At 39.7% G+C, this 144,179-nt stretch overlaps 2 protein-coding genes and 1 long non-coding RNA gene across 3 annotated transcripts in view; all 3 read left to right on the forward strand.

Annotated features, from left to right (window-relative positions):
• The window catches only part of atp9b (ATPase phospholipid transporting 9B), a 262,556-nt gene extending 255,114 nt beyond the window's left edge, over nucleotides 1-7,442 (forward strand). The window contains exons 26-28 of the mRNA XM_048595728.1: nucleotides 215-272; nucleotides 1,526-1,729; nucleotides 6,053-7,442. Of these exons, the coding sequence (XP_048451685.1) occupies nucleotides 215-272; nucleotides 1,526-1,729; nucleotides 6,053-6,189 (399 nt within the window). The 3' untranslated portion in view covers nucleotides 6,190-7,442. The remainder of the gene's footprint in view (nucleotides 1-214; nucleotides 273-1,525; nucleotides 1,730-6,052) is intronic.
• A 35,248-nt stretch (nucleotides 7,443-42,690) lies between these two features.
• On the forward strand, nucleotides 42,691-47,265 carry LOC125483008. Its single transcript, XR_007262004.1, has 3 exons — nucleotides 42,691-42,867; nucleotides 43,013-43,147; nucleotides 46,878-47,265. It is a non-coding gene; the product is annotated as an uncharacterized LOC125483008 (long non-coding RNA).
• A 2,455-nt stretch (nucleotides 47,266-49,720) lies between these two features.
• Nucleotides 49,721-112,309, forward strand: LOC109911161 (nuclear factor of activated T-cells, cytoplasmic 1-like). Its single transcript, XM_020510427.2, has 6 exons — nucleotides 49,721-50,066; nucleotides 64,370-65,510; nucleotides 70,599-70,758; nucleotides 99,420-99,622; nucleotides 104,449-104,621; nucleotides 112,149-112,309. The coding sequence occupies exons 1-6, from the start codon at nucleotides 49,907-49,909 to the stop codon at nucleotides 112,307-112,309; spliced, it is 1,998 nt and encodes a 665-aa protein (XP_020366016.2). The 5' UTR covers nucleotides 49,721-49,906.
• The last annotated feature ends 31,870 nt before the right edge of the window (nucleotides 112,310-144,179 follow it).

The following is a 144,179-nucleotide window of genomic DNA, read 5'->3' on the forward strand; positions in this document are numbered from 1 at the left end:
CATACCTACTGCTACCTGAATGAATAATGAATGGATTGAACCTGATATATTTCTTGGATGTGAAAGCACTATATCACACAATATATCTAGTCTCTAAGCTAGCTAGCAATGAACACTTACCTTAAAACAGCTGTGTAGGCGTGGTTGTAGTCATGTACTTATCCAAAAATGAGCATAGTAGGTAATTGCATAATTTTTCATATTTTTGAATCAGGGACGTTCATTATCCTTCAAGACATTTCTTATTTGGGTTCTAATAAGCATTTACCAAGGTAAGTCACAAGTTTTACTTTCTGCGGTGAAGGTTTCTTATAACTGATAATGGTCTGAATTAATTTATTAACCCATATCTAAACATCTTTTTGTTGATGTTTACTTAGTCAAATTTAGAGTTCACTTCCAGTTTAAGGGTTTCCAGGGCTGTGACTTGCAATGCTTGTTACCATGACTTGTAATTAGGGCTTTTTCTTGTTGCTAGATGTATAATCATGAAACAAACCTTATCTGTTAAAGTAAACATTGTCAAAAAAAATGCTAAATGTGCAGAAGATTCCTGGTATGCACAGGCCCTACCCTTGATGCCAAAGACTTGCCCATAAGTTAATATTGTACATAAGCTTAAATTCATATTGTTTTCCATGTAACCCACTCAAGTTGAAAGGACTATACTCCTTACCCAGTTAAAGCAAAAGGGTGCATCGGTAAAAACTCACATTTAAAATGGGGCTAGTGCGCTGATTACTCAAGGGTAGTGTCAGCATCGATTTTCTCTCTTCTGAGAAACAGGTTTTGTTTTGTATCGTTGAATGACTGACATTAACGTGACTGGCAAATTGGAGAGACAGTAAACCTAGCTCAGCCCATCGGCTCTGCAAATATTTCCATTGTATAGTGACTTGCAAGCTATGGTTATAAAATCCAATAGTCAGGCAGTTAGGGACGATGTGGAAATCAACTATATAAAGGTACTGCATCAGGAAAAATGATAGTGATAAAATCTGCACACAATGTGGTAAACTGGGGGAAAAAAAAGGCTTCATTTGAAGCCAAGCCTGTGAGTTGACATCACTTGAAAGTGGATAACTACAAATTTCCATGTTCAGACATCAAAAAAAAACAGATGTTGTATCTGAATATCAGTTGTCACCTCAGAAATGCAATTACTGTATAAGTAAGTTTCAAAAATAATTCCCTGGGGAAATAAGACTTGAACGTATGAAATTATATCCATTATTAAAGATCTGTTATGCAGATTGTGAGAAAGTGATTCTAAGTGGGTTTACTTTGTCTGACTCTCCTTTTTAGCTCTTAACTAACCTTGTTATCGTTCCACACACCACCTTTAAACAACTTGTGAATCAGTTTCTTAAAACTTTGGTGGACTGATTTTCACATGCCATTGTACTGTATAACTGCAGGCAAATTCCAGCATGTAACAATCAGGTCTTGTTTACACCCTGTCGTTGAATCATTTTGACCAGTTAAGGAGCACTTGTGATTCATGTTTTTTTTTCATCTTTTTCAGGTGGCATTTTAATATATGGGGCATTGGTACTGTTTGAATCCGAGTTTGTACATGTCGTAGCAATTTCCTTCACTGCCCTGATCTTGACTGAGTTGCTGATGGTTGCACTTACGATCCGGACCTGGCACTGGCTCATGGTTTTGGGGGAGTTCCTCAGTCTTGGCTGCTATGTGGCCTCCCTTGCATTTCTTAATGAGTACTTTGGTAAGTTGTTTCACAGGTTTGTTGTTTCTCTCTTAAAACCAAAGTGCAACAAAGATTCACAAGTCAATAGCCTTTATTTTAGAATATTTATTTTGGTACTCAGAAAATGTTGCTTGTTAGAATAATTTATTTCAACAGTGGTTGCATTCACGTTTAATTGGAGTGTGCTGAAAAAGGACTATTGTTAAAAACAGAAACCATCTTTCACATATACATGGTAATGGTAATACATGCAAATGCTTGAAGTGATTCTCTTGTGAGCTAGCCACATGGTTTTAATTTTTGCTAGATCTATGTTTCAGTTTAATAGAATCATAGAATCTCCACAGTGTGGAAGCAGGTTATTTGGCCCATCAAGTCCATGTCAACCCTCCAAAGAGCATCCACCCAGACCCATCCTATCCCTGTAACACTGCATTTTCCATGGCTAACCCACCTAGCCTGCACAACCCTGGACATTATGAGCAATTTAGCATGACCAAACCACCTAACCTTCACATCTTTGGACTGTGAGAGGAAACCAGAGCACCCAGAGGAAATGCACGCAGGCTCAGGGAGAATATGCAAACTTCACAAAGACAATCGGCCAAGGGTGAAATTGAACCCATGTCCCTCGTTGCTAACTGCTGAGTCACCAGGTCGCCCGCATTTATTTTGTCACATTGGCATTCAAAGCATTATTTTAATATTAATAGAAAAATCATTAACAAAAAATAATCAAGGTTTTGGACAATTAGTCAAATAAATTGTATTTTTCTATCACACTCTAATCTTGCTGTATGAACTGTACATTTGCAATGGGAAAAAGCAGTGTCCAGAAGTGTTATGTGAACTATGATGGGATGCTTCTAGTTGGTGAGGGCATTTGCACAGGTGGATATAAAATGACCATAGAATGAGTGCAAGTGTTTTACTGGTATTGCAAATGTGTCACAGTTTATGGAAGGAGATGGTTTCAGAATGCAAAACCTTCTCACTGTAGGTGCCCCTGTCTGCTTTCTCACAGTTGCGCACTGCATCTGCTGATTGCATTTTCAAAACTAATCCCTTCCATTCTGTAAAGTCCAATTGAGGCTTTGTACTGGGAACAGGAGTGAGATGTTTTCATCTGGGCAAATGAGAGGAAGACTGCCTAAGAAAAGGTCTTATCTCTTCTTTTAAACAATTCAATTGGTTCTAAATTCATTTTCTTGCAAATATTTGTGAGAGCACTTTTTTTTTCTCCTTTGAATTTGGTTTGAATGTTACAACAGTTCTCTTATTCAGGATTTCTCTGCCAGAAGGGAAGGTCATTATCTTGATGAAACGTGCTTGTACACAAATTATTATCCCTTCTGGTATCATTAAGTGTGCTGCAAGTGTGACATCTAGTTTGTTAATAGATCTTCAAATTTGCCTTTAATTGAAAGTAAAATTTTGAGAGTTACAAATGAAATTAGTTAACTTATTTAACTCGACTTCAGTCACAGCAACTATTTTGTTTAGAGTGGTAAGGTGCTACAGTACAAAAGGAAGACCCCGGGCCCATCACGTCCACACTGGTCATCAAGCACCTGTCAACTCTAACCCTATTACCTAGCAATTGGTCCATAGCCTTGATATTATGCTGTTTCAAGTATTTATCTAAAAACTTCTGAAATTTTGTGGTAGTTTTTACCTCTACCACCTTTTCAGATAGTGAGTTCCGGATAATACCCTCTTGGTGAATAACTTTTTCCTTAAATCTCCTCTAACTTTCCTGCCCTTTACCTTAACTTTATGCTTATCTGGCTATTGACCCTTCCACTAAAGGGAACATTTTCTTCCCATCCACTCTATCTATGCTCTTCATAATTTTTTGACCTTAATTAGATACCCTTCAGCCTTTTCTGCTGTAAGGAAGACAACCTCAGCCTATCTAATTTGTATGGTTGAAATGCTCCATGAATTTCCTATGCTCCCTGTCCAGTGCAATCACATTCTCGCTAAAGTGTGGTGACCAGAACTGTATGCAGTACTCCAGCTGTGGCCTAACTGACATCTTATACAGGTGCATCTCCCTGCTGAAATAAAGGCAAATATCCTATATGCCTTCATAACCACCCTATCCATCTGTCCTGTTTCCTTAAGGATCTACAAACCTGTAAACCAATGTCCCTCTGATCTCTGGTACTTCCCACAGTCCTCCCCATTAACCTTTAATCACGTATGTGTATATATATTCTTCCCTGGCTGTTGTGCACCCTTTGGCAGAGTACCCTTTATTTTATAATGTCTGTGTGTTCTTTCTGCCAAAATTATTAACTCTCACTTCTCTTCATTAAACTTCTTTTGTCACCTGTCTGCCCACTCTACCAACTCATCAGTAATTTTTGAAGCTCTACACTGTCCTTCTCGCAGCTTATGGTTCTCCCAGGTATTGTCAATTGTACCTAGCTCTAGGATCATTTTTTATATTTCAGGAAAAGCAAGGGTCCCAATACCAACACCTGGAGAGGTCTACTACAAATCTTGCCCCAGCCCAATCTGTTAACCCTCTGTTTCTTATTCCTCAGCAAAATTTTGTATCCCCTGTGGCTATCGTCCAGCTTAATCCATGGCCTATAAATATTTTCACAAGTCTGCTTATGGCACTGTATCAAATGCCTTTTGAAAGTTCATTTACACCACATCAACAACCTTATCTTCTTCATTCCTCTGTGTTACCTCTGCAAAAATAAACTTCTACTTATTTGGACACAATTTTTCCTTAACAAGCTCATTCAAACTTCTTCAAATTAGCCCGTATTTTTCTATACGTCCACTAATTCTATCCTGAATGATTGTTTCTCCACCTGAGTTAAACTGACTAGTTTGTAATTGCTGGATTTATCTTTGCACCTTTGTTCGAAAATGGTCACAGATTTCCAACCCTCTGGCAACACCTTAGAATAAAGGGATGATTGAAGAATTATTGTCAGTACCTCTGTAATTTCCACTTCATTTCATACATTGTGCTTAGATGCATCTCATTCAGCCCTGGTATCTTCTCACCCGTAAGTACTTACAGCCTAGTCAATACCATTTTTTTTATATCAGTTTTAAACCTTTCTAACGACTGAGTTTCTTCCTGTGTCGCCATGGCCAGGGCTGTATCACTGAAGGTAATAGTTTTTGTTTTTAAGAACAAACTAAGGGTATAATTGGCTAATCAATCTTAATGGACACAAAACATTGTCGAACTGCGTCATTGTATAAATTAAATTTCACTTGATTCATTTCATGGAGCCAGCGTTTTCATATAATGATTTAACCTGTGGTATTTCTGCCTTTAAAAGTATATAAATTGGAAAAGCTAATGGCAGAAGGGATGAGTTACAAAACTTAGCCAATCAGATGGAGTTAAGATACATAAGATACAGATCAATCATGATCTAATTGGGGTGGTGGTGCCGGCATAAGGAGGTTGAGTGGCCTACTTCTATGTCTATGTTGCAGATTTTGGCAAGGCCCTTTTCTTCTTGCCTTTCACTGGAGTCTGGTAACATGGGTAAAGCATCATACAGTCTCCTAACTAGAAAACTTTACACGTTCAAGAAATATGGTTAGGTTATCTCTGAATTGATGTGCTTCTGAGCACTAGTTTGCTGACTACCTACAATCCATCCTATCAGATGCTGAGGATTATTGTGTGCTGTAAAGAATTGACTCCCTCTTTCTGGGAGGATGTTCTAATTTTTTTAAGTTTGAAAGCAAACTCAAAACTGAAGGAGTGATAACATGTTTGTTTTGTTCCAGAAATTGCCCTTAAATTGATCAACAAGTGGAGCACTCCATTTCTGGGAGGGTGGGATGAGAATTGCCAACTCTTCCTGATTGCCAAGGGTTAAGGGTTAATCTTGCAAGCACTCATGAACATTCCCAGGAGAAGGATTTGCAAATTTGAATGATGTACCTGGAAGGGTTTGTTCTTTGTAGGTAGCTTTACTAACCCTGTAGAAGGGGTTCAGTAGTTTTGGGTGACTGTGCACAACCAACCAGCACTTTTTGTTATCAGATAGTCATGTAATCAAGACATCAGGAATGCATTCCTGATATCACCCCGAATTTGAACAGGGAATGCCAGGGACTAAGGGAATAAATTTGTAAAGTAAAAGCAGAAGATTTAATTTTACTGTTAAAGAAATCATCACTTATAGGCTAGGTAGAATCATGTATGGATCACCAACTGTATTTATTGTGTGTTTTACTTAATGTAAAACAATGCAATAGTCAGCCAGTTTTCTCCCCTTTAACATTGCATGTACTGATCCAAAGATAATTCATGGCACCATGTTTAGTAATTTATGGAATTTAACTTTTCAGATGTCGCCTTTATCACCACTGTGACCTTCCTGTGGAAAGTATCAGCGATTACCCTCGTCAGTTGTCTTCCACTTTATATCCTTAAATACTTGAAGCGCAAGTTATCTCCGCCCAGTTACTCCAAACTTACCTCGTAGTGCAATTGCTTGGTTCAGTAAGTGACACTTTTGCCATCGCTGTGGAGGGGTCTAGTAAGTCCTTTGAAAAGAGACTTCACAGGAAAACTGTCATCCTTTGAAAATGGTCTGTTGACCGAACAGCCAAAAAAAAATGCATTGAAATGTTGCACACATTGTATGTGGAGCATTGAAAGAAAATAACAATACTTCTGAATAATAGGCACTGCACAGGACCTCTGAAGTGACATTTCACAGTACTGATGGAGTCAGGGAGAAAATGGAAATAACTTGTCTTTGTATTTTTTTTTACTTTTTTTTTCTTGCTAATCTGTGTAAAAATTCAAATGTACTTTTGTTTAAAAAAGTTTGCTGTACTTTTTATTGTTCCTGCATTCCAATTCTGTAACGAGTTACAGAATTGTCTATGAAGTGCTGGTTAGTGCAATTGTCCAAATTGTAGTGTATAAAAGCTCACTTATTGATGCCATTGTGCATAAACAACAATTTAGCACTATATATTTATTAGAAGTTCAGCTGTCCTTATAATTGCTCTCCACTTTAGCATTTGCTATTATTAATATGTCTATATTTCCCTGTCTCTAATTTACAGCTGTGTTTGTGAAGCAAATCTGCACTAAAATGTATATGCACAGCAGGCTGTCAACACCCTACAATGTCATTATCATATTGTTACCTACCTCCCCTATATTTTTTTCTCCTTCCCAGTATTATTGAATTGTAGTTATTTTTGGAGATTAACTTTAGGATTTCTGCAACCTGAATTTTATGTGAGGCATTCTACTTGACAAAAAGTTTTGAAAATTATTTTTCTGCAAATAATCTAAAAACATATGTACAATGTGGAATTTCAATTTCTTCTCTTTGGAGACTTGAGAATTGTGTCCCCCCATTCCAACCCCAGGAGGAATACTCATAATCCAAAACGCAACTCTAAGCAAACCAATATTCTTCAAATCATAGTCCCAATGATCCTGGGGTAATGTGCTTCTAGATTGATTTGTTTAGCGTTCATCTAATAAAGTGGAGTACAAAAGAAGATGTGGTATTTTTTACAAAGAGGATCAACTTGTATTCTGCTAGCAGTTTCCTGGATCCAGCACTGAATTAAAATTTACTACACTCGCTTAAACAAAGAGAATCAAATGTATTAAGTTGTTCAGTAAAGAAACAAAGTACTCATATAGTGATCTTTGACTTGTGAAAATTAATTTTTGTATTCATAACCTATTAAAACATTTTTTGCACTCATAGTTTTAATTAACTGGTGTTCTGATTTATCAGTGTATGAATCCACTAATATGCTTAAAGGGAGTTGTACAGGCCTGATCATTGACAGGTTAAAACGCAGTTCCAATTTTAATTAAAAATATTTGATTTCTAGATTGCACTGGATTATGCTAAATTATAAGCATTTACAAAACTTCCTAGGCTGTCCTTTAGAGAGATTGCCCTGAAATTGGAAGTTGTATATCATTTTTGTAAATAGCCTTCAATAAAGGAAGCCTGGCGTCAGATTCTGATTGTTATTCTTTGCTGCAGCTGTCATAGTTGTAATGAAATGAATAACGGTGAAATGTGTTATAATGGTCACCTTGATTAAGCAACCATATGAATTAAGCATCCATCTATTGCAGCATCACACCTATTAATAGACATCCTAGCAATATAAGTAAATGGAGCCTGCATCAGGATCTAGCTACCACCCTCAAGATTAGCCATGGTAATTGTTTTCAAATTAACATACTGTTGCGGTTAAACCGTTAAGTGTCACTATATATCATTTGGATTCAAACGTTTTAAGGAACCACTTGAATTTAATGGTGAAGGTGACCAGTTTATTCAGATTTTACTGTATTGTTAAATTAAACTGAAGCTCCCTCTGCACAATAAAGTGAATTTACATTTTCACAGTGACTTGTCTGTCTCCTTTTTCTGATTTTTAGCAAGCCGGTGACCTTGCACATCACTCTGTTTCTGTGTTATCTTGTATAAAACCTTGGCTCCACATAAAGTTGACACCTATCTACCATATATATGTATTTCATGCCCAGTTTTTGAAATTCACATCATATTTAATGCCTGCATTTAGAAAACTGAGTTTCTGATTGCTTTAAAATGAGTACTTAAATTCCTGTTGTTCTAACTTGTCTCTTCTTTTTGTTCATCTAATTAAATTTCAAAAGTCTTTTCGCACCAATAGTAAAACATTGCATCTAAGCTATAATATAATGTCAAATGTTGTCTTAATTTGCTGAAGTTGTTATTGCTTTTAACTTAGACATTGAGTGCTGACTTATTTTACATCATCATTCTAAAGTACTGGGCCCTTTTGCATGTGAAAATTGTTAAGTTCAATTATATTAAAAGTAAGAGAACTGGGGAGAAAAGCAATTCTTGCTTTAGTAAATTATCATCCATCTCAATTCTATTGCAGTGAAAATGTTTGCTTTTACTAGCAAGATCTTTCCCTGCCTTAGGTGAAATGAATGTCACAACTTTGTGTACTTGAAGTACCTATTGGCGTCAACGCACAGATGCAATGACATTGGACGTGGAGTATAATTGTTGATGGCATGGTATGTGTACCGTGCCCGAAGACTGGTTCTTGCCTTGTCTGCTGATGCTTCATCCTGCACCATTTTCATGGAAGTTTTTGTCAGTGAAGGTTTGCCATTGTCTTTGTTGAAATGAATGTTTAAATTTTACTTCTGTTGTCAACCTCCTCCAGCGTGAATATTTCATTTTTCTCATGTCCACACTTCCACTCTTCACCCTCCAAAAATGTTCGCATGTGCAAAACTTTGCCCATAATTTGTCTTGTTCCACCACTCTGACTTATTCTCCCTGACCTACAGTGGCTCCCAGTCTCTCTAAGTTTCCAATTGAAAATTTCTCCCAAGGATTTAAACGTCTTCCTTTCCAATCCTTCTTCCTTCCTATTGCAATCTGTAACCTCCCAGCACTCCCTTTCCCTTTGCTGCAAATTTGGGCGGTCAAGCCTTCAGTGCCCCAGGTTCCACAATTTGGAAATTCTTCTTCTGATCTTCCCACGTCACTTTCATTTAAGTCCTCCTTAACATCACCTTTTCAAGTTTTTAATCACCTCCTCTCATATGTCATTTCCTTATCAAAGCCTTGATGTTAAAAAATTTCAGTTTCGTCAATGGCTTCATCTGTCCCTATTTCTGTATCCCTCAACTGCCAGAGGAAGTGGTAGCTGCAGGTACAGTTACAATACTTAAAAGACATTTAGATGGTACATGAATAGGAAAGGTTTAGAGGAAAATGGACCAAATGCAGGCAAGTGGGATTAGTTTAGTTTGGGAAACTTGGTCGGCATTGGCAAATTAGACCGAAGATTCTGTTTCCATGCTAAATCTATATACTTTTGAGATTCTCACACTTCCCTATTCTGGCTTCTTATGCAATTCCAGTTTTAGTTAATTTAGCTGGTGGCTATGCTTTTAGCTGCTTGAGCCGTGAGTTCGCTAAATCCCTCAGCTTCTCAACCTTTTCTCTTCTGAGATGCTCCCTACAACCTACCTTTTTGATCATGCTTTTGATTACCTATCCTGATATCATCTCATATCGAAAGTTGTTTGTTAATACCCCTATGAAGCATTTAGGACATTTTTTTCTATGATTGATGCACTATGTAAATGCAGTTGATGGTGGTTATCACTACACCGTTTTAACTGGAATAACTTCCATTTCTCATTTCAACTGAAATGATACATGGAACCTCTAGAAAACAGTCCAAAGACATTGCCAAGTTATACGCTTCAAATCTGCATTGTACATCAAGCAACTCCAGAATTTCTCCTGAAGATGTTGAGTCTTTGTCATGTTAAGAATTTTTCCAGAATTTCACTCATGATCTTTGTTACTTGTGTGCTTTATGATAGACATTATGGGAGGTGATCTCGGCCAAAACGAAAACACGAGCTAGCCCACAACTGACATTTGCACTTAGAAGGGTAGATGGCTGGATAAAAGTGAGGATCAGGAGCCCAGCTCTACTTCGGAAACACTGGTCAATTGTAGTTGCTGTCTATCTAAAAATAATTTTAATTCACCACATGCAGATCTTTCCTCCGTTTGTATCTTAGCTGCTAGCTAACTAAGCTTGCAGAGCCATACCTCTAATTATTTACTACCTTTGAAAAACACTTACTTTTTACTACAATAATATTGTTCAGGTATTGTATTAGACACATTGCAAATATGTTACTTTTCTCACATCAAGACTAGTTCTGTTTGACAATACTAGTGTCAAGTTATATGTACATCATCCCCAGTGATGGAACTACCCTTCCATATATACAGCAGAATCTGGACAAAGAAATGGTAGATGAAATGTAATGTGGAAAGGTGTGAGGTTATGCACTTTGGTAGGAAGAATAAAGGTGTGAACTATTTTCTAAATGGGGAAAGTCTTGGTAGTCCTAGTTCAGGATTCTCTTAAGGTTTCCATGCAAGTTCAGTTGGCTGTTAGGAAGGCAAATGCAAAGTTAGCATTCATTTCAAGAGGGCTAGAATGTAACAGCAGAGCTGTCCTGAGGCTGTTTAAGGCTTCAGTCTGATTTTGCATTGGAATATTGTGAGCAGTTTTGGGCTATGTATCTAAGGGAGGGTGTGTTGGTGTTGGAGGGAGTCCAGAGAAGGTTTACAGAATTGATTCCAGGGATGAAGGCTTGTCATATGTGGGGCAATTGAGGACTTTGGGTCTGTACTGGATAAATTTTAGAAGGATGAAGGGGGTATCTGATTGAAACTTGCAGAATGCTGAAGAGACTTGGATAGAGTAGACACAGAGAAGATATTTCCACTAGTAGGAGACTAGGACCCGAGGGCACAGCCTTAAGGGATAACTGTTTAGAATTCAGATGAGGAGGGCTTCCTTCAGCCAGAGAGAGGTGAATCTTTGGAACTTATTGTTGTAAAAGGCTGTGGTGGCCGAGTTGTTGAGTGTATTTAAGACAGAGATAGATAGTTCTTAATTAGTAAGAGGATCAAGGGTTATGGAGTGAAAGCAGAAGAATGGGGTAGAGAAACATATCAGCCATGATGACAGACAAGACTTGATGAGCTGAATGGCCTAATTCTACCCCTATATCTTGTATCTGGTGGAAATGTCTGCTCCACATCCACTCTATCCAAGCCTCTCAGTATTCTGCAAGTTTCAATTAGATCCCCCGTCATCCTTCTAAACTTTATCCAGTACAGACCCAGAGTCCTTAACCACTCCTCATATAACACGCCCTTCATCCCCAGGATCATTCTTATAAACAACCTCTGGCCTCCCTCCAGTGCCAGCATATCTATTCTTAAAAACAGGATCCAAAGCTGCTCGCATTGTTCTAATTGCAGTCTGACCCGAACCTTATACAACTTCAGTACATCTCTGCTGTTGTATTGTAGTTCTTTTGAAATGAATGCTAGCATTGCATTCGCGTTCCTAACTGCAAAATGAGCATGCATGTTAACCTTAAAGGAATCCTGAACTAGGACTCCTAACGTCCCTCCACCTATCTTGGTGACAGTGCTATCTGAGACTGAGGAGAATGACCTCCAACAAACATAACCATCTTCTATTGAGAAGGTACGATTCCAGCTCGTGGACAGTTCTCCCCAGTTCCCATTGATTTCAATTTTACAAGGGTCCCTTGATGCTATAGTTGATCAAATGCTACCTTGCTATCAAGAGCAGACACTCTCATCTCAAATTCAGGTCTCTGTTCATGTTTAGACCCAGTTTGCAATGAGTCCAGGAACTGAGTGATTATGGTGAAACCTAAACCATTCCTATGAGCAAATACCATTCTGTAGCACTGATGAGAACTGTATTGCCAATTGTCAGCAAAATTATGAAAGGAAACTGGGTTGATAATTGCCTAGATTGAATTTGTCCTGCTTTTTTTGGGCCAGACATACCTTGGTAATTTTCCATATTTGTAGCTGTATTGGTGTAGTTTGGCTAGTTCTGTACACAAGTCTTCAGTACTGCAACTGAGATATGGCCAGAGTTCCTGGACTCTGCTGCATTCCATGCTTCAGGTCATTTATTGATATCATTTGAAGTGAATCCTGTTGTCTAAAGGCTAGCATCTACAATGGTGGCAATTTGAATGCAGGTTATGATGGCTCATTCACTTAACAATTTGAACAAAGATGGTTACAAATGCTTTTGCTTTGTTTTGTTCTGTGTGGCATTGAGCTGTCCCACATTGAGAATGGAGATGTTTCAAAGTCACCTTCTCCAGTGGACTGCTTCATTGTCCACCATTCTTCACGACTGGATTTGCTAGAACTGCAGAGCTTTGATCTGATATCTTTTTTGTGGCATTGTTTAGCCTTGTATATAGTTTGTTGCTTCTGCTGTTTTGTATCTCCTATGTTGTAGCTTCCCAATGTTGTCACCTTAATTTTAGGTATGCCTAACACTGCTTCTATACTCTTTATTGAGAAAGTTTTCGTCCCCTGCCCTGACAGCATTGATAGAGTGAGGAATGTCCTGGGTCATGAGGTTACAGATTGTGCTTGAATACAATTCTGCTGATCCACCTCATAGATTGAGAAAAGATCTCTAAGTTTTATTTGACTTGTACTGTGTGAAAATGGAACCTTGTCCCAACAGACATTTTGCAATTCAACTAATCTGTGACCAGTGCATTGGTGAGGATTGAGTCCAGTAGGATTTCCCTCTTGGTGCTCTCCTCCTTATATACCGCAAGCTGAGTCAGTCAGATGTGTCCTCTTGGGCTTGTCAGTAGTGGTGTTACTAAGCCATTCTTAATGATTGACACTGAAGACACTGCTCAAGTACATTCTTGCCCTTGCAAACTCAGTAATTATTTCACGTGCTCGTCAACATGGAAGTGTTCTGCTTAGCTGGAGGTGGGGGATACAAGGTTTTCAGCAGGAGGTTTCTTGCCTTTGTTTGATTTATTGCCATGAAGTCCGAAGTCAGTGTTGAGAACCACTTTTTTCTGACTGTCATCTCTTGTAGTACTGCCATGCCCATGGGAGAGGCCATACCCAGGGATGGTGGTGACTGTGTCTGCGATATTTCCTTAAAGAAACAATTTTGAGAGTATGGCTTGTATCAGAGATAAATCCGACTGAAGAAGAAGTATTCTACGAACAGGATAAACCAGCCATGGTTAACCAGTGAAATTGAGGATAGCATCAAATTGAAAGAAAACAAAACCTACAATGTGTAAACCAGAAGGTTGGGAATGTTTTACAAAAAAAAAACAAAAGATGACCAAAAAGAAGATGGTGAGCTTCTTTAAAAAATATAAAAAAGAAGAGAGAAGCTAAAGTGAACATAGAGAATAATAATGGAGAGCCAGGAAACGTTAAATAAATGCTTCGTGTCACTTTTCACAGTAGAAGACAAAAATAACATTCCAAAATGACTAAATAATTAAGGGGCTAAAGGAGAGGAAATAAATACAATAACCATCACCAGAGAAACAGTGCTTGAGAAGTTAATGGGGCTACAGAGGAATATATTTCCGGGACCTGATGGGATGCATTCAAGGATATTAAAGGAAGTAAACACAGAGATAATGGATGCACTGGAAGTAATCTTCCAAAAATCCTTAGATTCTGGAGAAGTCCCAGCAGAATGAAAAACTACCATGTAACAAGGGAAGGAGTCAAACAAGGTAACAATGGACCAGTTAACATGTTAATGTAAAAACTTTGAAGCATTATACAGGATGCAATAGTAGAGCACTTATAAATACATAATATGATCAAGCATAGTTAGCATGGCTTCATGAAGAGGAAATCATGCCTGACTGGTTTAGTAGAATTCTTTTGAGGAGGTAATAAGCACAATAATTAAACAGAAAGTAGTGGAGGCAGCATATTTGGATTTTCAGACAGTGTTTGATAACATACCAGAGATTAGGCTACTAAATGAGATGAGCCCATGGTATTGGAGGTATTATTGTCTTGAATAGAGCATTAACTTACAAATAGAGTTTGGATAAGGGGGACATTTCCAGGATGGCAACCTGTAACTAGTGGAGTGCCACAGGGGTCAGAGTTGATAGCACAATTATTTTAAATATAAATGACTTGGATGAGGAAACTTGAATGTGCTATAATCAGGTTTGTAGATGACACAAAAATAGGTGGGAAAGCAAGTGGTGAGAAGGGCTGAGTCTGCATTTGGATAGAGACTGGTTAAATGAGTGGGCAAAATTGTGGCAGATAGAAGATAATGTGGGGAAATGTGAGGTTGTGTACATTGGCAAGAAGAGAGGAGCTGAATATTATTTAACTGGAGAAAGACTGCAGAAAGCCACACTGCATTGGGATTTGGAGGTGCTTGTGCATGAGTATATTTTTTTAAAAAGCTGGCATCCAGGTTCAGCAGATAATAGGGGTGACAAATGGAATTTTGGGCTTTATTTCAGAAGGAATGAAGTATAAAAGTACAGAGGTTTGCTAAAACTACACAAAGTACAAGTCAGACCACACCTGGAATACTGTGAACAATTTGGGTCCTTTTATTTAAGTTAAGATATACTGGCACTGGAGGTAGCCCAAAGAAAGTCCACTAGGCTGTCTTCTGAGGAAAGGCCAAGTAGGTTGGATCTGTACTCATTGAAATTTCGAAGAATGACAGGTGACCTTACTCAAGCATACAAGTTTCTTAAGAAACTTGACAGGATAGATGCAGAAATGTTTCCTCCTATAGGAGAGCCCAGGACCAGAGGGCATAATCTCAAAACAAGGGGATCACACATTTCAGATCGAGATGAGGAGGCATTTCTTCAGTGAATCTGTGGAATTATTTACCACAGCAGACAATCGAGGCTGAGTCGTTGGGCATATTCAAGGTTGAGATAGACAGATTTTCATTCAGTAAGGAAGTCAAGGGCTGTAGAGAAAAAGTAGGAAAGTGGAATTGTGTGTTATAATCTTATGGTTATGTTTGACGTGCCTGTGGGGCAGCTCTTCCAATTTTGGCACAATCTCCAGATGTTAATAGAGAGTACTTGGAAAGGTTGATTGGGAAAATTGTGCCTTTGTCTTCTGGTGCTTAGGTTAATACTAGATTGATCATCTGGTTGTCTTCAACTTTTCCGGAGTGTTTTGATACACCCAAGCAGTTTGTGAGCCCATTTCAGACGGGAATGAAGAGTCGAGCAGGTTTGCTGTGTGTCTGGAAATGGTGGTGAAAGAGCAGTTAGGTCCACCATTGTATTCTTCCTGTTTATTTACATTTCTGGTCGATATACAACAGTTACTCTGCTTAGTTTTTCTTAACTGATAAACCCTGAAATTTGAGTAGTTTAAATCTATTTAACATGTGGGTACATTTCAAAAGGTCTGTAGGGAGAGTCACTGATCAGATGTAGACTGTAGTCATTAGACAGTAATCCATTCCCCAAAGTCAGTAATGTCTGGATTCCAAATCAAAGTAAAATGAATTACCATAGATTCTGATATCAGCAGTAAAACACTCTCATACTAACAATGATGATTCCAGGATTTGGGGTTTTTAACCATTATGTCTAAAGTTTCAATAAAATTCTACATTTAGATTTGTTGTGCTAGAAATTCACATGAATACATGAATCTTTAAACCTCTTTGGATTCCCTGCTGTTCTTACTATTTGTTGGGAGGTATTACTAAAACTGTGCAAATCAGACCACAGCTGAAATATTTTGAATAGTTTTGGTATAGTGGAATTGAAGGTAAAGAAAAGCATACTAGCATTCGTAGGCAGTCCAGAGAAGATTCATTACTTTAATCCCATGTATGGAGGGGTTTTGGGTGGCATGGTGTCTCAGTGGTTAGCATTGCTGCTTCACGCTGTCTGTGTGGAGTTGGCATGTTTTACTCGTGTATGTGTGGGTTTCCACCAGGTGCTCCTGTTTCATCTCATAGTCCACAGATGTGCAGGTTAGGTGGATTAGCCATGGGAAATGCAGGGCTATGGGGATTAGATGGGATGCTGTTTGGAGGGTCAGTGCAGGCGCAATGGGCTGAATGGCCTTGTTCTGTAATTCTATGATTTTCTTCTAAGGAGAAGATGAATATGTTTGGCCTGTACCCAATGGAATTGAGAAGAATAAGAGGTGACCATTTTCAGACTTACAGATTCTTTGAGACCTGACAGTGTAGATGGGAAAATGTTGTTTCCCCTTCTTGAGAGTCTAAGACCAAGGGAATAATCTCAGAAGTAGTAGTTGCAAATTTAAGACAGAGATGAGGAGGAATTTCTTCTCTCGGTTGGTAGGGAACCTGTGGAATTATTTACTGAAGACAGCTGTCAAGTCTGGATTCTTAGTGTATTCAAGGCTGAGATCTTTCCCTTTGACCTGCTCTACTTCAATCACTTGCTCATGCTCTCTCACTGTTTGCCTCCCTCACTTCCCCAGTAATCATTGTTACCATTTCACGACATAGGTTTTATGAAGATCTTCAGTTCATCCCTGAGCCACAGGAGTCCTCAAATAATTTTCCAAAAATATAAACTGGAATTGGGGGTGACCTGTCCTTTAGGAATGGAGACTGCCATGCTAAAGGAGATTAATCATTTGCAAGACTGATGTCATTGCCACCATAAAAACTGGCTGGGAAGATGTTTAAATGAGGTGAGAATTTTTTTTTGCAACTGTGCTGAGCATCCTAAACCCTGCTTCTCTCGTAGTGAGCTAAGTACTTTATTACAGAAGAGGTGAGAAAATCTACCTTGGGAATTGTAACCCCTTGAACAGGATGATACAGAAGAACCATCCTGAACATGGAAACCCATTTGACTGGCTTTGGGGGGTAGGTGAATGGATGGGTGGGTGTAAGGAAAGAATGCACATCATTCTGAGAGTGAACAGACTCAAGTATGAGCCTGACTTGGCTATTAGCACCATGCTTCTGTCAGAAGATTGATGTTCAAACTTAAACACATGATCCCAATTGACTCTTCAATGCGGTACTGATGAAGCACTGCATTTTTACAGGTGAGACCTGGTGTGTTGCCTGTCCTGCTTGTTCAGATAGACAGAACAGTTCTTAAAGGCTCTATTTCATGAAACACAGGTATTTCTCCCATTGCCTGGCCAACATTCATTGCTCAACTGATATCCTTTCATCCATTTGCTGGGACCTGGTGATTTTATGGGATGCAATAGTGGCTGCAATTCCAAAGAAATTAATTGGTTCTAAAGTGCCTCAGGCATCTGATGATATGAATGATGTGAAAATGCAATTCTTTCATTTCTGTCCTGAGCTTGCTGGATTTCCATTATTGATTCTGATTTCTCCTCTGATGCCTGCAGGAATCTGACTGTCATTGGTAAGAATCATGACAATATTTAAAATTATTGAAAGCAATTCATAAAATTTTGGTTGCATGTTGTATTAGTATTATTTCTTGTTAATGTAGCCTACAAGCATTCAGTCTTGTGCTTATTAAATTAATGTCAATACTCTAATATTGCATATAATACCAGTTTTGATCACTGCAAATGTCTGTTAAGCACTTCACATTTTACAGGCAATGATAGATATATTTTGAGTTAGCTAGTGAGGCTGGATCCAGATTTTTAAAAAATGTATTTCCAATTTTAATATCTTCATGCTTGTTTTTAAATTCTTCTATACCCTTCCGCACTTCCTATCTCCATATTCTTCTCCAGTCCCACAACTCTTCAAGATCTCTTGGTGCAGAAAGAGGACATTCAGCTCACCATGTCTGCGCTAGCTTTTATAGAGTCATAGAGTCATACAACACGGAAACAGACCCTTCAATCCAACCAGTCCATGCCAAACATAATACCAAACTAGTCCCACCTGCCTGCTCTTGGTCCATATCCCTCCAAATCTTTCCTATTCATATACCCATCCAAATGTTTTTTAATTGTACCTGCATCCACCACTTCCTCAGAAGTTCATTCCACACGCAAACCACCCTCTGTGTAAAAGATTTGCCTGTTATGTCTTTTTTAACTCTCTCTCCTCTCACCTTAAAAATGTGTCCCCTAGTCTTGAAATTCCCCACCTTAGGGAAAAGACAATTCTATCTATACATCTCATTATTGTATAAACCTCTATCAGGTCACCTCTCAACTTCCTACGTTCCAGTGAAAAAATGTCCCAGCCTATCCAGCCTTTCCTTATAACTCAAACTTTCCAGACCTGGCAACATCCTGGTAAATCTCTTCTGAATCCTCTCCAGCTTGATAATATCCTTCCTATAACTGGCCGAAAAGAACTGAACACAGTATTCCAGAAGAGACCTCACCAATGTCCTGTACAACCTCAACATAACATTCCAACTTTTGTACTCAAAGGACTGAGCAATGAAGGCAAGCATGCCAAATTGCTTTTTAACCATCCTATCCATATGTGATGCAAATTTTAAGGAATTATGTACCTGAACCCCTAGGTCCTTCTGTTCTACAACAATACCCAAGGCCCTACCATTAATTGTATAAGCCCTACCCTTGTTTGTTGTACCAAAATGCAATACCTTACATTTATCCAGATTGAACTCCATCTACTATTTTTCAGCCCATTGACCTATTTGATCAAGATCCCTTTGTACTCGTAGAAAACTTTCTTCATTACCTACAGTGCCACCAATTGTGGTGTCATTGCAAACTTATTAACCATGCCTTCTATATTCTCATCCAAATCATTTACATAAACAACAAACAAAAGAGGAACCAGAACTGATCCCTGTGGAACACTGCTGGTCACAGGCTTCCAGTCTGAAAACCAATCCTCCACCATTACTCAGTCTCTTGCCATGAAGCCAATTATGTATCCAATTGAAAAGCGCACCCTGAATCCCATGTGACCTAACTTTACTAATTAGTCTACCATGCAGAACCTTGTCAAAGCCTTTACTAAAATTCGAATAAACACGTCTAATGCTCTGCCAACATCCACCTTTTTCGTAACTTCCTCAAAAAACTCAATCAATTTTGTGACACGTGATTTTCCTCGCACAAAACCATGCTGACTATCCCTAATCATTTTTTTTGCCTCTCTAAATGTCCATAAATCGTATCTTTTATAATCACCTCCAATAATTTACCCACAACCGAAGTCAGACTCACAGGTCAATAGGTCCCCCGGTTTCTCCTTACAACAATTCTTAAACAAAGGTACAACATTAGCCACCCTCCAGTCATCAGGCACTTCACCTGTAGTTATAGATGTTGCATATATTTCTGCAAGGGGTCTCATAATTTCCTCCCTTACTTCCCACAACATTCTGGGATACAATAGATCAAGTCCCAGAGATTTATCCATCTTTATATCCTCTAAGACTTTCTGAATTTCCTCTTCTGTAATGTGAATTGCTTTTGAAACATCAAAGTTTATTTCTCTGCATTCTCTAGACTCCATTACTTTCTCCACAGTAAAATTTTGTAGGAACAATTTATCTCATGCCACTCCCCCACCTTGTCCTTGTAACCCTGTGCATTTTTCCTTTCCAGATAATAATGCAAATCTCTCCAAGCCCTCAATTGAACCTGCCTCCACTGCATCTTGAGGCAAGCAATCCAGATCCTGAACACTCACTGCGTCAAAAATATTTCTCAGACTTATTTTACCGATTACCTTAATCTTTTGTTTCTATCCTCCTGCCAATAGGAGCAACATGTCCCGATTTACTCTGTCCACAATCCTCATGATTTTGAAAGTGTTTATTAAATCTCCTCTCAACCTTCTGTTCGCCAAGTGAAAGAAAAGTTCATTTTCTCCAGTTTTCCTTCAGAACAGAATATCTTCACCCCGGAGCCATAAAGCTCAAAAATCTTTTTACACGTTGTCTGTTACCTTCACATCTTTATGTGCCATGGCTGCATTTTCCTTTTGTCATTCCCTGTGAAACATCTTGAGATGTTTATGTTGTGTTAAAGTGAAAATTGAATGATTCTTGAGATCTTCATGGCCTGTTAATATTCTTTTCTCCTCTTCCCTGCAATCTCTTGGATGTGTGTGGTCTGCAACTATCAGAAACTGAACTTTTCCTCTGAAAAGTCTTGCTCAGAGGGTTCACATCAGAGTGACCTGAAAATGACTCCTCCTCAAAAATGGCCCATTGTCTCCTTGGGAGGTACTTGGATTTTATAATTCACATCTGATACCACCCCACAGCTGTGCAGTTTGAGACCAGGAACTTGAGGATGGATCTTACCGTACATCGTTCAGGAATGAAAGGGATTATCGTACTGTTTGCAGAGATTAAAAGAAAACTTTGTGTTGATGTAACACCTTTCACAACCACAGGGCGTCACAGAGCAATACCAGTTGATAAAGACATTTAAAATGTACGTAAGTGTTATAACGTTGAAATCACGGCAGCTAATTTGCACACCAGAATCTTCCACAAACAGCAATGTGATAATAACCAGATTATCTGTTTTCGTGATGCTGATTGAGGGATAAATATTGGCCAAGACATCGGAAATAATTACCTTGTTTCTCTTTGAAACAATGTTGGATTTTTTAATCCACTCGAGGACAGATGGGCCTATGTTTGAGTTGATGAAAAGTGCAAAAGTAGAAAACTAATTGAGATTTAATGAAGATCATTCAATTGTTATGTGGTTAGTTCTTGATAACTACATAATGCAGCTTCCTACCATCCTCAAAGTATTGGAATTTTCATGGCACTGAAGCAGATTGATAGCTGCATTGGCAGATAATAGCATATCTAAGCTAAGTGTCCCATCTTACTGGAATATTGGCATACATTGCCAACTGGATATGAAGGAATATTTCTTCCTCCTAAAATACTTTTCTTCAAAATATGCTTAATTGGCTGTAAAGCACTTTGGGACATCCCATGGTCTTAAAAGGTACTATATAAATTTGTTTGTTAATATTGCATGAGAAAAAATTCCAGCTTTTCAACTCTACTTCAATACTAATGATTGGAGTTCAAATTAATGCATTGACGATGTTTCTGGCTATTTTTAAACTGATATTATCTGTACCAGTGCATTTTGTGTTCTTTAGTGAATTATTTGCAAAGTGTTTGTAGCTTTGTGGATGGGTTAAGTTTCAAAATTCAGTGCTACATTTATGATTCTGCTTCAGCATATACAGATACACGGCTCGTTATCTCTCACATTGAGCAAACCTGATTTTATTTACATTACAGCTATCAACATTGTTCCTAAATTATCAGCACCTCAGACGGGAAATGTACCCAAAACACTCTAATGCAGCAAATGAGTTTTAGGTGGAAAACCATGGCTAGCAACAAAGCCGAAGAGATTGGCAAGAAACTGATGGCAGTTACCAAGTTGAGAGAGCAAGTTTGGTTTGTAAATACCAGACTTTGTAAGCAGAAGGACAGATGGATGCTTGAATCCTAAGTTGTGATGATTCCTCAATTTTCTTCATACTTTCAATAGCTCATGCCACTCTGTAGGTTTCCTAGATGGAGTTCTTGAGATGAATAATTTGGAAAATGTCCAAAAGAATCTTGTGATTCTGAATTCCCTCCCTAAACCTCTTCATTCTTTTCAATGCTGTCTGCTCCTTTAAGATGCTTTTTAAAATCAACTTCACTGGCGAAGATTCTGGTCACCTGACCTACTATCCCCTCACATGGCTCAGTGTCAGACTTGGTTTTCTAACATTTTAGTGAGGTGCCTTAGGACTTTATCCACTTGTTCAGGATGCGATATCAATGCAAGTTATTAGTCCCTGTGTTGCTACAACATGACAGTCTGTGTGAGGATGTGGACCTCCTCTTAGAAGAAAATTGTTTAATACAATCTCAGATGTTAGGCATCTTTGGCATTATGATGATTGGTATGCATAAGGAAATCAATTTGTATCAAATTGCTAGCTTGCTTTTTTATGGACGCCTATGGTCCCTCCACCAGCTAACCACTGCTTAAATAACTGCAGAATATTTTGCCCGCACTGAGAGACTCTATTCCAAGTATTGATCATATTGCTTCCCGACACCAGTACCACAGTATATTGTTTCCAGTTACTAATGAGATGTTTCATTGTATATTCCAGACAACTAACTGCATTGATAGGCATAGAGGCAACAAGTCTGATCGCTGATCCAACGATGATAATCATAATCTACAAAGGTAAAGGGGGCTTGCTGGAAATAAACCAGCAAGATTCTTGTCAAGTATCTTGTTAAAAACGAGCGATCAGTTTGAAGTAATTTTTTTTCTTAACTCTTTAGCGAGCAAGTTAGTAACCTCATAAAGTTTCTGAAGCATGCTTTCATTTTGCTGCTTTATTCACCCGTTCCTCCCCACACATACAGACAAACAATTCTGACCGCACGGTGGCTGCAAACAATATTTGTATATTTTATATTGCTCACAGATGAGCAACCCTCTCATTGAGAATAAATAATTTAAATTTATCTCAAGATGTTGGGATGATTTTACTTTGCAATGTAAATCTTAAAGAGGCACGAACTGTTATTTTGTCATGTTGGGAAATATACAAAAGATAAAGGTTCAGTCTTCAGGAACTGAGAGAAACTTGTCCAAAACTGAACAATTAAGAACAAGTAGATGTGGTATGGTGGCACTAGGTGGTGCTGTTGACTATCATTCTTCGAGATAGATGCGCACAATTAAAATCTCCCTTTGCATCTTTTCTTGCACTAATCCATTCAAAGCTATTGGTTAAAACTGGAAGGGAGCAGCAATTGTGAAGCTTCAACAAATGTTAAATTTAAATTTTCAAGGATGCTGGAAATATATGGGTCCAAATCTTACGATAAGAAGACAGTCATTGCAGCACTGTAGATGAGTGTCACATGGTTGGGACCATGATTCTGGGGATGTTGAAATTTCTGATGAGCAATTATTGGTTTCTGGAAGCCTCTGGGTTAGAGTTCAAGACTTGATAGGGTTTGAACTGAATAGTTAGCCAAGAAAAAAATAGAATAATGAAAACTTTCCCTATCTCTTGGTTAACAATAAAACTGACCCAGCCCCACAACCTTCGACTTAGGAAGATGATTGTGGTTGTGAGGTCAGTCATTTCAGGTATGGGACATCTCTGCAGGAGTTCCTCAGGGGAATGTGCTAGGCCCAACTATATTCAGCTGTTTCATCAATGACCTTCCCTTCATCATAAGGTCAGAAGAGTAAATGTTCACTGAAGCCTGCATCATGTTCATCATTTGTGACTCCTCCCTTGGACAATATCCAAGTTTTATGTAAGAAGTGAGAATTGCGCCACACAAGTGCAAGGAAATTATTAGGTCTAACAGGGGAGAATTTAACCATTGCCCCTTGACATTCAATGGCATTACAATCACTGAATCCCCCCTCTGTCAACATTCAGGGGGTTACCATTGACCAGAAACTGAACTGGACTAGTCATACAAATACTTTGGTTCCAAAAGCAGGTCAGAGGTTAGAAATCCTGTCGCAAGTGACACAATTCCTGACTTTGCAAAGCCTGTCCATCATCTACAAGCCACAAGTCAGGTGTGCGATGGAATATTCCCCACTTGCCTGGATGAGTGCAGCTCTAACAGCTCAAGGATCATCCAGGATAAAGCAGCCTGCTTGATTGGTACCATCTATAAACATTCAGTTCTTCTCCCATCAATGCTCAGAAGTAGCAGTGTGTACTATCTGCAAGATATACTGCAGAAATTCAGCAAGACTGTTAAACAGCAACTTCCAAACCCACAATAGCTCCCATCTACAAAGACAAGGGCAACAGATACATGGGTACACTACCACCTGTGAGTTCTTCTCCAAGCCACACCATCCTGACTTGGAAATATATCACCATGCCTTCACTGTTACTGGGTCAAAATCCTAAAAAAAAATCCCTTCTAACAGAAACGTGGGTCTACATACAGCACACGGACTGCTGCAGCGGTTCAAGAAAACAGCTCACCATGATCTTGTCAAGGGCAACTGGGAATAGGTAATAAATGCTGCTCCAGCCAGTGATGCCAACATTCCATGAAGGAATAAAGGAAACATCCTATGGACCTTTACAACACCCTGACTATCTACACAGCTTCCAGACCTGACCAACAATTTTCCCTTTTCAGAGTCAGCATCATTCCACCCCCAACCCCCCTCTACTAACACTGCAGGCCCAGCATTCCACCTTGCTGATATCCCATGAACCTGACATTCCTGTCTTGATTTCCTTCAGATATTCCATGACCATCCTAACTCAACCCCCAAACTCCCCAGACCTGACTCCTTTCCTGACTTCCTACAGAGCCAACATAGCCAAATACCACTAGTAACCCCCCACCCAGATTTGGCGCAATCCCACAAGAACCCCTGGATCTGAGACACTTTTGACTTCCCAGACCCCATTTTAAGAATATTGAAGCCACATAAGATAGGGCCTACTACTGAAAGAGCGGAAGGGGGCTTTCAGAGCTAATCCATTCTGCTGCTGGTTGCAAGGACCCCCCTTGGATTTCACTGCCCTGTCTGAGAAGTTCACCTGAATAACTGCTTCAGAGCTAAGTGGCCAATTTTTAAGGATTCTGACCCAGATCAGAAGATTTGGGCCCCAAATGCTTCGCTATTAACATTTTCAACATGTTTAGTGCTGATCTTTTCATTTTGAATAGTCTCTCTTTAACTACGCCGTCACATCTACGATAACGAGCAGCTGTTGTGAGTTTATCTCTGTCAGAATCTAATGTACATGCCCTATGCTGCAATTATGCTTCAACAGCATTAATGCCAGTAGCTCAGCGCTGCCAGGAAAGAACAGGATCCTTGAGTCTATCTGTCAACTCGGCTCCAGGACTCTGCAGTATCCATAAATGCATTTGGCAGAATCATACAGTACAAAAGAGATCCTTTCGTCCATCACATCTGCCCTGACAAAAGAAAAGACTCTAAATCTACACTGGTCTCCCTTTCCGGTACTTAACCCATAGCCTTGAGTGTTATGACATTTTAAGTGCTCATCCTAAACTTTTTAAAGGTTATGAGGTTTCCCACCTCAACTACCTTCTCAGGCAGTGAATTCCAGATTCCCACCACCCTCTGGGTGAAAAATGTTTCCTCAAATCCCCTCCAAACCTTCCATTTTTATATTACATACTAGTTCACACTTAAGAGTATTTTCTTACTCTATTATCTTTTTGATAATTTTTTTTGGATTTTGCAACTTGCCCAATCCTCTGCCTTAGCACGAATCCTTATTTGATGTATCATTTTTCCTTTCAATCTCTGTAGCTACTTCCTTTAACATTCTAGGATGCAATCCATCAGGTCCATAGGAAGGCCATTAATGAAGCAACTGATGATGGTTGGGCCCAGGACATTACCCCGAGGATTTCCTACAGTGATGTCCTGGAGATGAGATGACCGACCTCCAACAACCACAACTATCTTCCTTTGTGCACAATATGCCTCCAACCAGTGGATAGTTTTCCCCCTGACTCCCATTGACTCTAGTTTTTTTTTAGGGCTCCTTGATGCTTCCTTGGTGGCAAGCACAGTCACCTCTGGAATTCAAGTCTTTTCTCCATGTTTGAAGCAATGCTGTATGAAGCCAGGAGCTGAGTTCCTGGTGGAACCCAAACAGGGTGTCACTGAGCAGGTGCTGCTTGATAGCACTGTTGATAACACCTTCCATCACTTTGCTGACGGTTGAGAGTAGATCGATGGGGCAGTAATTGGCCAGGTTGGATTTGTCCTGCTTTTTGTGTACTGGACATACCTGGCCAATTTTCCACATTGTCAGGTAGATTCCAGTAGTATTGCTATACAAGAACAGCTTGGGCTTGGAGTAAGACTGGTCCTGGAGCACAAGTCTTCAACACTATTGCCATAACGTTGTCCATAGGCTTTGCAGTATCCAATGCCTCTAACTATTACTTGCTTTTATGTGGAGTGAGGTGAAGAACCACATTGTCTCTAATTCTTCCTGGTTTTGTATGGATTTCCAAGTCCTGTGTACAGCAGCAGCTTGTGGAACCACAAGTCAATGCATCTGTCACAAATTAACTTTGAAGGAACATTGCCGGAGATAAGCGTTGTGATGTTGGGAACCTCTGGAAGAGGCCAAGATGGATCATCCATTTGGCACTTTTGGCTCAAGATTGCTGCAAAAGCTTCAGCCTTATCTTTTGCATTGATGTGCTGGACTCTCCCATCGTTGAAGATGGGGAAATTTGTCAAGGTCCCTCCTCCTTCAGTGTGTTGTTTAATTCATGACCGGATGTGGCAAAACTACAGAGCTTAAATCTGATCCATTGGTTGTGGGATAACTTATCTCTATCTATTACTTGCTGCTTATGTTGTTTGACATGCAATTGGTCATTTTTTATGGCTTCACCAGTTGACACTTCATTTTTAGATGTGCCCAATGCTGCCCCTATCATGCCTTCCTGCACTCTCCGTTGAACCAGGGTTGTTCCTGGCTTGATTTGTTATGGCTGAGTGAGAGATATGTTGGGTCATGAGTTGTAAATTGTGTTGGAGTACGATTCTGCTGCTGTCAATGGCCCACAGCACATCATGTATGTCCAGTCTTGAGTTTCTAAATTTATTCGAAGTTTATCCCATTTAACACAGTCATGGTGCTACACAACATAATGTTGGGTGTCCTCAATGTGAAGATTGGACTTCTTTTTCACAAGGATTGTGCAGTCATCACTCTTACCATAACTTTAGTGGACAGATGCATCTGGAAAAGGCATATTCATTTATAATGGGTCAAGTATATTTTTCCCTCCTGCTGTTTCCCTCAGACCCAGTCTAATAGCTATTTAGGAACAAAAACAGAAGTTGCTGGAAAAGCTCAGCAGGTCTGCCAGTATCTGTGAAGAAAAAATCAAAGTTAACGTTTCAGCTCCGGTGACCCTTCCTGAGTTCTGTTTATGTTTCTGATTTACAGCATCTGCAGGCCTTTCGGATTTTATTTAGTAGCTAGTCCTTTGGTGACCAGATCAGTCAGTCGTGATGGAGTCAATCTACTCCTGGTGATGAACATTGAAGTCTCCCACTTGCTACTCTCAGTGCTTCCTCCAAGTGTTGTTCAACATTGAGGAGTACTGAACCATCAGCTGAAGGCAGGCAGTATGTGTTAATCAGGAAGTGGTTTCCTTCCCATATTCAAGCTGATATCTTAAGACTTCATGGTGTCTGGAGTCAATGTTTAGGTCACATGCCATGATGCAGTGATGACATAATGAGCAGTGTTCCCTTTAACTTTCCTTCCAGCTGCACAGGTCTTTAAGGTCCATGTGTGGCAGAGACTTTCAGATAGGCTGATGCTGGTTGCCATGTATGGAACCTTGGAGCAGCCGTGTACTGCACAGCTTAGAATGAACAGAGATTAAAGGTATATCAGATATCTATCGTGAGACTTAATGCCACATCTTTTTTTCCAAACGAAAAGAAATCCCAAACATATATACATCATTGTACATGGGCACATGTTAATTCAACTATTATACAGACATGTAAAAACAGCAAAAACAAAATCAATTGTTCAAACTTCGATACAATGTTTTGGAGGTTAGATCATTTATCCTGCTCATAAACCCATCTGGGGAGGTATGTGTTATTCTTGGTTGTCTTGCTGCTGGGTGCTGTCACTCAGCATCATCACACTGTAATTGTTGTCACAGTTTACTTCCTCACCCTCTGTGTGTATGATGGGAGGATCATACATTGCTCTGAGCTGGCTTCTGTTCCTTCGTAATGTGGCACCATGATCGGTAATGACTTCATATTACCTGGGCTGATTGCATATCTTAGAAAGCCATGCTGGTGTCAGGAACTTGTTATGGGATTTCTAACTTTCCCTCTCTGTCCTGTGCATAGTTGTAATTCTTTTCTATCTGCTCCCAGCACGTGTATCTGTTTCATCTTCCTGTCTTTTTGAAGGAATGTCATTTCTTACCACTGTGGGTGTGGTTTGAATCTCATGAATAGTTTCTATGCTAAGAACTGTGCATACTGATAGTCCTGCCATTGTTGGACCACAGGTGTCTACCATGTAAAAGATTTTGGAATCCAGACTGAACTTGCATCTCAGTGTGATTGTGCCATTGCACAAAGTTGATTATCCGGTATATGTTGCAAGTCAGGTATTTTGTAGGTTGTATCATGGACCACCACTTGTTGGGGTAAATGTCTTTTACGATGCATAGTGATAATATATTGGCACTAACTCCTGTATCAATTTTGGCTTTCAGGATGTGTCAATCTGCCTTTTGGGGACATACAATACTGATGGTCTGCTCATCTTACATCATTGACAATGTTTGTGTGGTTGGCCGTATGAAAGGCTTAGTCATCTTCCACTGGTTGCTTTTCAGTTTGCTGGCTATTCATTTTGTTGATATGGTTATGTATATTTGGACGAATTTCAATGCTGCTGGTGTTATGGTGTTCTACCACCTTGTTGGTCACCAGCATCTGGTTTGGCTATGAAGTCATATTTTCTGCGCATGTACCCAATGTCCTTGGTGCACTTTTCTGCCGATGTGAAGAAACAGCAGACAAACTCTGGGTGGGTGAGACATCTCGGTCAGATCCTACTGGTCCGATGCATTGTGCTGACCACAGTAAAAGTGTCCACACCCAAAGCAGGTAATTGATGTTGGCCTGTCACAATGACACCATGCTGGTGTCCATCTTCCAGCAAGTTTCAAAGGTCTGGGTACTTTTCTAGTCCAGAAGATCTTTCAAGCAGGCTTTGATCAGGCATTACCAACTAGATTCGACTTTCAGCGGGTTCTTCTCCAGGGAAATCACACTCATTTCCTTTGTTGCAGCATCTGGTGACAAAGTCATCAATAGACTCTTGGAGTCTGCATCTGCACAACATGAGTTGGAGCCTGTTAATCCTGAAGTTGATTTGTACTTTGAGCTGTTCCCCAAGTACTCTCTGGATCTTCTCTGAATCATTTTTATCGTCCACAGAGAGTCTGGATGTATTTATTCTGTGAAATTGACCATACCAAGTAATATAATAAGAGATCTATTCACGGGATCATTTATAGTTTGATCAGCAAAGGAAAGCTACATATGATGTTTAAGCAGCAGTAGTTTAGTGAAGATGTCACTCCTCGCCCAATTCATAGTCAATTGCTTGCATCCATTTCTTATTGATGGTCCATGGCCTTTTGTTTCATTGAGTGTAGGGATTGGTTATTCTTATTTTTACTTGGTTTACTGTTACATCCTATTGTTGTTTTCTTTATTTTGCTTCTGTTTTTTACAATTATTTTTCAAGGTTATGGTCTCTTTAAGGAGTTTTGCAGAGTCTGCGTCCATGCCTTTGAGATAAAGGCCTGGATAGCAGGTTTCAGCCACTAAAGAGAACTTGCAATGAATAAAGAGACTCATCACTGACTCACTGAGGCAGTACATTGGAAATCAAGCTTCATTATTCCAAGAACTGTCACAAAAATTAAAGATTTAAAAGGGAAATACGCAATATCCCCAAACTACTAATTTTTGGACTTATGTGAATAGAAAACATGAACCAGGTTTCTGTACTTAACAAGAAATCATTATTTATTTATTACAGGTCCTTAGCTATAGGTATAACAATTAAACTAAATTAAGTAAATTTCACAGATTAAAATTTTAAACCCCTAATAAACTTATCCTTGCATACAGAGACAGACATACATAAACCAGGGAAATAAAATTGATAGGTTGAGGGAAAGCTGGAAAAAAAACACTTTGGTAGTCTTTGTTCCCAAGATTTGTTGGATTGGTTCTTCTGATCAGATGGTTTCTTCTTGACCTTTTTGCAAATATTTCTACAGTCTCCAAGCACTGTAGATAAACTGATAGTATCCTTTGACTTTTGATATTAGTTTTAAAACTGTAAGAAGCCTTTTGACTACTGTGTCTTAATTTTTATGTCAGGAGTAAAGCTGAAACTTTATTTTTAATTTTGTAAAAGAGATATAGGATTTCTAGCATGATAAATCTTGATCATTAAGTAGAGAGAAGGTAGATCTATCTCCCAGCTATTTAAGTTGGAGATCTGTACTCAGGTAAAAGTATTCTGCTGGCTGTCCAAATGCTTTATGATCCAAGGCTAACTTACAGTGAGAATTTTTCATAAGCAGTTACGGTTGTGAAATGTGCTGAGATATACTGATTATCTGCCATTATCTTGCTGTGATATTTACATTAGCTTCCATAATATAAGGACAGGACTTGGGTCACAAAGTACCTAAGTATTTTTTGACTTATTATTACAGCTCCTAATATCTACATATCTATATTACAATCACAGACACTTGCATGTCTGGGCTCAAGCTAAGCTATTTGAATGTACTGTATCATGCTTCCTTCAGCGTGTCGTACTGAGAAGTACAAAGTTCAGTAAGATGGAGACTGAGTGGTTAATACCATCAGGTCATGTGCCATGGTATGGTGATAACTTCAAAAGTGTGTTTCTTAAAGGTATATCGCACATCTGCTGTGAGCTATAACACAACACTTAATCGGAAACATTGATTAGCATAAATTTCCCTTAAAAAGAAGCAAGCAATGCACTTACAAACCCACAAGGTGCCCATCTCCAACACCAGAACTTCCCAATCAAAAAAAGAAGTGCAAAAAAATCTTTATATTTTTTCACCTTCAAATCAAGGAACATCAAGCAATAAAGAATTGACAGGGGAAGAGGAACAATAACAAAGAGTTAAAACATATGCAAGAAGAGTTGATTAACCAGTTTAAAAGGGTCTCAACATTGGAAAGTATAATGCTGGGAATATATATATATGCCAATTCAGCAAATCAGACAACAAGGCAACACATTGAGTGGTGAATGTTAAATGGCAAATCTGAAGGGAAAGGCTAAGGCTAAGGCTATATTTGCAATATTTTTTCAATCCTAATCAGTTGGTTTTGAAAGAATGGAAGTAGTACAATAATCCTGAAGTTAAGTTGTAGCTTGAATCTATAGAAACAGGCTAAGATGATGTTGGGTTTGGGTTCAGGTGTAGTATAACAACAGTCCATAGCTGTAGTATCTGTTGTGAAGTTCCTTCCTTTTTTCTCTGTCTATGATCTCCAGTCATAAGATCATAAGGAGCAGGAGTCAGCCACTCCAACCATTCAATAAAATCATGGCTGATCGAATTGTGTCATCAACTCCACTTTCTTGTCTGAACTCCATGACCATTCAGTCCCCTGCTCATCACGAATCTGTCCTACTGAACCTTGAATAGATTCGATCAACAAGTAAAAATTAAGCCCCAAGACTGAGTTAATTGCATGAGTAACAGTAGCACTCTCTTCTGGCATCTAGAATTTAAATTTTGCACAGACACTATAAACAAGGCATTGACAGTGACCCATATTGTAGCTACTGTTCTCAGGTTGATAGCTACAATATATAAATATATAATATATACAATATATATAATATATACAATATATAAATGCCCCTTTCTTTGAGTTGCCAATCTCTTCCATGCATATCCAAGCACACACATTGAGATCTATGCAAATCACATACCCACACACCGAAACTTGTGTTTATGAGCACCTTCAACATAGTAAAAAGTCCCCAGCTGGAGCCTTTATAACAAAATTTGACACTGAGCCCGTGTATAAAATATTATTGGCCAAATAAATGGTGAGATGGTGCAGAGGTAATGCCACTGGACAAATAACCAAGAATACTGGATTAATGTTCTGGGACAATGGATTCAAGCCTCACACCTAATTTCTTAATCAATTAATTGGGTAATAAAAAAATTGAAAATTGAAAGCTAGTCTCAGCAATGGTGCTATAAGACAATGATCAATTTCTGTAAAATCTCACATGGGTAACTAAGGGGAAGGAAATCTGCTGTCCTTAGCTGTTGTGGGTTTACATATGACTACCAACGCACTGGCTCTTTACTGTCCTCTTGAATGGCCTAGCAAGTCACTCATATCAAGGCAAATGCTAGCTTCTCCAGTGACACCCAGATCCTAAGAAAGAACTATTTAGCAAAACACAATTTGAAGAAGGTCTTAATGGAGGAAGAGAAGCAGGCCATGTTTAGGAAAGGGATTTCAGAGCTCCACGCCCAGGCAGATCAAGGCATGACCACTCATGGTGGAGTGATTAAAATTGGAGGTATGAAAAAGCCAGAATTGAAAGAATACAGAGATCTTGGAGGGTTGTGGGCATGGTGGCGATTAGAGGCAGGGAGAGGGTACAGTCATGAAGAAATTTGCTAATGAGAATGAGAATTCTTAAATTGAAATATTATTGGAGGACACTGGGCAAGTGAGCACTGGGATGACCATTAAATAAGACTTGATGTGAATTAGGATATGAGTGGTTGAATTTTGGATGACCTTCAGCTTATGGATGTCGGAGGTGATAGGGGCTGGCCAGGAATTAATTAGATAAAAAAGGCATGGATGACGGCTTTAGAAACAGATGAGCTGAGACAGCAGTTGACTCTCATATGCACAGACATTCAAGCACACAACTTTACAGTTAAAGCTGCTTCTAATAGTGTTCATTGTGTACAAGAGAGGAAGTACTGCATGAATATATAAGACCCTGACTTCTCCAGGGACTCTCACTCAAAATACGTCTTGAAGAATGACACATTGCAAACTGCTGCTGCCTCTGAAACTATTATTTTCACATTAAGGTCATGATTAACAGCAGACTATGTTGCTAACAGTATCCTTTCATTGCACAATTATATTTCAGTTCAATCTTGTCACCTTGTCACTTTTAGGAAATTAGGCACAGTGTAAATACCACAATATACAACAAATACCAGCCATATACGTATAAAATTGGTACATTTTTCTAATTGTGTCATATATTCATTTGAAAAGGTACTGGAGAGTTTCCAAAGTAAAGTTTACTAAGTGATTTTTCAGACATAAACTGTTTAAAAATAACATAAATGACTGGTTACAATTTTATTTATAAAAAAGCAAATAAAAGTGTGTTTTGTTGTGTTGTTTTATTGGGGAAGGGGTTTAATGCCAAAAATAACTCATCCACACATTCCTACTGAAGAAATCAGCGCTAACCATTTGCGATGGAAGAATAACCTCGCTCAGAAGCAGCCAACATTTTGGTAGCAACCAAAAGTAAATCCTCCAGAACCCTGGTACTATTGTCTGTGGATTTTGCTGTCCAGTTTGTACATGCTACAGCAGCAGCAACATCTGGAGCCTCGCTAAAGCAATCACAAACAGCCTTGTGCTCTCAGACACTGGGGAATTGGTGGTGCAGAAAACTCCCTTGCAGTTGGGAAAAATGCCACAGTGTCCAAGGCAACAGGATTAAACAGGAGGAAACAGACTGGGGATTCCGTCATTTTGCTGACAGGAAGGAAGAGAGAGAGAAAGGAAAGGAAAAGCGCCTTCTGTCTCCTAGATTCCTCCCCACCTCGCCAGCAAGACTCTAGAATACAATGTTATTTAAAGGTGATAGGTTTACATTAATAATGCAGGCAATATGTTAAGGCTTTGACAACAGTATGGATAATGTATTTAATAATTGAGTTGCTTTAAGTGGTGAAATATTATCTTGCTCATTAATAACCATCAAATTTATTGTCTGTTGTCACATGACCATGTATTCAAGTCATACGTAATTTCTAACAGAATTGAAGGTAGTTCCCTAAAGTTCAATCTGAACATTAATGAAAGAATAGAAGAGATGACTGACGAAGAAGTGGAAGAATGTGTAGGGTTATGGTCCAACTGGTCACAGATCTTTATGGAATCTGTAGTGGGAATACATTCTTCAGAAGTCCCTTACCTCCATACATTTTGGGAATTGAACATGAGCTAGAGAACCTGCCTCAAAGAGTTTGGGATAGATGCAACTCAGTTGGGCAATACACAGACACTGATAAGAATGTTAGGACATTAGGGAAAGTGTAGAGATGATTTCCTAGCATGATTCCAAGGACAAGAAAGTTCAGTTATATGGAGAGTCTCAAAAAGCTGGGATTATTCTTATAGTAGTGAACGTTAACAGAGCATACAATGGAGTTAGTCAAAATCAAAATCATGAAATGATTTTCTGCATCAGCTGAGGAGAAACTGTTTGCACAAGCAGGAGTGTCGATAATTGAAGGTCACAGCTTTAAGGCATTTGAGAAGAGAGCCACGGATGAGGTGAGAAATTTTGTTCAGTTGTTCTGACCTAAAATGCCTTGTCTGAGAGGGAGGTGGGACAAAACTGAAGGATAATCCTCAAAAGAAAATCTGTCAAATATTCAAAGGGGAGGAAATAGCAAAGCAGCAAGGAAGGAGTGGGACAAATACTGATAGCTTTGCGAAGTATTGGCATGGGCATGATGGGCCAAATGACCTCATATTGATTTATTAGGTTCTATAATTAGATGAATTCAAAATCCAATAGTCTTACACTTAGAGGTGGCATGGTGGCTCACTGGTTAGCACCACTGCCTCACAGCACCAGGGACCCAGGTTCAATTCTAGCCTTGGGTGACTGTCTGTGTGCAGTTTGCACCTTCTCCCAGTGTCTGCACAGATTTCCACTGGGCACTCCAGTTTCCTACCACAGTCCAAAGATGTGCAGGCTAGGTGGTTTAGCCATGGAAATGCTGGGTTACAGGGATAGGGCACAGGAGTGGGTCTGTGTGGGATGCTTTTTGGAGGATCAGTGTGGACTGAATAGTCTGCTTCCACAGTGTAGAGATTCTAGAAATCATGGAACCTCAGGAATGCATCTCCTTGAACACTAACTTGCTGTCAAAGCCAAGGCGCAGCTAGATGGCTAATGCCCCATTTTCGGCTTTGTTCCCATTCTTTAACCCTGCTCGATTAATGGCAGAAACAGCTTCATAAAATGCTGCAACTTTGAATTTTTCCCTTACAGATGGCTCAGTGGCATTGAAACAGATAATTGAAGGAAGTTGAGACTAGAGCTATTGGATGATTTATAAATATGTGATATCCTGCTAATGACCATTTATGTCATGTATTAACTCCTTCTTCCATTAAGCCATATATTAGTAAACAACATGAATGACTGCATTTATAGTATCGTGTTGTGCTTCCACCAAAGTTTAAAATAAAAACTCTCAGTGCCTTTGTCCTTGTGATCTTAACTTGTATAGATATGTCTATGGGACATGTCAGTAGGATGACTATCACCTCGCACACCATCCTGTTTTGATGAAAATGAGATTCATTTTCAAGGGGCTTAACTGGGATTTTACTCAATCTCCAGCTGTAACTGTGTAAATCCTTGAGAAGCAAATTCTATTATGTAGCACTGTTAACATAATAAAATGTCTCAATGCATTTCACGATAACATTATAAAACAGAATTTGTCATTAAGCCACAAAAGGCAATATCGGGGTTGACAATTAGAAATGGTCAGCAGTGGCTTTTAAAGGGTCTTTTCAAAGGAAAAAAACGGTTTAGTGAGGGAATTCCAGAACTTAGGGTCCAGTTGGCTAAATGCACAACTACCACTAGTGGAGTGAATAAAATCAGGGATACTCAAGAGGCCAGAAAAGAGGAAAGGAGCTACCTTAGAACTTGGTGGTGTTGAAAGAGATTACAGAGATATGGATGGGTGAGGTTATGAAGGGATTTCCATTTAAGGATGGGATGTTAGAGAATTTCATCTTCCTTCTTTCTGCCTCTTCTTCCCTTTTTCATGAGAGATAACTGCCATATACTGAAGTGCTGGTGAGGCATGTTGTCAGTAACAGTTAGCCAGGAATTTCTCCCACTCTGAACTGCCTGTGCTGGGCATTTTGGAAGGAATGGAAGCTTGATTGCCAAGATGCTTAGATGCATCAGGAATGCATTTTTTCCACAAACAATCCTATGGCATCTATGAAAGAAAATCAGAGGAGTTCTCCATGGAATACCAGCTAGTATTTGTCCCACAACTAATATAACTAACAAAGACAATCATATCATTATCACATTGCTCTTTATGGGACCTTGCTATCCACAAATTAACTGCTGCATTTCTTACATTACAAAACTGTAGTCTAAAGTTCTGCAGGCGTTGGTGCATGGGTTTGAATTCAATAAATATCTGGAATAAAATATAAAAGCCAGCCTGATGATGACCATGTAGCCATTGTTGATTGTCGTTAAAAAGAAACAATCTGAATCACTAATGCCTTTTACAGCAGGAAACCTGTCATCTTTACCTTGTCTGGCTCCACACCCACAGCAAAATCACCGACTCTTAACTCTCCTTTGGGCAATTAGGAATGGGCAATAACTGCTGGCCTAACCAGCAATGCTGACATCCTATAAGTGAACAAGAGAAGTCTTACAGAAATGCATTTTATTTTACTGCTGGTCTTTATTGCAATTGGTTAGAATTTTGAAATTCCCTGTCAGAGATCATAAAGACGGAACCTCATCAATGATCATTGAAGGGAGAGGCCCCAGCACAATCAAAGGAACTGGAGATGAGCAACTAAAAAAAAACTGCCACTTGTTCAGTGCTATTCACAACACACAAATTACATTTTTGGAACTGCCTCGTTCAGTTACCTGCTCATTTGTAGCAACAGATCTCATGAAAGTTGACTCCTGCAAAGTTGTCTATAAATGGCTGGAAGGATGCTGTAGTTTAATTGAGGACAGGGGTGACATCATCAGTTGGACAGTTCAATTCTTTGTACCTTCACATCTTGACCAGCCGTGAAGTGGTGTCCTTGCTGGTGGTGCATTGTGCACGCAAGTCTAGAAATATTTTCTTATTAAAGGTGCCACATAAATATGAGTTGTTGTTACAGAAACTGAAATAGTTATGGAAAAGGTCCCCTTCTTTTTTCATGGCCTACCTTCCCCAAAGGCTACGCCCAGCTACAATAAAATAATTGAACAATGCCTGATGTTACAGGCCTGAGAGATTTTATGTCTAATTCACTTTGGACAATGATGTACCAGTACATCCATTTTTTTTTCTCATCATATGATTAATTCCTGTTCCTGACAGGAGGTCAGGACACAATTTCCTTTCAGTTCCACGACTTTCCTGTCATAAACAATTCTGCGTAGTTCTCATCCTCAAACTTCAGCAAGGTTCTCAATTCTATGGATGTGGTTACTATTTATTTTGCCAAGTTTCTCCACTGTCTTCCTGTTTATAGATTACATGGGTACCCTTTGGGTACTTCTACCAAGTCTCTGTGAGCGAACCTTGGCACTGAGTGTGGGTCGACTAGCCAACTGTGAGGCATCATGTGTGAAGCTAAACCTTTTTTCACCCACCAGGGTTTTTGCCTTGCAAGTTCTTAATCATAATTTATAGGCAGGTTGCAGGGAATGAGGAGTGCTCTACATTGAAGAATGCTCAATTCTGCATGACTGGCAATCTCTCAACATTTAGGAGTACTTTGGCATAAAAGAGTGTAAATAATAGACAATTGATAATGATCAATGAAAAGTATGTTAGTTCAAGTATTGATAATATTGGAATAGCTACACTATGTGAAAGGAATCTTCAGGTTTTTATAATTGAAATATGCATACGATCACAATTAAAATGGATGTCAACATAATATTATAGTTGAAGTATTGGGTGTTATTAAACAGACGTTTGCCTTCAGTTAGAAGTGGTGCAATTCATGAGGGCATGGCATGCCATTGGCTCAATTTAGTCTCTGTTGGTACAAAAACAGAACGGAAGGAGGGTCACTGGACTCAAAATGTTAACTCTGCTTTCTCTCCACAGATGCTGCCAAACCTGCTGAGTTTCTTCAGCAATTTCTGTCTTTGTCTCAGATTTCCAGCATCTGCAGTTATTTATTTTAGTGTCGTTACTCGTTAAACTGTAGTAATTAATGACTCAGATTCCATTGTGCTCACAAGCCACCTACAATTGCATTTGATTAGAATATTAGTGATCTACTAACAACACCTTTCATAAGTGTCAGTCTTGACTGGGTGGTAGCACACTCATCAATAGATCAGTAAATTGCAGGTTCAAATACCTTTCCAGGGACTTGACCACACAATCTAGATAGAGTCTTCAGCGAAGTACTGAGAGAGTGCAGTGTTGTTAGAGATGTTTGTTGTCTTTTGCATATAATGTTACATCAAAGCCTGCCTTTGCTCTGAGATGAATGTGAATGTAAAAAATTCCACTTTATGAAGAAGAGTAATAGAGGTATCCCTAACATCCTTCCCTAAATTTAGCTCTCAGCTAAAAAGAAGATAATTTATCTCATTGCTGTTTGTGGGAGCTTGCTCTGTGTGAATTGGGCTTTAATACTCACCTGCATTATGTTTCTCCAGAAATACTTCCTTGTATCTGAAGCACTTGGGATGTTGTGAAAAATATTTCTTAAAATGTACATACATGTTTCACAAGACTTCAAAATTAAAGTGTGAATTCTGCAAAAAATGTCATGGGGAAAGAAAGCTACTCCAGGATATGTGGTGAAGGTATTCCAAAGGTGCTATTGGTTAGAAAGTTTCAGGAAACTGATTCAATGGTTAGGAAGGAGCACGGATATATTTTCAAGTATTGATGTTATATTTCACAGAGGGGAACTTGGAGATGTTAGTATTTCTCAGTGTCTGCAAATCTAATCCTTTCTAGTAGTAGAAACTGTAAGATTGGGAGGGAATAACACCATCCTAAAATCAATTGTTTGTTTGTTATGTAATTGTCAGACTATGTCTTTTTCTTATGAGAAATGCCTTAGAATATTTATTGATATTTAAGCTTTAACAAAATGCAAGCTGCTGGTTTTGCAAGTGCATGACAGACATTGCAGGTTACTGTATTTGATGCATATAAAGTCTCATGGAAGGATCATTCATTTTATAGTTTTTTTAATGTGAGAATCTGTTTTTAAATGCCAGAAAGCAATAAACAGTACACATTAAATAGTTACACTAAACATAAGATTATTATGCTTCAATATAATGGAATTTATCATTGCTTCATCAAACAATTTCTTCTTAATCAGCTGGTATCTCATTGCTCAAAACTTTCTTTTGTGTAGTCATGATGTAGACATCACAGAAAAGTTCAGTGGTGTGATAGTAGCAGTTATGAAAAATGGAAATTCAAACTGGAACGTCATCGGAATTGTAAATAGTGTGAAATTATGTGTATAATAAAGCTGGAAATTTAAAATGAAGAATGTATCATTGGCACATGTTCATGCTACAGCACACTGTTAGGGTTTTAATTGCTATAATCTACTTAAATCAACGTTTACAATATGTGTATTATTTGGAGTCCTCCAGATACCTTTCCCTATCCTTTCTCAGCTATTATTTATTTTCTGTATTCTGACCATGTTGTGTCCCAATTTCCCTTTGAGGGTCATTGCTTGATTCAATTGCGGTAGTTATGTCCTAACTGTCATGAATCAACCACACGTGTCCCCTATTACAGTTTATGCTAACAAAATAAAATATGATTGAGTTGAACAACCTCCATGAACTTTATGGATATGTGTTACTTTTGACACCCTCGAGTGATTTTAGATTGTAATCTCATCTCAAATTTCAGCTGATGCTTATAAATCATGAAGGCTTATGACATCATTTGAATCCAATGAGACTACTGCTTTGCAATCACTCCAAGTATCCAGTCCATATCAATTTAATGCCAGAGGACTTAAAAAAATGAATTTGTCTGATGGGGATTTGAGGGAATACTAAATTTATCAAGAAGCACACAGTCTTGCCAACATATTTCAAGCAGTGGAAAACAAAAGAAAGCATCAGCTTCTAAATAAAAATGTAAGATACTTAGGGTGGTGTTACTTGTTGAAAAATGCACAAGCTATTGGAAGTCATTGTAAGCTTTTTAAATGAAGTATGAACAGTTCAATAATATTGTGTGATACATTTTAAAATGTATTATGCCTTTCAAAAACACCAACTGCATTACTTTTCATATGTGGGGGCAATTGTATTCCTATTTGGTAAATGACTTTGAGTCTGCCAGCATTCTGATGAGTTTTAATGTTACCAAATCCTATGATATTACAACAATTAATTTGACTTGCAATTTTAATGTTGTTTTGCTTTACATTTCAGAGAACTGTTTTCAATACATAAAGTACAGAATATATATCACAGCCAGCGAAATGAGACTAATTGAATAACCATAAGTTATGATCACAGTATGTTAAAAAATTAGTATACAATCCTTATAAGTTATATTTCAAGGACTTTTTCACTCATAAAATTGATTTAAATCCATTTATTCTGTGTCAAACAAAAAATTTGAAGCTGTTTTGTGATGTTACTGTGATGTTATTATAATTCTTACAGTGAATCACAGTTTCCTATGTGTTTATTTAAAAAAGTGCTTGAAAAGGATGAAGACAAAGCAATTGTTCTACCATTTGAAAAAGACGACTGTTTGAAGAGTGAATCAGCAACTGTTAAGTCAGAAATTAGAATCGGAGAGTGTGTATTTGCTTCATTCGCGACTGTAATTCACGGCAGTGAGAGAAACAGGAATGTTTCAGGTCAATAATCTTTCATCAGAACTGATATTTCTCTCTCCACAGATCTTGCCTGAACTGTTGAGCATTTTCCATTTTTATTTCATGTTTCCAGCATCCAGTACTTTTCCTTTGTTTTGCAAGAATCTATATTATGTGTTCTCAGTGACTTAATGCTATTTGACATGAACCAGTTTTATAGATGTTTTAGCAGTCTAATGCCAATATCATCTGAATCTCTTAATAAAATTATTTCCTATTAATTTTTCTATAAGTAACCAATCTGTTTCCAATTTGGTTACTTTTGTAATGCTTAAGTCTCAGTTATAGAAGCACAAGTCTGTTACCTAAATTTTAAACACAATCCAACTATGTCTAGAACAATTTTAATACAATATTACAAAGGGGCCCACCTCCAAACATTAGTTTCATTATAATTTACTCTTCAGCTGACTGTTGGTCATAGAATCCCTGCTGGTCTCCACATAATCACCAATTTCAAATTTCGAAAGTTTTTCTGGCCCTTCTAACCAGCAGCAACCACATAATGGCTCCTGCTGTACACCCTGAAAATGCAGGAACTACTGAGTCACAAAATCAGATGCTTTGTGCCCTGAGCTCTTGGGGAACCTGTGAAGTGCTGCACATGTATGTAGTGCTGTGCAGTGACCTTCTATCTCGCTGCACGTGTTTGTTGGCCATTACATCTTGAACCACTTCAATCAACCTGTTTGACACCTATTTAGTTCACAACCTGCAGACTTAACAAGGCATTTGCACTGATGGAAAGAACAAATTTTCATGTATACAGTTTCATCCACAATTTTAGGTTGTCACAAAGTGTTTGACTGCCAATAGAAGACTTCAGGTGTAGACACTATTAGAAAATATGAAACACCACAATTAATTCACACTTGGCAAGATCCCACAAACAGGAATAAAATATTGAGCCAGATAATCTCTTCCAATGATTGACCAGAACACAATAGAGAACAAGTAAGAATAAACTGTCATACAGGACAGTAGTGAAACACCTGGCAATAGCGATCAGATTCGTTCCCATGGGAGAAACAAGCAGAAAAACTAGCTTAAATTTTTTTAAAAAAGGTTATCTGTGAAATCTCTCAAGATTTAATTTTTTGAACGTCACTATTTCATTTCAGGATTATTAACTGCAGCTTATTCAAGACCTTTTTTGAATTGCTTAGTTAGGAAAATACAGCATTTGCTTTTCAACATTACAAAAACACCTTCTTTACAGAATGATTTAGATGTTCTCAACCTCGTAACGTGCAATATTTTTGTGTCTTGATTTTTAAGCCATAATAGACCTTTAAAGAAATCCACGAATGTATGTTCAAATCATGACAAATATTGTGTATCTTCGTAATATGTTTTGCGCTGCCTTGTCTCGCTGCACAGACAGCACATAATGAGCATGGATGTAACAGTTCGAGCGTTACTATAATTATTAAGGAGTAGAGTTGTCCTTTACTGATTGGATGCTATGTCAGGTAACAGGTAGTAGCGTGGCAGTTTTTATTTCAGCTTCCAGCAGCAGACAGCCGCTTTGCGGGCGGTACCAAACAGTGCCAGCCCCAGGAGCCAGCTGGGGCATCGAAAGATTAAGTGCGAGCGGCAAAGTGGGCGCGGAGGGGGTGGGGTGGGGGGGTTTGAGCGGCTCCACTGCCCACACCCACAAGCCTAGTCCAGAGCCGGTGAGTGAAGGGTCGGGACCAACCCCCCCCCGCCAGGGGGCTTTTACCAGCAGCTCGCGGTCGCAGAGACTGGGGAAAGGGTGAGGGGTGCACGCGCGCGCGTGGAGGATGGAGATCCCGTGCACCCGCACAGGAGGAAGGGAATGCGCTGTGTGTCTGTGTGTGTGTGTGTGCGCGCGCGCGGGTCCCGGTGCTCACGCCTTTGGACATGAGTGTGCCGTAGGCTTGGGGCCGTGCGCCAGGGGGAGAGAGCGCGCGACGTTCGCGGGCACGGTGCGCGTGCATGGGAAGTGGGGGCGTGGGCCGTGCACGCGCCTCTGGGGTGTTTTCCAGCTTTTTCTGAAAAAAAAACCCGAGCCTCCCGGAGTGTGTCAGTCTGTGTGAGTGGGAGTGTGTCTGACACACAGTCTCAGCTGCTGGCGGCTCTCCATCACACTCACATTGCACATCAACAGAGCTCAGCTCCTGCCCAGGGAAACTCCTGTCCATCACTGCAGCAAGCAGCAGCACGATTAGCACCAGCCCCACAGCCACAACTCACATTCCAGTTGCGGTGGGTTTGGGGGGGCGGGGTGGGGGAAATCACTGCCGTTCCCAAAACTGGCAAAACAAAAAAAAAAACCCACCCCTGGAAAGCAACAGGAGAGGCGAAATGCACCAGAATGCCACTGACTGAATGCTTTGTCAATCTCTCACAGACCGGTTCCTTGCTGCGGAATCCCTGGAAATAAGCAAAGGAAGAAGAACAACATCAAAAAAGAAAGTTTGGTTTGTGTTTGGGGGTCTCCCCTCATCGCCCTATCTTCAAGGCAGCATGAAATCTGCAGAGGAAGGTAAACTCATTTTCCTACTGAACTTATCGGTTTGAGGACTTACTTTTCTTTAAGACTGTGACATGAGTTTCCCTTTCATTTGGTGACGTGAAATCGAGAGCTGGGGATTCACAAGGGTGGGTTGTTACATTTATGCGAGTGACTAATATTAAGGAAAACGTTTGAGTTTGGAGGGAGAGGGTGAGATGTGCAAATTTTAATATAAATTTGCAAGGTTAACAATTAAAATGTTGGGGTGGGGTAGGGGGGCGTGGATGTTGATAGGCGGTAAGGGTGTTTCCCCAGTCTTTCTCGCTGCTACAGTGCAGAAGTACGGTTATCTGCTGAGGTGTCCTGTCTGCACACAGAAGGGTCCTTTCTGTGCGCTCCTATTCATTGTCAGTAATGACCGATAGGTATTGATGTGTCAAATTAAAGGCGTTTTTCAGTCGGCTGAATATTGTTCTGTATTCTTGTCCATCATTTTCATTGGTTTGCCCAGCTACTTAATGCAACCGACACCCACCGAGCAGTCAGAGGGGAGACTATTTTGCTGTCTCTTGGCAGAAGTGGTCAGGGGGAGGAAGGGAAGAGAAAAACTATCTGAATGGTCTAATTCAAAAGTCTGGGGAGCGGCAGGCTCTGCCAAAGTACACATTCTAATTCAAACCCACTTGGCATTCATTCAAGATGTTACACGCGTCTCATGTGATTAATGGGCTGTCAACTGGATATAAAATGACCAGATTTTCATTTTTTAAAAAATTGTCCCACTCCCATAAGGAAGACCATTTCCATTACGTACATCCCGAACAAGCAATCCAAACGTTAACCACATTTCATCAACATTGACTTAAACGGGTGAACAGCCGTGAGCTACTTCTCTTTTGTCATAGGACGATAGAGCACGAAAGGAAGCCACTCTGCCCGTCGTGCTGGTGCTAGCTCTTTGAAAGAGTCCTCCAATAAATTGCAATATCTCCCACCTCCTTTTATCCCTCACTTCAAACAATGCTTCGAGTTAAAGGTTAGTTCAGCGCTAGGCACTTTCAGGATGCGAACTCGGGGATGACAGGAAATGTGTTTCTGTGTATTATTTTGTGTATTGTGGGGGTGCGTAGGCACCTTTGCCCGAGGGATGCCTGCACGAGTGTCTGCCATCAATTTGAGATTCGGTAAACAGAAAAGGGCTGAGGGGCGGGACCTGAACCATGTGGACATGAAAGAAGCATATCTCGGTATCAACCACTAGTGGTCTCCCGAGCAAACAAAACATTAAGAGTGAGACTAGCTGGATCTCAGCAATCTAGTCACTTAGACGGAGGCAATTTGAGATACGGATTCACTCAATAATCTAGCATTCAAAAGGTAACAATGCGCGTTGCATTGACACTTGAGAAGAAATTCTGAGCATGTTAATCCAACTTTGTGACATTTTAAATGTCCTCAGCCCTCCAACAAAGGACCACTTGCATACAAAGACAGCAGAGGTATAATTTTGACACGTCACTATATTGAAGCAGTCCAGGCTTAATCACACTGCAGATCTTGTTTTCCTTGACGTCAGCATTGAAGTGTGAATACTTCAGGAGAGAGTTTCAAGAGCCGCACTTGTCTATAAAATCTGCAAAAAAAGCACGAATTTGGCTGCTCCATTAAAGTTTAAAAGATTTTTTTGGGTTGCATTCATTAAAAAAAATCAAAACTCAAAAGTTCTCCAAGGTTTGCAATTTGACCCCTATCTTTCACACACATTAAGGGTCCCTGTTAAAAATAGTTTCTAAACAGCCTGCAATGATAGATTATCACCTAAAAGGTGTATTTGACCAAACGAACTTTCTAAAACGTGGGCATAAACATGCATTTATAAAGCACCTTTTACAATCTCAGGATGTTCCAGTCAATGTACTCTTTGCCCTGCAGTCACTTCTGTATTTTAGGAAAGTTGGCGGCCAGTTTACCCCAGCAAGCTCTAAGTGGCAATGTTTCAATTGTCAGATTTTTCTGAAATAGTGTTTTTTTTAGTGATAAATGTTGGCAAGGATACTGTGGAGAGCTCACTTATTCTTAAAAACAATATTATGGGACCCATTATATTTACTTGAGCAGGCTGTCTAGTAAGATGCTGGCAACTTTACCTTTTATCTTTACTCCCTCTGTACTGCAGTGGAACTTGAATCCATAACCTTCTGATTCAGGGAGGGAAGAGATACTCCATGCCACAATTCACACTGTGTGACATCAAAGATATGTGTCTTCAACAGATTATGAGTGAATAGACCCTGTCGAACACAGGCCATCCTTTAGCTGTCAGGAATTTCACTGGTGCTACTGATTCAATTTCCACATTCTGCATCAACCCAAAAAACACTAAAATGGAAGTTTTACACATTGCTGAGACTGTCTGTGACATGTTTTTACTAGCCATGCGGTCATTGTTTGGAACAGTAAAGTTTGTATAATGAATACAGTGTTAACTGCCATTTGCCAACTCAGTATTGCAATATCACAGACTACACTGTTTCTTGCCTAGTGGTAATATCGTATAATTCCTTTACAGAAACATGGAGTCATACAGCACAGACGGAGGTCATTCAGACCAGCGTGCATGTGCTGCTCTCTGAAAGATAGTCTGATACTACTGTTTCTCCAGACTGCTAGAATTTTTTTTACAAATTCTGTTTGAAAATAACTGCCAAATCAGTGATATCACTGTTTTAGTTAGTGCTTTCCTGATCATAGCAACTTGTACATAAAAAAAGCTGTTTCTCCAGAATTATTATGCCAGTTATTTTAAATATGACTTTTGGTTACTGACACACAAGTTAGTGGAAACAATTTCTCCTTCGCAACTGTATTAAAACACCTGAACTTGTAGGAAAAGTCAGTGCAGATCTAAGAAACCATCCATTCTTGTTGCAGTCAACTTAAACTACCTGTGCCTCAGTCTCATTAATTCCTTCCTGGTAACATTTCAGCACAAGAAATAAAAGTAGTCAAAGTAGCTACATGCTTCCCTTATTTGCTTATTTAAACCTGGCTATTGAGAAGAGGCAGAGGTGAAGGGAGACACTTTAAGGGCAAGGGAAGGAACTTAAAAGAGCAAGTGAATCTTTTGCTTTTTTTTTTCTTGATATTTCCACTTTTACCTTGCAAGGTTAATTCTTTTGCTTAGCAGAATGATCTCTCACACATGTATTATACAAGATTTAGGAGAGATCTATTTATGCTAGACAGTTGTTGTCTACAAAGTTGGCATTTTTTGCAAAACAGACTGAAAGCTCTGTTGAAATTACTTTTTAAAATCTAAGAAGGTTGTCCCCAAGGATTTGATGCAATAATGACAACTTCTCTTTTTCTCTATAACTGAAATTTTATTTTAGGGCCCATGTAACACATAAGAGAATGAATATATTATCCTGCGCCTATTTCATGTCTATGTTCTCTAATTTTAAAATTGCCATCCTATTAACTTTTACATGAGTTGTTATGCTTTGATAGCTCAGATTTGCACTTGTGCACCAACGAGTGACAAAGGGCACAAAAATAATTCATGCTTCTGTAGTAAAATGGAAATGTTAGTTAAAATAAATTGTTACTTTAGATGAGTCAAATGTTTAAAAGTAGTCATTTTTGAAAAAAAAATTAAAATCTCTGTAGAGTTCTGTTTTCATATCTTTAACTTGTAAAGGAAGGAAATCCCCTCGGAGAGCATACCCACCTCTTATCAATGTTGTCTGCCTCATAACAGATGGCACAAACCAGATCATAGACTCCCTGCGATAAGAGGCTGATCACACCAATAACAGTGATAAACAGATGTGCACCAACCAGATCCACTGTCTACACCACTCAAGCTGAATGGATAGATGCAGGCACCTTGAAAATGTACAATTGGTAGGGCTTTCTTGACATGACCAGAAAATGAACAATTTGATGGAGAATGTGGTGGGAGGACAATGGAAGAAAAGAGATTGAAATTAGACATTCCTATGCTTAGTTGCTGTGGGAAACATGTTAAAAACAATGTAAAGAGACAATTTAAAAAAAAACAACAGACAAACCATGTAAGTTTAAAAAAAAAGTTTGAAAAGTTAGGAACAAGTTGTCTCCTGACAATGTGCATTTTGCTTTTTGGAATCCTGTAACTTAATATAAATATAAACTTTCTGTGACTTATATATTATTCAGTAGTTGGTTTGTTGAATGTGACAATTAAACACAATCTTTAAAAAAAAATGAATGCACTGAAACATTATGAAATGTGCATTCAACCTCTTACTAATCAAATAAGTTCTATTGAATCATATACTCTGCAGTGGAGTTTTCATCAATTCCAATAAAGCAAAGATTAAACATAAAACATTGAGAGTTATATTAAGCCATCATACCTACATACTTATGTGGAAGGAAAAGAGGAATATTGCACATGGAGTAAGATGGAAATGTTATACGTTTAATGGATAAAAGGAGATGCTAAGTAAGGAGTTTTTGTATTTGAAAGTTTGGTGTCAGGTCAGTTGAGAATTAATAGGAAAATACAGAGTCTTTGTCTTGATATAACTTCCGTCATGTCTTATACCTCCCATTTCTGGTCCCTTTCAATACTGAGTTTCTCAGATGTTTGAGAGTGAAAGGGTCATAGCATGAAGAGAAGGGAGCAAAGAAAATAGGAAAATTATGAAGCACTTTTCAATTAGTGTGATTTAATTGTGGTATAGATAAGCAGTGGGATGTTAGAACAAACTATGTTCATCAAGTTGCTCTTTTACTGACATGAGTGAAATGCCAACGGAATTGTAAGGGTAGCTGCACTCACTGTCAAGGCAATATGTAACTGAATATATTGCCAAGGAACCTTAGCAATCGAGCATTAACAGAAGTCAAAGGGAAATCCCTCAGAAGGCTGAAGTCGTACCTGTCATAACGTAAGCTGGTATGTTTGTTGGAGATCAATTATCACGTGCTGCAAGAATTTCTCAGTGAAGTGTCCCTCACCTAACCACCTTCATTGCATCATTGATAGCCTCTTCTCAACTTAATCTCAAAACTGGACTTGTGCTCAACTTCAGTCACAGCTACTCTATCAAAATGAAATTACTCACACCAGCCTATACTGGAATCTGGATAATATCTTTGTTTGGGCTGAAAAGTCGAAGGAAACTTCAGTAAAAAATAAATGCCAGGTAACAATTATCTCTAATAAAAGGAAACACAGCTATCTCTCCCAATCTTTAACAGCACCTCCTTCAAGTGCTTTCAACATAGTCATCTTGGATGCCATCATTGACCAGAAAGCTAAATGCACAAGGCATGATCAACACTGTGGCTATTAGAGCAATGCTGAGAGATAGGGAACCTACAACTCAATCACTAACTCATTGCAGCTCCTCAGTTATCTATATAAGATGCAAATTGGGCATAGATTAGAATACTCATTATTTAGTTGGTTGTTGCTGCTCAAGAAAGAATAAGAAACTCAAAACCATCCAGGATGGAGAAGTTTATGGGATACCCATTATCCAGTGCCAGTACACTGTGGCTGTAGTTTTGTATAGTTTACAAGCTGCGATGTCACAACTTACTAACATTATTGCAACAAACCTACCCTGCAATCTCTGCCACCAATAATATCTTGGGAATATTTCACATGCAAGTTCCTCTCCAAATCACTCACTGATGTGACATGTGAATAAGTTTTTCTTTTGTCATTGAGTCAATATGCTGGAATTCCCTAACCAACACCCTTGTGAGAAAACGTTCACCATCAGACCTGGAGCAGTTTGAGAGGACTACTGCCACCTCCTCAGAACAACTAGGGATGGGCAATAAATGTGGTTTGGTTAATGTTGCCAACATCCAGAGAATAAATGAAATAACATTTGGCAGCTTTAAAAAGAAAAGCAAAGAGACGGATTCCTGTTAATAAATTGGTTACAGGGCTGTAGATCTAGTGAGGAACCCCTGGGAGATTTGAAGAATAAACTAATTGCAAGAAAGGTCTTCCGCTCAGACACATGAGAATGTTCCTACTAATGCCATTTGAGTAGCAGATAACACAGAAAAACTGAAACAGCAATAGAATATTGTGGCATTGTGAATGCCAGAAGTTAAAGAGTAAAACATGGCTTGAAATGATTAATTTTGGATTCATAGCCTAAAACAATAATATAAACTAGAACATGTAGAGTTTGGAAATTTGAAATAGGTACAAAAAGTGCTGTAGATGCTTGCAGATCAAACAGCATCTGTGAATTAACTTTTCAGGTCGAGGTGACCTTTCAAAAAAGACCCTCAGTTTATCAGATTTAAAAAACGTTTCTTTTTTCTCAGTGTATATGTTTGATATTCCGACCTGTGAAGTGAAGTCAACTAAGCGTGAATCAATATTCAGATTGGAACCGTCCAGTCATGTATCCATATAACTGTGCTGAATTGTGACCTTTGTTTTCAGTGTAGTGAGTGCACAGGGGGAGAAAAAACCCATAGGATGGACTGTTCTCACATAGCTATTAAAATATGAGAGGAACACACTGTGTGACTCTTGAAACCCGGAAACCGAGTGAGTTCGTTTACGAAGGAAATTAACCCGTCGAAACAGAGGAAAGAAAAACGCGAACTTTAGCAACAGCAAAACCAAAATAGGTAGCAGCTGGATGCTTGTCCAGAAGAGGTCGGTCGCTGCAGGAGTAACGGCGATGGGTTCCTTTTTATTTACGCTGTGAAGAGTTGGGAAGTTTAGTTCACTCCGAAGTCCCGGAGCAGGGTCGCTTTCCTGGAATGCAGCGTGTCGGAGGGGAAAGTGGAGCGGGTACTGCTGTGCCGTCGCTTCCGAGAAACTCTGCACCCATGACCTCCGTATGCCAGGACGAGGAAGAGTTTGACTTCAGCTTCCTCTTCGAGTTTAACCAGCGTGATGCAGCCTCCAGCAGCCCCGGAGGTTTGTACAGTACTGATGACTTTGTGATTTTCCAAAGGCGGTGTTGGGAGACCTATACTGGCTTGTGCCTGACATGTGTCGTTGGTCTTTCCAATGATCACAGTTCTCTATACTCTGTTTTGTTTACCCCTTTCTATGGGAACAGATGGGAAGCAATTGATTACAGTTGGTGGTATTTGCCCTCTGGGCGCACCTGTTGAGCGGCAGCTTGTAATAAATGGCAGAAATGTATGTAAGAGGCGGCAAATGCTATCGTTACATTTTAGTTCATGAGTCGAACATACCCACGTGTCTGTACATTTATTCTTGTGACACTGCTCTAATCTATATACGCCCTTTGTTTCCTGTTTTTCTTCTGTTCAGCTGAAAATGTGGTCACATCTATGTCTCGGCATCATTTGCCGATTTGTTGCATCTCCTTAATTTACTCCCACTTGCTTTGCATCCAGCGATTGTCCAGAAACTGCCTTCAAGAATCATTTGGGGAAAACAAACGGGGGTGATTTACTCCTTTATTAATAGGTAAACCATTCCTTGTGGAAGCTAGCCCGAATTGATCGGGACAGTAAGGATGTATATTGCATTCAAGACAGCTCCTTCTAATATTAAGGTGGACACTTCAGTGATGATTTTGGGGATAACTGGTGCTGTTTCATTTGTTGGCCAGTGGAAGTGTTTTAACAACTGCTTTGTCAGAGACTAGAAACACCCCAGATAACGCTTCACTTGAACCTGCTTCCACTGTATTCTCGGACCTTACATTCCGGAATCTGACCACTTGCTGCATGAAAATATTTTTTAACATCACTTCTTTCCTTCTTGTATCAATTACATTAAATCTGTACCCTCTCATTCTTGACTCTTTAGGAGTGAGAACGGTTTCTTGCATCCACTTTGTCCAGACCTTCATGATTCTGCATATGCTTATCAAATCGCCTCTCTGCCTTTCCTTCTCCAAGGAAAACAATTCTAACTTTTTAAACCTCCTCTTCATAGCAGATGTTCTTCACCCTTGGAACATTCCTGTGAATCTTTTCTGCACTCTGCCTATTACCTTCACATCCTTCCCAAATTATATACAATATTCCAGCTGTGACAACTAGTGTCTTATTTGATGTTATCTCCTTGCTTTTGCATTCTATGCCCCTTTGAAAAAAAACCTAGGATATCATATCCTTTTTAATCATTCTTTCCACCTGACCTGTCACCTACAATGTCTTATGTTTATACAACACTGTGAAATTCTGTTTCCAAGTTCTTCCTTCTCCTTTACAATCTTCCTGCAAATGAACCTCTTTGACTAGATCTTCACTGGCTTCCATTAATGCTTTTCCCATCTGTTGTCTTTTTGCTGCTTAGAAGCACTTTGGGATGTTTGTTAAGTTTGAGTGTTACATAAATCACATTGCATCACAAGCTGTAAGTGCACAACCGAAGGTTGATAACTGCCACTTAAATCCTAGACTGCAGCTTTGAATTGAGTCCAGAATGCCTGTATTTTTGTAAATCTTAATGAAGCAGCCATCAGTATTCGAAATGTGGAGTGTTCTGGGAAGGTAGGAGTCAGTTTTACCATTGGGGTGCTTTTAGTATGATGTCAGTAGGAGATAGCAGCAGAGAATGGGATGTCAATCTGACATATAAGCCACAGAATATGTAAAAAGAAAGTACTGATAACTTCTGACTCTGAGTTTCGAGAGATATGGGAGTTCAATTATTGTGAGCATATACACCATATTGGCAAGAAAAGGTCATTCACTTCATAAGTGTTCATTCCTCTCAAGCTGTAAGTTTCCCATTAGAAAACAAAAAAAGATTTAAAGTGTAAAAAATAGCTATTTAGCCTATCATGTTCACCCTAGCTGTAGAAGTGCAATCCAGTTTAATGTGCCCCTCCAGCTTTCATCTCTAGCCTTGTAGGTTGTGGAACCTCAAATGCATTGTCTCTCCGTACTTTTAAATATGAGAGTTTTTGCCTTTCAAGCAGTGAGTTTCAGATCCCACCACCTTTTGGGTGAAGATATTTTTCCTCATGTCCTATCTAATCTTTCGACAATTATAGTTTTCTCTTAAATGTTAAAAACTCATAGTTTTTTCCAGTTTTAATGCCTGGTCTTTAATTCCAAATTTGAAACATTTGTCAGTGAAGAAAATCTTTCCAATATCTGTGTTAGTTTTTCCTTTCACATGTTAGATTGTTTGCTTAAATCTTAGGTTACTGCTGATTGATACACAGTGCAGAACTGAGGGAGCCCTGGAATCACAGATGTGACATTGTTAAATTGAGACTTTAAACCAAATCCTTACTTGCCCTCTCAAATGAATGCAAAAGGTCCTGTGGCAATACTCAACAAAGGGCAGGGTAATTAAAACTGGCTATTGTTTATCCTTTCACTAATGCCTTTGGTCAGATTAACCGATCGCTTATTTTATTACAGTTTGAGGGATTTGGAATGCACCCAAACTGGTTACTTCATGTCCTTACATTATGACAATGCCTAGACTTCTAGAGTAAAGCATTGGCTGTGAAAGGCTCTGGGCAAGAGTTTTAACAGCCGGTGAAAGATATGGGCCATGATGAGGAAACAGGTGAGACAACCCCATGTTGAGAGCCATTTTCCAGTCAAATCTGGGATTCTTATTAGTGAGCAGTGAGAAAAGCAGCAAGAATCCTGTTTGCATGGATTGTCACTTGTTGATCACTTATTAAGATTTTCACATTATACCATTCATCAGATAGAAATTAGATGATGAGAATTCCCGATGTGAAAGTCAGAGCAGTTACCTGGTGCCTCTAGAACATAGAACATAGAACATTACAGCGCAGTACAGGCCCTTCGGCCCTCGATGTTGCGCCGACCTGTGAAACCAATCTGAAGCCCATCTAACCTAAACTATTCCATTATATGTTTATCCAATGACCATTTAAATGCCCTTAAAGTTGGTGAGTCTACTACTGTTGCAGGCAGGGCATTCCACGCCCTTACTACTCTCTGAGTAAAGAACCTACCTCTGACATCTGTCCTATATCTATCACCCCTCAATTTAAAGCTATGTCCCCTCGTGCTAGCCATCACCATCCGAGGAAAAATCTTGTATGTGTCTACTAAGTCACCTCTTAACCTTCTTGTCTCTAACGAAAACAGCCTCAAGTCCCTCAGCCTTTCCTCTAAGACCCTCCCTCCATACTAGGCAACATCCTGGTAAATCTCCTCTGCACCCTTTCCAATGCTTCCACATCCTTCCTATAATGCGGCGACCAGAACTGTACGCAATACTCCAAGTGCGGCTGCACCAGAGTTTTTTACAGCTGCAACATGACCTCATGGCTCCGAAACTCAATCCCTCTACCAATAAAACCTAACATACCGTACGCCTTCTTAACAACGCTATCAACCTGGGTGGCAACTTTCAGTGATCTATGCACATGGACACCGAGATCTCTCTGCTCATCCACACTACCAAGAATCTTACCATTAGCCCAGTACTCTGTATTCCTGTTACTCCTTCCAAAGTGAATCACCTCACACTTTTCCGCATTAAACTCCATTTGCCACCTCTCAGCCCAGTTCTGCAGCTTATCCAAGTCCCTCTGTAACCTGCAACATCCTTCCGCACTATCCACCACTCCACCGACTTTAGTGTCATCCGCAAATTTACTAACCCATCCTTCTATGCCCTCATCCAGGTCATTTATAAAAATGACAAACAGCAGTGGCCCCAAAACAGATCCTTGCGGTACACCATTAGTAACTGAACTCCAGGATGAACATTTCCCATCAACCACCACCCTCTGTCTTCTTACAGCTAGCCAATTTCTGATCCAAACCGCTAAATCACTCTCAATCCCATGCCTCCGTATTTTCTGCAATAGCCTACCGTGGGGAACCTTATCAAATGCTTTACTGAAATCCAAATACACCACATCAACCGCTTTACCCTCATCCACCTGTTTGGTCACCTTCTCAAAGAACTCAATAAGGTTTGTGAGGCACGACCTACCCTTCACAAAACCGTATTGACTATCCCTAATCAAATTATTCCTTTCTAGATGATTATAAATCCTATCTCTTATAATCCTTTCCAACACTTTACCCACAACCGAAGTAAGGCTCACTGGTCTATAATTACCAGGGTTGTCTCTACTCCCCTTCTTGAACAAGGGGACAACATTTGCTATCCTCCAGTCTTCTGGCACTATTCCTGTAGATAATGACGACATAAAGATCAAAGCCAAAGGCTCTGCAATCTCCTCCCTAGCTTCCCAGAGAATCCTTGGATAAATCCCATCCAGCCCAGGGGACTTATCTATTTTCACACTTTCCAGAATTGCTAACACCTCCTCCTTATGAATCTCAATCCTGTCTAGTCTAATAGCCTGTATCTCAGTATTCTCCTCGACAACATTGTCTTTTTCCTGTGTGAATGCTGACGAAAAATATTCATTTAGTGCCTCTTCTATCTCTTCGGACTCCACGCACAACTTCCCACTACTGTCCTTGACTGGCCCTAATCTTACTCTAGTCATTCTTTTATTCCTGACATACTTATAGAAAGCTTTAGGGTTTTCCTTGATCCTACCTGCTAAAGACTTCTCATGTCCCCTCCTGGCTCTTCTCAGCTCTCTCTTTAGGTCCTTCCTGGCTAACTTGTAACTCTCAAGCGCCCTAACTGAGCCTTCACGCCTCATCTTTACATAAGCCTCCTTCTTGCTCTTGACAAGAGATTCAACTTCTTTAGTAAACCACGGTTCCCTCGCTCGACCACTTCCTCCCTGCCTGACAGGTACATACTTATCAAGGACACGCAGTAGCTGTTCCTTGAACAAGCTCCACATTTCAATTGTGCCCAGCCCCTGCAGTTTCCTTCTCCATCCTATGCATCCTAAATCTTGCATAATCGCCTCATAATTGCCTTTCCCCCAGCTATAACTCTTGCCCTGCGGTATATACCTATCCCTTTCCATCGCTAAAGTAAACGTAACTGAATTGTGGTCACTATCAACAAAGTGCTCACCTACCTCCAAATCTAACACCTGGCCTGGTTCGTTACCCAGTACCAAATCCAATGTGGCCTCGCCTCTTGTTCGCCTATCTACGTACTGTGTCAGGAAACCCTCCTGCACACATTGGACAAAAACTGACCCATCTAAAGTACTCGAACTATAGCGTTTCCAGTCAATATTTGGAAAGTTAAAGTCCCCCATAACAACTACCCTGTTACTTTCGCTTCTATCCAGAATCATCTTCGCAATCCTTTTCTCTACATCTCTGGAACTTTCCGGAGGCCTATAGAAAACTCCCAACACGCTGACCTCTCCTTTCCTGTTTCTAACCTCAGCCCATACTACCTCAGTAGACGAGTCCTCATCAAACGTCCTTTCTGCCACCGTAATACTATCCTTGACTAACAATGCCACACCTCCCCCTCTTTTACCACCTTCCCTGATCTTACTGAAACATCTAAATCCCGGAACCTGCAACAACCATTCCTGTCCCTGCTCTATCCATGTCTTCGAAATGGCCACAACATCGAAGTCCCAGGTACCAACCCATGCTGCAAGTTCACCCGCCTTATTCAGGATGCTCCTGGCGTTGAAGTAGACACACTTCAAACCACCTTCCTGCCTGCCGGTACACTCCTGCGACCTTGAAACCTTATTCATGACCTCACTACTCTCAACCTCCTGTACGCTGGAGCTACAATTCAGGCTCCCATCCCCCTGATGAATTAGTTTAAACCCTCCCGGAGAGCATTAGCAAATTTCTCCCCCAGGATATTGGTACCCCTCTGGTTCAGGTGTAGACCATCCCGTTTGTAGAGGTCCCACCTACCCCAGAATGAGCCCCAATTATCCAGGTATCTGAATCCCTCCCTCCTGCACCATCCCTGTAGCCATGTGTTCAACTGCTCTCTCTCCCTATTCCTCGCCTCGCTAGCACGTGGCATGGGTAACAAACCAGAGATAACAACTCTGTTTGTTCTAGCTCTAAGCTTCCACCCTAGCTCCTTGAATTTCTGCCTTACGTCCCCATCCCTTTTCCTAGCTATGTCGTTGGTGCCTATGTGGACCACGACTTGGGGCTGCTCCCCCTCCCCCTTAAGGATCCCAAAAACACGATCCGAGACATCACGGACCCTGGCACCTGGGAGGCAACACACCAACCACGAGTCTCTCTCGTTCTCACAGAATCTCCTATCTGTTCCCCTAACTATGGAGTCCCCAATGACTAATGCTCTCCTCCTCTCCCCCATTCCCTTCTGAGCAACAGGGACAGACTCTGTGCCAGAGACCTGTACCCCATGGCTTACCCCTGGTAAGTCGTCCCCCACAACAGTATCCAAAACGGTATACTTGTTATTGAGGGGAATGGCCACAGGGGATCCCTGCACTGTCTGCCTGTTCCCTTTCCGTCCCCTGACTGTAACCCATCTACCTTTTTCCTGTACCTGAGGTGTGACTACCTCCCTGTAACTCCTCTCAATTACCCCCTCAGCCTCCCGAATGATCCAAAGTTCATGCAGCTCCAGCTCCAGTTCCCTAACGCGGTTTCCGAGGAGCTGGAGTTGGGTGCACTTCCCGCAGATGAAGTCAGTGGGGACACTAGTGGTGACCCTTACCTCCCACATTCTACAGGAGGAGCATGCAACTGCCCTAATATCCATTCCCACTGTTCTGAATACTGAAAAAAAAACTGGTAACCTTACCAAATCGGCACTCAGAACCTTTTTTTTTTGGTTAGAGGAGGAGGATGGGTGGGAGACACTACCTAAGTAGTGTTTCAGGTAAAGCAACCACCCAAATATATTACCTCACTTACTCAGCCGTCCCGTGTCCGCTCCTGCTCAGCGTGCGCTCCGCCTATTCACGAGGTAAGTTTTTAAAGGATTAACTTACCTTCCTGGCAGCCCCTTGGTCCTCGCTCTCACTGCTTCCGCTGCTGCTGCAAAAATGGAGGCCGCTGATCCCACGAGGTAAGCTTCTAAACGATTAACTTACCTTCCCGGCAGCCCCCGGTCCTCGCTCTCACTGCTCCCGCTGCTGCTGCAAAAATCTAGCTCACTACCGGAGTCCAAGTCAATCTTGGACACCAGGCAACGACATTTTGAGTCTCGCTCCAATGACAGCAACCTCAGGCACCCCATGTACACGGACCATGGCATTTCATGTGTACCAGCTTCATCATATCATCTCCGATCCACTTACAGTATGGTTCTGCACTTCAATGGTGCCACTTTGAAGTGCACTGGCACCGCTCCATGCAGCAGCTTTGCACTAATGATTCCAGTTCAAAGATGAACACCCAGCTAATAGTTTGGACCAGGCCGTGCCTTGAGCATCCTCACTTTCTGTCTTAGTGCTCATTCACTTTGTGTTTACTTTCCTTACAGCAACATGGCCTTGCCCTTTTGCGCTTTACCTCCTCAGCCAGAGCTAACAGGTTTCTGTCTTGCCTTGCCTTTCAGCACAGTCATAAAACCAGCAGCTTGTCATAGTTGTCAGCAGTGATCAGTTCAGGGTTCGGACATGTCATTGCATGGCACTGTGCTAGTTAGTCTCACATGCGCACCATGTACCAGACACACTACATGATGTCACCAAATCGGCATGTCTCAAAATCTGTGGGGAGTAGTCCACAGATAGGGGGTCCTGGCAGGGTAGGTCAAGGGCATTGTCAATAGTAGTCTGGAACCTGGGAATGATCAGTTGGCCTCAAGGGGTGAGGAGCCAAATGTTGGGCACCCAACACTCATCTTGTCTCTTTCTGCCCTATTGTGGGTCATTTTCTCTTGGAATAATTCAGAGAGGGGAGTTAACTAGATGGCTGGCACAGTTGGTGCAAGTTGAGGGAAGAGTGAGTAAGTAGGAGGTGCAGAGTCCATACAGGTTTTACCAGTCTGGAGGAATTGGTAGGAAGAGCGCGACTGATGGAAGTTGTTGCATATAACATTGAGCATGAGCCTTGGTGGAAGATAGGCATAGTAACAGGGAGTGAATGTGAGGCAGCAGAGAGAAGAAGGTAGCATTAACTCTAGAGGAAGAAGTTCGTTGACCTTTTGCCAACATTGCTGGGCATGCCTCCAGGCGGTTGAGACTGTATTGACCCAGCTGACAATCTGAGACCAGCTGGCACGGACTAGTTTCATGGCCTCTTATGCTGGTCTTGAGGGAGGACCCAGCCTTCCTCTGCACTACCCTGTTCAGTAGGACTTCAAGGTCCTTGTCCAGAAAGCAGGGTATCAATTTCCTCTTATCTGCCGTGTCTGAGGCAGATGTCATGAACCATACAGGGCAGCATCTAATTGCCAATGTTTGACTAGGTTCACAGCGGCCTTGAAAAATGGTGCTGGCACTGGGAATCCGACTAGTGCTGGTTATGGCGAATGGGAGAATCAGACAAGCAATGGACAAGTGGGCACCACAGGGCAATGGTAAGTAGTTAATAAGGCATGTTTGGGACGATAGGGCAAGAAAACCCATCAAACTTTGCAGAGAAAAGCCAACAAAAGTAACACATGCTGTTTTTTGGTAAGATTCAGGCCAATATATGTGAACTGGTTCATTCCTTCTAAATGTTTGTTCTCTATCCCCACTCTCCTGCTTTAACTGTATACTATAGAGTCATTTTGGTTGTGCATTGTATAATGCAGTTTCAGGGCCAGGTTTGTGTTAGTGCATCTGCCAGTATCCCACAAATCATTTGTGTGTTATGATATCTACATGAAATGGAGGCACTGTGACTTAATGGTAGGTACTGCTGCCTCACAGCGCCAGGGACTCAGATTCGATTCCAGCCTCAGGCAACTGTCTGTGTGGAGTTTGCACATTCTCCCTGTGTCTGCGTGGGTTTCTGCTGGGTGCTCCGGTTTCCTCACGTTGTACAAAGATGTGCGGGTAAATTGTCCATAGGGGCCATGGCAAATGCAGGGTAATGGGGATCGGAAACGTGGCTGGGTTTGGGTGGGATGCTGTTCAGGGGGTTAGTGCAGACTCAGTGGGCTGAATGGCCTCTTTCTACACTGTAGGGATTCTATGAAATTCTGTAAAGGAGTAAGGACTGAATTGTTTTTACCTAATTGCTCTACATTACAATAGTAGCGTGCTTCAAAATAACATTTTTGGCTATGCAGTAGTTATAAGTAATCCTAAGGTCTTGAAGGTTGCCATATGAACAAAACATATTATGTTTCCTGTTCTTTCTCTCATTGCATTCATTTTCTTTCTGTCTTTCTTTTTCCAACCTGCAATGAATTGCAAATAGTTTTCATTATCTAAGGTGTTGTGCATGACTACTGTTTTAGCTCCCAGTTAAACTGGCTAATGGTGACTATGAAGTTAACATAAAATTGTGTTACTATATTATAAGCATCAATGCCTATTAGTAACTAATGAATCATGAAATTAATTTTAACTCATTTTCTGGCAACATAACATGCAACTTAAATTCACTCTTATTGGCATGCGGTGCTTTAATGTTATTTCCATACAAGTGTAAGTGGCACACAAGTATGTTTTCCAGGAAAACAATTAGGGCAGCATGGTGGTTCAGCATCAGGGACCTGGATTCAATTCCAGCCTCGGGTGACTGTTAGTATGGAGTTTGCACATTCTCTCCATGTCTGCGTGGGTTTCTTCCAGGTGCTGCAGTTTCCTCCCACAGTTCAAAGATGTGCAGGTTAGGAGGATATGTCATGCTAAATTGCCCACAGTGTCCAGGGATGTGCAGGCTAGGTGGATTTGCCATGAGAAATGCAGGGTTACAGGGATAGAGTAGGGGGAGTGGGTCTCAGTGATACTGTTTGGAGGGATGGTGTGGATTTGATGGACTAAATGGCCAGGTTTCACACTGTAGATATTCTATGATTCTAGGAAAGTATGAATCTACATGTGGATTTTTCTGCTCTGTTGCTATTATTACAACTTTCATTTGTGATGAAAACTCAAAGAAATTTTAATGCAAAACAATTGACTTCACAAAAAAAGAAGCTGACATCCAACTAGTTTACAAATAATCTGAGGATCTTGAGCCTAAAATGTCCAAGAAACTAATCTTGTTGTGAGAGTTTTTGGGCATTCCCATCAAATATTTGCAGGAGTCTACTGAAACCTTTGACAAGTCAACGTTGTTGATTAAAATGCACTTTGTTGCAATGAATGTGAGTTATTCTTGATTAAATGACTTATCTACTTTGGGTCTTTAATATTACCAGTTAAATTAATGAAGAATGATTAACCTTGATTACTGATATCGTTCTCCCAACCAATCCAAATTCCACAGAATTTACAATTCACCAACGTTGGAAATGATTTCAAAAAATGCTTTTTGTCAAAATAGTTGGTGAATTCCGGTACTTGTGAAGGTGATGTATGCCAGTGCTGATGATACCATTTATTTTCCACATACCAGTTCTTCTCTAAGTAAGAATGAGCTCTCTGCATCTGCTTGTATTCACTCCTGCCAGGAGATCTGCCATCATAACTTCCAACTGCTAGCCTGTCTTGAACTGTCTTCACACATCCACTGTAGCTTGTCTGCAACCACTTTCTGACATTCATTATCCAGCTACACTTAGGGTAACCCTCTTTCACCTGTGCATCACTTTGCCCTCTAACAGGAATCTCTGAAGCTTCTCAGTTCTGATCAAGCAGCCAGAATACGGAGAATTCATTTTCTGTGTGTCATTTTTAAGAGTTCTTTTTGTTCCTAATATTTCAAGCACCTTTTTATTTGTCATGTGGTCTGTGAATGGAATTTTTAGCATAATTTACATCCACTTTTCAAAACCCTTTTTTTACCTCTCTCTTCTTTCTTCATTGCTTAACATTAAATTTTGGATAATTTGAACTGAAGAACTTTGTTCATTTGTGCTGCTACGTTTGGGCTCTGATAGTCATCATCCATGCACTAGGCATTTCTGGCATTTAAGCTAAATCCGGTTCACTTAGCTTTGTGCTCACATGACACCCAACTTCTCATAGACCTGAATCTGCCATCAGAACAGGAAAAGCAGATATAATTGTGAAAATGCCTCAAGCCAGTTCATAGAAGGAGGTCTCTGAATCCAAACTAAAAATGGCACCATTTTAAATGTGGCCGGATATTGGCAAAATTGGCAAATACAAGAAATAGCAAGGAGACATTCACCCCATCGGTCTGGGTTCCATTGACATCCAATTTTTAAAGGTGAATTGAGTAATCCAATATGCTACAGTCACAGAGTCACAAAATTGTTATGGCTCAGGAGGAGGCCATTCAGCCCATTGTATCTGCACCAGCTCTCTGAGCATTTTAACTTTGAGTCAATCTGCCTTTTCTCTGTAATGCCTCAATTGTTTCCACAACACTTCCAAACTGTTTATTTCATACCCTAACTACTCACCATCTGAAAAGTATATTTTTCACCTTGCGTACGCTTTATTTTTAAAACACTTTAAAACTGTCTCCTCTGGTTCTCATTTCAGTTCTGAGCAGGAAAGTTTCTCCCTATCTACTCTGTCCAGATACCTCACGATTTTGAAGCCTGTCAAACCTCCCCTCAGCCTTGTCCCCTCTGTGGAAACAGTCCCAAATTTTCCAATCTATGTTCATAATAAAAGTTTCCCTTTTGGGGAAAACTAAGATGCTGCAGGGGAGTAGAGGCAAATTTGTGCTTTTGTTAGTTCAAAGACACGGTACAATTTTTTTCCAAATGTTTTGTACATGTCTGCGTGTGAAAATGGTAGATTTGACCAAGTTGGGAGAAAAATTTCTGTGGGTATTCTTGTCCAGTTATAGAATGACTAAACTGATACAACATCAGAAGAGACTGGGAAGGGGTATTTTCTAGCTATGTAAACCTATTCTACAACCTTACTTGGATTTATACATGCATTCAAGAAAAACTAATCTACAGTAGAAGAATTACTTATTTATCTAATATGAGAAATATATTTTATGTTTAAAAACGGATGAATTGTGATATTTCAGTTTCCACCTTAATCTCATCTATGTATCTCAATCTTTATTTGCTTTCCTGTAGAATTACTAAAAGTTGAAGGATAGTCAGTCATTTTTACCTCTTGGTTTGATGTGTGTGTGTGTGAATGCTTTAATGTGTTGGACACTGGGGATCTCCTGCAGTTGATGTATTAAATTAGCGTTAGGAAAAATTAAATCCATGCCAGAGAGAGTGCTAGATCTTTTGTGGGCAATTTCAAGGTCAGTGGCGAGTGCCATCACTTCAGCACTGACAAGAAAATCCAGGCCATTAAATCAAGTGAAGCCAAAATATAAAATTCTTCATTTCCTGGGAGTGGTTGGAGATAAATTTGATTCCTTTGCTCTGTGGAATTTCCAAGCTTCAAGTGCATTTCTACATGACAGGAAAAATGGCTGTATATGTAATAAGAACGGCACCGGTCAAGATTTGCATTTGGGCCTTCCTTCATGAGATCTCAACTGCAGTTGGTTCACAATGTGAGAATATCAGACTGATGGTAGACTTCACTCTGACTGAATGTGTCCAGTAGTTGAAGAGGAGCAGACTATAAAGCAACCAGATTACTGGACTGCATCAGTGGGATAAGACTCATGTTGATGATGGTTCAACTGAATTTGAATCAGTTTGATCAGGCACAACAGAAAGATTCAAAGATTAGGAAATGATGTGGTAGAGCTCTACAAGTCTGATGCTGAGGACCAGATGAAATGAATTAGGGGAATCTTTTCACAAAGGTGCATTGGATGTAGTATTCATAGTTAATACAATACCACATCTGCTTGACCAGTTGGAATTTGATTGCTCTCTTGCATTTAAATAACATAAGAACTCCATCTTTTAAGAATGATTTAGGTGTGAATTGCTTTGGGACACTCTGAAGGTGAGAAAGGAGTTAGATATATTTTGGTTGTTTCCTTTTCTTAGTTTACCTCAGAACATAAATCCTGAGCATTATTGCAAGTTAAACCATAACCATAGAACAGGGAGGTAAGTGCTAAAATGCAAATTCAGGATTGATGCAGAAAGGCATTTCTCCAAGTGTCCCATAACACATTGCAGATAATACATGACACTTATGGTATAATCTAAGCAAAGGGAGGACTCAACTTTTGCATAGCAACATAACGTAAATGACGAGTTATTCAGTTTTAGCTACAAAAATGTTACAAAATTATTTGGTAAAATCTTTTGATTTTTTGATGTACGAAAGAAGAAAAAGCATTCAATTACTGCAGGGATGTCACAATGTATTTTATATCTTACTATTGTCATATCTCAATTAAAAAGCTAGAGTGGCAAGCTGCTGTTATGTATCATGTGGTACGTGGCAACATGGCATGTCACCTTCAGTTTCCTACAAGATAAAGTGTTAGATCTAGCTTACATTTAGCACTTCTGTCAAAGGAGGAGGTAAAAATACTTGTTGCATTATCATGGCCAATTCACATTATCAGCAGGAGTCTGGGAAGGAATTCACGGATCCTCAACTGCTGATAGGATCAGAGATACAACATCTTTGTATATTCTTGTGTAATAAAATGTCCCTAGGTGTTTTGAATATAACAGTTTTACATAATTTTGCAGCATAAAACAATGCCCTTCAGCCCATTAGAATCTTGTTTATGCTCCAAACAAGCCAATTTCCAGCCTATTTCATCTAACAATATTTGTATTACTTTCTCACTCATGTACTTATCTAGTTTCCCCTTACATGCATCTATGTTTATCTCAGTTACTTCTCATTGTAGCAAATATTAAATGAATCAAAACCAGATAGTGAAGTACAAAACGGGATACAATTCTTTTTCCTGTTAGTAGGTTTTTTTGCAGGATGCAATATTATAGATCTCTGCTTCCTAACTGCCAACCTAGTGTCCCAGCTAACTTTTTTTATACTCTTGCTTTGAGACAACATTAAAGGAAAATTAAACCAAGTAAAACAGTGACAGCTCCTAGTTTGGGTCCTGGAATGAAAGCTGATTCTCTTGATAATCACTTTCAATCAACATGTTCAACCATATTATGACATGCGTCTGAGGCAGGCAGCTCTTGGTATTTACATTGCCAATGTACTACCAGAGGCCTTTGTGTGCCGTCAGTCTTTAATCAAACAATGCCCAAAACCTATATATCTTTACAACGCAATCAACTAATCATTATTAGTCGCAAAGTTCACATACTACCATTTTGTATAAAAACAATTTTCAAGAATTCCCTATTGAATTTATTAATAAACTTTCATACATATTGTTTCCTTATATTTACAAATAGTTCTTTCAAATGAAAATGCTAAATGGAATTATTATCATTTTTTTCCACAGAAGCCTACAGTTTTGCTTCACCACATGTCACAGTCACTCCATCAACAGGTATGGTAAATCCTTCCATACCAATATCCTGCCATGGGCTACAGTCTTCAAGTCCAGTGACTTCTGTGCTACCTTCAACAACAAGTCAAATGATGGGATATGGGGGAAACATTGACACTGGAGCTTCAAGCTACTACTTGACTCCTAATATAAGACCAAATGGTGCTCCAACGCTTGAGAGTCCAAGGATTGAAATTACTCCTTATCCAGGAATACACATTGGCCATAATCAATTTACTGGTGAAACTGAGCTGGATGGAGTGGAGAATGGCTCTGGTTGTAAACGTTCCAATTCATTAGTTACACTCACTCTGCCAAATGCAGATGCCTACAGAGATCCCTCATGCTTGAGCCCAGCAAGCAGTCTTTCGTCTCGAAGTTGCCATTCTGAAGCTTCTGAATCCAGTTATTCCATTCCTTATGATACCTCTCCGCTGACTTCTCCTTGGCAGTCACCATGTGTGTCACCCAAGGGCACAGCCCACGAGGAAGGATTCGCTCGTGGACAAGCTGCATGCACCCTGTGGAATTCACCAAGGCATTCGCCGGGCACTTCACCGAGAACAAGTATCACCGAGGAGAACTGGCTGAGCCCACGACCAACCTCTAGACCTTCATCGAGACCACAGTCTCCTTGTGGCAAACGAAGGCATTCATTCAATGGAGGATACTTCCGACAACCATCCTATTCACCACATCATTCTCGAACACCATCACCTCAAACCTCGCCTCGCGTAAGCGTGACTGAGGAGACATGGTCGGGGAGTGGAAACCAGTACAATTCTGCTATTCTTGCTGCCATTACAGCACTCACCACTGACACTTGTATGGATATCAATGACAGTATTCCTGTCAAGTCCCCAAGAAGAACTATACAAGACCAAAGCCCTTCCATGTTGCTCAAGCCTGAACCAGGGAATGATGAACAAAGAGCCTATTCACCATGTGGTGATCCATCACAAGAAGAATTTTCTGCATCTCGCCTTCTTATCAAAAAAGAAACTTTCTGTGAACAGTATTTATCAGTACCTCAGCATCCATATCCATGGTCTAAACCAAAATCTGTATCATCATCGTCTTCATCCTTTGCCAGGTATGAAAGGCAGAAATCTGATTTTCACTGCCAGCTCATGTCGTTAGCGTTCAGAAAAGGCATTGGAATGTGGTAGACTATCATAAGAAGGAAGACATGTATTTAAAACCTCATAATCCCTGGCTATTCCAAGGTACTTTATAGCCAATGAAGCACTGAAATTCAGAAAATGAAACATATCTTAAAAAGTTTTGTACATCACCAATATAAAATAATGAGCTGGATTTTGCAAATAAATAGTGCTAAACTGCCATTCACTGCGCTTCCACTTGCCCATGGACTTTCTTGGGCTTGTTCATTGAGACTTGCTATAATTACAAAAACCATTTTTGGCACAGTACCCTATGCAGGGGATCAGACCTGTGTCAGCAAAGGCAAGCAGCTATGTATTTCCTTAGCCATTTAGCTTAAATCCTTGCTGAAAAGCACCAAGTTGGAAACAAAAATTAAAAGCCTTATTTCAGTACTAAATGATATACAAAATAAAAACCAAAGCAAAATTGGTGCCTAAAAGTGAGTTAAGAGAATTTTAAAAGCAAGATTTTTTTTAAGTTTTAATGTTCTGCAACAATAATTACAATCTGAAGAAACGAGACTGTACAATTCTAAAAGTAAATTTCGATTGTCAGCAAGGTTGTTTGAAAATAGTTAAACTTAAGGCACATAAAAATTCACTTTTACATTGGATTGGACAAGCCCTAACTTTTTCTGGTAAATTTTGTGTATATCTATCACACAAGTCAAAAATATCTAGTCATTTCACGTGTTTCAACAGTAACTCTTAGCGAGATATCTATACATCATAACTTTAGGAGGAGCCAGGCAACCAAGATAACAACTTTCTGATTAGCATCACTGTTTGCTTTTCCAAATACAGTTCATTAAAAACTTCAGCATATCCTTCCTTTACCCATTCATTGGGGATTCCTTTTATTGAATATTAAGCTGCTTGTTTTGCAAATAATTTCGCCACAAAATGAAGTAAACCGCTGCTATTTTCTGCTTCCTTTCTGAGAAACAAATCTATAAATCATTTTGATTGCAAAGAAAAATATTGAGTTTTTTTGTGAAGGAATGAATACTGTATTGAACATCCCTAGATTCCATTTACCCCATTCTGTTTTCTATTTTCTGAGGAGTAGGTGATGTTACTGTAATGGGCCAGAATAGACCCCCTCAAAATACATCAAGTTGGTAGCCTGGACCCTAATATTTTCTTAGTTTAATGGTAAATATCAGATGCTGTGTTCCAGATGCAATTTGTTTGGTCAAACTACTCAATGTTAAGCAAAACACAATTTATTTATACACTATAGTTAAAAGACAACAAAAGATAGAATAAAGAAAATAATTGGCTTAGCTATAACTCTATTGGAATGCTCAGCAAAATAATCGCTACAGTAACTATTGCTAATTAACTGTTCCAGGATAGTAACATCCCATAAACACATCCTTGGCAAAATGGTTGTCTATCATGCAATTCTCCAATCCAGGAGGAAAGAACATCAAAAGACAATTCTGAGAGAAAACTCAGAGAGAGAATGAAGCAGCTGGGAGAGATTTACTGCCTTCCAACCCTTCTGAGATCCTAGAAATGACTGCTGCATGCTAAAACTAAAATCTCTGATTCTGTGGGTGGGAGCTTGACCACACCCATTCAGGCTGCTTCTATTATTCCAACTTTTTAAAAAAAATACCCAAGGCTTCACAGTTTGTTTATCTTCTCATAAACTGCTCCTCACCTGTCCGCCAATCTCACTCTTAAAAAAAAAGGACAAAACACACCTCTTAAATCCACAGTGTCATAATTATTGCTAACAATATAACAAACCATAACATGAGTTACATAACTGAAGCATTAACAAACATAAAGCTTGGAAGTTAAAAGAACATAGTAAGTATATAGGCCGTTCAGTCCTTTGAGCTATTTTTGCCATTCGGTTGGATTTTGGCTGATCTATTGCTTAACTGTATTAATGTTTACCTCACCTTAGTTCTGACTTTTCATACCCTTCTCCAACAAAAATCTTATCAATCTTAGTTTTGAAATTTTCAGTTGACCCCCAGGCTCAACAGAGTTTTGGGAGTGAGTGTTCCAGATTTCTATTACTCTATTTTAAATAAGTGCTTCCTGATTTCACTCATGAATGGCCTAGTTATGCATTTAAAGTTTTGCCCACAAAGCAAGATAAATTACTAAGAAACAGTGCTCAATATTTTACTTCATAATTTAAAAGAAAAGCAGACTTCCTTATCAGAAAATAATCAGCAAATTGGAGATCATACGCTTATTCATTTAGGAAATGCATTTCCGTTAGGTTTCTCCTGCCTTCCTTCTGTAATTTGAGAAACCTGGGGAAAATGATAGGAACATTGTTTATGACAATATTTTTGCTGGGGTTTCCAAAGGCTCTTTTCCTAATTTTGCACCTGACATTTGAGAGATCTCTCATGAAATTTTATCCCATCAATTCTGATTTGGATTCCTCTTCACTATCCAAATTGACCCCTTCAGGGCTTGTACATTCGATTAAGTACATGTATTCTGAGCTGGTCTTTAAACATAAATGAATGAACTTTGTTCAAAAGATCACCAGAAATGAAAGGACAAAAATGATAATAATCTCCTATTGCCCAACTATTTATGGTTAATACTGAAATTGTCAGATCTCAAATTATCAGCCCATTCAAACTATCTTGTTAGGTAATTCTCAGTTTAAAAATGTTTATTCATTTTAAAGATTCCTCGAAAATCTTATTTTTTTAATATGCAACTCAACATGCTAGAGGATCATCTTACCTTTTGAAAATTAAAAGTGACGAACACTTTGCAAAAATAGTTAGCATCCATAATTTTTATAGAGGTTTATTTTTAACATATTTTCTCATCTAGATATGGAAATATTTTTGTATTTTCTGGTGGAATATCAAAAAGGAAGGTAAAAGAATATATTGTTGAAAGCATCTGGCACCATCTCCAAATGTAGTTGGAAGAGACTTGCAGAATCACATCTTCCAAAGCTTACAAAAAAAAAGGGTTTTAAAATAAGACAGTTTTAAGGGGAAATGATGCAAATGTTGCTGGGAATAATTTTCAAATCATAGCAATTATGACAATCTAAAACTGAAATATTCAAGTCATATGTTACATCAAAGGTCTGATATATGTTTTCAACCAGTGACATTATAAGGTTGTATTGGATTTGAAAATATTAATTTCACCTTAATTTAACAATGAAACCGTTTCAGTAGACGATGAGCCTGTCTAATCCATTCAGTGAATTAAGAAAGGTGACTAATCGATAATAGCCCCTCCATTTCAAGGACATTCTCCGTTTCATCTAAAAGTTGCTTAATTATCTCATAAGTGGTTCATTTGTCATATATAGTCTTCAAGTAGTTTAGGGCTTTTCAGTGCTTTAAAGAAACAATTTCCTTCAGATCCGTACATTCAGAGACAGAGCTAAGAGATTTAGAGGCACAAGATCCATAAGATGAACAACTACGTGAAAGATCAGATTGTCTACATAAAGCCTGGTTAGTCTTATCAGAATGTCTGAACTGATTGAAGCAGCATGTTTGAAGCAGAAAGAAATTTTAGATTACATGCCAGCTCTAACCACATCAGCCCTATTTTCATTGAGGCTAAAGAGGGCACATTCATAATTTCTTGTGATAGCATATCAGTATTATAGAACATAAAAAAAGAGAAACGGAAATTTGCAGGACGGTGTGGATTGAATAGAAGCTGAAGTTGCAAAATAGGAAGATTCTGATGATAGCATTAAAAGGAGAGATTATTAATAATACAAGTAAATAGATGAGAAAAAATGTTCTGAAATTAGACTACAAAAGGCTGAGATGTGGGAGCAATAACTTGAACCATTGGAGTCGAAACAAACCTAAGTTATTCCACGCCCTGTGTTACACGTGATGCAGTTATAACAGAGCCTTAGTATATAAATCTACATGAAATGGCATACACAGCAGAGACATGGCCATAGCTTTCCTAGCTGTGCAACATCATACTATAATAATGCTACCAAGATGCTCAAACAATAACCCCTTAAATTTCCATAGATTAAGGGGAGGTAGCAGTGCATTGCTGATGTCAATGGATTTATAATCCATAATCTCAAGATAATGTTCTGTGAATGTGGTTTTAAATCCCATCATTGGCAATTGGTGAAATTTGAATTAAAAATCTATCTAATGCCATCCTTCCTAATCTGGCCCACATGTGACTCCAGATTTACAGCAAAATATTTGACTTTTAACTGCCCTATAGGCAATTACAGATGGGGAATAAATGCCAGTGAGATCATCATCCCACAAACTAATAAATGATTCATGATATTAGTTAAAACTGTTTATTACTTACTAAAACAAGTAGAACATCACTTATTGGGATATTGCAATGGAAATCAGATCCTGGTTAAATGTGATGGTAGGCAATGGCCCACACCAGGATCCAGGCAGGATGGGCAAGTCGGATGATCTCCTTTGTGAGTTACCAGGCTTCATTGGAGCCACCATCCTCAAGGTCATCGTCTGCACAGTTAATCTTCTCTAAAGCTTCTTGAACTCACCCTCCTGCCTGAGATCCCTGACCCCAGTTTGGCTGGGATCCTTCGCTGGTGGGTTTGCCTGTAGCCTCTGCCGTGGCCACTGCTCCAGGTTGGTGTTGCTGTGTCTGCAGAGAATCTAGGCATCCATTGATCTTCAACTCTCAAAGGTGGTACTTCCTCTCAAGAAAGGTTTGGGAATCTTGCATTAAAGCAACAAACACAGTTTCCAATATTAAGTCACTATGGGTAAGCTGTTCTGCATTCTGGTTGAGGACTGCAAAGCCCTTTAAAATTCAGCCCCTTGTTTCCAAGTAAGGAAAACAAATGAATGTTTTCAAAAAAGTTCTTAGAAACTCTGGCCATGTACATGTGTTGTTTCAATTCATATCCACAATAAATTTATTGTAATTATTTGCATGTGAAATATTTTAAATGTTCTAATGTGCGGAAGGTTTGAGTTATTTGGGGTCATTGAAGTAGATTTTAAGATCATGAAATGTGATGTATTTCCTCTCTTTAGCCCTTCTCTGCCTGCCCTCGACTGGCAGTTGCCATCCCATTCAGGACCTTATGAGCTTGAGATTGAGGTGCAACCTAAATCACATCACAGAGCACATTATGAAACAGAGGGCAGTCGTGGAGCTGTAAAGGCATCTGGTGGGGGACACCCTATTGTGCAGGTTCGAATATCTTATAAGCACTTCCTTTTCCTTTTAGACTTCGAATAGCGTCTAATCTTGCAAAATACTTTATCTGATTTTATGTAAATTGAACGTGCAATTTGTATGTTCTGAAAGATGTGTTGCAGTCATGATTCAGTTCTTGGTAAGAACCCATGTTCTGATGTTAATTCTTCCCCGAGATGACAGGACCGTTATTTATTGCTCAAACACCGTTGCCCTGACAATGTGTTGATGGGTTGAATTTTTATTCTTGTTTGAACCTTTGAGTGTTTTCATGTAACCGAGGGCTTGCTAGGCCACTTTAGAGGCCAGTTAAGAATCAATCAGATTGGTGTGAGATTGCAGTCACACGTAAGCTAGGAAAAGACAGTAGGTTTCCTTTCTGAAATTGGCTGTATAGTCCTGAAAGAACAGACCTCAGACAGAAAGCACAGGAGAATGAACCAGTCATTAGAGTTGGGACTTTTAAAGTAGAAATTTGTTGAGAATAAAATTTGGATGTAGAGAATGTAAATAAAGTGCTCAGTAAATTAAGTGAGAAATAGCAACAGTATGAATATTCCTTTAACAGTAAGTCAAATGTTGGCTTGGTCAGACTTCATCTGAAATATTACATTCAAGTTTGGACATCAGAGTGAATATATTAGCACTGGAATAGGTACAGAACAGATTCACTCAAATGACACCAGGTCTTTTAGGTGTAAGTTACAAGGCCAATTTTCATAAACTTGACTGGTGATCCCTTGAGTTCAGAAGGCTGCTAAGCAATATAATTGCATCCCTCAAACTGTTAACTTTGCAATAGGATAGCTGCTGATGGTGTGTAATAGTACACTCAGAGAGTCAGTGTTCCCGTTGCTCTTTAACCTGCAAGTTTAGTCTGTAGACGTGAATAGTGATGGTGGAACCTCAACATTCATTCCCTCACACAGTTAAACAAAAAAAGTCTCTCTCATGCTTACTGCCCGTTGTTGGCATGTGTCAGAATGATTTCCCGGTGATATGCAACCTGTTTGGCTACAACATAAATACACCTTCCAGGGACTTAAATCCAGAGTTTGTGGCTCGGGACCTGCTACGTCACAAGACCTTCACAACAGGATAGATGCATGGAAGTTATTTCATTTGATCACAGAATCTAGATTAAGGAGGCATTTTGTCTTGCAGCCACTGTGAATCAGTGCTGTTGCAGGACACTTTTTCTGCTGACATGACCGGTATAAATTTCTGCACTACTTGCCTCTTTAGTACTGAAATTTGCTGTCATAAAAAGCGACACATTTTTGCTTGTGACTTGAAGTGTTGATAGATGTGTGTTGGAGTACCGCTCGCTGTGGTTGATTCCACCCACAGTTATTAAGCTATCATCTCATTTTGCAAACTTTCAGAATAATCTCTCTTGTTTTACTCATAAGTGTGCATTCAGTATGGTTGTGTTATATGTAATTTATCTTTATTGTTCATTTTCAAACATTTCATACAAATGCTACATATCTAATGAAACAAATCACAGCGTATTATTTAGAGAACCTTCCCTACTGTTGCACTTTTGAATCTAATGTGACATGTTTACTTTAAAATAAGACATTTTATGTTTGTAGTAAGCTCTGCTGCAGTTATTGAGGCTAATGAAAGTTGTATTTTACAAAAAAAGTCGACGATTTCAAATGCATTTTGCAGCAGAAATGAATTTGATATTTTTGATGAATATGCTGTTCAATTAACCACAGAATCAGCAACTTCAAGATGAGAGAAGCTGAAGAGTTAATTTAGATCAGCAACATATTTGTATATATTTCATCTAGGTATAGTACAAGCATCTGAAGTAAATAAATGTTCCCCGTGGTTTGTCAGTGTATAGATCCATAATTATCAGACTTCATTCGTTCTCAGACACTGTTTTTGTAAGAGAGTCTTATATTGGACTACTTGAACTATAATAGTTGTGACTTTTTTTTATAGATGCAGTTGTTTGGCTCCTTCAGGATTCTTTATAGAGAATAGAGAGAAGTTGGCGGCTATACTTGCTTTCAGCAAATAATAAGGGAAACATGAGGTGGAATCTATTGAAGCCACAATGTTTTAGCCACAAATTCAAAAAACATATTCAAAAGCCAGAATGCTGAGTTAGAGGAAATAGATGGCATACTTTTCTCTGCATGTGAAGAAGAATAAATATTTTCCCACTAAATTTGAAATTGTTTTATAATAACTTGGTCAAATTATGCTTCTTTAATTTTACATTCTGAAGAAAATATCCCTCTTGCTTTATGCAGTTGCATTTGTAATTTCAGTGAAACTATTGCTAAAGTATTGCTGAACTAGGATTTTAGACTACAAATACCAGAAATGAAACTGTCCGATGATTAATCTGCTCATTTTAGCATTTGAGTACAAACATTTTATTGTTAATTTGGCTAATACTTCATTTTTCAATTCTGTTGACATCAACCACAAGCCGCGACAATTATTTTGAAGAGGCCTATCCCTTGTGTGTCACCCCTAAGGCAGTGAGTCATACTCTCTCCTCTGAGTCAGAAAGTTGTGGGTTCAATTCTTAGTCCAGGACTTGGGTACAAAAATCAAGGCTGACCAATCATGTATTTCTGAGGGAGTCAGCTCCAGTGCAATGTCAACGCCAAATACATTTGACCCTTTCTTTGTGTCAAAAGGACCACTCATGCTGTGATATCCCAGTTGACACCTCAGTTACGCTAACAATGCCTCCCTTCCCTACAGCAGCTTTCTGTGCAAGCACAGGAGATTTTCTTTCACTTCCTGCCTTCTTACCAACCAAGGCCTTCAAACACTCCTTCCAAGTGAAACAGCAATTTGCTTGTACAACTTTCAATTTAGTATACTGTTTTTGTTGTTCACAATGTGATATTCTCTACATCACATTCTCTACGCGCAGACTTGGTGACTGTTTTGCAGAACACCTTCGCTAGTATGACCCTGCTGTTCGTCACTTCCATTCTGCATATTGCTCACACTCTGACCTTTCTGTTCATGGCCTACTACCCTTCTGGATTTGATATTGATTTCAACAACGTTGGGTCATAACCCTGCCATTTAGTTCCACGTGTTAGTTTAATTTTTGTTTCTACTGACTTGTTTCTTTCTTTATCGTTCACGTTGCATTCAGATGATTGCAGTAATTCTATTTTTGCTTAAAATGGCCACAATCTTTGTTTCCTTACTACAGAAAGTATTGTAACATCTTTCTGTTATTTAATTTCTCTACCCCCAAAACTTTCAGTCCTATCATTTTGTTCTTCCTGCTCCCTGCCCCTTCCACTGGCTTAGAAATTCTTCTATTTCTACATTTCTTCAGTTTTCATGGATGGTTGCTTTTTCTGAAATGTAAAGTCTGTTCGTCTCCATCAATGCTGCCTAACCTGCTGAGTTTTATTTAACTGATGTTTGTTATTATTTAGTACTGAGAAACTTCTGCACTGTCAAAGGTTCCATATTTTGGATGAAAAGCTAAACCTAGGTTCATTTGCTGCCTTAGGTGGATTTAAAAGAATTCACGGCCCTATTTTGAAGTGGGGAGTGGGAACCATTTCCAGTCACCTCCCAATATGTCCTGACAATATCACAAAAACAGATTATCTGGTCATTATTATCTTACTGTTTGCAGGAGCTTACTATGTATAACTTGGCTCTGACATCCCTCTGTCATAACAAATGATTATATTTCAAAAAGTATGTTAATGGCTGTCAAACATTTTAGGATATCCTGTAGACACAAAAAGTGCCACGTAAATGCAAGTGTTTTTAAGTTGGCTATAGGCCTTTTCCTAGCTTTTCAGCTAGTTATCCACCCAATAATTAAGATCTTATCCCTGTTTGTGTTCATACCTGCTGCCTCTCAGCATAATTTGATGACTCTGATCTTCAGTTGTCATACATTTTATCTGTTCCTGCTTGCTTCTGTTTGAGTTTTTTTGAGAGTAATAATCATTCACAGTGGAACCCCAACAATGGACTGAAAGTTGGAAATGTTTGTTCCTCTTTTTCTGAAGGATCTAATTCAAATTCAAATGGCTTTACTGGCAGCTTCCTGTTCTCTCCCAGGTGGCCATTTACTCATGAGGCTGAGCAGCATAAGTGTAGGATAAGATTATTAAACCATTTGGACATTGCTGTTCTTTTGCCTAGTGTTCTACACGAAGAAGGCTTTCAACAGAGTCACTGTGTAGTGACCAGGGACAGGAAAAGTAGCTGATTCTCACTACCTGACCTCTCCACCTTCTCTTCACACAACCTGGCCCTAAATACCTCAAATCATCCCAGCTTAATAATATTACAATCATGTAACCTCAGGTGTATAAACATAGCTTTAAAGACACACATTACACAAGTTTTAGATTCAGTTTTGTTCTTAAATAAACATCATGTGGTATGATTTCCTTTCGAAATGAAGAGCCTACAATTTACCTCAGTCAGCTTTTCAGAGCACCCATTCATTTTGCTCCCCAGTTCTTAATGTAGTCACACTGTTCTAAATGTCTGAAAGATCATATAGATTCATGAACATTCAAGTACTCTTTTATTTTTGAATTGAAAATGGTTTTAAACATCAGGCCTCTTTTTTGTTCTTTGCGACAGTTGGAAAATCTTGTGTTCAAGAGTTGTGAGGTATTAAAACTCCTAACAATCATCTGCAGAAGCCTCATTGATATAGGAATGTACCTCCAACTGCCAGGAGCTTAGATGGTCTTTGACAGTCGTTAAAAACTGTGGTCTGCAGTGTGCCAGAAGGGAGGAAAAAGTGATTCTGCCTCTTTCATAGACATAACAAGCATTTTCTACTGAACTTTAAAAATGTGGTTTACCAAAATAGAAAAGCCAGCGTGCAGCTGCCGGGGACCACATCAGTGTGTATTGCACTAAAAGTGGAGTCTATAAACTTTTCAACGGCAGGAAACGTTGTCGTTTTAAAGAAGATGATCTGAGGCACGTTCAGTGCCCAAGTCCTAGAATTATTGGCTGTGGTGGTCCACTTTTTGTCAGCAGGTTGCAGTTTATCACTGTAAGCAAAAGGTTTGAGATAAGATGTGCCTCTCCTGAGTTTAACATCCTGTTAGCTGTTACTTGAGGTTTAACTTCCTCGGGCTCAGGCAGCTTTCAGAAATTGTGGAGTTTTTTTTAAAGTGCTCTCTGTAAACAAATTTTCCATATTATAGCTTGCATTAGCATTGTCAAGAGGAATGTTTACATTCAAGTGATGAACAAAATTTAAGTTGAAATCATCTTAATTTATAAAAGGAGTCATAGCTTGTTTATTTTTCTTCCTTTAAAAATAGCAATATCACTTGAGGCTACTGATGACATTTGGGGAAAAACATTGGTTAGATCACTTTGGTTAAAAATGAGATAGGGAGAATTCAGTGGAGCTTTGACTGTTTCACAGATTATTCTTTATTCTAACTTCCCTTGTTACTGATCTTTAAAACAGTGTTCTACTCTACATTAAAAGGTGTGTACTGAGTCAGTGTTAATTAATTGATGTGACGGCGATGAAGCAACTTGCAGATGGTTGTCTTAGCATGATAAAGTCTGAAAAAGAGGAAAAGAGTCACTCACAACTAAGATTGAAAAATTAGGATGAAATTGATGGAAGGATACGTTGGTTGGAATTTTTTCTTCCCTAGAAGTGGTGAGGAAGGCAGCAGGAAAGGCAGACGACCAGATAGTTTGACGTTAGAGAGATACCCATTCCATCCTGCCACCTCAGTAACTAAATTACGGATGGGAAGGCGAATGGTCAGCCTTCCTGACCCACCAACAATTAAGGCCCCTGCACAGTCAATTAAAGACCACTTGAGCATTTCAATCTACCATTGGCCCAATTAACTTTGTTTCTCACTGATATCAAACGTGGCAGCTTTCCCACTAATAAAATGGAAAGCTGGGTCTCAGGGGCTTGGGGCCTTGATCATCCCCATTCTAGAGGTGATCGGGAGTGGGGGGGAGGGTACAGATAGGGGTAGTGGGAGGATTCTGAAAGCTACACTTGCACTTGCCTCCAATCCCCATCTCTGTATGAACCCCTTTGCCACTGTGGCTTTCCCCCATTGCCCCCAAAACTAACTTGCCTTCTCACTGCTTCTGGTCTTCAGCAGCCTGAAACTTCAAATGTAGCACTTTGCTTTACAGTGGCTATTGGCCTCTTTTTGATTGGCATCTTCAGACAGGGTGGGAGATCACTGCCTCAGGACCTATTTGGCTAGGAAGCCTGTCAGGTTACCACTTAAATGTCTGATGAGCGCTTGTTGTGGCGGACTTTCTCATTATTGGGGCAGGTGTTGCTTGTCCACCTTCTACACTTAGACAAAAAAGAATGGAAAATCCTGGCCATACCATAAGCTAAACACTTTAAACTGAACTGAACTGATGCCAGGTAAACCTACAGAAAAATAATGGGAAGTTTTTAAACATATTTTGCATGAAAGTGGGAGTGTCTGACAGACGGCAGTTTGATACAGCTGGATATAAAAAGTAGAAAGTAGAAGTGAAAAAGCCAATAAGAGGCATTACCTGAATTGAATGGCAGCTAATATATGAGGGAACAATTCCTTAGGCATATTGACAGTGGAAGGTTTGTCAGACTCAAGGTGATCTGATTTGGAACCAAAACAAAGATATACCAATAGAGACAGAGGCTTGGCTGAGTTACATTTTACAAGTTACATATTTACCAAAAAAGGACTTCATCATAGCAATGAGAAACAAAGGGGTTGTCAGATTACTGGACACAATAAAAGTAGATAAAAAGGACGTGCTTGAAGGACTGATGGAAGTTAAAGTAGATGAGCCACCTACTCCAGATGGGATGTGTCTTAGGTTGATGGAGGAAACTGCAGAGATGCTGGCTGCAATCTTGCAGTGCTCCTTAGAACCAGGAGTAGTGAAAGGACTGGTGGATCACACATGTTACAAACTTATTCAATAAAGGATAGGAGGACAAATCTGTAAATTACAAATTACTTGGTCAATATTAGTAATGGAGAAGGTTTTAGAAAGAATAATGTGAGAGAAAACTGACCAGCCATTTGGACTAACAAGGAATAATAAAGCAGAGTCAGCATTGAATTGTTTAAGGGCAAATTGTGTTTGTCTAACTTATATGGATTTTTAAATGTGTTTGATTAACTATCAGATATGAAGCCCAAAGGGTAAAAGGGGCAGTAGGAGCATGGATACAAAATTGACTAAAAGGAGAGATCTGAGATATTATTCTCCCATGTTCAGTGCTAGAACCTTTGGTGTTTCAATGTGGAATAGTGAATTGGATATATGGGCATAAATTAAAATTTTGAATTTGATATGAAAATTGGAGATTTCTTCATTCATTTATGAGATCTGGCTGGGCCAGAATTTATTGTCCATCCCTCGTTACATTTGAGAAAATGGTAGTGAGCAATGTTCCCTCAAATCTTTTTTGTGCTGTACTGACCTCCTGAGGTTCATTCCAGAAGTAAAAGCCATGTGTTGGCATGCCGATCGCTATGTGCAGAGAGTCCCATGTCCGCACAGCTTAGAGAGAACATTGGTGGGAATCTCCAGTTTTGAACCACTGCTGTTAATTTGATGTTGATACTCCCATAATGCAAACAGGGAGGGGAGTTCCAGGATTTTGACCAATGACCTTGAAGGAATGGCGACCTAGTTCCAAGTTGGATGATAAGTGACTTGGAGGGAACCTTGCAAAGTGTTGGATTTTCATGTATCTGCTGCCCTTGTACTTCTAGATAGTAATTATTGTGGGTTTAATGTTGTAAACAGTGAAGAATATAATAGAATTCAAGAGGGTAAATATAGGCTGCTGGAATGGGCTGACACATGGAAGAACAACATTTTAATATGGAGAAGCTTGAATTGATAAGTATTAGTAGACAGAGTGAGGAGAGATCTAAGTGGTATAAATTTAAAGGGTATGCAAGAACTAATAGGCCTGGGGATATTTTTGTACAAACTTTTAGACATGAGAGAACAAGTTAAAATATAATTAATAATGTGGAATCATAAACAGAGACAGAGAATAAAAATTGAGCAAATTGCACTAAACCTGTATTTCATTTTTCTCAGTTCAACTACTATGTCCAATTCTGGGCACCATGCTTTGGAAGGACAGTTCTGAGGAATCCTACTCCTCTTTTCTTTTCTCACACAACTACAGTTTGGTTCGACTATAATTGTTTAACAAATTTCATTTTGCAGTCTGCTAGCAAATTTGTTTCCACAACATGGGCAGCACGGTGTCTCAGTAGTTAGCACTGCTGCCTTCACAGCTCCAGGGACCAGGGTTTGATTCCACCCTTGGGCGACTGTCTGTGTGGAGCTTGCACAATCTCCCTGTGAGTTTCCGCCAGGTGCTCCAGTGTCCTCCCACAGTCCAACAACGTGCAGATTAGGTTGATTGGCCGTGTTAAATTGCCCATAGAGTCCAGGGATGTACAGGCAAAGTGAGTTATCCATGGGATATGCAAGTTTACAGGGATAAGGTAGGGGGAGTGGGTCTGGGTGTGATGCTCTTCAGAGCGTCAGTGTGGACCAGATTGGCTGAATGGCCTGCTTCCACACTGTAAGAGACCATGTTTCTTACCATTTTCAGGAAGTGCATTCCAAATCCTCATCATTCATTGCATAAAACTTTTTCCTCATTTCACCTCTGATTCTTTTAGCAATCTCCTTAAATTTGAGCCCACTGATTATTGGACTTACGTCCAGTGGAAACCGTTTTTACTTATGTACTCTAATACTATATTCGCCCTTAATTATATTAGGCACCTCTCTTAAATTTCCTCTTTGCCTTCTCTGCTCTGAGGAGAAAAGGCTTAGTTTTTCCACATAATCGTAATCCTTTATTCCAGGAGCTATTTTCATAATTTTTTTCTGAATCACCCCCGAAGCCATCCAGTAGAGCAATGCAAATCTGATTTTATAGATGACACCACATTACGATTGACGACTGTGCTAAAGAGGAGCAGGAAGCTGCAACAGGATGTAGATAGATGCAGTGAGTGGGCAGAATAATGACAGTTGGAATTCAGTGTGGGTATGTAAGAGGTCATTCAGTTTGGACTCAAGAAAAATAAATCTAAGCATTTTCTAAATGGCAGAAAGCTGGGAACTGTAGAAGAGAAGAGACATTGGGAGTCCAAGTCCATACAGCTAAAAGAGCAGTGGACAGGTATGAAAAGCAAAAAGAAAGGCTCATGGATATTGGAGTTTATCTCAGGGCAGCTAGAATATGAAGGAGAGGAAGTTACACTTAAACTATATCGATCATTGGTCAGGTCTCCATCTGGAACACTGTGTTTGGTTCTGGGCACTGCATTTAAGGAAGGATGCATTGGCCTTGAAGGGTGTGCAGCACAGATTAAGCAGAATAATATCAGTCTTTTAGAGGATTACATTTTGAAGACAGGCTGCATAAACTTGGCGTGCGTTGCCCTGAGCACTGAAGATCGAGGGATCCAATCGATTTATTTAAAGTATTAAAAAGAGGTGACAAATTAAATACAGAGAAAGCATGCCTGCAGTGAGGGAATCCCAAACAAGGAGATCTACAGCACAAGATACCACAGAGCATAACTGTGGCAGAAACCTGTTACCTCCTCCCTGAAAAAGGCTATGGATACTAGGAGTTTGCAAGGCTGAGGAGGATAGACTTTTGTTAAATAAAGTGTTACATGCAGACCTCAGATGAAATTCACCAAGTTATTATGGTTTCAGATGGGATATTCCAATTCCTGGGTCAGAAAGGATCAATTGGCTCCCTTCTTTATTCTTCCACCACCTCAGTTGGTCACTACAAGGTTAAATTGCAAGGAACCTTTCCCTTATGAATGCCTTTCTGCCAGAACAAATGGGTTTTTGTTTCAATAGGAGACAATTTAACTAGGCTTTCTTGAGTTAACAAATGAGTGGGTTTATTAGTCATTAGAATCAAAAAGAATCATAGCACACATACACACAGATTAGGAGTAAGAAGTGAGTCCAAAAGGAAGAAAAGTTAGAAGGTATTTTTAGTCTCTCTGGTTCCTCTGTGAGATGCTATAGTGGAATGTTGATAGTTACCTTTCTAGTTAGTTGAAACGCATTGGTTCTGTTTCTTTTGTGAGTTAATTGACAGCTCTCAGAGTGAGAGAGTTATTCTTATTGTGTTTCCTTCTGACTGTGTTTCTTGTTAGCTGGTTTCTAGCGCTTGAACCAGAGAGTCATTTTACCTACAATGCAGGGGTGACTAGTGGGTGATTCTTCAACTGTGAACTTCACAGAACATTATCACATGAACCCAGTCTAGTACGTATGGGTGCTTGAGTTCATTAGTGCACCTCATTCCACAAACACACCCAGACCAGAATTAATTCATTTTTAGCCCCTTATTTAAATATATTCCTAGGTCAAACACAAATGTCCGCAAGACATGGCTTTCTGTTGGGAGGGAAAAATAGTCAGCCCTCTTGTTTTCTTTTCCTGCTACATCTCTCTCTTTGAAGTTTCCTTGGTGATTTACAGGTGTGACACTTGATAGATCCCACACAGGACTTTGTCAGACTGCAACTGAATTTATATCCACAATCTCTTTTTTCTTCATCTGTAGCAGTCTTCTTTGTAAATAAAAAACAAGGTTTGCAATTAAAAGTTGTAAATGTCCAAACTACTACAGATTCTGATCTGTATTCATGATAAATGAAAGCAATGAATATGGGGTAAAGGTAGTTAAAAGAAATTGAAATGCTGATCAATGATGATCTAACTGGATGACAGATCAGGTTGAGGGAGCTAAATGGCCAATTCCTGTTATGGATTTTTCAGATGATTTCAATGTAATTATTATTTGTGTGTGTATAATGCATTGAGTTTTTGGATCATTAATTTTTTTTTGGAATGAGTAGTATTTAACAGCAGTCTGGTTTTCGTAATGGATTGTGTATTTCAGGCTCATTATTTGAGCCACTGGGAGCACTCTCTGAAGTTGAAAACCCATGTTACAGACTTGAAGATCTAATTACAGCTGATGCTTCTTTCCAGCACAGCAAGAATATTACAGCTGTATGGATGAGGCATACACTTGGGTCCGTCTACCCGGTCAGGTAGATGTAAGGGATCCCATGATATTTGTCAAAGAAGAGCAGAGGAGTTCTCCCAAGTGCCCTGGTCAAACCATCAACTAGCATTTGTCACAGATGATGCACTCATTTTTCTTATTTCAGTTTGTGGGAGCTTGTGTTTTGCAAATCAGCTGCAGCAGTTCTTTATTAAAGACCATCATCATGTCATTATTAATGCTTGGCTGCTTTCCACAATCTAGCACTAACCCAGCAGGGGGTCGTGTGTCCACACTTGGATGGACAGCTCAAGAAAAATGTTAAACAATTTGCTGGGATAATGAATATAAATCTGTTAGTTTTTATATGGGATTAAGTACTTTCAGTGATTTAGAAGTTCTGAATGGGTTTTCATGACTGGGATTTTTTCTTTAACAATAGTAAAAGTTAAAATAGATATTGACAACTTTATTTTAATTCATCTCAGTATAGCTCCTGAGATCTACCCATAGTGGATATAAGTTTTGTTGGAGAGTGTAAGAGCAAAGCGTAAATGGTGGGTCAACATGAATTATCATGAGATGGCCCTGAGATGGGTAGATGCTACGGTGGGTGTAATGGTTTATTGTGGGCTAAATAGTGGATCAATGGAAGGGCATGGGTTGGCATGAATTAACACGTATGTGGTAGAGGATTGGGTGGGGTGTCTGTGTGAGGGGTCAGTGCCTAATGTTTAAAAAAACAACTGATAAAAAGACCCAGAGAGCTAAGGTGGGCCTTTTAAATATACTGCCTCTGTACTCAGCAGCTCTTGAGGACACCTTCAAACCGCGCTCAGGATTTGCAGACTCGACTCCATTCTGCGTCCTAACCACACTCTAAAATCCCTGCTGGGGCCTGAAATTCAGGAGACTTTCTGCTGAGGTGGATGCAGCAAATGAGTTTCCTAAACTTCTCCTACCTGACTTGGGAGTGAAAATTCTGCCTAAGACTCTTGTTACAGACATTTTTAATCAAGCTGTCTGATTAACGACTCAAGTCTGAGGCAGGTGGGACTTGGACCTGGACTACCACTGCAACACAGGCCCCTCCAGTGGTTTTTTGATATTTTTGGTTTAAATACCATCCAGTCAATGTCTTCCAGTTGTAAGTACTTCAATTAACACAACCCTCTAACTGCAAATCATTGTTTAGCCCATATTTTTAGTCAGAAGGAGGCTGTAAGTGGGTCATCCTATAAATAGTTCATTGACCATTAGCCTGTTGTTACATTTATGTGTGTGGCATTGTCATGTTAATTTTTTCTTCTTTGGCAAGGTGTTGTTGTCCTTAAGTGTTGTCGTTATATATCGGGGATTGATATTGAGTTTTTGTTAAAGCTCTATTTATGAAATGAAAGAGGCTTTATGATACAATGGTAGTGCCACTGTCTCTGATCCAGAAGCTTTGGGTTCAAGTCTGCCTCAGGACCTGATGGGCAAGGGAGGTGTGTTTATGACATGACCAAATCAGTTGAGTGTTAACTTGTTAATCTCTCCATTTTACATCAATGGCACGTGGTAAGAGCAGGAGAGATTTCTGATCAGCCATGTGAGTGAAAGAACTTGGATCCTCTACCATTACTCTATTATTGGTGTGTACTGCTGTAGTTGCCTTAGCCACTCAAATTTCTTGGTGTCAAAAGCATTGAGTTCAATTTCCCCATTCCAGCTCAGGTGAATTTGGAACCTGCTTCCTTGCCCTACATTTGGAAAGATCATAGTACTATGGGTTGGAGACAGAGTTAGTTTTGATTCATATATGACTCAGTAATTTCTTTCTTCACGGATGCATGCTTTCTGTATTTATTTCAGATTTCCAATATCTGTTGTACTTTACTTGGATTTTGGTGTTTGTGTAGTATGAGAAGCACACTGTTTCCCTGAACTGGAGCTGTATCGTTTGTATATAACTTGGAAAGAATTTGGGCTCACCTTCATGTTTGTTTCTTAAATGCTATTGAAAAATTACAGTAAGTTAAATTTGTGCTGTATTTTATACTATAGGTTTAGCCTATTTCACTTCTTGCCTTGCAAGCTATTTGTGAATGTGGAAGTGTTTATTGCAGTTTGATAACAGCACACTTGATGACCAATTTTGTTTATAAAAAAAAATTGGTCTTCATCCATTGGTCTGTGTAAGTCATTGGTTTTGGAGGCAAATTATTTTAGACCTACAAAATGAAAAGTTTCTGTTTTTCTTTTAAATTTGTGTTAAATTTGTAATTTCCTCTCTCAGTTCTCAAAAGCAATCCTGCCAGGAGGAGTAACCACTGAATAAGGTTGAAATGGCTGCACTGTCAACACTGACTAGGCTATGGCCTTCTCTGTTGTGGCTGAGACCACATTTAGGGAATCCAATATTACAATTCATCCTTGTACATACCATAGAGCTGACAGAGGCCCTGTTGCAATCCTGCATGCTTGCTTCCCTGAGGATGGCCTGCATTGTGAACAGATCTAAACTCATCAGAAAATCAAATAGATAGCAAGAAATTCAGATGCTGGAGTCAGATTCAACACAGTGTGGAGCTGGAGGAGCACAGCAGGTCAGGCAGCATCAGAGGAGCAGGAAAGTCGACATTTCGGGTCGGGACCCATCCTCAGAATTGGGGAGGGGGAAGGGAACTGGGAAATAAATAGAGGGAGGAGGGGTGGGGCTGGGGGAAGGTGGGTGGGATGGTGATAGGTGGATGCAGGTAGTGGGTAGTGGGGATTGGTCAGTGAGAAGGGTGGGGCAGATAGGTGGGAAACTCTCCATCTTCTTTCCCACCATCGACTTTCCTGCTCCTCTGATGCTGCCTGACCTGCTGTGTTCTCCAGCTCCACACTGTGTTGACAGAAAATCAAATACACTTTGAGGAAGAGAGAAAAATAGTCATCACTTATTGCGACTGTTTCACGGAATTGCACAGAATTTCCAGCATAGCCATTTGGCCCAAGTATTCAATATCAACTTTTGTGTTCCACAGGAGCCTGTGAATACCTTATCAGCTCCTTCATTTCCCTTCATCCTCATCCACGTATCTAGATACCTCTTAAAGCATATTTACTTTTCACCTCAACTATCTGTTGTAGTGACATGTTCCACATTCTTCCCAAACTGCAGGTATAGATGTTGTGCCTAAATATCATATTGGATTTATTAATGATTAACTTATACTTAGGCCTCTAATTTTGGACTCGCCCACAAGTGAGAAGATTTTCCCTGTTGAACCGCCTCATAATTTTCAAAATCCTCCATTAAGTTATATCTCAGATTTTCTCCAGGGAATGAACCTAGGCTGTTCAGTCTTTCTTGAGAATTTTACAGATCCAATACTTCTAATTTTTTTTAAATCTGTTTTTGAGAACTGTGCTATGCTGTGAACTATAGCTAACACACACACACACACATATATATATATATATAAGTTGCATTTCTAAGAATACTTTTGGATGATAAGTGAGAATTAAAGAGTTAAATGGCTGACACATTGGCAGGTAGCAAAATGAAGGTACCTGACTGTTTTTGTCATTATTAGGAAAACAATATAATAGCTTCCTTTTCTTTACTTACTTTGCAGACAGTAATGGAGTGTTTATTTCCCCAAAGTTATTTCCTCCATTGTAATAAGCTCATAATACAGCAAGCTATTTGCTCTTAAGAATGAAGATACAAGCTGTAATTAGGTTCAACTGTAGAAGTGATGTTTGGAATAGAAATATTTATGTTTTCCTGAATGATTATATGGATAAATCACCTATTCTTTTAAATGGGCATAGTTGATGCATCTTACACGTAAGATGACATCTTCCTTTGTCCAATACTAGACCCCCATTTTTCTTCAAGTGAGGCAACTGCAGACTACGTGCATTAAGTGACTTTTTGATCAGATATTCTTAAAACCCGAAGGGTAACTAATGAAAACTTCACATAACACCCTAGTGGCTCAGCTGAGAACTGATAGAACTTTGTAACAAATTGCAGGAGCCATCACCATAACAACTGTGTTGACTCAATTCAGGCAATAGATACGCAGATTTTTAAAAAATGTTTTTCACCATGCGACATTTCTGAATAGTGTTGAAAGTGCTACATTCATGAAGATGGTAGATAACATGGTGGACGACCAGATTCCATCAATGGTTAAGTTAGTAGCTTTGATCAATATCATGAGTGAAACATCAAGATCAACTTGCATTTATATAGGGCCTTTAAAGTAGTACAGTCCCTGGAGTTTCATAAGGGCAATCATCAAACAAAATTTGACGTTAAACCACACAGATTAATGGACATGTGACTAAAAGCTTCGTTAAAGAAGTAAGTTCTTTAAGAGTATCTCCAAGGAACATAAACAGGGGACCCAAGCAGCTGGTAATGATGGGCTGGAGTATATTAAGTATATTAGGAATTAATAGTTTAGAGGATGATTTGGGAGGATTGTAAGGTTGGAGACAATGGAGATGATTAGGTTCATTCCATTTATGCCATCAGCATAATTTTGCGAGGTGGGGCTCCAAGTGCAATAGCTCAGTAGTCACAAGCATGTAATGAAAAGTTAGGAAGGTATGTATGGTGTCTTACTCTTCCTTCAGAAACTTACAATTCTCAATCACACAACTGCACCCAAGCTCAGTATGTAATTGAACAGTTGAAATTTAGATGCAAGTTTTTTATTCTGAAATGCGAACTGAATTGATGAGGCATGTTTTATCTTTGTGGTACCCCCTGTTCTCATTTTGAGCTTATCTACAAAACTACAATAGAATGGGATGATGTCATGTGGCATTACAATATTGTCAAGAAGATAACATTTGGAATGCTATTAAGATAATTTTGTTTTAAAACTGTGCTGGACATGAATTTCCCCTGGTTTTGATGTTGAGAAATAATTGGACAGATATTTATAGTTTACTCAGCAAAAGTATATTTTACTGTTTGTTGCATTCAGTAAAGGTTGCGAAGCTACAACACTGATGAATCAAAAGTGTGCGCGCTCTTGATTCTATATTATGCGAAAGGACAATTCAGTGAAGTGATTATTTAATCACAGTACAAAATAGAATGTGTTTATATGAAATTTAAAATAAACATTTTTGTATGTTTGAATCTTTCAGAAGACAGAAATGAATCTAATAGGACTAAATTTGATACCTATTGCTGCCCATCTTAGGTACTGGATGAGTTTATTAGATAGGGATATATTGACTAATTGTTAATAATGTAGTATTTGTATAGTGATTTACTGCACAGCAATTTTCCTTAATGTACCAAAAATAGGTCAACGTTGATTCAGCTTTAAGTCAGGATACTGTCATTTTTTTTCAATTGCATTGAAACATCAGAATCAGCATCAGTCTTCACTGTAGAAGATACAAGTTACGCCCCAAAAGCAGAGGTAAATCCAGAAATGGAAGGGATGGAGGAACTCAAGAAAATCACAGTGGCACTGAGTAAATTGTTGGAACTGTGGGCTGACAAGTGCCTGTTTCCTAATGGACTTCATCTTAGGGTCTTAAAAGATGTGGATAATTAAATAGTTGATATTATTGGTTTTAAGTTTCTGAAACTTCCTTGATTTGGAGATGTTCATGTCACATTGGAAGATAGCAAATATAACTCTTTTATTCAAAAAAGGAAGGAGACAGAAAGCAGGAAACTATCAGCCAGTTAGCTTAACATCTGTCACAGGTTAAATGTTAGATAACAAGGTGTAGAGCTGGATGAACACAGCAGTCCAAGCAGCATCAGAGGAGCAGGAAGGCTGTTATCTCAGATTCTCCAGCATCTGCAGTTCCTACTATCTCTGAAACAGGTTAAATGTTCGCAGCTATTATTAAAGAAGTTATAACAGGGCACTTGGATAAGTTCAAGGTAATCATGCAGAGTCAGCATGGTTTTGTGAAAGGGAAATCATATTTAACCAATCTATTGGAGTTCTCTGAGCAAATAACGTGCTGCAGATAAAGGGGAACTGGTGGATGTACTCTTCTTAGATTTCTGAGGAGGCATTTGACAAGGTGCCATATCACATGTTATTATGGAAAGTAAAAGCAGGGGGTAGCATATTGTCATAATTAAAAGATTATTTGGCTAATAGGAAGCAGTAATTAGAATCATTTCCACGTTGCCAAGATGTAATAAGTGGTGTGCCGCAGGGATCAGTGCTAGGGCCCCAACTGTTTACAATTTCCAGGAATTAGTTAGATGAAGAGAAGGAAGATAAGGCTGCTAAATTTGTTGATGATACAGAGATAGATGTGAATGGACAACAATCTGGCAAATGGAATATAATATAGAAACTTGTGAAATTGTATATTTTGTCAAAATATAACTTCCATATTATGAAAAGATCTAATTTAAGCTAAGAACCTCTTAGATGGAAAGGGGGAACTGGCTTGGGGGTGTGCTAGAATTTGATTATTTAAATTAACATGCAAGCAATTATTTTCTTACTTTGATCTGGTTATGATTTATGAGAGCTTTTGACCAATGGACTTTTAGCAGAAAATGCAGATTGAAATAGACCTTTCATTTTGATTCTGTAACTTAAGGGCACATACTGTGCAATTCTTTTTTATTATTCTATCGGTTACTATTTTATTATTATTGAGTCATAGGCATGGACTCATACAACACAGAAGAGGCTGTTTGACCCATTGAGTCTGTGCCGAACTATCACCATTAATCCCACTTTCCAGCACTTGGCCCTTAGCCTTGAATGTTATGACATTTCAAGTACTCATCCACTTACATTTGAAGGTTGTGAAGTTTTCCACATCTATACTCCACCGGACAGTACATTTCAGATTCCCATCACAATCTATGAATTTTTTTCCACAAACCCTCTCTAAACCTCCTGCTCTTCACCTTAAAATTATGCTGTCTAATTATTGACTCTTCAACTAAGGGGAACAGCTGCTGTCTAGCCGCCCTGTCTTTGCCCTTTATAATCTTACACACCTCAATCAGGATATTCCCCTCAGCCTTCTCTGCTCTAAAGAAAACAACCCAAACCCATTGAGTCCCTCCTCGTAGCTAAAATGCTGCAACCCAGGCAACATCGTGATGAATCTTCTGTGCACCTACTCCAGTGCAATCATGTCCTTCTATAGTGTGGCAACCAGAGCTGCACCCAGCACTCCACCTGTGGCCTAACCAAGGTTTTGGACAGCTGCAATATAATCTCCCTGCTCTTAGATATTTTGAATTATAGCTCACCTTTGGAGCAGGTCGGGTTTGAACTTAAACCTTCAGGACCAGAAGTACAGACACCACCACTGCACCGCGAAAATCCTTTGAAATATCAGGAATAAGACTCAAACCCACAATCTTCTGACTCAGGTCAAGTACACTACCTACTCAACCACCGATGATCTTTCTCTCTGCTCTTATAATCTATTCCACAACTGATAAAGGCAAATGTCCCACGTGCCTTTTTAATTACACTATTAACCTGTTCTGTCACCTTCAGGGGTCTGTAGACAAGCACCCCAAGATCCCTCTGTTCCTTTGAACTCCTGTAATTACGTTATGACTAATGAATACTGTTCTTTTTATACAGTCATTGTAACTTGCTAGCTGCTGCTACTGATTTTTCGATAAACCAGTTGTCTATTTGACTGATTTTCGAAAGGAAGTGTTCTTACTAATTTTCCAAGGCAATTCCTCACCATAATTTCAGGATTAGGTTTGGAATGGGAGCTTCAAAATACTTCATAAGCTATAAAGCACTTTAGTACATCCTTAGTTGAAAAGATGTTGTATAAATGCAAGTCTTTACTACTTCTTAAAGTGGATTTGTGGGACAAACAAATAACTGGCATTTAAAGGATAAGAACAATTAACCAGATGTGTCACCAGGGAGGCCAAAATTATGAAAGACTTTGAAGATTCTTGGAAAGCACAGCAATTTATTGACAACCTTTGCTAATGATAAAAGGATAAGGACAGATGGAAGACAGATTAAGGAGAAGAGAACTCAAGATGTAGCTGTACGTTGATAGGGAATAGATACTGACTACTTCTTTAAAGGCTGAAAAAGTGGAGATTTTGCGGCGTGATTTGATTGTGTAGGCAATCCCCTCTGTGTTGTTCCATCATTTTATGTTCACTGATCGGAAATGTAATGTGCATGCAGTGGGAGATCTTGTGATGGAGTGGGTAGTGTCCTTGTCTCTGAGATACATGCTTCAGGACTTGATGGCCATAACATGACATTCATAACATGACCATATAATGAAATTATGAACCCAGAAATCCTTCTAATATGCCAATGGCTGGTGACATCTGCAGAAAAGTCTCTTGGTCTCCAGGTGCAACAGTCTCCCCATATTAAAAGGCTTTTCACACTCAAGGCTGTACTGGTGGCAAGCATCCATTTTCATTTCAAAGGGTCAGCTTATAATGATAAACATGCATGCAAGAATTCACAATTACCATCACCGTACATGCTAACCTTACCTGCTTTGGATGTTCTTCAATCAAGCGCACAGAAATTCATTTACCTCTCTGTGACACAGAACTTGAAGTGAGCATCTCTCATACTTATTGCCAGAGAGGATTACCAGAGTGTCTGTTAGTATCTTAGTCGATATGTTCAATTTAGCAATGATAGCTTTTGAACACTTGTTTAATATCACCATGTCTGAAATGCATTATCTGAAAATGACGGAAGCAGAGTCAATTGTAATTCAAAAGTGAATTAGATATGTATTTCAAAGAAAAAATAAACAATAACAGGAGAGTGGGACTAACAGACATTGAAACATAGAAAGCAGATGTAGGCCATTCTGCCCTTTGAGTCTATTCTATCTTTCAATATGATCATGACTGATCATTTAACTCAGTATCCTGTTCCTGCTTTCTTTCTATACCCATTGATTCCTATAGCCCTAAGAACAATATCTAACTCCTTCTCAGAAAAGCAATTCATTGTTTTGGCCTCAACTGCTTTCGGTAGCAGAGAATTCCACAGGCTCATCGCTCTCTGGGTGAAGAAATTTCTCTTCATTTCAGCTCTAAATGGTCTATCCTGTGCTTTTAAACTGTGACCTCTGTCATCAGAAATATCTTTCCTGCTTTTAACATGCCTAGTAGGATAGGAAAGTTGTAGTCATCATTATATAATTAAAGCCTGACTTTAATGCTACGTAATTTGAACGGGTTAAAATTGGGCTCCCTGATTCTAACTGTTTAATATTTAAAAGGGATCTCTTCACCCCCTCCTTGGCTCTCGAACTTCTTTCTCTTTCTGGCAGGTGATGGTATTTGTAACCATTATTTGAACCATTATCTTAAGTAAAGTGAATAATCAAGCCAGGCCGCTTATATCTTATCTCGGTACAACATTGGTGTTGACAAGGCGCCTTGTATTAAGGTTCTGACAGATCGATGATAATCGTAGTGCCACAGCTTAATTGAAAATGGAAGTGTATAAAATGACTGGGGCAGGGGTCGGGTTTTGCATCTAGAGTTATTAAGATACTTGACTAATAAAATAGTAAAGATCTCTAATTGCAACATGAAGTGCATTGTGACACAGACAATGCCTCATTTCATCGTTAATAGCCGTGGCACTTGCTGATTGTTTTATGAAATAACAACAGGAGCCAAGCCTTTTCGTAGACTGATTTAACTTCCAGGAATTACCCGTAGTATCTTGCAGTTTGTGAACATATCACAATCAATTAATGGTTCTTTCTGTTTTGGGCAGTGGTCTGTGTTGTTCTTATGCTTGTCTGTGCTGCATTTTAAAATGTTAACATTATGTATTGCAGTTAAAAACAAATGGTTGTTAAAAGTGGTTTAGTTCTTCAAAATTTGATTATTACGCGAGTCAAATCCTCTGCTGTTACTATGAACATACAAACAATAGTAGGCCACTTGGCCCTTTGACCCTGCTCTGCCAATCAGTAAGATCACGGCTGATCTGATTTTAACCACAAATCGACATTCCTGCATATCCCCAATAATCTTTCATCCCCTTGGTAATCAAGAATCTATTGACCTCTGCCATATAATATTTACAGACTCTGCATCCACTTCCTTTTGAGGAAGGGAATTCCAAAGACTCTCAACTCTTAGGAAAATAAAGTTTCTTCATCTGGATCTTTAATGGGCAATTCTTTAAACTATGATCCCTCGTTTCAGATTCTTTCACTAGAGAAAGCATGTTTTCAGCATCCACTCAGTCTAGTCCCCTCAGGATCTTTTATGTTTTGATTAAGTCACCTCTGACTCTTCTAAACACTGGAGAATACAGGCTGAGATTGTCTAGCCTTTCCTCATAAGACAATCCACCCACTACAGGTATTAGTCTAGTAAACATTCTCTGAACTACTTCCAATACATTAACATCCTTCTTTGAGTGTAGTGACCAGCACTGTATGCAGTACTCCAGATACGGTTTCATCAATGCCCTGTGTAACTGAAGTGTAACCTCCCAACTCTTGCATTCAGTTCCTCTCAGAATAAAACATAACATTCTATTAGCTTCCCTGATTACTTGCTGTACCTGCTTGCTAATCTTCTGTGAATCATACACTAGGATACTCCAATCTCGTAGCATCTCAAATATCTGCAATCTCTCTCAACATTTAGATAATATGCTTCCCTTCTTATTCCTGAAAAATTTTGAATGATTTAAGTGAAATTCTGAAAGATGTGTCTCTTTGCCATTTTTTGTAATAACATACTTTCCATGGAGTGCACTTAATTAGCAGTAATGTCCATGCATAGTGGATCTACAACACACCAATGTTAGTTAAGTTCTGATATTACAGGAGCAAATGGATCTCCAATTTGAAAGGTTTATTAAGGATGGGCTCTAAATTTCAGACGGACTAGGCCAGCTCTGCCACAGGTTCATTCTGTCAGCCCTGCAGCAGAAAAACCTCATTCTTCTCTGTTGACCCTAGTTGATACAGTGCTACACATTGTCATCTTACAATGATACTTGGGGTATTAGATATGTTATATTTACTCTGATTTGCCTTTTAATTGGGCTTACTGTTCGACTCTGGCAGACTGTCCTGTTGTTACTGCCTGTGATTACATCCGGGGAAGATCGCTGCACGGAGTAGAGTATCATTCCGTCAGCATTTACAGGATAAAATAACCCTGTTCTGCTGGGCATAGTCTAAAGAATTTAGCTCACAGAGCCAAAAGCATGCATAAATGGAAAAGCTTACTACCCCATTAACATTCCAGTGGTTTTGAACCACATTAATAGCTACTATTTACAGAGCACCCATGATGCCCTAATTATTCAAAAGTTCTGAAAAAATTAAGAATAAGCTGCTGGGATTCTAGGATTACCTTTTGCATTCGAGAGTTAAGGACACAATTTAGAAATCCCACACTTAATAGCAGAGTACAAATACAATGAGGCCCATGCCACCACCTTGTATATTTTAGCAGTGCCAAGACAATGATAGCGATGTTTAAATTGTACCAGCAGATTCACTGCTCTATAGTACAGTCAGGGTCTCTAAGCTCATCAACAGCTCAAGCTGTCCAGTTGTGAAGTGCAGTGATACAAAAAGTGTAACTTGTGCTGAGGGACTAAAAGCAGACAAGGAAAAAGAGCATATGGTGCAGCTGATGCAGTAGCCAGCAAGTCTGATGATTAAAAAAACTCTCATTTTTTTCCTTCTTTTATAGATACTTGGAATATTACATCCACAAATTGACCTTTCCACTCTTCATTAGGAACAATATCATTCAAATTTAAATGCATGAAATAAAAGGAGAAATGACTGTGATTTTCTGCTTTAACCTAAAGCAATTCTTGGTAATCCATGGGTTAAAGGGATTGGAGAAGTGTTGCTTCAGTATAGTAGTTTTATCTTTGTCTCAAGGCATAAAACTCCATCTTGGGAGAACATAGTGTTATTATTTGTGCCAGTTTGATAACAATGTTTGTTTTGAATGATGCAAATTACACTGTACCAAAATTTCCCTTTAGGTACATGCAAGCATCAAATCCTGATCATTATCGTTCAACCACCAGAAAAATCTTAATGTTGATGGGGCCCTTGATTGTTTGGTGATATTGGAAATATTTTTTAAAAATGTTTAGCATTTGAAAAGACCTACAAATTTTCTGAGGTTTCACCAGGGGATTTTCTCAACGAACTGCTGTGCACTACTTGCTATTTTGCAGCAAATGATGCGTTGTCTTAGTGGTTGGAGATTATCTCCTGGAGCTGTTTTTGCACCAACTTGCCTAAAATTCACTTCAAGAGGCTTGCAATCCTAATGGTAAAAGTCAAAATTACTTTTGTTCTGGACACATGTTATTTAGCCAACTGACTTTTTGTTTAATTTACTTTGCCATTTTGATCGTAAGAGAATAGATGAATTTTTCTAGTTAAAGTTAAGCTTCCTACTTGTAATTACATTACTTAATATCATTGTTGAAGTGCTGAACCATACAGGGCTGGTTTTTTTTGCAAATGCTTTGCCCTCAGTGCAAATCAAGAAGGCTAAAATAATCCCTTTTATGCTCCCATAGGATCTTCAGGCATTCCCTGAAGGCAAACAAACTGCCTTCTGGTTTACTATTGTCCTTTAAGGAAGGAAATCTGCAATCTTGCCTACTTTGACTTACAAACTCCAGACCCAGAGCAATGTGTATGACTCCTGACCGCCTCTACCCTCTATCCCCCAACCCCTCGACACTTAGCCTAGCCAATGATGCCCATATCCCATAAACATTTTTTTTTTACATGTGATGTAAGGTATAGTTTTATTGATAATGGAAGATTTATAAAAATGCAAAACTTGAGATTTTTAGGCATGAATCAAAACTTTTACCACTGGCCTAAGAGTTAACTGTGCCAGCTGATCATATGAAACTATGTTGTAAGTGTCTGCCATTGCTGATTATGAAGTGGCAGCAAGACCATTTGATTTTTGACATACAACTAGGGGTGACTGAGTAGGTACAATGTTGAAGGCAAAGACACAGTTGCACTGGATTTCTAGAGACCGGAGGCCAAAATGAAATTTGGTCATGCCCATCTGCAATTAAACAGCCAGGCTACAGATGGACACTGGACAGGGCTTTAGAAGTTTGACTTACATATTCAGGGTGCTCCACAATTGTCCTCAGTGGTTGTCCTGTACAAATGTCATCGTGTACCAATTTGCCAGCCCCTGCACTGCACTACAGGTAGAAGATGGGAAAATGCAACCAGAAACTTGTACACTTTTATCCTTTGCTTTTCACCCAGATGTTTTCAAAAGTAATGTTGACTTTCTGTCCTTCGCCACATAATGTTTTGGGAAATGAACCAACAATACTGAGGAAAAATGTCAATGATTAAATTGTTGACATTGGGAGGAAATGACAAAATGAACCAATCCTGCCTATTCATTGTTGATTTGCACATATTCTTATTTCAGCAGTGTAATATGCACCATTCATAATGTAATGTTAGGCAGGGGACCGGGAGGATGCCTGGAAAATTTCAGGAGCATTGTGTTTCTGAAGAGTCAAGTATATGTGGTTTGAACCAGGATTTTCATTTTTACAAAACAAAATAAAAATGTCTGTCATCTATTTCTGTAAAGCAATTACCATTTTGCAAGTTGAGTTTTTGTGGCTGAGAAATGTTAACAAGTTTCTTTTGTCTGCAAGCGTGCTGCACATTGTACATTTGGTGGAGTCTTGCTGGTTTTTGAAATTGTTCTTTCATAAAACACTGACTTGGAGGCATTTATGAGCAATTAATTCACTTTTTTTTGTGCTGGCCTTGCCCTAGTAGAAATTATAGAACTTTATAGGAAGAGAAACAATCCGAGCCATTAGCATCTATAAACTGTCTGCCCTTCTTTTGGAAACAATGCAGTACTGGTGATGGAATCCTAGTATACTTAGCACAAAAAGAACAATAGTGTGATAGGTGGCCCTAGAAAGTCTCAAAAGAGAGAGGGTAACTTAGCTAAATATCTTATTCTCGATTCTATAGGCACTCTGATAAATAAACAAGCTGAGGTAGTAGCAAACCACCTTGGTGAACTCAACAAAGTTGTGGAAGTCTACAGGCTCTCATCAGACATTTGATGATGTTGTTGTCAAGCGCTTCTGCAAATTAGCACAAAACAACCCTTAAGTTGCATCATTCAGGTGCTTGCTACATGGAGTTGATTTTTCTAGCCCTGGTGCAAAGCTGCTGTTTAGGACCTTGCACCTAGAAACTGAGAAGGCTGTAGGAACAGGAATGGCCTATGGGTTATGGACCTCTAAGAACAACAGCCTAACACCTCCAGGTCTGAAAGTCTACCACGAAGGCTGAGTTGGAAAGGCTTTACTTTCCTGTTTATCATGACTTTCTCTTATGTCTGATTGTTTCAGATCCCGTGAATCAAAATCTTGGCAGCTCTTAGCAAGGCTGCTAAGGGAAAATGGGGGAAATCATTCCTAGTCCATTATTAGATCTGCTGTTTTCTGCCCCTTCTGTAGATAGTGGCATTTTATATTCTCTCTCTCGCCCTCTCAATTTCACCTCAGGAAATCCTGGGACAATGTGAAGGTGATAAGAATGGTCAATAGCACTGGATTCCCAAGGTAGATTGGGAAGGAAAAATCATCCATGGTCTTTCATACAGAAAACGATGTTTGTTTTAGAAGCAATAGTATGCTCAGCATTTCTTCACTTGGTTTGCTGATTTCTCTAAGCATTGAGCAGTTGCTGTCCTGTGTTTGTAATGTCAAACGTAATCCTGGTGAGTTGAAGTTTATCATGATCTCGGCTTTGAAGTCTCTGGAGCAGCAATGGGAGATACTTTAGATGTATTTAGGACCATCCAGTTAGCACAGTGGCTCAGTGGTTAGCACTACTGTCTCACAGCATCAGGGATCCAGTTTGAATGCATGACTTACAACTATCAGGAGACAGTATGTCACATCTGTCTTCATCAGGATCTTGTGCAAGACTAACTTCCTCTATCCAAAGACTGTTTGATATATCAAATTGGGTTGAGCTAATAAAATCTCAACAGTAGTTCTTTCAGAGCCATTATATTATACAACATGACTAGATTAGCAGAGCAATGTCAGGGCACACAAGAATAAGAGAGGAAAGACAATTTGATGTTGGTATATCATTGAAAATCTAGGTCAGGATCTCAGTCCATTCTAGTTAAAGACAAACTAGCATACCACAGAAGGATGTAGACAAGGTGAGGTAGACTTGGAGGTCAGAGTATACTATTTTGTATAGTGGGTTGGGCGGTGGTGGAAAGTGTTGGTGTGTATAATTGGGGGTGGGGGGAGGTGTTCAGTTGTTTAGTCATCCAGGAGTTAAACTAAGAGTTTTCTATTTTAACATTTCCTGGATAACTATGTAGGTAAATAAATTGGAGCTGCTTAAAAGCTCTGAATCCAACATAGAGTCAGACTTTTTTGGAGGGTCCCGGGGAGTAGAGTAATTTACTGTTGTTAATAAAAATTTGATGAGCAATTCCCATGAATGTCAGCATGTTGGGTCTTCTGTGGAGTCCTGACACACATCTTGTGTTGTGTGTCCCATCTCCAATGATTCACACAAGATCTGGGCCTCTGTTGTCTCAGCCTTGAATATTCTTTCCTGTAGTTGTTTTGTCTCCCATCATGGCCTAACTGCTATTTTCACTGTTGTTGACTTGATTCTGTCTTCGATACAGTTCCTTGGGACCAGTGCTTGCTTTCCTTTGCGTGCATGTTTTGCAGCTCAATTTTATCCTCTACCACATTAACAGTATTATTCGTACTTTCTCTTTGTGCAGTATTCTTAGTCGTGTGATTTGACCTTGCTTTTAGTCATTAACACTTGGTTAACCATTACTCCCACGCTCGCATCGTGTCAAAGTCTTTGTGCTATCTTCATATTAACAACAAGCTGCATTTATGAACCTTCTTTAAAAATGACCCAGTGTGCTTCGTAGTGAATGATCAAATAAAACTAGACTTGACTTGCCAAGGAGATATTGAACTAAAACTTAGTCAAAAAGGGAGGTTTTAAGCATGTGTCTTAAAGAGGTAGAGGTTTCAGGAGGGAACTTCAGCGTTTAGGTTTTGTAGATGTTGGCACTCTTTCTTGCTGACTATCCTCAACAATGCTTGTGAAATAGAGTCGATGAGAATTTAATCGTTTAAACAAGATGTTCCCCAATGCAATTCTGTGCCTTCTAGGTAGAATAATAATGTTGTTTGCCTGAAGGCTTCAGTTCTTTCCAATAGTAGAGAATTGCAATTGCTGTTTTTTTGTTATGAATTCTTAATTTTTGGAAAGCTTTCTAATTTTCACTTTGTTGCTTGCTGCAAGTGCTTCTTCAGTAGGAGATCCCAAGCCTGAGATTTCCAACATCTGAAAGGACAAGAACAGCTGGGATCTGAAATTCTTCACATGTTGCTGTTCTTTTATTGTTGCTGAGTCAAAATCCTCAAGTTTTCTACCAAATGACATTGTGGATGTACCTCTGCCAAATGGATAATGAAGTGGGTCAGCAAGAAAAAAAGAATTGCACTTATTTGCTGTTTCTCAAGGACATTTAGGAATGGGCAATAAATGCTGCTCCTGCTGGTGATGCTCATGCCCTGAGAATCAATTTTTGTTTTAAAAAATACTTTGAAGCATGGGCAAATTTACTGCAATGTAAACATTTCAACTTGCTACTCAATGATAATTTATTTATTGCAACAATGTACAATTATTGACTTGTTTGTCAGAAAACATAAATATTTAAGGACAATGGGACTTTAAAAAAAGGTTTACAATTATATAATGTCTTCCATGATTGGCAGAGGTCCCATAGTGTATTTCTTTCAATGCAGTACTTTTTAAAGTTATACTGTAGGAAATGTGGCAGCCAATTTGTGTGCAGCAAGCTCCCATAGTTTGAGAATGAGAGAATCTGTTTTAATGAAATGAAATCAATTGGCAAGGACACCAGGGATAACTCCCCTTCCTCTTCATTGAAATAATGCCATGGATCTTTTGCATCTACCTGCTTGGCAAACATGACCTTGATTTAACATCTTATTAAAACAACAATATCTCTGATGCTGTAATGCTCCCTTGATCCTGCACGGGGATGCCAGTCTGGATTGTTGTGCTCAATTCTGGGAGCAGGACTTGAACCCATAACCTTCTAACTCAGTGGTAAGAGTGCTACCAGTGAATCACAACTGACAACTTAAAGTGCCTTAATCTGGTTTCCAACAACTTTATATGCGCTGCATGTTGGAATTAATAGACAAGAATGAGGTTGTAGGAGGAGCATCTTTTGAAGAGATTTATGAAACCAGTCTTTGTGTTTCTTTTTTGAACCTTTGATAAACTACACCACAGCAGCCTCAAAGAAGTGTCTGGAACTACAAATTAATAGTGTTTGGCAAAATTTACTTTAATGAAAAATGGACTAAATATACTTTTATGTTGTGATTACTGAAGTATATAACATATTTAGCAGCTGTCAATAATTTTCTTGCCTGGATTTGGCTCCAGTCTATATTTTAAAAAATGGTCTTTAATACCGTATGTTATATAATGTCTGCTGAGACTGTTTCTGTTTTATTGCCAGCTCCATGGATATATGGAAAGTGAACCACTCACTCTACAGCTGTTCATTGGGACAGCAGATGATCGCCTGTTGCGACCCCATGCTTTCTACCAGGTCCATCGAATCACTGGGAAGACAGTTTCCACAAGCAGCCATGAAAACATCATCAACAACACCAAGGTGCTGGAGATTCCACTCTTACCAGAAAACAACATGAGAGCAAAGTAAGCCTGCTTTCAAGTGTCTCCATTTTTTAAGAAAAAAAAGGTTCCTCTGTTCACAGTTTTTACCATGACCTGAGAAGCCATTGTGAAGCAAAATGCTCATGGAGTCTTTTAAACTAATTTTTTTTTCCCTAATGCCATGTTGTATCATTTGCAGATTCTCATTGCCACAGAAATGGACCTTGTAACTTAACTGAGAATATATTACAAAGATTACTGAATACTTTTACATATATGGTAGAGATTAATGCAGAAGCCATTAGTTGCAATATGAAGATATTCTGTAGTTATCAGGAAGCAGTTGGAATGATGATTTTCTCTTGTTAGTACCGAGGTTGTCATTATATTCTTTACATGCTTTTTGAGTTTTTTATAGATGACAGGCAGAAAATCATCCCATCGTGACTACAGTTTACATGTCAATCATGGCTTAGTGGTAGCATGCTTGCCTTGCAGTCAGAAGTTTGTAAGTTCACCTTCAACTCTGGAGTCTTGTGCACAAAATCTAGACTGACACTTCATTGTGACACTGTTAAGGGGGCAGCATATCTTTTGGTTGAGGTGTTAAGCCAAAACCCTGTTAGCCCTCTTAATTGTATGTAAAAATCCGACAACATTACTTTGATGAAGAGCAAGCAATTTCAAACTAGTCAGTCAATACTAATCTCTCAACTAGCGTCACTAAAAACAAATTACCTGGTCACTGTGCCATTACTGTTTGTGGGAGCTTAACATCGCCAAATTGTCTGCCATGTTTCCTACATTGTAATGGTGACTACACTTTAGCACATCCTGACATTTTGAAAGATGCTAGCAAAATGCAAGATTTTCTTTATCCAGGTAATTCAACAACATGTGCCAGGAAAATAAGTTGCCCGCTTCTGAGATGCGAAAGCTTAATGTGTTGATTAAAAATAACTTCTTCTGTTAACTCAGGGGAAAGGCTGCATGTTTAAAGTAAATGGCTTAGCACTGTTGCTCACTGGTATCCCCCACAAAATATAGGGTGCACTATTATAAAAGATGAATGCTTTTGTTTCTAGTTTTAATTTATGTTAGATGATGATGCCAAAATCAAGCTTGTTAAAAGTGGTCATGTATTAAAAGAAAATCTCCTTGGGTTTATGTTGAAATAATTAGAATGTTCCATATTGTGTCTGAACTTCTTCAATAACTTTAATGTTCCTATGAAATAATTTCATTGGGTTCTTTTTGGTCCTGTAACTAATTTTCTTGCAGTAATCGTACTAGTTACACAAATCCATGTACATTTACCCTGCAAATGTACTGTTGGTGGCCCTTCAGTACAAAACATAGGACAAGCCTTTACCCTAGCAAAGAATCATAGAATTTTACAGTACCGAAGTAGGCCATTTGTCCCAATCATGTCTGTACCCACTTCCAAAAAAGCTACCCAACTAGTCCCATTATCTAGCCCTATCTCCGCAGTCTTCTAACTTCCAAACTTTCAAATATATATCCAGCTCTCTTTGAAACCTTGTATGGAATCTGCCTCCACCACTCTCCCAGGCAGTGCATTCCAAATCTGAACAACTTTCTGAGTAAAGAAGTTTCTCCCCATCTCACTCCTAGATTCTCTTGGTGACAATCTTGAAATTGTGACCTATAGTTACTGACATACCAACCAGCAGAAACAGAATATCCTGCTTTACCCTGTTAAAATTGTTCATAATTTTGAAATCCTAATTAAGGTCACCTCTTATTCTTCTATGCTCCAAGGAGAATAAATACAGTTTCTGTAATCTTTCCTTGTATCTAAAATCCCTCATTCCTGGTATCATTCTAGTAAATCTCTTTTGTGCTGTGTCCAGGGTTTTAATATCCTTTCTTAAAAAACTGAACACAATTCTCCATTGTCACTATTTTCTAATTTGATAAAGGCAGACGCAAAGTACTCATTTAGTATCTATGCCATACCCTTTGCTTCAGTGAGCAGTTTACCCTGCTTGTTCCTTATGAGCCTCACTGTAACCCTCATTAATCATCTGGTATTAATATGTTTGAAGAACATTTTACTGTTCATTTTAGTGCAGTCTGCCATCTTTTCCTGATGCTTCCTCTTAGCCTTCCTTATTCCAGCCTTAACTTCGCTCCTGCATTATTGTTGGTAATGTTTTACTGAATCAGCAAACTGGTGTTAGGCTGAAACTTTTTTTTTTATTCATTTGTGGGATGTGGGCATCGCTGCCTGGCCAGCATTTCTTGCCTATCCCTAGTTGCCCTTGAGAAGGTGGTGGTGGTGAGCTGCCTTTTTGAACTGCTGCAGTCCTCCTGCTGTGGGTTGACCCACAATGCCATTAGGGATGGAATTCCAGGTTTTTGACTCAGTGACAGTGAAGGAACGGCAATATATTTCCAAGTCAGGATGGTGAGTGACTTGGAGAGGAACTTGGAGGTGGTGGTGTTTCCATATATCTGCTGTCCTTGTCCTTCTAGATGGAAGTGGTCGTGGGTTTGGGAGGTACTGTCTGAGGATCTTTGGTGAATTTCTGCAGTGCATCTTGTAGATATTACAAACTGCTGCTACTGAGCGTCGGAGGTGGAGGGAGTGAATGCTTGTGGATGTAGTGCCAATCAAGTGGGCTGCTTTGTCCTGAATGGTGTCAAGCTCCTTGAGTGTTGTTGGGGCTGCACTCATCCAGGCAAGTGGGGGGTATTCCATCTCACTCCTGACTTGTGCCTTGTAGACGGTGGACAGGCTTAGAGGAGTCAGGAGGTGAGTTACTTGCCGCAGTATTCCCAGCTTCTGGCCTGCTCTTGTAGCCACTCTGTTAATGTGTTGAGTCCAGTTGAGTTTCTGGTCAATGGTAACCCCCAGGATGTTGATAGTGGGGGATTCAGTGATGGTAACATCATTGAATGTCAAAGGGCGGGGTAAGATTGTCTCTTATTGGTGATGGTCATAGCCTGGCATTTGTGTGGCACGAATGTCACTTGCCACTTGCCACTTGTCAGCCCAACCCTGGATATTGTCAAGATGTTGTTGCATGTGAACATGAACTGCTTCACTATTTGAGGAGTCGCGAATGGTGCTGAACATTGTGCAATCATCGGTAAACATCCCCAATTCTGACCTTATGATGGAGGGAAGGTCATTGATGAAGCAGCTGAAGATGGTTGGGCCTAGGACACTACCCTGAGGAACTCCTGCAGAGATGTCCTGAAGCTGAGACGATTGACCTCCCACAATCACGACCATCTTCCTACGTGTCAGATATGACTCCAATCACCGGAGAGTTTGCCCCCTGATACCCATTGATTCCAGTTTTGATTCCAGTTTTGCCAAGGCTCCTTGATGCCACACTCGGTCGAATGCAGACTTGATATCAAGGGCTGTCACTCTCACCTCACCTCTGGAATTCAGCTCTTTTGTCCATGTTTGAACCAAGGCTGTAATGAGATCAGGAGCTGAGTGGCCCTGGCGGAACCCAAACTGGGAGTCACTGAGCAGGTTATTTCTGAGCAGGTGCTGCTTGAGAGCACTGTTGATGACACTTTCCATCACTTAAGTAGGCAGAAGTAAGAAAATATGCACAATTTCTGCAAAGTCATTAAACTGTGCATATTTTGCCATTATTCTTTTGTCACTTACAGGAGGAGCACAATAATTGTTTTAAGATAAGAAGATTAATGGATGATTTGAATGAAGTGGTCAAAGGCAACAGTTAGAGTTGATGGAGGGAAACTATTTTCACTGAAAGAAAGTCTAAGAATGTTGTGTGCTTTATATATCCTAGTTCAATGTGGAGATGAGATTAGTTTCCATGTGTGTAGAAACTTTATTCACAGTGTTTTATGCAGTGCTTTATATGTCTTTTATATGGTTTTAACACTGCCTTCCAGCTTTTTCTACAGCTTTGTTTACTTTTCTCAGAGTCCACACCCAGGTTTAAGCAATTAAGCACAGTGAATGCCAGTAATAAACAGACTCCATAATCAAACAGATCATTGAACACAACAAGGACCACAGGATATAGTCTAAAAATTAAAGCCAGACCTTCCAGGAATAAAATAAGGAAACATGTAGGAGTATTCACCATAAATGATGATAGGTTAACTGTAAATTTTGAACCTGAGATTGATAAATTTTTGTTATCTACAGTTATAAAGAAACATGATTAAAACTGGGTTATATGAAGTTGTATCACACATCTGCCATGATGTCACTGAATGGAGGCAGGCTTGAGGGGCTACCAGTTTATTCCTGTTGTCTACACGAAATAGCACATGCCACTATCACCAAGATTATATGCAATTATCACACTTTTCCTTCCTGGAAATGAGTGTAGAAATTTTCAATATACTGGAACTTCACAGTGACACTCAGGCTTCTGTTACAAACCCTGAAACCACTCTTCAAACAACATTTGTCTGTTTTATAGATAGTAGGAACTGCAGATGCTGGAGAATCTGAGATAACAAGGTGTAGAGCTGGATGAACACAGCAGGCCAAGCCGCATCAGAAGAGCAGGAAAGCTGACGTTTCGGGCCCAGACCCTTCTTCTGACCCTTTTTACTTCAGTTGGCCTAATTCAAAATTTTTAAAAGTCAATCTGCTCTCTAAGTATTATTACACCATGTTGCCAGCATTTTCTAAATGAATTTTCTCTGAATGGTTTATCTATGGTCTTACGAAAAGGCCATAAATTGTATCAGTAAAGCTATCTATTATTTAAAGGATGGACATTATTTACATGTTGCAGTCAGGTGATAAAGAATTCAAACCCTGTCATGTTTATTGTAGCTGGAAAAGTAGTTTAGGTTTCAACATCTGTCCTTATAATAATTTTTTTGTCATCCAACAGTATTGATTGTGCTGGGATACTGAAACTTAGGAATTCTGATATTGAGCTGAGGAAAGGTGAAACTGACATTGGAAGGAAGAATACGAGAGTGAGACTGGTCTTTCGTGTACATATTCCACAACCTAACGGTAGAACTATTTCGCTGCAGGTTTCATCAAACCCAATTGAGTGCTGTAAGTATAATTCACTTCCTGATTTAGAGAAATTGAATTGTGGTGGTGGCATTGCGGTAATGTCACTGAATTAGTAATCCAGATCCCCATGCTAATGTCCTGGAGACATGTGTTCAAATCCCACCATGGCAGATAGTGTAATTTATATTCAATAAATATTGAGAGTTTTTTTTTAAATCTAGGCTAATGGCGACCATGTTAATTGCCTTAAAAACCCATTAACTTCACTAACATCTGTTTTGGGAAGGAAATCTGCCATCCTTACCTGGTCTGGCCTATGTGTGACTCCAGATCCACAGCAATCTGATTGACTCTTAACTGCTGTATGAAGTGGCCAAGAGAGCTATTTAGTTCTAGGACCATTACGGTAGAATATTAAATGATCACCTTTCCAGTAACACCCTCATTCCATAAATTAATAAACCAAAAATTAAATGAGAATTCTTCTAAATGCCTATCATAACGGTAGATGGGATTAATTCAGTGCTCCCACTGCAAGACTAAGTCCTAATGAGTGCAGACCAAAAACAGTGCTGTAACATTGCAGCATTAACCTTTCAACTTTTGAGCATGGATTTCCACTTAGAACATGGGATCTGTGCACTTACTTTTTTGGTTTGCCAACAGCCTCTCTCAAACAGAGGGATTTGGCATTCACTCAGTTACATCATATAATAGCACCACAAGATTGTGAGCTTTGCAAAGCTCACTGAGATCTTTTATGGAAAGAAATCTGCCATCCTTACCTAGCCTGGCCTGTATGTGTGTCTGGATTCACAGTAAATCACTCAGTTTAAGGGCAGTTAGCAATGGGCAACTAATGCTGTCTTTGCCAGTGATGTCCACATCCCAGGATAGAAAAAAAAAGAAAGTTGCCAATGGTTGTGTCTAAGCAAAATAAATTGCAGTTATATATTTTTGTTTGATATCTGTTTAGAGTTTGTGCACTAATACTTTAGAAAGTATGAAAGACATGCATAACTAAAAGTTTTTTGTATATGCTGTTCCAATAGCATTGCTTGTAGTGAGACTTGTCATCTTACCACTTCCTCCAGACAGAATGGTAAAATTCTGTTAACAGCTGTATGTGCATAATACCACCATGGTGCATTATATTCTGCACAGCACATGATACTACATTCATGAAGGAAGTTGGTTGTCTGCATTTTCTTCTTATAAGAGTTACTGATACAAAAAAAACTCTGAACCGAACTGTGTCACAAGCACCAACATTAACATTGTCCATTTCCAAAGACTTGCCTGAGCACCGCACAGCTTTAGTTTTAAATTTGTCTTTCTCTTTCAACGTTGTTCTTCTCTGAAAGTCTACTGCAATCTTCTCCAAATTGTATATTCTGCATATATGAACCTGGAATGATTATGACTTAATGCACCCATAACTGGATCTGTTCTGTTGGCACGAGTTTCACTTGAATCATGCTGCAATGTAGCACAACTGGCCTCGATTTGAATCAGTACTGACTCATGATAGAATCTTTAGCATAACTGATGGGTGTACCTCAGCACCAAACCAGGCAACAAACCATCAGGAAAACTAAATCTCCTAAAATTTCTTGTAGCAACAGTGGGGAAAGAAAGGTGGTGTTATTGTGAAGAAACATTTGCCAAATGTTGAGCAGGGTGTAGAAGTCATTGCTTTTTTAACGGAGTTACATGTTAGTTTGCCTTACATTTAACACTGTGTTGTAGATGTCTATAGTGAGGTTGACTCGATGCAGGCATGCTTGCTTTTTGTGTGGTCTCTGGTACTGATTAATACCATCCACTGAATCAAATTTTAGCCAGAATTGTTTTTCAGTGGTTTGTCTTAGTGCAATGTTCCAGCAGATGGTAGAATTGACTCTGTATTGTTCACACCATCAGTTCATACAACAGGCTTTCAAACAATACACACACAACCTCTAATCATGTATAGCCTATCTTCAATCAGTGCTTCTCTGACTCTCTTAATGCACAATTTTGCACAACCTACCCTGATTTTATTTGATACAAGAAACCCAAAATTTTATATATCATATAGCAATTTAATCTCTTGACAATTTTAGTGAAGGGTACTGTGTGACTCATAGGAACATGGATTCACATTCAAAACTGTGGTCGGAAAGTAAGTTATGAAGAGAGTGCAAAGCTAATGTGCAGACGGAAAAAGTAATGCAAAAGGCTAATTGTGTGTTAGTCTTTACCTCAATGTAATTAGAATAAAAGAAAATTAAGAAATGATACTTTAGTTACACAGAATCTTGGTCATGTGCCATCTGGAACAGTGTGTTCAGTTTTGAAGACCAACAACCAAAAAGGCAAAAATCATCTTAAGAGACCACATCGGATATTCACCAGAATTGTGCCAGGGCTTAAGAGGACAGCTTGAGGACAGACCGCAACAACTTGATTGGCATAGACTCAGTACGATCAGAGTGGTGTAAATTTTTTGATATGAGAGAAATGGGTTTCAATTCATGAGGCAGTGGCATTAATATTGGATGGAGTATCTGTGGAACTGTATCTGTTGGGGATGGGTTACACTTGAACTGTGCTGTGACCGTTGCCCTGTGAATCAGATATTCATATTGAATTTTATATTTGTCTTCGTGGTAGAAAACAGTAAAAGTATCCCGAAACTAGTAGGATGTCAAGAGACAAAATGAAGGGAGGAACGTAAATCAGTCACTACCATGAGTGGAAAAGTATCTGGTAATCAAATGGTCTCGCTGACAAGACCTCGGGACCTGCTGGCTGTGGGGCATAACATGGGAAAATGTGGTATTAAAAATAGAAAAATATAACATATAAATGGAAAACAACTACAGAATGCTGCAGTGCAGATGGATCTGGGTGTCCTGAATGCTTAAGATTTAATATGGAGGTAAAACAAGTAGTTGGGGAGGCAATGGCCTAGTGGTTTTAGCGCTGGACTGTTAATCCAGAGACCCAGATAATGGTCTGGGGACCTGGGTTCAAATCCCGCCATGGCAGACGGTGAAATTTGAATTCAATAAATATCTGGAATTAAGATCTAGTGATGACCATGAATCCATTGTCGATTGTCGGGAAAAACCCATCTGGTTCACTAATGCCCTTTAGGGAAGGAAACTGCCATCCTTGCCTGGCCTGGCCTACATGTGACTCCAGACCCACAGCAATGTGGTTGACTCTTAACTGCCCTCTGGGCAATTAGGGATGGGCAATAAATGCTGCCTAGCCAGCAACGTCCTCATTCCATGAATGAATAAAAAAAAGTTAGAAAGATAAATGGAACGTTGGTCTTTATTTAAAAGAGGGGTAATGTATAAAAGAAGGGAAGTCTTGTTGTAACTGTGCACATTTGTGATGAGAGTATACCTGGAGTACCGTGTACAGTTTTATTCTCCTTATTCCATTGGAGACAGCTCAAAGAGCATTCACTAGATTTATTCCTGGGATGCAGGAAATGTCTTCTGAGGAAAGATTGAACCAGTTGGGCATATGCTTGTTGGAGTTAATAAGAATGAAAAGTTAATTTATTGAAGCATGTAAGGTTTAGAGGGGTATTGACAGAGTAAATGCTGAAGATGTTTCCCCTTTGTGAAGGAGTATTGAACAAGTAGCATAGTTTCAAAATAAGTTGAGGCAGAAATTAGGACGAATTTCTTCTTGGAGACCACTGAAACTTTGGCATTCAGTACCATGTCAAATTAAACATATTCAGAGCTAAACTAGACAGATTTTTGATCCATAAGAGAGGCGAAAGTGATGGGGACAGTTAGGAAATCGGAATTAAGTCCATAATCAGATCAGCCATGGACTTATTGAATGGAGGTGCAAGCTCAAAGGGTACTATGGCTTACTTCTCCTACATTTTAATGTTCTGTTCTCATTAAGGGTTTAAACTTAAAAAATGAGGGATAGGGTTTTTAGGTGTTGGGGGAATTTAGAAAGTTAATGAGAAAGGTCAAGGACAGGCGTAGGGTTGTGATATGGGTTGTGATAGCCATTGTGTACCAGGAAGGGAAAGAGTCTACAAACACAATTGTGCACCAGGAAATAGTGTCAGAGTAGGGAAAAATAGTAATAAGTGAAAATCAAAGGCTTGTTATCTGAATGCATGCAGCATTTAAAACAAGTTGAGTGAATTGATGGCACAAAGGGAAATAAATGGGTATGATCCGATTACCGTTACAGAAATATGGTAACCAAGACTGGGATATAAATATTCAAGTGTGCTAGATATTTCCGAGTGAATGGCAAAAGGAAAAATGAGGTTGGATAGCTTTTTTAGTAAATAATGGGATCAACACGTTAGTGAGTATTAGCTCAGAAGATCAAGTTGCAGAATCAGTTTTTAGGTGTTGCTAAGATTAGGAAAGAACAAATTGTTGGCAGAAGCAATTATAGACTCTTCTAAATCTTTGATGGAATATATATAAAGAAATGATGGGGGCTTTAAGAAAAATACTATAATCGTGGGCAACTTTAATGTTCATCGAGATTGGTTAGCCTTGAGAATAAGTGCATTTGGAACAGTTTCTTAGAATGATAAAATATGGAACCAACTAGGGAACAGGCTATTTTAGATCTGGTATGTGTAATAATGTGTTATTAATTAATGATCTCATAGTAAAGGAATCTCTAGGGAAGAGTGAAAATAACAAGATAGAAATATCATATCCAGTTTGTGGGTGACAAGTCTGGATCTGAATCTATTGATTGTAAGGCAATTGCAAAGGTATGATGACAGAATTGGCTTAAGTTGTATTTGGAAAACAGATTAAAAATTGAAGATAGTATATGAACAGTGATGGACATTTCAGGAGATATTTAAAGAAAGTCTCTGAGAAAGGTGAATAGTCCATGACCAACTAAGAAACTTTAGGACTGTATCAAATTGAAAGAACATGCATACAATGTGTGAGCATTAGTGGTAGGCCAGAAGATTCAGAAAGAGACACGGTTGACCTGGACCTCAGCAGAACTTCATCGTCTAAGTCCCAGTTCCGTGTATTGCCCACACTACAGATATGGAGCCAATTTGTCCAGCCTCTCATAGGACAACCTTCTCATGCCAGGGACCAATATAATGTACTGCCTCCAATACCAGAAGTATATCTTTCGCTAAATATGGAGACCAAAATTACACACAGTGTTCCAGGTGTGGTTTTACCACAGTCTGGTAGAATTGTAATAAGTCATCGCTACGCTTTTGCTCATGCACTCTTGCACCAAAGGTCAGCATGCTGTTTGCTTACTGAATTGCTGTTGTTTATGGGATAAAAGGGTTAATACTGATTTGAGTGCCATAAGCACCACCCTCTGTAGTGATGTCATAAGGAGTGATGGGGAAAGTGAATATGGATCTTGAAGGAGTGAAACTTAAGAGCAGATCCCCCTAGAAATCGTTGTAAGAATGTATGCCATTTCCTTGTAACATTTAAGTAGTTGCTGAGATGCAATAAACTATATCTTATTCTTGACAAATATTCTACTAGTTAGGTCAGAAGAAGGCACTGGAAGAACTTAGACTAGAAATTATTGGTGGAAGTACGTACAATGTGGTGTTTAGTTTCACCACACCGTTGCTTGCTATAACTGGATGCCAATCCTTTGTGTTCCTTGTACAAATATTCCCAAGTTTCTTGATACATCTTTAAACAACTCTAATAAATTTGTTAAACGAATTTAGCAAAACCATGTTGAGTTGTTCTGATCAAACTATGCTTTCCTAAATGCATGGTTAAGACTTCCTTAGTAATAGGTTCCAACACTTTCCCAATGACTGATGTTGGTTAGCCGTACTGCAGTTCCTTCGTTTTTTTTCTCTCTCTCTCTCTTGCTAACTTCTAAAGTGCTGGGATGTTCCAATATTTGAAGAATTTTGGAAGAATTGTGACCAGCATGTCCACTTCTCCGCAGCTATTACTTTAGAATCCAAGGATGTAGGCCATCGAGTCCTGGAGGTTTGTCAAATCTTAGTTCCTTGAGTTGCTCCAGTACTTTTTCTCTGCTGATATCGTAGCCTTTTCAGAGGGGCCATGAACCAAGAGTTCGAGAAACTGTTTGGATCCCATGAAAATTGTGTCAGTCCATGAGCTATGTTCCCTCTCGGTTAAACTGGACAAGTGGCAATGCAGGGCTCAGGCTCACGACCACGTCCTTATCCCAGGCCAGTGAAAATAGGATTTGGGATGGGAATCCCAGAATCAACCCAACTCTGAAACTCTGAGTTGAAGCATTCTTAGGATTTGAGGGGATTGTGTGCGATTTTATTTGAGGTGTTTAAAAATATTAAAATGAGCATCTTAGCAATTGTTCTTGTTACTCAGTTTTCTTCTCCTGTTACCTTGAGGCACTGGTCTTGACTGTTTAAGGACTGGTGGACTATAACAACAGTCAACAGTCTCAAAGCACACCTTTGACATGAACTCCACTGATGTTTAAAATGCTCTATTGATGCAAATTGAATGTAATTTGCCAGGCTGAAGTCCCTTTTTACTTTGTTAAATCTAGATCTGCTTGCATCCATTCCTGTCCAAAGTCATCAATTTTGCACATATCTTTGTGTAGTTTAGGAACTTGCAGAGACTTTACTCCTCCCAGTTAATAAAAATAGTGAAGAACAAGGAACCTAAAAGCAATTCTTGTGGAATATCACCAATAACCAGTGTTAATACAAAAGCACTCCTATTAATAATAACCTTCTGCCAATGAAAATTCAAGCAATTCCTCAGTCAAGCCAAATTTTTACCAACAATCCTGTAGGACTACATTTCGTATTGTGTGAAAACTCTATTTTAGCAAAAAATGCCTTTGTTCATCCAGTTTATTTAAGTGAATTGATGTATTTTAGTACTACATAAGATTAACAAAGTCCCAGGGAAGCTTTGCAGTCTCCCTGTGGAATTATTACAAACGAAATCCATGTGGAATTTCAGCCCTAGCATCAATTCTGTGAAGCAAAGTTTGCAGCAAGACTGAAATGTAAGGAACAAAGGATTGAATACTTTTGTCCTTCAGGTATGGATCTTGGACAATTTTGCACTTCAGTAACAGAGAGCCGATATTAGGTATTTTGTCAGGACTCACTTAAATTGGAGAATGATGCTATTCAAATTGATTGAAAAGGATTGCACTGTTGGTGGGAGGAGGCAGTATGGGACTGAGGGAGTTATAATTCTCTTTGACACACAAACTCTTCATATTTACAGGTACTTGTACAATAATTCTAGAACTAGAAATACATCTATTTAAGGGTGGTTATAAGGCTGTTATCTAAATTAAGGCTTAGATAACACTCTAAACTGAAAATAAAACATAAGCACTTTATATCCTTTTTTTTAACGTCAGCTACTGGATTGGAAACTGTGCTTTATACTGATGAAATTTTAATTTTAATTTTCCTCAAATGATTGAATTAGTGCATTAGCAATTGCAAAGTTTTTGTTACATGCTAATTAATAAATATTGTAAAATGCGCTTGATCTAAAAAATGATAGTTCAGTGTACTTGATTGATAATTTATTCCTATGCTCTCAGCTCAGAGATCTGCACAGGAATTGCCACTGATAGAAAAGCAAAGCATTGACAGATATCCTGTGATTGGTGGAAAGATGATGATTTTAAGTGGTCACAACTTCCTCGCAGAGTCAAAGGTCATCTTTGTGGAAAAGGCAGCAGGTACGTTGAAAGGTGCTTAGCGTGCTATCTTGGCAGGAAGAAAACTCATTGAGGTAAATTAGCATTTTAGTCAAGAAATAAAGTATTTCTGCAAAGAAAGGGGTTAATTTAACTGGATTGTCGCTTTCACACTTTCCTTTACAACTACATTCTTCTACTGGTTTGCATTTTACATTTTCAGAATACTTTGGCTGACCAATTTTTTTTTTCCCTTTTCTCATTTGTAAGAAGAATTCCTGCAAGATTTTTGGAAAGTGAAATATATGACTTGAGTTGGAAATATTTAAATAAAACATTGAGTTGTCAATAGTAGAAAAGAGTATACCTGCTTCCCTGAATTCTAGGGACAATGTATAAATATTTTACTGAAGGCCACAGGGACCAGTCATGATATAAAATAATATGTTACTGATTAAGGACTGAAAATCCTGTAAAAGAAAAAACGAGGACATTCTATTTATACAGCTGTTTTATGAATACTTTTAAATTGGCAATTGGCTTATGTATGTATCTACTTTACATTTGTAAGCTTCTGTAGGTATGAATTCACAAATAGAACATTGAGCAATTTTAAGTGTATTTTTGTAGACGTTTGTTTAAGAACTGAACCTTGCTCCCTTTTAGCTAATGTTTTTATCGTAAAAGTTAGTACTTTGAACATTTTTTGTCCAAATTTATAATAGTTTCTACTTATCTAATGTACATTATTTGGAAACTGATATTTTACATTTGTTTAAGGTGCATAGGCAGAAGAAAAATTGTGTAATTCTATAAGGTCTTTCATGACTTTAGGACATCACATAGTGCTTCACAGCCAATGAAATACTTTTGAAGTGTAGTCATTATTATAACATAGGGAAACGTGGCAGTTCATTTGTACATCGAGCTTTCTCAAGCTGTAATTAAATAAATGAACAGACCATCTGTTTTCATCATTTTGGGTGAATGATAATTGTTGGCTTGGATTTTGGGAGAAATCCCGTGCTCTTCTTTCAGTATTGCCATGGGATCTTATGAGTCCAACTGACAGGGCAGACAGAGCCTCTGCTTAACGCCTCGTCCAAAATGCGTCACCTCCAACAGTATACCAGTGCTTCAGTAGTAGCGATGTATTGGCCTAGATTATGATCTCATGTGCCTGGACTGAAGCTTAAACCATGAACCCATAAGGCAAGAGTGCTGTCAATGCAGTAAAGAATCACTGTCCAAAAGCATGGCATTCTCTGATAATGGTAACTGAGTGGTATTCCTGTACAACATGCTTGCAATGAAGCATGGAAGTAAGTGTATTTAATTTGCTTTTTCTCCCAGCAAGGACAGCTTCCTATTAGTCTGGAAGGAGACCAAATGCATTTACTTTCGGAGCTCCATTGCGATCATGGTCTGTGGAATTCCAGCTGGCTGACACTTTCGCAATTTTGAGCTCTTACAGCTTTTTCTATACCTCTACAGAGGAATGGTTCAAAATAAAGATTTACAAATGAACACACCACGTGAATTAAAAAGTCATCACTTATATGTTAATCTAAGTTCCATGTATGCATTTTAATAAATGCTAAACAAAGTAACTAACATGAACTGAGACCAAGATAATTGTGAATGATATTTGATAGACCCACCTGGAGAACATCAAATTAATTCTGTCAGAAGGTGATCTTACCCTGGGCTTAAGCTCAGTTTTGATTGCAATGGTGATTGAGTTGGAACCAGACAAAAGGGTTTATCATAACATAGACATTTTTCTTTTGTGCAGTTGGAGTCTCAGTGCGTATTTTATGAAAAAGTTCATACTATATGGAAATTTTTCAAATGACTATTCCTCAACAGTGACAGTGTTAGAATTTATGAGTCATGATCATGACCTGAATGAAAGGAACCTCTTTTAAGGGTTATTGTTTTGGAGGGTTTCCCTGATGCTGGCACAAACTATGAATTCCACAGCTGCCTGTGGAAACCTTCTGAACTATGAGCCATCAATTGAACATCTTAGTACGCATCCACTTCAGAGCCCTTTTAGTACAGTTTGACGTTATGTCTGACATGCTTGAGACTAGGCGACTTCACATTTTTTGGATGCAAGTTAGTCAACATTACTTATTGTGCCTGTGAGGATCGGGAGATTTTGTTTTCCTACAAATGACGCAGGGCAAGGGGAACTTCCCCACGGAAGGTAATTTTTTAGTCAAGAAATGGTTAGACAGGTCATTGCAACTTGTGAAGAAATTATTTTTTTCAGTAAATGCTTAACCAGGGCTAGTGTATTAGATAACATGTATGAAATCATTCACTACCCTTCCTGTCCTTATATCTTGGCCATTTAATCCACTGAAAATTGGCAGTTTTGCAACAGATGTTTCCCTCGCAAGACACGACCCAGTTTTGACAGTCTTATCTGAACAATGGATGCTAAATTCCAATTTAACAACTTGTAATATCAAGAGAGTCATTGTAAGTAAAGGTGTAAGTGGATTTGCCAACCCTACAGGATTGTCCTGAAGTCTTCAATAATTGAAGGTTAATACCCAGTATGCTTCAAGTAGCCTTGGAAGAACAATGTAGAAGCATGAAAAAAAGTCATTTTCTTTTGAAAACATTTGGCTTATTATTAATAAATATTTCAAAAGTTGAGGCTGGGACTAAATGGTGTTTGACAGATAGCCAAGCATCATCTAATCCAGTAACAAAGAGCCTTAATTGTTTTTCAGCTGGTGTGGGAAGGCAGGGCCTGTGAGGATTGACAGGTCAGATAACAAATGAGGAGACATGGTGGGTGGGGGAAACAGGACAGGTTGCAGATGGAAGTTCACATGATTAAATTTCCAGGAGTACATGCAACAAAAGTTTGCAACATTAGATGTGTTCTAAAATGTTCATTAAAAATTGATTTTCAGTAAAATCCTTCAATGAAATATTTTCACATCGTATCAAAGTCACAGGTCGTGTTCAATGTTGCTTCAATTCCTTTCAGATTAATTTGAAGTTTCAAATACCTCCATGTTTTCTTTGATAAATTTCTAGTGTTTGCTACCAAATAGGTAACTGCTAGATAATTGTAGTTTATTTTGTTTCAAATAACTTCCATAATTGCTGTTCAATATCTCCCTCCCTTCCCCTTTCTCTCTTGCTTTTCCCCCCACCTTTTCCAGCAGCTAATTTCAGCTAAACAAAAGGTTCTGGATATTAAAAGAAATATATAATTTTCTACTTTTACAGGCTGTTGTCTGATATTTTGCTTCCTGGTAAAGCAATGCTTCAGTTTTAAAATTCTCATCTTTGTTTTCAAACCACTCTGATCTCACCCCTGCCTATTTTTGTAATCTCTTCTGGCCCTACAAACCTCCAAGAGTTCGATGTTCTGCTTCTTTTGATCAGTTGAACATCCCTGAGTTTAATCACTTCATGATTGGTGGCTGTACCTTCTGCTGCCAAGGTCCCAGGCTCTGGAACTGCCTTCCTAAATCTCTCTGCAGCACTCTACCTCTCTCATATTGCTACTTTAAAACATTTCTTAAGGTCTATTGATTTGACCAAGCTTTTAGTCACATGCAGATATACTCATATATGTCTGTGCAATATTTTGTTTAACTGTGTGTGCATATTAAATTACAATTGTTCATTTCAAAATAAAACTACACATGGCTTTCAACAATTTATCGGCGATTTAGTAACTATGAGGAATGGTTATATAGTAACAACACCTTGGGACAGTAAAGGTGCTATGTAAATGCAAGTTGTTATCATTTTTATGTCTTCCATTGTACTATTTCATTGTTTCATAAGTGACTAAAGAGCAAAGAACTAGCTGTGTACTGCAGACTTACAATGGCGGTATTTTTATTACCATTTCTGAGGGCATAATATGATACAAAAAGGTATCCTGTATGACAGTAAGACCCTTAAGCAGTCAGGTATTGAGAAGAAAAATTTTCTTTCCTGCGGGATAATTTTCCACTCCCCCTCTCCACCACTTTTTCCATTGCTTTTTTTTAAATTTAACAACGTAAACCTGCAAAACATGTTTACCCAAAGAGGCTAATGCAATTGTCTAAGGTTTCCCTCTTGGAGGATATCCCAGTGCGTGGGAGTTGAGATTTCCCTCATGGCCCTCCAGACGTAACATGAGGAATTGTCTGCCCCTTCTGTCTGATGCATAACAACTTCTGTTTCTGTGTTTCTGAAAATGAAGTGCTACTGGCTATTAATGATTTGTCTTTTCCACTCTGAGACATTAGCCAAGAACTTGCTCAAGAGCTTTAACTAATGTATAACTATTCCTCATAGTTGCTAAATTGCTGATAAATTGTTGAAAGCCATGTGTGGTTTCATTCTGAAATTAATGGTTATAATTTAAAGCTCTGGCAAGGCATGTTTTTCACATTCTGATTGGACTATATTGTATATTTTCACTCTGCATTTTATTACCTGTCTGTAAGGAGTCCGCATGATTCACAAGATACCTCTGAAAACAGCTGATGCTCTCTGCATTAATGTAAAGCGAGTGCCCATGCCTAAATATTGCCTCAAATTTTACGGTCAATTGTAAAGGAACAGCATTTGCTTTCATAATGCTTATGCTACCCATAGGCTTTTCATTGGTTTTTTTAGTGATAACTTAAGGTATTTAGAAATTCTGTTTTCAATGCTACCCCGCTAAAGGGATCAGTGCTGTGTGAAAGCAAGGCCAGCAGCATGCCTTTTCAACCAATCAGATTAAAGAATTCTCATTGAGACATGCAGAGACTAAACCAGGAAGTGCAAGTGAAAATATTGTATTCAATGTAAAAATCATGCACAAAAAATGAATACAAAGTGAGTACGAGGAAGATGGTATGCAATGAATACGAAAGAAAAATAAACTGAAAATGTAGTGATTGTAAAGAAGTCAGTCAGTTGGACATCACGGAATCTGATTTCCCTGATTGGGTCTGTTAATCTGATCCAATCAGGGAGCCCTGGCTGACATATAAACAGGAGTCAGACATCCTGTTCAGTCTGAGAGCTGGCTCTGAGGGAGGTGGATCAGTGTTAAGCCTTCTCCATGTCTAAATAAAGGATAACTCGGTGACAGGATACTGTGGAGTTATTCCATTGGCGATGAGGGAAAAGCACACTCCCGAATAACTTCACTTGCAACAGGTGTCTCTGAATTAGGGTAAGCATTTTTGGCATCATGCCATTATTTGGAAAGCATGACTCATTCGATCCTGCTTCCAAATACTAGGCCCTGTATGTGGAAAGAATGCACTGTTATTTGCCTGGAAAAAACAATCGGGCAAATGAAAAGCAATGAGTAATTCTCCTGGCAGCTTGTGGAACAGCAGCTTTTTCAGTTATTAAGAGCCTAACTTTCACTGAGCTACCAGATAGGAAAGCCTTTCAAGAGTTGACAGATTTATTTAAGAAATACTATGACTCCAAGCCTGCTCTGATTCTGAGATGCTTTCAGTTTACACAGCAATTCAAGAACTGGGGGATCCATATTGTGATTTTTGACTAATTTAAGATGACTGGCAGAGGCACGTGACTTTGGTTTAACGTGATTATGAACGGAATAGATAATGTGGAGGCAGGGAGGTTGTTTCCGCTAGCAGGTGAAACTAGGACTAGAGGGCATCACCTCAAAATAAAGGGAAGCAGATGTAGGACTGAGGTCAGGAGGAACTTCTTCACCCAAAGGATTGTGAATCTGTGGAATTCCCTGCCCAGTGAAGCGGTTGAAGCTACCTCGCTGAATGTTTTTAAGGCAAGGTTAGATAAATTTTTGAACTGTAAAGGAATTAAGGGTTATGGTGAGTGAGTGGGTGAGTGGAGCTGAGTCTCAAAAAGATCAGCCATGATCATATTAAATGGTGGGGCAGGCTCGAGGGGCCAGATGGCCTACTCCTGCTCCTAGTTCTTATGTTCTTATGTTCTTAATGAGATTGCTGAGAGACTGTTTGGTATGTGGGATTATTGATGCAACTATTCAAAAGTGCCTACTAGCTGAAGCCCAACTGGACTTCAAACAGGCACTACAACTGGCTTTACCATTGGAAAATGCGGCAAGTGGAGCATATGAATTTCAGGTTATTCCGATGGAAGTGGATATCCTTGCCATGCCGACTGAGCTTGGGGAACACCACTTGAGTGAAGGAGTTGCATAGCTTCACTCAGGACATATCCTGAACAGAGGGACTCTATGTCAGCCTGCAGCAAAATCCCAAAACAAAGCCAAGCCTCGGCCAAATGGTTAAAATTTTCCTCAGGATCTGTTCTGGCAAGACATTGTAGTTGCTGTCGTACGCAGATTCAAGACAGCAAAAGAGAACTGATAGGCCAGCATCCAGGAGAGCGTACACCCTGGAAAGTCTACTTACATCTGGTTTGGAACAGTTAAATCAGTTAGCAACATTAAAATCACAACTAATCAAAATAAATATCTGGTTAAATGGTCACCCAGTTTTAATGGAGGTCAGTTCTGGTGCAACTGTTTCAGTGATTGTAGAATCAGTCCTTCACAAAATTTGCTCTAGACTCCAACCCTTAAGTTTGCACAAGACCTCGGCTAGACTGAGAACCTATACTGGGGAACCTTTACAGTTTAATAGTACAACTTTGCTTCTGGTCTTTAGGAGAATCGTTTGGTTCAGTCACCACTGATTGTATTAAAAGGCTTTAGCCCAATCTTGATGAGGTGAAATTGGATGAGAAAGATTCACTTAGATTGGCTCAACATTTTTCGATTAGAAAATGGCTGCTTGAGTGAAATCGTAATTAAATACCTGAAAGTTTTTCAGGAAGGTCGAGGGACTATCAAAGGAGCCAAGGCCACCTTGCGTGTTGACCAGGAAGCAATTCCACAATTTTGCAATGCCTGTCTCGTGCCATTTGCATAATTGGCAAAAATCAGAAGGGTGGAAAGCGAAAGAATCATCAAACCAGTCCAGTTTGATGGTCCAAACTGTCATATTGATTGTGAAACCGGACGGGACAGTTCGCCTTTATGGGGATTTTAAACAAATGGTAAACCACTTTTCGCAGCTGGTTGGAGACCCAGTGTCTTGCAAAGCTGGCAGGGGCTCTTCTTCACAAAGTTGGACATGAGCCATATGTACTTGCAGTTGCGGTTAGATGAGAATTCCCAGAAATATGATACAATTAATACTCAGAAGAGTTTTTAGCACTATACGAGATTGCCATTTGGGATGGCGTCAGAATGTGCAATTTTTCAGCGCGGACGATGGAGAACGTTTTACAAGTTGCCCTGGCTCTCGCATCTGTTCTGGCATTTAGGTCTTTTCTTGGGCTGGTGAATTATTATAGAGAGTTCGTACATAACCTTGTATCCATCCCAGAACCCTTACATACAAGGACAGTTCCATACCATCCATCATACAATGGCCAGGCAGAAAGAGCAGTTCGAACATTGAAGGCAGGCTTTAAAAAACAGCCTACAGCTTTACTAGATACCAAACTGACCCAGTTCCTATTTGATTGTAGGAGCATCCCTCCTTCAACTACAGAGATAGTTCCAGCAGAGTTGCTAATGGGGAGGAGTCACTGCACCAGGTTGTATCTGATCTTCTCAGACCCTGGAGTGTGAGGGTGAAATGGCATCAGAACCTCAAGACTTCGCTAAGCAAGAGAGACAGTTTACTTCAGAGGACGAATTTTGGTTTACGAACCATGGGAATGGACCTGCGTGGGTAAGAGGCACAGTCGATGTGAGCTCAGGACCAGCAATGAATAAAGGTTGGGTAGGTGTGATGGTCCTGAAAAAGCACGTAAAGCCATATGACAGGTGCAAACTCACAAAAGGTGCAGGAGTAAAATGTGCCCGGCTTCTCGACTGCATTTCTGATTGTTCCAGATCCCGTGGTTTCTCCCTGTCCATCAAGTGTTGAAGATACCTCAGAATCTGAGATGGACACAGTGGATGTTGCCACCTTGTTGCCTTTGCTGCCTGAAGAGGAGAATGAATTTCTTCTGAGATGCTCCGGGTGCAAGAAGGGGAGCTACTGTATCCGAGGCAGAGTTTGAGGGACCTGATCCAGTGCTAAAATGCATCAGGAGGAGCTACAAAAAACAGAACTGGCCTATGTCCTCACACTCAGAGGGGGAGGGATGTAGTGATTGCAATGAGGTCAGCTAGGTGCACCTCATAGAATATGAGTTCCCTGATTGGGGCTGTTAATAAGGTCCAATCAGGGAGCTCTGGCTGATGGATGTAAGCAGGAATGTCACTCTGGCTGTGAGGAAGCTGATCAGTGTCAAGGACTCTCCATATGTAAATAAAGGGTGGTTTGGTGATGGGATACCAATCTCTGTGGAGTTATTTCAACAACAATAATTATAATCTGAAGGAATGAGACTTCATACTTGTCGAATTAAATTTGAAATTAAGGCAAAGTTTTATTTTAATTCACTCTGGGACTTGGGTGTCACTGGCTGGTCAGCATTTATTGCCCAGGCATAATTGCCCTTGAGAAGGTGGTGGTGAGTTACCTTCCTGAACCACTGCAGTCCAAATGCTGTAGGTTGACCCACAATGCCCTTAGAGAGGAGATTCCAGGATTTTGACCCAGTGACCGTGAAAGGTTGCTTGTCAGTAATTAAGATATAACACGCTGTCAAAAATTGACATAAACTTGAAGCATGTCATAATATTTTTTGGCATGCTGAAAGGGAAATGGTGAAGTAGAATTGCAACAGTGTATCCTGTCATAAATTTTGCTGTTGAATCTCTTTTTTGTGATGCCATTATAGTGAAACGTGCAGAAGTGCTGGGCAAATCAAACAGCAGGTTTCCTATTTGTCTGTTTAACTGCATATGTTTGGATACCAGCAGTTGCAATGTGATTAATTTCATAATAACAAAGGGTGCTGGTGGGCTCACCATTAACATTGATGCAGAATCCAAACTACTACTTTCATTAGTGGTCAATGAGCGCTGTTCATGCAGGTTCTGAACCTATAGATGAATGAACAATAACTATACCTTGGATGGAGATAGAGCAAAGTGCCCTCTTTTTATATTTGCCTTTAACTGCTTTAATTTTGTCTAATCATGTTATTTGCCAGTGGCAGAACATTCTCCAGAGATTTTCTTTAGGCTGGAAATAGGACTTCAACAGGAATTTAGAGATTTTGAATTATTTTCATACACTTGAAGTCTTTTTGAGTGGATTTTTGATTTTTTTTGGGATGTTGAGGCTTTCAAATTTCAACAAATATTAAGAAGCAAACTCAATTAAATTGAGTCTGTAGAATTGCTCATTATTACTTCAACTTCCTCCACTGGTGCAATGTAAATGGTCATCTATGGTGATACTACTGGCAGGGGGGAGATTTTTGAGTAATTTCTGTATCAATCACACTTGGGGACCAAGCTGCTGTAAGTGGTTAACTTGTATTTGTAATCTTCTACCAGTCATTGCATTTGGCTAGAGAAATCACCATTTTTTTTAAAATCAGGAGACATTGCTGCTGTTTTGGCCATGACTTTTCTTTGCAGTCATTTTTGAAGACTTGTTTCAAGTAGATTTGTAGGTTTTGTTATAGTTCAGCTTATAGACTATGATTGCTGTCGTGCAAACAGTTTAATTGAACTCTTTTCCGTGCTAATAGATGTTGTTTGCTGAAAAATACAAGTTTATTGAGTGGCATGCCATAGATATTACCCAGCCTTCAACTCATGAGGCAACCCAGTGGGTGTGATTCAGGGCAGCTTTTGGCTTGTCTATTGAAGGAATGCCATTTCTCTTCCTCTGTTCTCTCAGCCCATACTTAGTCGCCCCGTTGCCTTTGAACTAACATTGGCTCGTTTTTACTCTCTCCACTGCCCTCGCCCATGTTTTCATTCTCATGTATAAACCCCTCACTGGCCATATCCCACCTAATTTCTGAAACATTCTCACATCTCCTCTCGAGTTTTCCAGTCCCTTGACTCTAGCATCCCATCTTCTATCTGTAGGCGGTCAATTAACTTAGTTAGCTGGACAACTGGTTTGCTTTGCAGAGTTACTATGAAGGACTGTCCTTTTCAATCTCTTCCCTCGGCTGATGCGTAGTAACCCTAAGGTTAAAGCACCACCACCTGTCTCACTCTAATGAGAGAATAGCCTGATGGTCCTGTCGGACTATGGCAACTTTACCTTTAACCTCTTGAGTGGAAGAGCATTTTGCTGTGTTTGCTCTGCACTTTGGGACTTAGTTATTCAAACATTTAAAAAATTGTTCTCCAAACGTATCTTTTCCCTCTTTGTTTTCCCTGCCACCACCGAGGAGGGCAACACCTAGCCCCTCATTTCACCATGAATTTGCTCACTGCATCAACGCGTAGTTTGTTGCCATTGAGGCTTAAAGAAAATAAACTGAAGAGTAATCATGGTAACATTGTAGTTAATTCACTTTGAGAGCTCTAGTATGAACAAACTTGGACATTATTCTCCATTTTTCTAATGTGTGGTTGAAATTATGCTGGACAGAAATTAAGACATTAATGTATTTGTGAAGGTTGGCAGCCTATTAGTTTTAACAAATAAATTCACCAATGATGATTGAAACCCCCAGATTTTTAGTCCTTGTAGCAGTTGCGTCACTTAAATATTTCCAGCAGGTTTTAAACTCAAGTTAGGAATTTTCTATCGGGAAACATTGTTACAGGCATTAAATTTATATTTAATATATTTTATTGAGTTCTACGAAGTATTTATGCTCTTATTTATGTCTTGGAAGAGAAAATTGAACATCTTAAGCAGCTGGACTTTTCACTAAATCCAATTCAATATCCTGACTACCATAAACACCAAATTCATTGGTTAATTGGGAACTACTTAGATAGATTTTCTGAGATGTTTCTGGCAGTATAAATTGCACCAATTTGTCTCTGGGTGAACTGTACACAAAACATTTACAAAGCATGAATGCATAGACACTAATTTTCAGCCCATGAGAGAAGTGGATTATTCTATCGCAGAAGGAATAAAAAACAGTTTTTAGAAATTAATAATACTTGGAAATGAATGAACTGGACTACTGTTCTAAGGTGCACAAGACAAGTTGGACCAGTATGTGTCATTCATAAGGTTTACTGCTTTTTTATCAATGCCATAGGCCTGTGCAAATGCTTTGAGTTCATTATTTATAGGCCTAAGAAGAGGAGCAGAAATCAGTTTAAAAAAAAGTGTTTTTTTCCCTCCCCAGCCAACACACAGTCACCCAAAAGATGCTTTAAGCAAATGCCAGCTAAGTCTTACCATACAATGTATTGCTGGTCTTTCTAGCTAGGACTTCCCATTAGTGGCTGTGAACCATCATCTCGTTTGATAATTGGCCCTAAGTGGGGGGGACAGGTAAGAAGACTAGTGTCTTTTGAAGTAAGTCACTAAGCCTGTTTTTTTTGTGTGTATCCTTAACTCAAAAAAAAAGCAAAACATGCACGTCTCCAGGAATTGGAGTGTTGGGGGAAATTGCTCAGCAATTTAGATAACTGTTTCCATTGTAGCAGCTGTATCCACTGTTCCAGTATAGGAAATTATATGGAGAAGCCAAACATCTACTCTGTGTGCTTCCTGGATGTGTGTGGACTTAACCTCTGTGGACAGATCGCATTGGAGAAAGTGACTGGATTAAACGCAGCCACCTGTAAATATTTTTCTAGCCTTTGTTGGCGAGAGTTTAATTGCCTGAATTTTCTATGATTGTGTGTAATTTTCTGCACAGTTTTGCCAGCAACATTGCTTTGATGTTGAAGGAATCATTGTCTGTGTATAAAGGGTGATCTTCCAAGGACGACCTTAGAATATATTTCTGGGCGCAATTCCTCTTCTACTGAGCTCAGTGGCATTTAGAACTAATCATGAATTTGGATGCATTTAACAGAAGATTTCCTATTTACATTGCTGTGTAAAAAATTACTTGCTATACCAGAATCTCCATCAATGCTAACTTTAAAAAAATTAACTATAGTTGTACTATGTATAGTAAAAAGTTATCTATAGTTATAACTGAAGTTTTACAGGCTTTATCGTAGTATTTGAGATCAATTCACCCATGAGATATGCGTCATGGAACAGGAACCAGTACCATTTTATTTTGTTGAGTAATACATTGAAATGGTACCGAAATGAAAATTTTCTTCATATTTTACAGCCAAAAATGTCTAGATATTTTCCACTCTCCTTTATACCTGCCAACAAAACATAGGAAAGCATAGGAAAATATTCCTGATCTTTTCCACTGAATTTACTAATGCAACTTTTCACATTTGTTGCAAGAAATGCTTTCCCTGATCGTTAAATCGTACAATTGACTAATAAAGAACTTTGAGTTGAAACCAAAATTTGACAGTACCTTTGTTACGAACGACTGCCAATGTTTGCTCACAGTCCAACCATTTTGCTTTGAACAGAGCAGTAAGTAATTAAACCATGAAATGGATGAACATAACTTGACCATTCTTAAAACTTTCAACAGAGTCCTTAATCCTTAAATTGCATCTCCAATATTACACGTACAATTGTGAACCTGTTTGCGAATGTGAATACTGATATTGCTGGCTTATTGATGTGGTGGATTGAACATAACAATCACAATTTAAAATAGAAACACATTCATTTCGTGGTACTCAGTGGGATCTGAGGAATCTAAGACAACAAGGTGCAGGGCTGGATGAACACAGCAGGCCAAGCAGCATCATAGGAGCAGAGAGGCTGACGTTTCGGGCCGAGACCCTTCATCAGAAAAGGGGGAGGGGAAGGGGGTTTTGAAATAAATAGGGAGAGAGTGGGAGGCGGATAGAAGAGGGATAGAGGAGAGGATAGGTGGAGAGGAAACAAACAGGTCGAAGAGGCGGGATGAGGTTGGTCGGTAGGAGATGGAGGTGCGGCTTGAGGTGGGAGGAGGGGATAGGTGGGAGGAAGAACAGGTTAGGGAGGCAGGGACGAGCTGGACTGGTTTTGGGAGGCGGATAGAAGAGGGATAGAGGAGAGGATAGGTGGAGAGGAAACAAACAGGTCGAAGAGGCGGGGATGGAGCCAGGAAAGGTGAGTGTAGGTAGGGGGTTAGGAAGGGGATAGGTCAGTCCAGGGAGGACGGACAGGTCAAGGGGGCGGGATGAGGTTGGTCGGTAGGAGATGGAGGTGCGGCTTGAGGTGGGAGGAGGGGATAGGTGGGAGGAAGAACAGGTTAGGGAGGCAGGGACGAGCTGGACTGGTTTTGGGATGCGGTGGGGGGAGGGGAGATTTTGAAACTTGTGAAATCCACATTGATACCATTGGGCTGCAGGGTTCCCAAGCGGAATATGAGTTGCTGTTCCTGCAACCTTCGGGTGGCATCGTTGTGGCACTGCAGGAGGCCCAGGATGGACATGTCGTCTGAGGAATGGGAGGGGGAGTTGAAATGGTTCGCGACTGGGAGGTGCAGTTGTTTGTTGCGAACCGAGCGTAAGTGTTCTGCAAAGCGGTCCCCGAGTCTCCGCTTGGTTTCCCCGATGTAGAGGAAGCCACACCGGGTACAGCGGATGCAGTATACCACATTGGCAGATGTGCAGGTGAACATCTGCTTGATGTGGAAAGTCTTCTTGGGGCCTGGGATGGGGGTGAGGGAGGAGGTATGGGGGCAGGTGTAGCACTTCCTGCGGTTGCAGGGAAAAGTGCCGGGTGTGGTGGAGCTGGAGGGGAGTGTGGAGCGGACAAGGGAGTCACGGAGAGAGTTGTCCCTCCGGAAAGCAGATAAAGGTGGGGAGGGAAAGATGTCTTTGGTGGTGGGGTCGGATTGCAGATGGCGGAAGTGTCGGAGGATGATGCGTTGGATCCGGAGGTTGGTGGGGTGGTACGTGAGGACGAGGGGGATTCTTTTTTGGTTTTTATTGCGTGGACGGGGTGTGAGGGATGAGGTGCGGGAGATGTGGGAGACACGGTTGAGGGCGTTCTCGACCACCGAGGAGGGGAAGTTACGGTCCTTGAAAAACGAGGACAACTGAGATGTACGGGAGTGGAATGCCTCATCCTGGGAGCAGATGCGGCGGAGGCGAAGGAATTGGGAATAGGGGATAGCATTTTTGCAGGAAGGTGGGTGGGAGGAGGAGTATTCTAGGTAGCTGTGGGAGTCGGTGGGCTTGAAATGAATATCGGTTTCGAGGTGGTTGCCCGATATGGAGACAGAGAGGTCCAGGAAGGGGAGAGAGGTGTTAGAGATGGTCCAGGTAAATTTAAGGTTGGGGTGGAAGGTGTTAGTGAAGTGTATGAACTGTTCGAGCTCCTCGTGGGAGCACGAGGCGGCACCGATACAGTCATCAATGTAACGGAGGAAGAGGTGGGGTTTAGGGCCGGTGTAGGTACGGAAGAGGGATTGTTCCACGTAACCTACAAAGAGGCAGGCGTAGCTTGGGCCCATGCGGGTACCCATGGCTACCCCCTTTGTCTGTAGGAAGTGGGAGGAATTGAAAGAGAAGTTGTTGAGGGTGAGGACGAGTTCGGCTAAGCGGATGAGGGTGTCAGTGGAGGGGGACTGGTCGGGCCTGCGGGACAGGAAGAAGCGGACGGCCTTAAGGCCATCTGCATGGGGAATGCAGGTGTAGAGGGACTGGACGTCCATGGTATCGGGGAAACTAAGCGGAGGCTCGGGGACCGCTTTGCAGAACACCTACGCTTGGTTCGCAATAAACAACTGCACCTCCCAGTCGCGAACCATTTCAACTCCCCCTCCCATTCCTCAGACGACATGTCCATCCTGGGCCTCCTGCAGTGCCACAACGATGCCACCCGAAGGTTACAGGAACAGCAACTCATATTCCGCTTGGGAACCCTGCAGCCTAATGGTATCAATGTGGATTTCACAAGTTTCAAAATCTCCCCTCCCCCTACCGCATCCCAAAACCAGTCCAGCTCGTCCCTGCCTCCCTAACCTGTTCTTCCTCCCACCTATCCCCTCCTCCCACCTCAAGCCGCACCTCTATCTCCTACCGACCAACCTCATCCCGCCTCCTTGACCTGTCCGTCCTCCCTGGACTGACCTATCCCCTTCCTAACTCCCCACCTACACTCACCTTTACTGGCTCCATCCCCGCCTCTTCGACCTGTTTGTTTCCTCTCCACCTATCCTCTCCTCTATCCCTCTTCTATCCGCCTCCCACTCTCTCCCTATTTATTTCAGAACCCCCTTCCCCTCCCCCTTTTCTGATGAAGGGTCTAGGCCCGAAACGTCAGCCTTTCTGCTCCTATGATGCTGCTTGGCCTGCTGTATTCATCCAGCCCTGCACCTTAGCAAGAGCTTGTCATCAGCAGCATCCACTGATTGGATAGAGCAGACATTGGTTACAAATACATTTTACATTGGCTTGAAAAGTTAGCTTAGTTCAGATTCAAAGCTTGCTATTACAGTGAGATCAGGAGGATTACTGATATGAAAGCATGATAAATACAGTTCCTAATAAAGATGAAGACACCAGCCACAGAAATATCTCATTTAATGGCAACAATGAACTTAAAAGATGTGCGACAACTTAGGAATTGATATAACAAATGTAATTTACTCTTCAACTCCATTTATGCTTAAAAGCAACTCTGGCTTTGAAAGGCCCATTGTTGTATATCTGCAGGTTTTCCTCAAATGTTTTAATCAATAAACCTATGGATTAAAAACAGGAATGAAGAATATGATTTTGCCTTTTTTATGTTTACTGCCTCAGCGTGGTACCCAGAATTTTATGCATTTACTAAAAAATGCCAAGGGCTTTAATGATTTTCTCTCCTGCCCTCTGTATTGGCATTGCCATTAAAACCAAAGAAGAAATGTTTCCCTCAATCACAGTTGTGACTGACTTATTCTCGACTGCTCTTCTGTTAATAAAACAGCCCTTGCTAAGTTGCAGCACAATCTGGATGTCACTAATGCTTGGGTTAGTAGGTGAGATCTGACATTTGCTTCTCCAGTAACAAAAACCCAAATACTTCTCTTGCCAACCTGCAACAATATCAAGTTGGTGTCAAGATGGGAAACTCAGCACTTTCCAAAATGGATACAGCTAGAACATTCATGAAGTTCAATACAACCAAGGTGAAGCAGTCCACTTGATTGGTGCTCCTGTTAAAAAACTTGGAGACGGCCTTCTCACCACTGATCCACAATGGCTAAATGTATATACTATCTACAGATATATAATATATTCTAATACTCCATCAAGCTTGCTTTGACCTTATCTCTCAGTATGTGGCCTCTCTTACTGAGAAGGCCAAATGCAGCAAAATCAAGCTCGGAATACCACCAGGTTAATTTGATCAAATGTTGCCATTCCTTACAAAATAGTGGTCAAAATCCTAGCATGCCCTGCCCATCCTCTGCCGGTTGATAACTCCTGCCAAAAGGACTGTAGTGGTTTAGAAAGTATACACTACCTTGGTCAATATTTATTGTTCAACCAATATCATTGGAAAATGTTCTGGATTGTAGCATATAAATTGACACAGTCATTTCTCATCTCCAAAAATCATACCTTTTGCACACGACTGTAAGTCAACCACACGTTTCAGCCATTTCATGTCATATTCACATTAGTAGCCAGTCTCAACTTTTCACCTTAAAAGTGCATGCTTCACTGATTAATATTTTACAACTGGATGAAACCAGGGGCAGGGACAGAAATCTTGTGACCCAGTGCTACACTTGGCCCTGCATCCTGAACCCAGGCCCTGACTCAAGCAAAGCGGCCTTGCCCAGCTTGAGGTCAGCAGCCTCCTGAAGCCCTGGTTATTCGCCGTCAATGTACCCCCACACACTGGCTCAGGCCCTGGGTGCAAAGGATCAAGCACGCAATATGGGCTGTGTCACAAAGATGCACAGGAGTTTAAGATATGCCCACACAGAGCAGACCATGTGTGGCAAACAAATAAGATTACCCCCACCAGTCATTCACTATATGCTTGGCATATAAGTCAGCATCATTTTTTGAGGGATTATTGAGTGCTTCAAGAATCAAGTTATCTGTCAATATCTATCTGGTCAGTATCTCATTGCTGTTTGTGGAAGCTTGCTGTCACTGCAGTTCCTACATTATAACAGTGAACACACTTCAAAATGTACGTCATTGCACAGAAAGCAGTTTGAGCTTTCAGAAGGTGCTGGAGAGTGCTATATAAACATAAATAATAAGGACGAGCACTAAAAAAGCTGACCGAGGGCATCCACAAAACAAAGAAGAATTCTGAGTGTTCACATGGAGAACCTGTTTTTCCAAAGTTGGATTTTAAAATCAGAAATTGGAAATGTCTTTTGGAAACATCTGTTCTTTGAGAATTTTACAAGCTTACTTTTTGTTGCCGAGTAGAATGTATCTGCTTAATAGGTAGTAAATGTTCGCAAAGTGATCACATGCTCGAAGCTAAAATTTGAATCCAGTCTGCATCTAATTTGCTGATCCCTAAAATGTAATCAATCTTTGAATCTATGGATTAGCAATTCCCTGCAAATTAAATACACCCATGAATTCATGATATGTTCTCCAGAGCATGAAATTCCCTATGGATCATTAAAGGTGAAGATTTATAGCCGAAATGTAAATATTACATTGCGAGAACATCTGTACAATCACAGCTTCTAAAAATATCACACCGCAAAGTGTAACACTTCAGAAACATCACCTCAAAAGTGTCACAAGTTTCAATAACTCAGATTAACCATTATCTGTTAAGCTGCCAATCAAATAGTTGATTGCCCAATTGTGAATGGATCAAAAGCAGGCGTGTTCACTCAACAGATCACACAAAAGACCTAATGAGGAAAGAGTAACCAGCATTAAATGGGCAATCAAACTGCTTAGAATTTTCTTTTGAAGTTATCATTCACAAGTCAATAAGTACCATGAAACTGAAGAAACATTTGTTAAAAAGAAAACCTATGGAAGCATGGAATGGTACAGAAGAAAAGGAAAGCATTCAGCCCAGGAGAGCTATCCAGTTCAACCCACTCCCTTGTTCTCACCCCCATGACCCTGTAAAAGTTTCCTTTCTGAACATTTGTCAAATTTCCTTTTGCTTATTAATAAATCTGCTTCCAACACCCTTTTAGGCAGTGATTTTCAGATCACAACAACTTACCAAATAAAACCTTATCTCCTTTCTGGCTCCTTATCCTAAGTCAGTGTCCTCTGCTGTCAACTCTTCCACAAATGTAAACTGTTGCAACGTAATTACTTTCACATAATTCTTCTAGATCTTTACAATTCTACTGAATCTCTCTTTTGCCTTTTCTATTTTAAGGAGAATAATGACAATTTCTTAAGTCTCCCCAAAGAATCGAAATTGTTTATCCCTGGTACTAGTCAAGTAAATCTCCCCACTACGTTCCCTAAAGCCTTGAAATTTCATTTCAAAGTGTGGTACCTTCCAAAATAAGGATACAATACTCCAGGTGGGACATAGTCAGTGTTTGATAACTTTGTAATTCCCTGGTTTTAATGCTGTATGTCTCTATTTATAAAATCATGAATCTTGTATGTTTTATCAACTTTGTTCAAAGATTTGTCTACACACATGTGTCAACCTTATTGATCTTGCACTTCCTTTGAAACTGCATCATTTCACTTATATTTCTTCTTTTCAATCTTCCCACTAAAAGCAATCACCTCAATTTGCCTTGTATCAAATTTCATCTGGCATGTTGTCTGCCCATATCACCAGTCTATCTTTGTCAGTTACCATTGCCTCCCCTCATTGTTCTGCAAAATTCTTTAGTTCCATGTTTATTGCAAACTTTGAAATTATGCCCTGTACACCCAAGTCCAGCTTGTTAATATCTACTAAAAACAGCAGCAATACCAACACCCTCGCTGGGATGGATGGCAAGGTGGGGGAGGCTATACTGATTTCCCTCCAGGCTGAGAAACAACTGTTCACCGCCACTCTCTGCTTTCTGTCCCTTAGCCAACTACATATTTGCACTACCACTGACTGATCCTTGAATCGCACCGGCTTTGATTTTGCTAATGAGTCTATTATGTGGTATTTATCAAACGCCTTTTGAAAGCCGATAGACACATCAAACACACTACCCTCAACCACTCTCTGCCATATCATCGAAAAAGTTTGTTCCCGCACTCTTTTTGAGTACAAGATGAGGTATTTGTAAATTTAATATTACAAGGGGATTACATTTTAAACAGTGTGAACTACATCGCTAAACCTAGGGAATGGACTGTAGAAATCTCCAAAACCATTTTACTCAATGCAACCCAGTCCTTACACTTAGGAGCTGATGATCTGTTAAGTTCCCAAATATCTGCCGTGAGATCAGTAAAATCAGTACACCACATAACTTCACTTTTTGCAGCCTGTAAAAGTTAGAAGACTTTCATTCTAAAGTACACAAATTCTCTCTCTGTTGCTGCAAAAAAAAAGTTTTAAAACTAAAGCCGGGAATTCTTGCAACTTTTCTTGCTGTATTGTGCTAAAGTGCAACACCAGGCTATGTTTAGTCTATTGGCAGGCAATGTTTAGCCTACAAATATGGGCTTTGCTTGGGGGTATCTACTGGGACATTCTGGGTTGTAACTAATGGAGATGGTGTGGAACAGAGTAAAGTACCTGTGTTTTTTTTTTGCACTGCTCTGGGGAGTTATCACAATTTGTTCCAAAACTAACCACACCAGAAGGAATCTTTAACACTCTCAAACTCCTTGTATTCATACACATCAATAAGGCCTGTGCTACCTTCATGCCCCAACCCTTTAAACCACACAGGCAAAGGTGTCAGGTTTCTCCCCACAACACAAGTAGCCCAGAGTAATAGTGAATATATGTAATTAGCCCACTGGTAAGGGACTTGAAGTTGAATCATAGAATCCCGACAGTGAGGAAAGAGTCCAATCAAGTCTGCACCGACACTCCAAACAGCATTAAACCCAAACCCAGGCCCCCTACCCTATCCCCATGACCCTGCCTTTCCCATGACTAATCCACCAAGCGTCCACATCCCTGGACTCTATGGGAGATTTAGCATGGCCAGTCCACCTAACCTGTACATCTTTGGACTTCAGGAGGAAACCGAAGCACCTGCTAGAAACCCATGCAGACCACAGTGAAAACATGCAAACTCTCCACAGATAGTCACCCAAGGCTGGAATCAAACCCTGGTCGCTGGCACTGAGAGACAGCAGTGCTAACCAGTGAGCCACCTTGCAGCCCACTGGGTCCCTATTAAGCTTAGAGGCCAAAGTGCAACAAAAACAAAGTTGCTGGAAAAGCTCAGCAGGTCTGGCAGCATCTGTGAAGGGAAAAAACAGAGTTAATGTTTCAGGTCCAGTGAACCTTCTTCAGAACTGGGGAATCCTCGGTTGAGGAAGAAGGTGGACATTTCGGAGGCTCTCTTGTCGAAGTTAGCCTCATCTGAACATATACAGCGGAGACAGAGGAACTGAGAGAAAGGGATGGAGTCTTTGCAGGAAGTGGGGTGTGAGGATGTATAGTCCAGGTATCTGTGGGAATCAGTGGGTTTATAGTGGATATTAGTGGCCAGTCTATCCCCAGAAATGGAAACAGAAATATCGAGGAAGGGAAGGGAGGTGTCAGAGATAGACCAGGTGAAAGTGAGGACAGGATGGAAATTAGAGGCGAAATCGATGAAGTTTTCCAATTCCAGACAAGAGAGAGAAGCAGCACTGATGATATCATCGATGTATCAGAGAAAGAGTTGCGGGTGGGGGCCGGAACAGGGTTGGAACAAGGAATGTTCCACGTACCTCATGAAGAGACAGCCATACCTAGGGCCCATGCAGGTACCCATAGCCACCCCTCTTACCTGAAGAAAATGAAAGGAGTTAAAAGAGAAGTTGTTGTGGGTGACGACAAGCTCGGCCAAGCGGAGGAGGGTGGTGTGGGTGAGGATGGTTCAGGTCTTTGCTCCAGGAAGAAGCGGAGAGCTCTAAGACCCTCCTGGTGGGGAATGAATGTGTAAAGGGATTGCATGTCCACGGTAAAGAGGTGGCAGCTGGAACCGACAAACTGGAAGTTTTGAAACTGGCGTAAGGCGTCAGAGGAATCATGGATGTACATGAGCAGGGATTGAACCAGGGGAGAGAAGACTGAGTCAAAGTAGGGGGTCTTTGCTCCAGGAAGAAGAGGAGAGCCGTAAGACCCTCCTGACCAAAGGCGAAAGTGGATGGTTGTGTGCACTGCCTGCACATTGGATTCCCCAGCTCTATCCAGCCAACCCCCGAGACCGTTTTCAAAGAGATGGTGTGAAGAGGGTAGGCAATGGCAGGGGTATCCTTCTGCAGAGGTAGACAACAAGGTTCTTTAAGGGCCACTTAAGCTAACTGATGGAGGCTGACTAGGACTCTGCAGTCAGCCTCCAGGTTTCCTCAGAGGACCTCTTGTGGGGCAGTGGCAGTGTCGGTTCTGGCATCAATTCCCACCTATCCCAGAAGCATGTCATAACACATCTGATCAGGCTGATTAGAAATAATTTATAAGGCTCTTGAGGAACAGTGTTTCAAGTCCCACCTGCTCCAGAGCTGTTATCAATACATCAAAACAGGTTAATTTTCCCTCAGGCAGTTTAACTATATGGAAGATTGTCCTCCAGCAAAGCCTTGGGGCCCTTGGTGCTAGGGTGCCTACTTACACTGGACATATTGCGGGAGACCTAGGTGAAAGTGACAAGCAGGTGAATTTCTTCACTGACTTAATTCCTTATCTAGCCACTACCCTGCTATAACAGCCTAACTCCTTTGGCTGAACATCCTCAGCTTCAGTTTATCGACATTTATTGTTCTTTTTGGCTTCTTCCTTCCTTTCCCCACGACTTTTGTTCCAGGTCTTTTAAATGTTTAACCTTGATTTCCAATGCGAGTGGTGTTCAATGCCCCAAAATTAGAAGAAACCAAATAAAACAATATTTATGCTGAGCCTATCTAGTTAATGGCACATCGCATTCGGAATCAACAACAGATCTAAGTGAACCGAACTCGTGTTGGAAATGTTGATATTTAACTGTTTTAATCTCACACCTCTATAGCACAAACATCAACCCCAACACCATTTGCAGAACTTGCAAGTGCTCAGCACACAGACTGAGTCCACGGCCTTTGAGCAGTGGATCCGCCATGTGGCCTGGCTCAGGAGTTGTCCCTGTTGCTCAGCTCAATGGCTGATGCCTTGTAACCTAAAATTTTGGTCATATTCAATGATCTGAGGTTTTCTCAGCAGCGAGTGGCATCAACGATATTATTCTACTAATGGTTGTTATCAGAAACAATCCCATCAATCCAAATTCATGTTAATGTTGTCAATTTGTTTGTTTTCCTCTCGGCAATAAGCGCAGGGAAGGGTAAAAGTGAATCCTTTGCCTTTTATAATCTTCCATATTGTGTCTGAAAACCGCCAGGAGATTGATGATGAATCTGGTCGAATCCAGGCCACGGCAGGAAGGTTAGCAACCCTATTTGCAGCAGTAACCTCTAACGGAGGCAATGGCCTAGTGGTATTATTGACAAACTGTTAACCCAGGTAATGTTCTGGGGATCCAGGTTTGAATCCTGCCACGACAGATGTTGAATTTGAATTCAATTAAAAATCTCGAATTATGAGTCTGATGATGAGCACAAATCGATTGTTGTTAAACAAAACCCATCTGGTTCACTAATGTCCTTTAGGGAGGGAAATTGCTATCCTTACTGGTCTGACCTACATGTGACTCCAGACCCACGGCAATGTTATTGACTCTTAACTGCCTCTGGGATGGGCAACAAATGCTGGCTCAGCCAGTGACATCTTCATCCCGTGAAAGAATAAAAAAAAGCAAAAGGCCAACCACCGCTACTTCACTGCTCCCCAAATCCCCAACCCCGAGGGTCAACTGACTGCTAAAAACCAACTTTTACACTAAAGTTTAAATGTTTGGAGAGAAGGTTCCTCTTTCTTGCAGACTCTCTTCTTCGCTAACCTTCCATTGCAACTTAGAGCTGCTTTCAAACTGGAAGGCCTCTGATTTGCCCTGCAGCCTCAAAAGCCTACGGAACATCCTTAAATTGACAGCGAGACCATCCTCTTGCCATTGGATTGGCCATTCTGAAGAAAAGCACAAGTGTTACTGTTTCCCACAGGCGCAGTGTTCTCATCCACAATGCAGCCTGCAGGAATCGATCTTTTATGTAAAAATTCTTTCGAAGGAAGTTTAATCGACTAAGAGAGTCAAATCACAGGGCAAAACAGAGATAATGGCCTACAAACATACTGATGTTACACCCAACTTACAGACACATCAAAAATCCATCAGGTGGGCATGAAGGCTTTGTGTGGGCACACATTTCAAGCTGAAAATGTGCCATTTACCATTTTGGTAATAGCTAAATTCTGACCATCTGAAGCAGGTGGTAGGCATTGTGCATTTGGATATGTGTCTGTTTTGAGATTCCTGTCCACAATTAGGCTGTCTTGAATGTAACCGAGTCTATGTCTGATCTAATCAATTATCATTAAAGGGACCAGTGGAGGCTGCTCCTAAGAGGCAAGTGGCATTTATGCCACACAGATGACAGGAAATGAACAATACCAACAACGGAGAATTTAACCATTCCACTTGACATTCAAAGGCATCATCATTGCTGAAACCCCCACAGCTAAGATCCTGGAGTTACAATTGACCAAAAATTTAAATGGATCAGCCACATAAATACTGTGACTAGGAATCTCGCAGCAAGTAGCTCACCCCCTGACTCCCCATTGCTTGTCCACTATCTGGGCATCTTCCCTGGATGACTGCAGCTCCAACAACACTCCAGAAGCTTGACACCATCCAAGACAAAGCAGCCCACTTAATTGTCATTCCATCTATGTCCAACATTGACCCACTCCACTACTGATGCAAAGTAGCATCCATAAGATCCACTGCAGTATCATCAAAGCTTCCTTGACAGTACTGTTCAAGCCCACAACCTGTTACAAGGGCAACAGATGCATGGGAACATCATCCATCACTTGCAATTTCCCCATCTAAGTCATTCATTATCGTGACTTGGATCTATATCACTGGTCCTTTGCTGTCACTGGCTCAAAATCCTGAAATTCCTTTTCTAACAGCATTGTCGGTGCTCCTTCACCAGGTGAAGTGCAATGGTTCAAGGCAGATGCTCACCATCACCATCTTGAAGGCAATTATAGACGAGCAATAAATAAATACTGGTCTTGCAAGTGACACTTACGTGCAAGAATTAATTTAAGAAAGTATGTTTTAAAAGTGCTCCACCCTGCTCTGGCAGAGTCCCAGTGACTACAGTCAGACATTTCCAGACTTCCCCTTACCCTCTCAATAGCTTCCACAAAACCAACATCAAAGATTTAGATTAGGTCACTCCAGGCAATACAGTAGCTCAAAATGTGCATCTGCTATCCTGGTGAACATCCCCACCTCACTGGTCTGCCTTTAAATCAGGCCCAATGTTGAATGTCGAACAGGCCTGTCCATTGCAGTGTTAACATTGTCAGCAACAGCGGACCTGCACAGTCCATCTCTAACCAACAAGACATTGAAGGCCATGCTTTGGAGAGTTTGAAGTTGTCACATAAAAATTTTGAGGAGGTATAAACACAAAAAAAAGGTCCAATTATATCTTACTGAAAATTTCTATTGTAAGGTCTTTAAAACATACCCTCTTTTGTACATTAGAATATTCAGTTATTGCAAAAAAATGATAAATTCTTTTAAGGTATTTTGAGTGACTTCATTGATACTCAGCTGAGTAATTTCATGAATACACTCTTTTAATTGGGCATTTCTGATATTCTTAGTGATTTTTCACTGCTAATTTACACATTATTTCCCAGTATTTTGATTTGCACATCCTTAACTCTTCAGTTTTGGGTTTTACTTCGAACCTGTCTTGAATGTACGTGCTTTATGAATTCTTTTACAGGATGTGGGCATCATTGACATAAAGGAATACAATGAAAACATACACACAGTTCTGTGGGCCAGGATTAAGTAAATGTCTGTGCAGGAGCTGCTGCTAATTACAATGAAACTCCAAACTTTTACTTAAAGCATTTTGAGCTAATTCCATTGTTGAATATTATAAAATGAAAACAAATATTTTTGGTCTAGCCACGTAAGGCTGCTGCATTTGGGAAGCCAACTCGGTTCACTTGCACTTAAAATTATTGACATAATTAAAGATATGCGACAGAGCTTCACCAAATCATTATTAAACCCACTCCACTTTTATTTCAAATTAATTTAAGTTAATTCTTTTGCTGAGCAGTTATCTTGATTCTACGCGGAAAAAAAGGCCAAATAATTTTTGGCCCAGGCTCGTGAGGCTAGTGCATGATGGATTCCAATCCCATATGCTTTCCTTTAATACTAACAGTGGAATTAGTTAAAAGTTTCTGTCGGCTGCTGCAAGGGATGATTAATCCCCACCCTCTGCCCCCAACCCCACTTTTAATTCAGTTCAGCCATATTGTGATTTTAGAAATTTTGAATGGATGCTGACTTAAGGACTAAGTTTAGCACATTTAAAGTGTATTGAAGGGAGACTTTTTTTTAAACACTGCAGCTCTTGATTCTGTCAGTAGGTGAGTCATTAAATGTCACCAAAAAACCTTGTAGAAATAAGAACAGAAGATAATAAAGGCAGCACCCTGCAAAAACAGCATTAAAACTGATCATGAATAGGCATCAGTTAAATTCTTAGCTCAAATCCTGTTCCATCCATATCCCAGTTCCAGATTTTAGTTTCCAGATTTTGTGTCTTTCTCAACACAGGACCTGGTTCCCATCATCTCCACACAACTCCAGCAGGGCAACACATCAAGCAGTCCACATCGAGACAGGGATAAGATCATTGCTATAGCTGTTAGAGGTTCTGGCTCCACATTACTGTGGGAGTTGAGATGAAAAGGAGAGTATGAAACATGTAGAGGAAAGTAAAAGGGAGAGAAACCAGATGAGTGATGTGGTGGTGGCATGTTAGAGATCACTCAAGGAATCTGAGTTGCTGTGGCAACTTGCACTTTTACATGCAAGCTGTAGTCTAGAGCTATGGATAATGATAATAGGTGTACCAATATTCTTTCCATCACATATATGACCAGAAATCTCTCCCACACTTATTGCCTGCCAGTGGCACATGTTGGAAGAATTGGCAGGTTGATACTCACCTTCCTTGGTCATCAAGTCCCGGGGTGGGATGTGAATCCAGACTTACTGATTCAGAGCCAGGAATACTACTTACTGCAGCCAAACGCCTTTTGAAGGACATACAGGGTAACAAACATCAAGTGAAGAAATACAGAATAAGAACAAGAGACAGAAAATGTGTGTGATTCAAGCGAGGAATATTACTTATATAAGCTGGGACTTACACGAACAGAGAAAGAATGTGTCAGAAACAAGTCCAGACAATAATGGGAGTACATGTGAGACAAAGCAGCCAAATAGGAGAGGACAAAAATAAATAAATTATGCCGAAGCAATTGGCATCAGAAATTCTTGACAAGTTATGTTGGACTCAAAACGCTAATGTTGTTTCTCTCTTCACAGATGCTGCCAGATCTGCCGAGACTCTCCAGCACTTTCTGTTTTTAGAAAGGAATTATGTAATGGAAAATCAGAATAATGTCAGTTACATGGAGAGGGATTATATTTTCTCTAATTACTGTCAACAGGCAAACACACAGATCAATGAGATTTTGTAAAGATACACCGAATTTCAAGATGTACGACTACTATTATTGCCATCCGATGTATACTCTATCATTTCATAATCAATGTTAATGGAAACTTGCCTGTTGTTCATCAACTTGAAACAGTTCTGAAAACGGGAAGTGCAGAAAAAGATAAAAGGTGTGAAAAATCAGGGTAAAGCCTGTTAATGTCTGAATCCTGGGTTTTGTGCATTATGATAATATCGCTTTTAAAAATTTCTCACTGCATCCTAATAGTCTGTAATCGAAATAGTACAGAATGAAATACAGGCTAACTTTATACCAATTAGTCCAAAATGTTCAACTGAAGTTAACAAGACAGGCATTGATGGTTAAATAGAACTACGCCTCAGACAAAATAAACACTAATGGTCTAGAAGCAATACTATAACTTCACATAATTACCAACTAAATTGCTTTCAAATTTTAAAGTTGAGTTATAGTGACAGATTCTGAATAGGGATCAAACTTTGCTGTGTGCTTAGAAATATGAAGCTCCTGAAGCTGTTTATATTTTCCATAGATGAAATTCCTGCCAACCCGTCATGAGATCAGTACCAATGAAAGCTTTCGGAAGGTCAAAATTTTACATTAACACTTGACCTTAGTTGTTGTGAATCCCAAGTTGGGCTTGAAAGGAAGATGTGCACTCGTGTAGTATGTATTCCTCTTTCAGGGTGTCCCAAAGTGCCCTACGGCCAGTAAAGTACTTCTGAAGGGTGGTTACTGTTATTATACAAGAAATGAGCAGCTAAATTATATACAGCAAGCTCCTCCAACAAATCATGAAACATATGACCAGATCATTTGTTTTTAGCTGGCTGGGGGAAATATACGTTGGCCAGGAAACCAGGAGAACTTTCCTCCTCCTCTTCTTTGGAATAATGCCACCCATTTGACAGGGCAGATGGTTTCAATTCTATTTTACAGATTTTACGGAGGGGGGGGAATGAAGACGGATTACACCCCCTACCAAAGCAGGTAAAATTCAGCTTGCACCTTGCTGTCATGAAATCTGGCAGTCCTACAGCGATAGTTTTATTTCATATAAACCAACCTGTTTGTACATATTTTAACAGAGCTCTGGGGCAGTTGGTACTTGAACCTGGAACTTATAGCCAGGGGCAGAGCACTATCGCTGTGCCAGAAGATGCACACTCTCACAGTGATCTGAATTAGTTCTCAATGGGATTTCCACCCCTAGAGACAGGGTTCCCCATCTTAGTCAATCTCATTGGCTGGCAGATCAGCAGTCCCACTCCTGGTATAGAAAGCTATCCCTCAGAAAAAGTAGGATGACTCCTGGGCGTCGAGTGAATTTTGGTCAGGTATGGATGTGAGGCCTTAGCAAGGCAAGGTGGGGTTGAGAGGGATGTTTAAGGTGCTATGGGGAGGGTGATCAGCTGGTCCTCGAAGGGCATGGAGACACCCGAAAAGAGGAAGTCCCCGCTTCCTGTCTGCCAATAAAACATACAGTGAAAACTGCATGGCTATTCACAATGTTCTCCTCTTCTCCTACAGACTGGAAAATTGAACTGAAAGAAAAATGAGGCCCTTAAGCAGTTGATTAACTGCAACTTAATATAGGTCTTGTATAGGTCTAAGTGCAGGTGGGCTGCTTGACATGTTATATCTTCCCCACCAAATGAATAATATGGGGCACACATTAAAAGTGGGCAGGAAGATGGCAGGCTGAGAACCTACCTTATTGTATGTGCTCTCCCCAACCACCAAATTGCCAGTAGGGGGGCCATAAAATTCAAAAATGCACTGCAACATCTCATCTGAAAGACACACCCCCAACAATAGAGCACACCCACGTATTAACACTGAAGGATCAGGCTTGATTTTCATGGTGTCGTTTCTATAGTGAGGTTTGAATCCACAGGATCTTTGTTTAGAGATAAAAGAGCTGCCAACTGAGGTATGACTTGACAATTTCTGCAAATAACACTCTATCGAATACTTTTCTTCACTGATTACTGAGAAACACTTTTAAAGATAAAGAGATATGTTTTAGTTCCCAATAAAGTAAAGTAAAAATCAGCAAGTAGAAATTAAATTTAAACCTATATCGAAATACAAAAATATTCTCTCTCCCATTGGATGTCCCACACCAGTGCTTCTGTTTAATACTGAGGACAGCTGTGACACTGGAGTTGTGCTAAATTTGAACTGTTCCCTTAAGCCCATTGCTCAAGTATTCCCTGTAGGAAGACACACTACATAGACAAGTGTGAGAAGTCATTGATAACTACTGAGTTCCGTCAGAAGGACTTGTAAAGGTCTGTTCCAGGTCAAAAAAAAATCCCATGATAAATGGCTGGCTTTCATTTATTTAACAATAATCTGAAACAAAACATGGAACTTTGAAGAGCATTGTGCTTGTTGAACACGTGCACACAATGGTGCTTCAGGTTAAAATACCACAGGAAACCTCCTCAATCATCTTATTTAAAGGTGTGTTCTGATGTCCCTCTACTGTTACCTTCTGAGTTCAGAAAAATGACTCCAAATGGTGCAAATTGTATACTAATCCATTATTATATGTTTATAAATATTCACTGTTCTTTAGTCATTAAATTTCTGCCATGGTTTAGAGAAATGAGAGGTCATTGAATGGTAGCATATTCTTAGAATTTATTTCTATCTCAACAATGCATGCTTATGCAATGATTGTATCCAATAACGAAATTGATAGATGTCTGGAAAATAGGGGTGGAAAGTGAAATTGAGGTGATGATAAATATGATCTTACAAAATAATGGCACAGGCTAGAAGCGTTGTCTGTCCTCCTGCTCTGACTTTTATGTTGTTATGCTCATGCGTGTTAATAAATGCAACTTATGCTTGTGAAGAAGCAATTGCTTAAGTCTGGTCTCTAATAATAGGCATCCATCATTTATCCCTGCGCATTGAACAATGAGGGCTGAATATACACACTAGGTTTGAATTGAGTCTTTTTTTAAATTAAGTAATGCATATAATATATATCCTAATATGATTCACAAGTACATTAAAATGGCATCAGTTCTGACTTTTATTAATAACATCATGGCTTCTCTGCGCCTGCAGCTGAAATAGCTCAGCTTTTCAAGTACTCAGACAATTTATGAGTCTTTAAATGGATCCTGACACAATGAATTTTCATCTGTGCGGGAGAATTTAAAGCTATTTTATCTCATAACATACACTGTTAAAAATGGTGACGTAATTGAAGAAAACTTTGTCAGCTTTTGCCATTTCTTTTTGGTTAGCATTTTTTTTTGTAAACAACTGTTCTGCTTAAATATCAATTGGAGACACTTTCATGGTCAATCTTTTGCGTTGCGTACAACAATATAGCATGTTCTGCTTTCATCTCGTCTAACAAGATCAAAGCTCCCTCTGGTGTCAGGACCAGCTTGTGTTTACAGTGCCATGACACCACAAACTGAAACCTCTACGTCCAAGCTATTTCGGAAAGTGGCTGGACTGAAGGAATACCCTCAAGGTGAGATTGGAATGAACACTGCAAACAACTTGCAAAAGCAAAAAAGGTCTATATCAAAGATAGTAGGAACTGCAGATGCTGGAGAATCCGAGACAACAAGGTGCAGGGCTGGATGAACACAGCAGGCCAAGCAGCATCATAGCTGTCATGCCTCTGAGCTTGAAGGTTCAAGTCCTACTCTACAGCTTTGAGCACAAGGATCTTGTCTGACCCTGCAAGGCAGTATGGAGGGAGTACTGTACTGTCAGAGGTCTCATTTTTCGGATCAGGTATTAAATTGAAGTGCTCCATCTGCCCTCTCAGAATGATGTAAAAGATCTCTCCAACAAAGTGTTGAAGAGTTCTATCTCGTGGCCCAGCCAGCATTATCAATAAAATAGACTACTTTTTTAATCATTACATTGCTATTTGAAGGAGCTTGTTGTGCTCAAATTGTCTGGTGTGTTTCACACATCACAATCATGAATACTCTTTTAAAAGTACGTCAGTCTAAGAATAAGGGGTAAGCCATTCAGGACTGAAATGAGGAAGAACTTCTTCACTCAGAGTTGTGAACCTGTGGAATTCTCTACCACAGAAAGCTATGGGGCCAAGTCATTAGATATTTTCAAGAGGGAGTTGGACGTGGCCCTTGCAGTTAAAGGGATCAAGGGATAATGGAGAGAAAGCAGGGGTGGGATACCGAAATTGCATGATCAGCCATGATCATATTTGAATGGTGGTGCAGGCTCAAAGGGCAGAATTAGCTTCTAGTTTTTAGGTTCTAGTTTTAGGCCGAATTAGTTTCTATTAGCTGTAAAATGCTTCAGTACTATGCTGAGGCCTTGAAAGATGGTAAACAAGTGCAGGTGTTTCTATATAAATCTAATTTTATATTAAAGTACGTTGACAGCTACTATAAGCTAGTCTAAGACATTGCATTCTCCAATGGTCACTTCTGACTTCTTCCCCAACAGACAACCCATTAAAAAAAATCTATTTATAATCGCTCTTCCTTTTGATTTCAAATTCTCCGTACAACACAAGCATCCTATTATTTGTCCTACTGACTCTGGGGAATTACATGCTCGACCTGCAGCTTAGTATTGCTAAAGTCTGTTCATCCTCTCTTAAAAAAAGTCAATCTGTGTCAGATCCCTCAAGGTGCATAAGATGTATAAAACAACATGCAGGATCCTTTCCTTTATGAACCAAGGAATTGAATAGAAGGACAGGGAGATTATGCTCCAATTGTATAAAATATTTGTTAAGTCACAGCTAGAAAACTGCACAGGGTTCTATTCACTGCACTACAGGGAAGATGTGAGCAGAGAAGCTAATATATAGGTGGTATCAATTCAAAGTACCAGTAAAGGGATTTGAAAGGAGTCGAGAAGACTTTTTTTTTTAGGGACCTGGAATTCAATACCTGAAAAAGTAATAGGCCTGAAAAAGTAATAGAGACAGAGGCTCTCATCATAGTTGGAAAATATTTGGATATGCATCTGAAATGCAATAACCTATGATCCTATGGACCAACAGCCAGAAAGTGTAATTAGGGTGTCTCACTCAGTCAGGACAAGACTGATTGACCAAATGGCCTCTCTTCCTGCCATAAGTATCTAATTTGATGTTGATTCTGTGGGACCTCAGAAATATTTTTTTTTCCTCAGCATCAACATTGCGCCCTTTGTCATCTAGTATCATTTAACTTGCTTTATATTCTGCACCGCTTCCTAA

The sequence above is a fragment of the Rhincodon typus genome, chromosome 4, assembly GCF_021869965.1.
Source record: "Rhincodon typus isolate 14 chromosome 4, sRhiTyp1.1, whole genome shotgun sequence".
NCBI classification, from domain to species: domain Eukaryota; kingdom Metazoa; phylum Chordata; class Chondrichthyes; order Orectolobiformes; family Rhincodontidae; genus Rhincodon; species Rhincodon typus.

What these genes read in the sequence shown, in the direction of transcription:
- LOC109911161 (XM_020510427.2), top strand. Translation starts at nt 49,907, where the DNA reads ATGCAGCGTGTCGGAGGGGAAAGTGGAGCGGGTACTGCTGTGCCGTCG. An exon ending in TCGTCTTCATCCTTTGCCAG is followed by an intron (nt 65,511 to 70,598) that starts GTATGAAAGGCA and finishes TCCTCTCTTTAG; the next exon opens with CCCTTCTCTGCCTGCCCTCG. An exon ending in ATCAAACCCAATTGAGTGCT is followed by an intron (nt 104,622 to 112,148) that starts GTAAGTATAATT and finishes CTATGCTCTCAG; the next exon opens with CTCAGAGATCTGCACAGGAA.